General features: G+C 41.2%; 1 protein-coding gene across 2 annotated transcripts; it reads right to left on the bottom strand.

Annotated features, from left to right (window-relative positions):
* Nucleotides 1-18,507: 18,507 nt before the first annotated feature.
* On the bottom strand, nt 18,508-92,394 carry GRAMD2B (GRAM domain containing 2B). Of its 2 annotated transcripts, none has more exons than XM_050945888.1 (14): nt 92,261-92,394; nt 44,159-44,281; nt 42,347-42,434; nt 41,289-41,355; nt 38,816-38,919; nt 34,383-34,478; nt 33,267-33,338; nt 33,072-33,152; nt 31,165-31,276; nt 27,296-27,418; nt 27,012-27,099; nt 26,302-26,406; nt 23,392-23,485; nt 18,508-19,851 (listed from the first exon to the last, which is right to left on the bottom strand). In XM_050945888.1, exons 1-14 carry the CDS (start codon nt 92,383-92,385, stop codon nt 19,810-19,812), a joined length of 1,320 nt encoding a protein of 439 aa, XP_050801845.1. In that variant the 5' UTR covers nt 92,386-92,394; the 3' UTR covers nt 18,508-19,809. The 2 variants fall into 2 exon arrangements, with proteins under 2 accessions (XP_050801845.1, XP_050801846.1); XM_050945889.1 differs by lacking the exon at nt 92,261-92,394 and adding an exon at nt 74,216-74,575.
* Between the last annotated feature and the right edge of the window lie 30,829 nt (nt 92,395-123,223).

The following is a 123,223-nucleotide window of genomic DNA, read 5'->3' as shown; positions in this document are numbered from 1 at the left end:
GCACCCTGAGAAAGTCAGTCTGAATATTTATGAAGTATATGTTCTAGAGCTGCTAGTGAGCTACATAATGCAACTTGCCATATAATGCAACTGCTGTTGCTGGCTTCTGCTGGTGCAGAAACTTAATTACTATTGAATGTGAAACATCAGTTAATTGCAAATGTTACGACGTGGTCAATAATTAATTTCTTAGTACAGTATCATTTACTATGAAATGACCTTGAAGAGAAGACATTTGCAAACGCCTTCCTTTTGGGGGGGTATTTTTATTTGTAGCCAATGAAACACATACATTCTACTAGTGCCTTTTCTTTTATAAGCAGTGTAGCAGTGCCTTCTGTCACCAACTAATCATGAAAAATCATCTACAAATCCATCAGAAAGAATTGTTGTTCCCATTATGTTCCATTGTATCCTAGCACTGTTTGTAATAAGAGTAAAACTACCAGCCTGATGACATTGGAATTGCTCTCAGTGAGTCTCGGGTTGGATTTTTGCAAATAGCTGCCCCACAATGCTAAATTAACAACCTTGAAAGTCTCCGCAGTCGTCTTCTAGTACTAATACAACAGCAAATTCAGAATTGCCTACTGCATATATTATTACATCATGCTGCTCTTTCTGTGATATCCCTCTTAAAAATCTTTGGTTTTGCTGCTGAATATCATAGGAATTCAAAACCTTGTGATTACCAGAACTCTAATTTGATGCCACTGTCTCTACTGTGTGAGAAACCAATCAATTTGTACTGAAATCAATGGAAGTCTTTGCATTACTTTCAATGGAAGCTGTCCCTAAATTGATGGTCAAAAGTGCTTTGCCCAGCTTGTCTTGTGAAACGTATGTCACATTCCTTCTGCATAATACAGCTCACTAGATACTCACTACATAACTGTGTACTGGTAATGTGAAAAATAGACTGGGTGCAGGGGAAGGGGTAGAAGGGAGATATAAAGTATTAAAAATGTATATATTGGAAAGGATGTTGTTCAAGAGGTTATTTCTACCTGAGACAGGTGGGTTGCAAGTACCTTTGCAGTATCCTTTACATAGTTCTCTAAGTGTAGTGAGGTCTGCTTGGCTAGTGTTCATGTATCAATGAAATCTTGCATAACTGAAGCTGTGAAAGTGCAGATTATTTTTTGAAGTGAAAAGGAGACTACATTTCTTTATTGACCAGCAAAATTGTGCTGAACTTTTTTTTTCAGCTTCCTGGTGCATGCAATCTTTGAATAATTGTTAGTTTGCCAATCCCACCTGCTGCTACTATATTTTTTCCAGTGTTGGGCATCTGACCTCAATTTGGAAGTGATCAGTAATGGATACCCATATAAACAATTTACACTGAGTTGTCCATAGCATAATTTTTACATTAAATATTTTGTGGGGGTCGAGGTGGTAGTGGGAAGAAGAGAGTGAACTTGCTCACCCTTTATGTAACACGGACAATTTCCGATCTTTTGGAGTAAGGGGAAAAAACACTTGTACAGTGAGCTGTGTGGACTTCATTTTCACTTTATTGTCCTCTAGGTGGCACTGTTGGTCAGAACAAGACCTACTAAATAGCAGCAGAGTGCATTTGGTTTTTAAGTTCTCCTTCTGACTCATGAGGCAACGCTGTGGAACAGCCTTTGCATTCATTAGGCAGATGGGTAAAAACACCAGCCTCTACTTTTATGAGTGCCTTTTACATTCTGCACAGCTGGGAACATTACTTCTTTAGCTGATAATTACAGCTACTTCACTCTGCTTAAGCCTCAGTTGATTAATACCGTTCTTATATAAAACATTAGTTTAAAAAAAAAAAGGCAAAGATGAAAATACTATTTCAGTTTAATTGCACTCAAACATCCAACCTCCATGGAAAAGGGCAAACCAAATTAAATACCTTATTCAATGCTTTACTTCTATTTGTTTGGGGGGGTCTTTTGGTCCCTTTTTCAGTGCAAGAACCTCCCAAATTGGGTCGAGCGCTCTTCTGTGTGGAATGGAAACTGAGAAAGTTTGACTCCTGTACCATAGAGGAAGGAATACTTTTCCAGGAATGCAAGTTTTATACCACTTCTGTAAGTTAGCAATAATAATTTATACTCCCATAACACCTTCTATCCAGGGATCTCAAATTCCTTTGTGAACTGTAATGAATTTAGCTTTGCCATTTCATTGAGGTAGGGAAGCATTATTATCCCAGTTTTACAGATGGTGTAATGAAGGCAAAAAGGTTAAGTAACTTGCCAGGATCACACTCAGAGATGGAGAGCCAAGAATAAAGCTCTCTTGGCTCTATGGCCTATGTTTAAATCCCAAACCATTCTTGAATTTTCAGGTTTTCACCTTGAGGTTTAGAAAACAAAACCCCCAAGCCGCTGATAGACCTATTGTCAGTATGTGATTTAGACTAGGCTATAGGGACACAATGTTCTGAGCGCAATAGGTGTCAAATGTAAATGGAAAGGGTCTGAGAATATCATTGCATTGCATTGTCTTGAACTTTAGTTCTAACTTAGAGCAGGCTTCCTCCTTACTGATGCAACACTTATTTTTCATGGACCATTGATTAAATATTGCAATCTTGATTCCAAAGAGTGAACGCTTCCAAGTTCCCAGCACTATCTTTTATTATTAAACAATATTTACATATAGTGCCATAAGTGTGCATAGCACTTAATAAAGGCCCAGACTGTGAACCCCTTACTTACTCAAGTAATCCCATTGGAGCCTGTGGGACTACTCATGGAAGTACTTGCTAGCTTGAAAAAAGGGTTCACAATGCCAACTCTGAGTGAGTAAACTCATGATCCCTCCTCTGAAACTGATCACAACATGTGAGGGCTCTAAGGCAGATAACAGGCAGAAGGATAGAGGAAGAAATATGTAGATTAAGGTTATGTGAAGAAGGAAGATGCATGGCATACAGGATCAGGGAGGCCATTCTAGGCACAGGAAGTAGCATAAAAGAAGGCAGGAGCGAATTACGGGAGAAATGGAAAAGATGACATGGAGGAAGGTGGATTGGTAAAGTTTGGGGTCCAAACACAAGAGTGAAGAGATACAGGCAAGGGCAGAGCCTTGAAAGTGAGGATGAGGAAACTAAAACTGATAGGGAGGAAATGATAAAGGGAGAATGTGGTCATAGTGGTATATGAGAAAGATGAGTTTGGCAGCAGTATTTTAGATAAATCGAAGGTTATATTAGGAAGGCTACAGTGGAGGAGGTTACAGTAGGGCAGGTGGGAGATTATCAAGATATGGACATGACGGCAGGAATGGAAGGGATGGGATGGATTTTGGGTCTGTTGAAAAGGAAGAAATGAGAAGATTTAGCAAATGCTTGAAAATGATGGTACAGGACAGAGAGACGTCAAGCATGACACGTAGGTTGCTATTCTGGGGAGTGGACAAGATTGTGGAACTCTCTACTGTGATGGTGAAAGAATGGGAGGACTTGGAGCAGAGTGAATCATTCCTTTTTTGAGATGTGTTCTGACCTTTACAAGAAAAATGACTGCAATATCTCTTAGCCTATGGCTTGTGTAAGTTTGCTCTGTGTTTTTTGTCAACTCTGATGTAATAATCCATGTATTTCAAACCATGCTACAGCTGTACATTTGCTAACCTTATGCTAGCCAATATTTGCATGCTGATTATGTTATTTGCTATTCCAGTTGCTCATCACCAGCTCCTTAAAGAAAAACAAATAGATTAAATTGAGGGCTTAGCTCTGACTATTCGATATGGACTGTTCCAACAAAAGGACTGGTACATGGGTTATGTGTATTTGTTTTGCAGAAGTCTCTTCTTTTTAAAATTGCACAATTATCTGTTACCTATGGTAAAAGATTCATGCTTACATCTGAACATTAACTTATTTCTCCATTTTTTGTAGCTGGGTTATAAAATTGACAAGTGGGGGCCTAATAATTTTGCAAATCTTAAGCAATTTGTGCATAAAGATTGAGTTGAACAGGAAATAGAACATACATTTCCTGCCTTCAGGCTGTATGATTTAACTACTAGAGAAGCAGTTGCTTCATCATAATGTCAGGTTAAACCACCAGGAAGTCACAGTACTACATTTTATCCCTGATGACAGCGGACCTGAGGCAGCTTCTACTATAGTTAAGGGGAATTCTGGTGTGTCACAGCCCTCGAGCCTATGCTCAAACATGGCGTCTGTTTGGCTAATTGTCGGTCAAAAGGTCACATTGGTACCGTGTGCAACACCATAGTGCCGTGTGCCTATTCCCGCTCTTTTCCCTGGTCACCTAAGGGTCAGGCTAGTGCCTTGTGCAAAATTACCAGTGTGCCTGCTCTCGAACCTTCTGTCGGTCAAAAGGTCAAGTTGGGGCTGTGTGCAAAAGCATAGGGCTGTGTGCAAAAGTAGTGTGCCGGGTGCAGCTCCCATTGACGTAGAGGGCACCAGCTCGGAACCTGGTTGGTGAAGGAGCTAGGGACACGAGTAAGAGTCTTTGAATAAAACTAAGTCTCGTGCCAAAAACGGCAGGAGTATCCGCAGGTTATCTGAAAGGCCTGATCACCCTTTCAGCCAGGGTCTCCTCTGGATTTAGCCAGCTCGGGTCGTGTCGATTCGCTTTCTTTTTTGGATTATTTTCCCGCCAATTCGTCATGCCCTTGCTGTTTGTACTGCTGGTCAGCTGTGCCTGGAGTGTGCTGTAAATACTCTGTTTAACTTCTTCCCTTTTTCCCCCTCCCTTACTTGATATCAAGCTGTGTATATAATATACGAGAGTTGAATTGTTGTATTGATTGCTATTGTGGTTAATTGTTGTATTTTACAATATTCAGTTAATGTGCGCACAGTTTACTTAGTTTTGTGTATCTGTTCTGGATTTTAGTAAGCAGTTGATTATAGACCGCTTGGTTTCTTGTTGTTGGATGTAAATAGACTGTTTCAAGTTGTATATATTGCTGCTATGGTGATATTTTTGGTTGATGACTTGCCTTTTCTCTTGTTTCAAATTGTGTGTATATTCATGTTCTGATAGTATTGTTAGTTGGTAAAAGTGCTCCTCCCCAGCCCAAGTTGCAACTCACTCCCCATTAATAAACAACCACTTGGTTTTGGATTACAATCTGTTTTCGTTTTGATTTTCCTCTCTCAATCAAATCCTTACTCGAACCTGCATCTGTCTCAGACATGGTATAGATTCAGGCCTTGTCTATACCATGCGTTAGTTAGTGTGCAACACACTGGCAGGCACTGGGTGATTTGCACCCAGCTGGCTCATACTAAAAGTTCCCTAGCACACCTTGACATAGTCTCATTATAAAACTGCGTTATATCAGTGCTTACTGGGGAGCTTCTAGTGTGTGCCAATGTAACCCACATACCTCTGGGTGGGGTGTTCTGTCCCATCTAGTGGCACTGAGACCACTTAGAGAGAAGTGTAAAATGAGTCTGCTCTACAACCTTTGCTAACAGGTGGTTGGCTTTTAGCCCCTGAGGTAGAGGTTCATGCACTAAGCTCCAGAGGCCCCAGATTTGATCCTGCCCACCGACAACCAGGGTCTGTCGGTGTTACACCAGCAGGGTCTATGTGTACAGTTAGTGCACAATATGCTTGTGCACATTATAATTTGTGTACCAACTAGTGCACACTAGCACGCCCAGTAGACAAGTCCTTACATGGGACCAGGCCTCAATTCCATCAGCACATTTTTTGGAAGTCCTATAGACTGAAATACCTTGTTGACAGCAACTGTTATACCTACCTTTGTTTTAAACACTCATAGATTCCAAGGCACCAAAAGGGACCATTTTGATCATCTAGTCTAACCTCCGGTATAATACTGACCATACAATTTCCCCAAAATAATTCTTTGAGCACCTCTTTTAGAAAAACGTTCAATCTGGATTTAAAAATTGTCCGTAATGGAGAACCTACCATGACCTTTCCTAAATTGTTCCAATAGTTAATTACTCTTTTAAAAGTTTACACCACCTTTCCAGTCTGAATTTGTCTAGCTTCAACTTCCAGTCATTAGACTGTGTTTATACCTTGCTCTGCTAGACTGAAGTGCCCATTATCAAATGTCTGTGATTAGAACAGAGTGTTTGTTCACTCCAGTAAAGTGGTTAAGTTGCTTATGTACTGTTTCTTAAAAGGGAACAGCAAACTTAAAAACTTCTGTAAGTGTACCAGGAGAGGGCAGAATACTTCAGGGCAGATAGTTTCAGGGACATTCAGGATGGAGAGTGTGTTTGGGGTCACCTTGCATAAAGTAAGTGGGTGATAGAGACTAGAGTGGGACTGTTTGTGTTGTAGGCAGTTTGCTGGGGTCAGAGTGCTGAACCCTGGCTGCACAGCACACACTCAGGTGCTTTCATGCTTATCTACTGACTGTTGGTGTCCAGGCTGTGAGCCACAGCAGCAGAGCATTTAAGGCACCCAGGATTATAGGGCAGGTGGTGACACAACCTCTCACTAGTCTGGATTGCACCCCAGAACACTTCACCCTCGTGTGCTTTATCTGTTAGGACATTGATCCATACATTTTCAAGATCATTTTCTTCTACGTTAGCAGTGACATGGAAACAGGTAATGCCATTTTTGACACACAGTACCACTTCCTCTCCCCTTTTGCCCACTCCAGCTTTCTTAAATAGGTTATATAGCCATTTATTTTAACATTCCCATCATGGGACTCATCCCACCAGGTTTCAGAAATACCAACTAGAGCAAATTTATACACACAAATGAACAATTCCAGTTCTTCTCTATTGTTCCATCGCTGGCCATCTTGAAATCACCCATACAGCTGAACCTAGGAGAGCCTCTCTCACTCCCTCCGAAACTCTCCTGTAAGCTGCCTCTGCTCACAATTCTCTAGTTTGCCTAGCAAATAACTTTTATACCAAGTCTCCCTGCTTAGCTCAGCTCAGCGTAGTACCAGGGAGTGACTAGTCATTCAAAGACTTCGAAGAGTGGAGCTGATCAAAGCTCCAAGGATTAGAACCTCACATCCTTTACCAAGGGACCAACAAATGGATCTGTCTCAGCTGCTTTCTCAGGGGCCTATGGCCCGGCTACACAACCCATACACAGACAGCAGCCAAACACTAGAAGCCACGGACACTTAGGACATTAGGTGTAGTAATAATAGATACTAACACATCTGGCAGCAAGTTTCCAGGCAAGTATTGCTCAGTTTAGGCGATGTTATAAGACACAGGCAAATGGCTTTAGCCATCTGAAAAGTGCAATGATCCCCAATAAATGTACTACTTGGTATATCTTAAATTCCTGGCTCAGCCACTCTATGTTCTCATTTACTAGCCCTTGAATTGCTCAGTGTTATTCAGATTGTTGTGCAAAATGAAATGATATTGTTCTTTTTCCTCTGAAATCACCTACACAATAATGAATTAATTTCTTCCCTGCTGATAGCATTAGGAACCTTAGTGCCCAGCAGCATTTAACCTTTCCATCAATGACCCTTATAGAATTTGGCTGCAAAAGTATTAATTTCATATTTCCCAAAGAATCACCATGTGCAGTGGGCCTGATTTTCTTGCTCTGCCTTATCTTGTGCACTGCATTTTACACTCACTTTGCCCAAGTGTATGTGATTTTTGTGGCACAGCAAGAGCTGCAACTAAGCATTTTAATGCCTGAGGTGAGCTATCATATTCACACCACTAGAAGTGATGCAATTTCTGCCTTCCATTTAGCACAGAGGTTTTCAAAATATATGTGTGTGTGGGGGGGCACCTTCCTAACAGGCTGCACCCCACAGTTTGAAAACAGTCATCTCCTGCCAGGACCTGGCAGACTGGGAGCTGGTGGGAACCACCTGATCTGCTGGGGCCCCTGGCTTTCCATGCTGTGGGAGCCAGGGTGCTGGCTGGCTGCTCAGCAGCCCTCCCTGCCTTGCTTCCCAGGCCAGGCCACCTCTGCACAGTTGATGCTCCCCAGGCACGGCACGTGGCATAGCTCCAAGCTGTGCCCCTGACACACTCTTGCCTGTGCCCTGAAGGAGCTCGGTGTTGGCCAGTGATGCCATTGGGAGCCAGCCCCTATTTGTAGCTGCCGTGGGATGCTCCATGCAGTACTCATCCCACCTGCCTCTCAGCAGCCTGGTCACACCCCCTCGCCTCCAGGGGACCTGCCATTGCAGCTGAGTCACTCCCCCCACACTTGCTGTGTGCAGAGCAGAATCGCCATTGCTCCTGTTGGCTGCCCTGCCCCACCCCATGGCTGCCGGGCTCACAGTCACACAGCCCAAGCTCTGACCTCAGCCACACCAGCACAGCGCCCAGCTCAGGACTCTCTCCCGCCAGCTCTGGAAACCAAGGCCATGAGAATGGAGAGATCTCTAGGGTTACTATATTTAAGTTCCCAAATAAAGGACACTGCCAGAGCTGGAGGGGGCATTTTGGGGGTGTGGGAGAGGTGTCTGTGTACTGGGAGGGATAGTTAGGGGGTGCTGGAATGGGTTTTGGAGGGCACTGTAGTGGGTACCCACTGGAGGTGGGCTGCCAGTGGTGGGAGTGGGTGGGAGAGTACCAGCTTATTAGGGGGGAGCCCCAGCTGCTGCTGAGGGAAAACTGCATGCAGGGCTCCCACTTACCCCCATTCCCCTTCTGCCCTGCCCCTTCCCTTCCCTCTCTACACCCCTTTTCCTCTCCCCACTATTCTCTGCTCCCCCCCCCTACTCCTACTCTCACATGCCCCTGTCCCTGCCCATTCCCTTATCCTCTTCTCTTCCCTTGCCCTGCCCTATCCCATCCCCCTTCCTTCCCCATTTCCTCTTCCCCCCACATCACCTGCTTTCCCCCTTGCTCTGTTCCTCCACCGCCACAGGCACTCACCTTTGTACAGAAAACAGGATGTAGGCCATAGAGGGTGTTCCGCACACGTAAAAGGGGAAGCCGAGCGTCCAGCTGCAGAGGCATTGAGAGGCAGCTCTGGACCAGCCCCTCCACTCCTGGCCAGGGCCTCTGTTTAGGGGGGAGGGGCTGAGGGGGGAGAGAAATGCCCCCAAAACTATGCCCATGGACTCTGGCCCATGCTGCTTGGCCAAATCCTGTTGCAGGGGAGGGGCTGATGCCGCTGGGCCAGATCCTGTACAGTCCCATTTTTGCACCTCCTGCCCCCCACTGACTCTGTGCCCTGGGCAGCTGCCTCCCTCACCCACCCTAGTTATGGCCCTGGGCACAAAAAAGTGGGGTATCTGGGTTATGCAACTGGAAACCTTTGGCACAATAGAGTCTTTTGTCTTGTTGTCTATTTTTAACAATACTTTGCATACATTTGTCCTATAGCAGGCGTGAAGTGAAGAGGCTTTCTTTTTCTCCATCACAGTAAAGGAAGTCTGGTCTAGCTGACCATGTCCAGGTCATAGATTGAATCAGTGAATCCTCCTGGGTGTGGTGTTCTGTCCCATGTAATGACACCAGGACCACTTAGAACAAGAGATTTGCTCTACAGCCTTAGGTAACAGCAGGCTGTTTTTTAGCTCATGAGATAGAGGCTCATGCACTAAGCTCCAGCCGTCACCTGTTTGATGCTACCTGTCAAGGAGCAGGGTCAGTCTGTGTTACATTATCACTTTTTTTTTCCTCCCACAGTGAGCTTTCTAATTGTTTTGTTGATCAGATTGGATGTTTGGACTGGACTGATCACAGCTGTGGCTGCAGTGGACAAACACCGTGGTTTTGTTAGTAATTCACAAAGATCCATTTTCCTTTCCCTCTCCCCACCCCAAGAGCACATTTTAATCATTTTGGAACATGCCAATGCTTTTGCCTCACACGCTTTACTAAGCAGAAAAGGGTTTTAATCACAGTATGATTGATAACCATAGTTAAACAGAACATTAGCCTAATGACATGTAACTCCAGCATGGTTGTTAACTTGTGTACAAGTTTATTCCTTAAAAAGGAACTGAAGTTGTCAGGCTTTAAGTTCAAATGAGTGAAAGACAGACAGGTCCCTCTTCTTCTCATGTGGCTTGCAGTTGTGGCTATGGAAGCTCAAAGAGAAACATGTAATAGTGAGCTAGTCCTGGGGCATAAGCAGTGCAATTGAATCTGCAGAGTAACATGCACATTTCACACCCTCCATGCGTCTGTGCACATGTAGAGTCAAGCCGGCACAGGTATGAACCACAACAAAATCCATATAAAGTGAAAAGAGTGTAAGTTGTTTTATTATAGAGGGAGCTGATGAAAGTCTCTGATTTTATAATAGTGAACTTTATATTCTGTGCTTTAACCTTTTTACATTCAAGATACATTTTAAAAGTACATTTGGGGGAATGGAAGCAAAACTCCTCTACTGCTAACAAAAAAAAGAAAGAAAGAAAGAAAGAAAACCAAAAATTATACCAAGGAACCCAGAAGCAAATCTCTTCACCTCACCAAAGAAAATTCAGGATATGCTAATAGCTAATTCAAGAAATAGGAACTGAGTGATGAAAACTGAAGGGGAGGAAAAAAAAAGACAACAGGTAAGTAGCGACAGTCAAAGACGAGAGAATGATCCAAGTACTCTGCTTAGTGTTAAATGGAGAATTTAATCACTAGTCACTCACAATGGCTAAAGCCATCAACTAGGGAGTGTTGAGAATGTGATCATGGTTTCATATGGAAGAACACAGTACTGTTCTTAACCTCACCTATTCATAAAACGATGCTAATATTGTACTTGTTATGGCAGACATTCTTCAGATTTAGATATCAAAGGGCTGTGGTCAGTGTTTTAATCTAGTTTCTGATGGTGAGAGGCAATATAACACAAGGTCTTGCCTCGTGTAAAAAAAAAAATTATACATTATTCAGCGTGATCCTCAGTATGACATTATGAGAGCCTGATTCCTGGACTATGAACAATAGAAGAGTAATGAGCAGAGTTGTGTTGGCAGCATGATTTTAGAGCTCAGTACTACCAGAAATCAGTCTGAAATGATTAAATATCTTCATTTCTACATGGAATGAAGTTCTATAATTAAATAGGGAACGAAAAAGAATAATTGCAGAGCAGTTTGGTTTTTTTAAAATTTGCTGTGCCAAAACTTTCCAAATAGTTTCCACTTGCTAGAGGCTGTGTTTGAGTAGTTCCACAGTTAATACAAATAACAGAGGATAGGAGAGAATATCTAGTACAGCACTTATTATAAAAGCATTTATAGAGCATTGGTCTGTAAAAAGTGGCTGGCCAAATTATGCTGAGTGTCTTGTTTTCATTTATTGCATGACATTAAAAGATCAGAATGCATTTAATGTGTTTTTAGCTAACATAACCATTCTATGGTTCCAAAGAGATGTTATGAGATTGCAAATGGGAAAAGAAGTGGTTTGTGTAATTGTGAACAGGAGGAGAGATAAACTTTTTATGAAGATGTAGTCCACATTTTTTAGCCTTCCCTATTTAATATTATCTGTATTCTACCACTTGAATACTTAGAAAACCTACAAAAAAACTATGCATCATGATTAAACTCTACTGAAGAAAAAAAAAAAAGACATCTGAGGTGATACCAAAAGATTTGGTGAAAGCAAATGTAGGCTTGGTTTTCAATAGAAGACATGAGAGCAATTCTGGCAATTGCCTTCCCGTAAGTTTAACTTCCATTTCAACCAACATAACAGAACAAAATTTTGAGGAAAAGTTTGAAGAGCAATGCTGGCAGAAATGGGGAGTTGAGTGGAGCTGGATTTGTTTACACCAATAGTGTACTTGGTATCACTTTTCTGAACTTTTAGGGGGAAATCGTGGGCACTGTTGAAGTCAATGACAAAACTCCCACTGACTGTAATAGGGCCATGATTTTAACCTTTAGCCATTTCTTCACTAGGAAAAAGATAATGTGTATGTGTGAAGGCTAACACCCATTAGCTAACACAAAATAAAATCCTAGTGAAGGCAAGGCCAGGATAGTGTTCACATGTTATCTCCTTGACATAAATCTAACCTCACCCCTACTGTGTACCTCAGCTGATTAACACTCAAGAAAATGACAAACTGTATTGTCTACGTAAAGATGTTTCCAAAGATCAGCTAATGTGGTAAAACTCCTGCCACCCTTTTTGAGCTCTTAGAGAATAAGGGCTTATCTGCATGGGGAAGTTGACTGACATAGCTATTTTCCCCATGCAGACAAGCCTTAAAAGAACCACAGGTGTAACACAGCATGGGTTTATAAAGACCAAACCTCAGCCAGCTAACTGGATAGCTTTTTTGATAGAATTAGTAAATTAGTTAATGAAGGGGAGACAGTAGATTTAATATTTTAATGTCAGTAAAGCATTTAATAAAAGCAGCAAAGAATCCTGTGGCACCTTATAGACTAACAGACGTTTTGGAGCATGAGCTTTCGTGGGTGAATACCCACTTCCTCAGATGTACCCAAGTTTTAAGACGAAACCTACCGCTGATCCTTGTAGGACTCCACTAGACACCTTTCTCAATAGATACTTCACTATTTATCATTACCCCTTGTGTTCACCCTTTAGCCAGTTTACTGATCTACATGCCAGTGTTCCCATGCCATCCAATCTGAATTACTTTAAGTGGGATTTCATTAAATGCTTTAAGTATCAGAGGGGTAGCCGTGTTAGTCTGGATCTGTAAAAGCAGCAAAGAATCCTGTGGCACCTTATAGACTAACAGACGTTTTGGAGCATGAGCTTTCGTGGGTGAATACCCACTTCCTCAGAGGAAGTGGGTATTCACCCACGAAAGCTCATGCTCCAAAACGTCTGTTAGTCTATAAGGTGCCACAGGATTCTTTGCTGCTTTTTACAGATCCAGACTAACACGGCTACCCCTCTGATACTTAAAGCATTTAATGAAATCCCACTTAAAGTAATTCAGATTGGATGGCATGGGAACACTGGCATGTAGATCAGTAAACTGGCTAAAGGGTGAACACAAGGGGTAATGATAAATAGTGAAGTATCTATTGAGAAAGGTGTCTAGTGGAGTCCTACAAGGATCTGCGGTAGGTTTCGTCTTAAAACTTGGGTAACTTGTCAGTACTGTGCTCTATTTCAAGCTGGATACCATGTAGTGATCGTTTTAGAAGTAGTTGTTCACATGAGAATCATTAGCCTGTGTCACAAACTGCACTCCATGAGAAAAAGTCAAGAGTTCAACACTTAAACATCGGTAAAAAGTGACTTCCCTGTACAAACTTCCCTTCATGGCTTGCCTCAGCTGCAGCTTTTGTGCTGAAGCAGAATTAGATCACATTGGAGGATTAGCACAACCCTTCAAAGTCATGGGCACTACCATGCTGGTGGAACAGTTCCCGAGTTGTGTTTTGCACTATACCAGGAACCAGTTGTAATGAAGCGGTTAAGCCACCGGTTAATTCTTTACTTTGGAAAGAACACTTAGTGCTATCTGCAGATGTATAGATAAGAGCTAGTTTTTAATTTTGCACTTGGCAGCACAGCCAAATGATTGGTCTCTAATCTGCAACTAAGCACTGGTAAAGTGCCTTCTCAGTGGAAAATTACCTCATCCATATCATTATGTATGAAATGCAGTTGAAGGGCCCCTTCAGTCTACAGCCCTATTTCCATGCTTCCTACATTGCCGAAGACCAGGAAACTTGTTAATAAACAATTAATGAAGTTTAATATGGACACTTCCATTTCGTCATGACTTGAGTAACTGAGGGACGACCTTTCACAGGGCTTCCTGTCTGACCAACAAGGGTGGGTTTTTAACGGCTGTGAAATCAATGAGTATGTGACCAGTAACCAGATCAATTCAACACAGTGGATACAAAGTGTCGTGTACATAGGAAAAAGATAACTGCCATTAAATGCAATACACAAGATGATTATGCACACCATTGATGATTTTGTTTTGCTATTGTTACTTAAGTAGGTACAGTACCTGAATATTAAGTGAAAGTTGTTCTGGGAAGGAGAGAGAGAATAGAAAAAGTGAGATGTATAGGTGGGAGAGATGTGCATAGCTACATCTTGGCAGGAGATACCTATAGGCTATATGACATCTTGTAGTAGCTCCTTGTTCTTTCCATGATATATAGGAATAAACTCTCCATGGCAGGGCAAGCTCAGTGGAAGGTAGTGGTGTCACATCTTTAAAACTTCTTCTCTGGTGGTCTTCCTAAGCTAGGAATTTGGAGCACTTCAAGGTGCACCAGGTATGACCTAGTTAGTTAGTTAAGCTTTTGCCTCTTTTTTAATAACAGGAGGTTTACAGGAGTGGGGAGGGAGGTTGTTAGTAAGCAACCTATTAATAGCCTATCATCTAGTCCCACAATTTTGTGAAACCCTGATTTTACCAAAGTTCTGTCTTCCCTGCATTACAAAATTTCTGCTAATGGTATAGCAGCCAGCAGGAATTAGGGAGGAGCTCACTGATTTCAAGCCACAAATTTCAGAGGCAATAAGTAAGATTTGCCATTCTATGCATGTTAGCAAATTAAGAGTATTAAATAAGGGTGCTGCTATTACTCACTTGGCAAACTGCAATTAGTGTAGTTTCTTCCAAATAAAGAAGTCATTGTTATGTTATTTATAAAAAGCATATGACAGAATGATAAAAGGCCGTTTGTTTGCTTCAGTTTCACTTATAAATAGCCGTCCTTCTTTCATTATCTTTATTGTAGGCTATTACTCCTTAATAACTTCAAACTCTCAATGCTCTTAAGTGCAGCAGGTTACCAGTAACTGCAGCTGATCCAGTCAGGTGATAAACTGATAACAGTGCCTAAGAAATCTGTAGCAGTAAGGGTATGTTTACGCAGCAGCTGGAAAGTATAATTCCTAGCCATAGACATGCCTACAAACAACAACATACACAGCAGTACTGGCAGTGGTGTGGGCTAGTGGCCTGAGTACTCGAAACAGTTGTGCTACAACTGTCCCCTCTCAAATGTAGAAGGAATGGGATGAAAAATTGACATTTTATTGTTTTTGTTGAAAATTTTCTCCCTCTCTCTCTCTCATACACACACACACAGTCATTTCATGAGCAACTCTGATGGCACTCTAAGGCCCAAAGCAGAGGCAGAAGGGTCCCAATATATGGGCAAAACCCAGTTGGAACAGACAGGTGAAACAACTCCTCTGCCTTATCATCCCTGGTAATAATCCTATATGTTTTACTGCAGCAGGGGATGATCTGGTCTTTATTGACTAGAGCAAGTTCAGAGATGTGAGATAAGAACACATAGAGCCTCTACTAGATGAACCTTGCTGAGGTTTCATAGGTCCTTTCCCAGAAGCTCTCTATTTCCCAGTCTGGGGAGGACATTGCACCATAATTGACACTTACACAACACCTTTTGGCTCTGATCCCATAGTGCTATTGAAACATTTATAACACACTTGTGAAGCAATCCATCATTATTCCAGATTTACAGTTGCAGAAACTGAGACACAAATGATTTGCTGAAGGCAGTGTGCAAGTGACACTACCAATATCAGAAGACAAGTATGGGCTCTGACCAGGGCCAGCTCCAGGCACCAGCCCAGCAAGCAGCTGCTTGGGGTGGCCAACGGAGAGGGGCGGCACGTCTGGCTCTTTGGCGGCAAGTCCCTCACTCCTCTTGGAGCGAAGGACCAGCTGCCAAAGACTGAAGCAGTGGCAGTAGAGCTGCAGATTGCGCCTTTTTTTTTTTTTTTTTTTTTTTGCACTGCTTGGGGCAGCAAAAACTCTGGAGCTAGCCCTGACTCTGACCTTCCCCCACAACAGAGCAGTGCAGCAGTTATTTCTCCTGCATTAGAAAGAAATTAGGTTACTTGGATTCACCTTACCTTGAATTGTGCCATCTGGGTTAAAGAGATAAGTTTCCAAGCTACACAGAGATCTTCTTCACCCACCTTGTGTCTCTCCAATATGCTGGGACCAACACAGCCACAACAACGCTACAAACAACATATAGGTTAAAGGGCAGCTATCAGCCTAAAGATCTATTGAAATACATTTGGATTACTCATTCACTGCTGCAATTGTTTATTCTTGTCACTGTTATCTAATATATGTGCTTAGGGAACAGTATGGTTAGTGATAAATCTTTAGCTTACCTGCTCTCCTTCCCAGTCTGCTGTAAGACTTAATTCAGCATATTACAATACAGTAGGCAGTCAAAATTTTCAAGGGTGTCTGATTTTCATAGGATGGAAGTTCAAAACTTTCTGAAAAGCCCATTTTAAAGGTGCTTCAAGTTGGACATCTAAAATCACTAGTCACTTCTGAAAACTTGGGCTTCTCCATTACAAATTTTCCTCATGAAATTTGTAGGAAACAAAATTACTCTGTAGAGAATTCCAGCAAGTGCATTTTACACCCATTTGTTTGGTAAATAATGTAGTTCTTGTTCCTTGTCCAATTAGTTTGATTTTAAATCTAAAAGACACCATAAAAACCCACCTGGTTAGTGGTTCCTCACCACTAATTCAGTAAAGATCTCTTCCAAAGTGGGTGTAATCAGAGCTTGCCCAGCATGAAACCCCTCCCCAGCCCACTTACTGTTAATAGGTAGAACTATTGTCTTCAAAATAAAATCAGTTGACCCTGCTTCTGAGACATCTTATCTGTGCTTTGTAATTTCAAGAACTGCTTTTAATTCACACCCTCTGCAAATTCAAAGTCAGCTCGGTTGGATGGAGTTATATAGGCAGCTCTGTATAGTTTCTACAAGGTAGAAAAGACACCAGATTTAGGAAAACTGTTCAGAAATATTTGAACACAAACTGGGATAGTCTTTTCTCCATCCTGGGCTCTGCATACAGGTCTCTCTTTGAATTAAATAGGAGGCATGAGGGCACATCCAAAGGCAACATTTGGCCCTTAGTGATCTAGATTATGAAATTTTTTTTGAATAGTTAATTTGCCAAAACATGCAGTCTCAGCTGACCTGAAACTTTGTGAATTTGACCCAATTAGTTTTCCCAGGAAAAAAAAAAAAAACCACACACACACACACAAAAACACCCTTATCGCAGGCCAACAAAGACAGACAGATTTCCCACTCCCCATTTTAACTTTTAGCCCAGGGGTTAGGGTATTTGCATGAGATGTGGGAAACCCTAGCTTAAACCCACTCCATGGAGCAAGGACTTGAACTCAGCACTTCCCAGGTGAGTGCCTCATAATCACCACCAGGGTATAGAGTAATTCTTTTGTGCTCTCTCTCTCTTTGGGCCAATGAATGTGTAGGTAGGTCCACAAAGTGGACCAGCTTCAACAGGAGAGATTGAGAGCCAGGGCCGCCCAGAGGATTCAGGGGGCCTAGGGTCTTTGGCAGCAGGTGGCCCCTGCTTTGGCAGTAATTTGGCAGCCGGGGGGTCCTTCGACTCTGGGACCTGCCGCCAAAGTGCCCCGAAGACTTGCGGCGGGGGCCCCCCACCGCCAAAGACCCTGCACTTCGGCAGCGGGTCCCGCTTCAGCAGTCATTTGGCAGCGGGGGGTCCTTTCGCCCCAGGGATAGACCCCCCCGCCACCGAAGACCCAGAGTGGAAGCAGCTCCGGGGGCCCGCGAGAGTTTTCTGGGGCCCCCGGAGTGAGTGAAGGACTGCCCTCCATTGCACCCATGCAACTCCACTGACTTCATAAGTGAGGGAAGAATGTGGCTCATATTTGGGAATGCGAGGTGAAAAGTTGTGTGGGGAGAGATTTGTTTATCAATTTCTTAGCTAGTGATATTTATACATCTAAGTAAATAGGAGAGACCCACCCAGAAACTTTACAGCCACAAAGAGTACATTCAGTGGAACTTCTGCCATGCTGTGTTTAGGATGGGATGGAAAGTGGCCACTTGGGGTGTGGAACGCTAACTTCCAGCATGCTGGAGAGCAAAGCCTTGCAGTGCTCTTCACCGAGGTGTGTATTTGTGGGGAAACCACATCAACCTGAAACAGATCCACTGAATAGGAAAGGTGCCCAATGGGCACCATATACAACTGGCCCCTGGCTCAGCTGTGCAGATTGCTGCACCTTGCCTATAGGCTGAGGACAACAGAGGCTTCTATCCTACATTCTTCAGGCACAGCTTTACCCAAGGTTCACAGCAACATGTTACAAATATGGGCCAGATGCTCAGTGGTGTTAGAACTAGGGGTGCCGGTGGGGCTGCTGCACCCCTCTGCTTGAAGAACAAACATATGGTTTCCATCAGCAGCATCCCCCCTATAAAAATTGTTCCTGCAGATCCTCAGCTGATGTAAATCAGTCCTGGTGTTACATAGATTTACAGCAGCTGAGGAACTTCTCCAGTGGCCAGAGATGAGGAAAAATACATCCACACTTGGGAATCTGAATGAAAGCCTTCAATGGAAAGGCTGTCATAGCCTGCATTAGGCTTTTGATCAGGCCCTAGCTGCATTGTGTAGGATGATTTTTAGAAGGTGGTTTGAAAACAGATTTTGCAGGCACAAAATGGATTCACAGTAAGAGCAACACTTCTGATTGCAAAAACCTTTATCAGCTTTGTTTATAATATAAAACTAACTGTTACATGTGGAATGTACAAGCGAAATTGTAAGCACCAGACTTTTTTTTAAAGTTTTTTTTATTAAACAAAATAAGGTACATTTCACAGAAATGATTATTAAAAATGCATATATAAACATCTGTTTACTTACAGGTTCTATCTTATACTACCCTAAATATTGCCTCATGAAAACCAGCCAACCCACTTTGTAAACCAAAGAGTTAAAATCACTAGTTACCTCATCATTTAAGGCTCTGTGAAAACAGAACAACGTAACAAGAGAACACCTATTTTTCTTCTATTCACTCCAATAAAATAGTTTCTATCATTGTATTTTCATTAACTTGCCAGTTCCCACTGTGTAAGGGTGATGGACTCTGTGGGATCTTCTGTGACCAAATTAGCTATGGGACTCCCGGTAACTGGAATGGGAACTGCACAACTAAGACCTCATGTGACCCTTTGAAAAGCTGACAGCATCTTAGCACTGAAGGGCATCCTGAGCAAACTATGTTACAATGAGAGATTTAAAATATACCGGATATTTTAAACTGTGTTTAGCAGCTCAGTGTGCCACCCAGGCTTGTAGACAGTTTGCAGAAGCTACAGTTCATAGTGGGTGGGGTATTCTGTAAAAAATTGTGAGCGTTTGCATAGGGCTTGATCTGGTCATCTACTGGGCACTCAATTTCCATTGAAGTCAATGGGCCAGATCCTCAGCTGGTATAGCTCCAGCAAAGTGAATAGAGTTGTGCTGATGATTTACACCAGCTGAGAATCTGGCACATAAGAAGCAGAATGCACTCAGCACCTCAGATTCAGACCCAGAGAGACCAGACATGAAGGTATTTGACGCATGCACAGATTTTGGGGAACTGGAGCAGAAGAGAAGAAAACTAAAAATGGAGTGTTTATTAATAACTACAGTAATACCAGAGAGACAGGGGTCTCTCTCTGAATGACAACAAGCATTTGCACATGATGGTTCCGTAGCTGTACATCTAGGACCAAATTCTGCTCTGTCACATCCATGTAAATGAAAAACAAATATTGAGATAAAGGGAGTTACTCCAGATTTACACTGGAGAACCAAGAACAGAATTTGGCCCCAAACTATAAAAATCACATACTGATGTGTGACTAGCAATGGAAAAACATTATTGTCAGCATACACAGATATATTTCATTGCACAAGAATAAACCACTCTCCAGATTCTTGAGACGGAGAAGCTACTGCAGCAGTCTAAGTGTGGCTTTAGCTTCAAAAAATGGAACACGAACTCCAGCCTGCAGAGTTCACTGCAGTGTTTGATGCTGCTTATCAGACATAGGAGAATGAGGTATGAAGTAGCCCAGAACATGAAGGTTTCAGTCACCATCTTCAAGTAGTCTTTGTAAGTTGTTTTGTATCTTAAAGAAGAACAGAAGGTTCAGATATACTTACTGCTATTCACACAGTTAGAAAGCATTCTTCAGTGCAAGTATGAGTGCACCAGTTAATTCTAGCACTGCTATTTATGCCCTTTCGAATGGTTGCTATACTGAAGTCAACCCAACATCCATGTGCATCAGCCAGGTACAGAGCCGTCCCTTGGGTACGGTAAATTGGGGTGACTGCCCCAGGCCCTGGAGGGTCCCTGCACATGGATAAAATCATGAGGTGGCGAGCAGGGAGGTGAGGCAGGAGGATGGGTGAAGTGAGGAAGCAAACAGGGATGTGAGCAGCAGGCAGGCAGGCAGGCAAGGAGGAGCTCCCCTACCAGAACCTCCTGCTCCTCGCAATGCCTCCTACCTGCTGGCAAGCCCCGCCGCTCAGTGCCTCCTGTGGATCAGATGTTTCAAGGCATGAGAAGGCACGGGGGAGGAGGGAAGAGGAGTGAGGGCACAAAAGCATGCTTGGGGGAGGGGACGGAACTGGGCAGGGAAGAGGCAGGGTGGGGGTGGGAAGAGGTGGGGTAGGGCCTTGGGGGAAGGGGTGGCATGGGGACAGATCTTGGGCAGATCCAGGGAGGAGCACCCCATCAAGATTAGAAATTTGGCACCTTTGTCTGGGGCCCACACCCTCCTAGGGACAGCCCTGACCAGGTACAAACTCATTTGGAAAGCTGGAACTGAGGTGTCAGGACTTAGGAGCACTTTTGGTAAATTCTGAAGCTGCCCTGCTCTTCCACTAAGTTTGAGTTAGTGAAAGAGCAGGGCTACTCCATGACTGACAGTAGAGTTGGAAAAAACCCAGTAATTAATTTCATTAACTTTAAGTGATTTATCAATGTTGTAATTTTTCAAAATTTCATAATTGATTTTATTTTATAATTGAAAGATGGCCACCATCTTTATAGGTGGCCAAAATCTCAAGAAAACATCTACAGAACTTTTGAAAAACCCAAAGGCTTTTGATAAAGTGGAAAATTCAAAGTGTTTTGGCGAGCTCAAACAGGACAGGCTTCCCCCTCATCCGAAGGACAGTAGGATACAATCTACAGATCATGAAGTAAAACATTCCATGCTCCAGAAATTAGCCTACTCCTTTAAGGAGAAGCAAGGTGGCAGCCAGCACCAGAGAAAAAGATACTGAGCTCTATTCTCTGCCCCAGCTACTTTGTGTTGTAGAAGGTAGTGCAAAGCAGCCAAAATGCTATCCAAGGGGACAATTGGATGGTGCAAAGCTAGCTTAGCCAGCTCGATGCCTCCTGTTTCTCTCTCCACTTTAGCATAGGGCATGTCAAGATGGGACACATGGTGTTCTGCCAGAGCTTCAGCTGCTATAGCCACTGGCTACAGATAGAGCAGCTTTAAGGCAGCTCCATATTACACTAAGATTATGCCATGCCTCGTCCAGCCTCCAGTTGACCCAGGATCAGGGAAAGTTACCTTAAAACCATGTTGTCATACCCCCCACTTCCCTGAGGCACACCAAACACACTCGTTAAGGAAAAAAAAAAAAAGGCAGGGATAGGTTCACCGAGGGAAAGGAAGAAAAAAATGGAAAGAAAAAAAATGAAAACTGCTTCCGGGTTAATATATACAAATTATCTAGTGCCTGCATTTTAATTGTATTCCCTTCTCAGAAGAGGTGGAGGAGTCAACCGAGATCCTGGGGCTCATATTGGTGAGGCACATGAGTCCTTTTGGTTTTTCATTTCAAGCACTTGTCTGGTGGATACATCTGGTACATTTGGCAACCAAGCTGTATGAAGCCCATCAAAAAGAGTCTAGAAGTGCTAGATATTGTGGCACTAAGCCAATGGGAATTCAGTGGCCCACAAGTGTGGAATTCAATAGAGCTGAGAGAAACACAAGGTTACATTCAAAAGAGGTCACTGCAACAGGGTCAAATTCTGAACAGGCTTTTTGAGAGTAGGTGTAAGGCCAGACTTCTGCAAGTCTATGGGGAAGACGTGATGAGGAGAGGAAAGCATACATTAAGTACAGGTGCCAGGATTAATAACTTTCTTCTTCTAAAAAAAATTTAATCAGAGCAGAACGTCAACCCAGTAGTACAATTTTCACAAATAATAAATAGCTAATTATTCCATAGCGTTAGCTTAAATGCTTGCTAAGGTTTAGCAAATCTTTATTGAAGGAGTGCCAGTTTAAGAGAGGTGTGTTGGTATGCAACAACCTGTGCTCAGAGGACACTAGGACCATTGTATTGTAAGTTGGCAGCAATCCAAGTATGAAAATATGCACAGTTAAGGTCTCTTTAGGGGTTCAGTTCTTTTGGCCCCAGTTGAGCAAAGCATTTAACTTTAAGCATAGGCTCAAGTCCCACTGAAATGAATGAGACTTCAGAACATGCTCACGTGATTTGCTGAACTGAAGCATTAGTCTTTATATGAGAAATTCCATTGTAATGATTTGGCCTGTGTACTTGGGTCAATATTGAAGGTCTCTGAATATATCTTACCATATAGCGAGTAATCTCCTCTCACTTCCTAGTTTTAAACTAGTAAACATTGAGAATGAAGTCAATTGAATGTCTCCAGATTTACACTGAAGAGAGAATCAAGCCCCATTTCCTTGGTAGCAAAGTTGTTCTGAAACTTTTGACATATTGCTAGCAGTGATATTAAATAATCTCAGTGACATGCAACCTGAAAAGTTTGCTCTGGAAAAACAAATTGTATTGAAGACCTTTGCAAGCTATCAACATTTTAGAAACAAAAAAAACAAAAAACAAAAAAACACTCATGTGATTATAGTATGTAGGAATTCAAATAAAAGGTTATTACAGTAGAAATACAACCTACATGCTGGGCCAATGGAAGAACAACATGAAACACCTTAGTTTTAATTATCAGTTTACTGCACTTGAAGTATAAATGTAACCAGGTGAAAATATCTTCCTGCCTAGCCTTGTTTTTCTTTGATTTTCCAGCTGGGGATAGCAAATACATTTAGTTCTGCAGTTAGTAAATGGAAAAGAGAAGAGGTCATCTGCAGGGAACAAACAGCTGGTGCATTCATGTTGCTAAACAGTAACAGACATTACTAAACATCCACTTTGTAGGTGGACACCAGCATTCCAGCAGGACAAAACAGACTGGAGAAACATATCACCCAAGAAAGGTAATATCAAAAGTCTGTTGCCTTACCAGCCAAAAATGAAGGTCATTAACTGGATCATAAACACAACAAATCACTGGAGGTTTCAGAGTAATTAAATGGCAATTGATCTCTCAACCTCTCATAAGGTAGCACTCACATACACTGACACACATGCTCAGGCTTAACTGTTAATTTATGCCATTATCCAAGAACTCTCTCACCTCAGGAAGGTGGTTCTTCCAGAAATGCTGTTCAGAGATCTACAAAAGCAAATCTTGGAGAGTCTGGTACTTTCGGGAAAGAAACATCAGTGGTTTGACAAAAACCTGTTGTGATCATCATGTATCCTGAGTACCGGGCATTTAAATACTTACATAATATTATTCATCTCAAATCAATTACCTTTTCCAATTTTATGAGGTTAGCTGTTAGTTCACCACAAAGGACATCAGCATTAATTTGCAGATGGGATCCCAGGCCTTGTTGCACTGGCTGGCTGTTAAATAAAAGAACGAGATGTGATGGGGGAAAGGAAAAATGAAAACAATGAAGGATTTGAATGGGAACATTGTTACTGCAATACTTATTTAGCACAGTATTTCTGTAATGTAATTTGTACCCTCAGACTTTACCAGACTAATTCTACAGAAATCAAGACAGAAATTCTTAACATTTTTATTAGTAAAATCCCTCTAAGTATGCTCGTGTTTTATGACATGGATCCAAACAAAGTGTGGAAAAAAATAGAGTGGAAAGTGCACATTAGGATTATTCTCTATCCTTTAGAAGTTTGGACCACATTGGCATGACCCTCCCTCCATTATCAAAGTGGTTTGAAGGGGCCTTAACAGTCTCACACAACTCCAAATAAGGGAAAAACACAGTGGATGAACAGCTTTCCAGACATTCCCATTTAAGGATAAGGCATTACTCCCTTCCTACTCCTTTAAATTAATAATCAAGAGCCTAACTCTGTCCTGTGATAGATGCACACTATCCCCACTGTCAGTTGAAGTTGCATAAGTAGCTGAGAGCAGAATTGGATGCTAAATGGTGCAATAGTTTTTCTAAGTGGGCTGGAATGTTGTGTCAGGGAGTGTTTTGTCATGGATGACTTGCCAGGAAAATGGAGTTAGAGGTGTAACATAACTTGGCCCAAGAGATTGGGCCTTTTCAATACTTTGCAGACAGGCCCACCCATTCTGGGTACGGCACTGCCTTGTGTTAGGTTTAGCATTTTGTTGCTTTCTTTGGCTGCTTGTTTTTCAGGTGGTGCTTCTCCAGCTGGCTGACTATGTCAACATTTCCGGGTACAACACCTGCTGTTGCAGTTTTGCATTCTGGTTTACTATTTGATTTTTAACAATTTTTTGCATGCTAGATTAGGAAGGTTCACAATCACATGAGGGCGAGAATATAATCCACTCTTGAATGTAACCCTAAATAAACTGGTCAGTTTCCCCAATTATATCCACCTTTGAACCCAACTAGCTGTGGTTTTGGTGCAGCAACTAGGCGTTGCTATGTCTGGGTAGGATCTTGAGTTTCTGGGGCTCAGACCGGTGCTAGGTCATGAGCCCTAGCTAAAGCAAGTTGTGCTTTGAGCTGCTATGGAATAACTATTTCTTCTCTAATTGGCTCTCTTAAGGACAACTGTATCCCTGCTGTATGTTGTAACAAGGAGCAGGCCCTGTGTTTGCTTAGGTAACTCAGGAAGGTCAGTGAGTTGCTTATAAATATACTATGTACCTCACTGCCTTTTACCAAGGATGATGAATGTTTATTTGGAGGGTTCAAAGGGCTAATCCAAAACTCTCCACACACTGCTTACTTTTTATTGACTTTTCCATTAACTGAGGCCATTGTTTTGGGGCATGGAAATCTATTTTAAACCACCTGAAAGTGCAGATGAGAGTTTATTGCTGTGGTATTGGGGATTGTGCCTTCAATGGCTGAGATTACCAGACAGAGCCTCGGTAGGGCACCCGGAAGCTCTTGTTAAGCACAGCCAATTGGAAGCAAACACAGAATAAACTTGATCTCTTCCAAGCACCTTAAGCATTGAATGATCCCAGAATACCACAACTAGCTGCACTAGAAATAAATGCTCATTAAATCTGACCTCATGTTTTTTAGTGCAATATAGACATATTCATAGTACATACTAGGCAGTAAGAATAAATATTCATGAGTTAGTGGATTAGGTTATTGATACTGATATTAACTGAATTACTTGTATTTTCCCCATCTACTTCTCCCCTTGCCCGATTACTATACCTAACAGTTTAAGGCTAGGTCTGCACTTAAAAGTTTTGTTGGGAGAGCTACCTCAGGAGTGTGTGTGTGTGTGTGTGTGTGTGTGTGTGTGTGTGTGTGTGTGTGGAAAAAAAAACCCAACCCACTCAAACAAACACAACCCCTAGTCTATATAAACTATGTCCCCAGTAGGGGGGTTGCGCACTGGGGACAAATTTTCCCCCTGACCTGAGCTCTGCATGCTGCTGCAACATTGAGGGACTGGAACTGGGCCACAAGGGTCATGGGAAAATTCCCCTAGTGAACACACGGGGCACAGCAGCCATAAATTGGCCATAACAATTTCCGGTGGAGGGGGCAGGCACATAGTGCACAGCACTATGGGGGCTCCAGCCTGCTCTGAACTATGTAGCAGCCTATAGGCAGCACTCAGGAGGTTGACGTAAATTAAAAGACCTTTTGACAGCTCTAATTTATGCTGATGATGGCCACACTGGTACCCAAAGCAGCCCAGATGCTTGAGGGAGTCAACTTTTCCTCTTTCCTTTGTGCTGCATCACAAAATGGGGTATTAGTGCAGTAGGATGGGTGTAGTCTGAAGATGAAGGTAGCCCAAGCCTTCAGGAACCCTCTTCCTCACAACACGCACAATAAGAGGAACCCGCCTGCAGGTTTTGAAGTGTCTAAAGCTAGCCAGATGAAACCTTTGGCTGTTTTGCAAAGAGCACCTGGAGAACAATTTCAGGAGCTCTGAAATATACCTCTTTGAAGGGACGGTACAGTACAACTCTAGATTGTCCCATAACACTCTGTGTAACCTTTACTCCCAATTAACTGAAATTTGCTTTAATCCAGGTTTCACCTGAATTCTCTTGAAGTACCCCAATGCTTCTGAGAAACAGAGGAAGTTACAAGATGAGACTAATGCAGGCTCAAGAACTGAATAGCACTAAATTGTTATCAATTATCAGGAGGTTTTGAAGATAGGTGTCCAGCAGGGCTTAGTATGTAAAAACAGAAGAAGATTATTCTCCTTTAAAAATGGTGCCTTCTTACTTATTAATATGGGAGTCAACAAAGGAAGCCATGGAGACTAGCCGTTCCTCCAGAACATTGATTTTATATCTCATGTAGAAGGTAGAAAAGACTAGGATACAGACACTGCAGGGGGAAAAATAAATGACAAGACAGCTGCGTTAGTTGGAGCATAGCACCCTCAGACAGATGTATCCAAAAAGAAGTTTGACAATACTCGTCATTTTAAAATCAATGAATAACTTATTTGTACACTGTACAATTCCTAGTGTGGGATTTTCAAAGCTGCCTTAGAGCACAGGACTCTCAATTCATCTGATGCCTCCATGTTTCAGGTAGCTTTGAAAAAATCTCATCCTTCGAGTCTACAGCAGTGCTAAGTATTGTTTGGATGGACATTTCTTAAACTTAGCTGTCACAATCACTTCAGAAGTTTCTATAGGGCATAGGCTATAAATTCCACACCTACCCTGGATCACTTCTTTGAGCAATTTAGAAAGTTCACAAGAAACAGTATTCTTCTGTTGGCTTTTATACAGCAGAACAAATTTTACTGTAAAATCCTATTATTGATACATGAACAAGGAGGAATGAAGAAACCCACTTTTAAACATGCTTCTAGTTTTACACTAGGCGGAGGTGCAACTCCATTGAAATCAGCACTGTTGTAAGACTGGTGTAATAAGGTAGGAGGAGACTCTGACGGTCTTGGTAAAAAACTGTTCACTTACAGAGCTGCATAGAAAACAAGTAGGTGATTCAGAGACAAAAATCTGTGGGACTTCACTCTGTGGAAGAATCCAAAGGCTCCAGCCTGGCCTGTCATGAGAAGAACAGAATTATTTTGACCAAAGTGGACTGATATAATGCAACAAAAGAAACTTTGCAAATATGTGGCAAAGGATGTAGACAGTGAGGGACAGATACCCTACTGATGTAAATTGGTTTAGCTGCCTGCACCTATGTAGAGCTACACCAGTTTATACCTGCTGAAGATCTAGCTTTGGTTCTTTACCATTTCTGGGAACGTTCCTGCCTGTTCCTTCAGGCATATGTTTACTGAGTATGTCTGCATGGACAGACTTTGCTTCTGCCTTGGAGACTTTCAGATGAGTCTGGGTCTCAATGATGTGGTAATCTGTCAAAAACAAGATTGGATTTTAAATTAAGTGAAGCACAAAGGAAATGATTAAGGTCAGCTTAGACAGAGTTTCTCCCAATATGAAGATTGGAAGGGAAGCCCTTCTGGGATCTGGATACAGGTGGCTGAATTAGAAGATTCATCTTCAGATTTGAGTACAATCTGCATAAAAGTTCAACATTTTATAAGCTAAAAAAAACCACAATGATGAAATGCTTTGCTATAATGTATTCAAGTTTCAAGTTCCTTTGGCAAGTTTAAAGTTAACCTGCAAAGCTCATGAGGGTTGCCATCTGTTAGTGAAGAACATGTAGAAATACTAGACACAAATATTCTATAGTAGTGACCCAAACCACTAGAGTAGCAATATCGTGAACTCTGGGGCGTTGGATCACTACTACTTTTTAAAAGGATAGCGCCAATAAACATGCTTGCTTCCTAATATTCTAAAGGGTGTCTTTTTTTGTTTTTAAATTTAATTAAAATTTTGCTCTTGCCATTGAGTTCTCACAAAATCTGAGTACTTGGAATTTTAAGTACTTGGATGCAGACATATACTGGGCAGAAGCACAAGTGTGTCCACTATTCATTTTTTGCTGGAGGAAACAAAAAAGGAAAGAGTAATTTTCAAAAAAAATATCTCCTCTTCATGTAGGTACAAACAAATACTTAGCCCTAAAAGAAGATTTTCTAGATTATGAGTGGAAGTGAAATGAGAATAATCCTAGAACCTGCCCTTTTGAAATGAAGAGCACTGAAAATAGTGGTTTTCACCAAAATAGCAAGCTACCAGGTCAATGTGACTAAGTCACAAGTCCTGCCATTAGCCACACTGACCAGCCATTCTCTTTGATGACTGCCAATTTATTTTGCTGGGAATTGGATGGTAGCTATATTTAGGAATCTGATTGAATTATATTCAGTTCAGGTTCTGATAGCATACCTGTAACTGTGGTATCTGAGTATGCTGCAATGATGCACTAAGTTGGTTTTTTTTAAATGGGATGCTGGGCTTTTATTTGTGAACGCAAGTTAGAGAAGTGCACTTTGAATAGAGCAGTACAAGGAAGTTCTTAGTCCTACAGGACAGAATTCTGCACTCTTGAAGCAGCCTAGAGAATGCAAGTATTAGAAAAGTTGGCCATATAACTGGTGGTATAGCAATACTGCCAGGGAGATGTGAGCTGAAACTGAAATGTGTTCAGTGGGTGGTAGCAACTCAGCAGTTTAGTTGTTGCTCCCTACCACCATCAAATAATCATTTCAGAACCCACTTGGTAAACATGGGCGGGTGGGGAGGGGGAAGGGCTTCAAACTTTGTGGCAAAGTAAAAAGCCCTACTAAATTAAACCTAACCCAGTTAATAGAGTCATAGATTCTAACTCCAGAAGGGACGATTGCGATCATCTAGTCTGACCTCCTGACTAGCACAGAACAGAACAGTTTCCCAAAAATAATTTAGGCTATTCTAAGCAAAAGAGGATTGATACACTGCCTCATTTGAAGTTACTGTTATTAAAATGTTTTTTCATGTGATACAGATAATTATTTGGAATTGCAAGGCAGAACACAGAATGGCCCAGGAGGCGCAAAACATTACAAGTACTAGACACTCAGGGCATGTTGGCATTACTTACACTAACGTAACACAGCAGATTTTTGCCTTATTTCTTTAGATTGCAATGACTGACACTCCACTATTCCCATTATAATTAAAGGACGCAGCAAAATCCTCTCTGCCTCCTACCCTCCTCCTGCAATGTCTTGGGAAGATTGGTTACAGAAAGCAATTACATCAAGCAAAACACAGGGCTAAGGAAGGATAACTTTGTATATATTAAAGCATTTGCAGATACTGTTCAAAGAACCTTGAGTGAATGAGCTCATATGCCCAAAGCCAGACTCTAAAATGGAAACATCTGCGATACTTCCCAAGGCTTCAAGGATAAATAGTTTTTGTTTTATCTGTCTTGCACCATTACACAAAAGCACCTATTTACTTAAACTAATATGGGATAAAGCAGGAATTCAACTGTTCATATTAGGAATGGATCAGCAGAGAAGGAGGAAGATACATTGCTACTTGACATATAAAACTGAAAATTAATGCAGTAGACAATATTTTGTGAACTTAAACTGGCTTCTGGTACAAAGGCATATACAAATCACCCCAGTCACTTTAAATGAAAAGGAAATTAGATTCCTGATCCTAGGAACAGAGTTTAATGCCCTCAACTTTTCAAAGACAGATCCAGACTCAGGACAGGAGACCAGGATGGCTGCCCTGAGTGCCAATATTCAGGGGTGGCAAGTCACCATGCTCGAGGACCCCAACAATATTTTGTGCCTAGGCGACAGAAAACATAGGGCTGGCCCTGTACAAAAAGACTTACAATGTAAGTGTTTCACTTTGCTTCCTAGTGTGAGTAGTTAGACACATGCTAGCTCTGCTTGAGCAAGTGTGCTAGAAATATCTATATAACTGGGAGTATTATGGGTGGCAGCTTGGACTAGGTGCCCGAATACATACCTGAGGGATCCAGGTAAGTTTTGTACTCAAGTGGCTAGCCTGAGCCACTGCCTGTGCTATCACAGCTACTCTTAGGATGCTTGACTGAGTAGAGCTAATGCATGTCTTGTCTACTCGCCCTGGGAAGCATGCTCCCAGCTGGGAGTGTAAACATACCCTGAGAAGCCTAACAAATAGGAATGCTAAGTAGAAATAAGGAAGTGGTCTTATCTCTGTATAGGGTATTGCTTAGACCATTACTTTCTATCTAAGGTGGTTACATAGGTCACATTAACATAGTAAATAAGTGCCTCATTCTTTAATGTATTTATTTTCACAACATCCCTGTGAGAAGTGCTACTATCCCATTTTGCAGATACAGAACTGGGGAACAAAGTCGAAGGTCCCACAGGAAGTCTGAGGCAGAGCAGGGAACTGAATCCAAATTCCAGTTTAGCAAATTAAACTGGATCATGCTTCTTCTTGCTAGACTACTGGGTTCATTTCTGGTGTTCAGACCTCTAAAAAGGAGGTTAAAAGATTGGAATGGATTCAGAAAAGAGCTACAAGAATGATTCAAGGTGTGGAAAACATGCCTGATGCAAGAGTAAAGCAGCTTGATCTGTTAGCATATTTAAAAGAAGATTAAGAGGTACCTATATGTACTTATATGCAAAGAAAGTTTTTGATAGTAGAGAGCGCTCTAAACTAGCAAAGGCATAACACCCCCCCAATGGCTGGCAGCTGGATGTAAAATTAAAGGCCTATACATCTTAATTTATCTATCTTTCGTTCCTTCCTCTCCTCCACCAAAACCACCCTTTGAAAAAACATGATGTAGATCTTCATAGTATGATACTTCCTCTCCATTCCTAAATGCTTTGATGGGGAAAGTTGCTCTCTAAAGCATGGTCATTAGCATCTGATTTAACACCCATTGAAAGGAATGGAGCAGTTCACACCTCAGAACCATTGCTTCAGGCTGGCAGCAGACTCTGGCAGATGTCTTTGCCTTGGTTACACTTGGATTATGTTCTGAAAGTTTTCTTCACAACCCATAATAGCTAGGCATTTTTTTAAAATCCAAGCTGAGACTCTGGAGAACAACTGAGACATCCATCTGTACTCTCAAGGCTAACCTTTCATGTTATCTAACCTTTGGAAGGTATACCCCACACTCTGGAAAACACTGCTCTAAATACTTTCAGTCTTAAAATATTGAGATTATGCTGACCTTGGAAGTGTTCTGATTCAGGGGTCTGAGAGCCCGTACTGCTAGACTCTTCCAACTCTTGTCTCCGATGAGGCACTATACCATCCAAATCTGAGTAGTCTTCACTGAAATCCTGAAGGGATGAGAAGTAATGGAAAAGACCAGGCAAGGCCTAAAATTATGAAGATTATTTGTTTTAACTCCATTACTCTGGGTCGCTTGCTCCTGACATTTGTACCCAGAGCAGCAGAAATTAAAAGGTGTCACTCTAGAGATGAAGAATTTAGCATAGCTGTAGCTTGAACTATTTGATCATTGATTGCAGCATGTGTCTGCTATTGAATAGCAGCTTTTCTTCAGACCAACGAACTGAGGCCATGTCTACATCTAAAGTTTTGCAGCGCTGGTTGTTACAGCTGTATTAGTACAGCTGTATAGGGCCAGCGCTGCAGAGTGGCCACACTTACAGCAACCAGCGCTGCAAGTGGTGTTAGATGTGGCCACACTGCAGCGCTGTTGGGCGGCTTCAAGGGGGGTTCCGGGAACGCGAGAGCAAACCGGGAAAGGAGACCCGCTTCGCCGCGGTTTGCTCTCTCGTTCCCGGAGCCACCCAGCAAACCGCAGGGAAGGAGACCTGCTTGCTCTGGGCTCCGGGAACGCGAGAGCAAACCGGGAAAGGAGACCCGCTTCGCCGCGGTTTGCTCTCTCGTTCCCGGAGCCACCCAGCAAACCGCAGGGAAGGAGACCTGCTTGCTCTGGGCTCCAGGAACGAGAGAGCAAACCGGGAAAGGAGACCCGCTTCGCCGCGGTTTGCTCTCTCGTTCCCGGAGCCACCCAGCAAACCGCAGGGAAGGAGACCTGCTTGCTCTGGGCTCCGGGAACGAGAGAGCAAACCGGGAAAGGAGACCCGCTTCGCCGCGGTTTGCTCTCTCGTTCCCGGAGCCACCCAGCAAACCGCAGGGAAGGAGACCTGCTTGCTCGGGGCTCCGGGAACGAGAGAGCAAACCGGGAAAGGAGACCCGCTTCGCCGCGGTTTGCTCTCGCGTTCCCGGAGCCACCCAGCAAACCGCAGGGAAGGAGACCTGCTTGCTCGGGGCTCCGGGAACGAGAGAGCAAACCGGAAAAGGAGACCCGCTTCGCCGCGGTTTGCTCTCGCGTTCCCGGAGCCACCCAGCAAACTGCAGGGAAGGAGACCTGCTTGCTCTGGGCTCCGGGAACGAGAGAGCAAACCGGGAAAGGAGACCAGCTTGATTACCAGAGGCTTCCTCCTTCCACGGAGGTCAAGAAAAGCGCTGGTAAGTGTCTACATTGGATTACCAGCGCTGGATCACCAAGCGCTGGATCCTCTACACCCGAGACAAAACGGGAGTACGGCCAGCGCTGCAAACAGGGAGTTGCAGCGCTGGTGGTGCCCTGCAGATGTGTACACCTTCAAAGTTGCAGCGCTGTAACTCCCTCACCAGCGCTGCAACTTTCTGATGTAGACAAGCCCTGACCTGGCACATAGGGGAAAGTTTGCAAGGGGAAGCTTTGAGAAGCCTGCTATTCTGCCTTCAATGACAAGGGAAGCCGCTTACTGCAACTCTAAATTAGCACAGAGCATAGTAAAAGACTGACTGCTGGAAATGCAGGCATGTGGAAAGGAAGAAAAATGCACGTCAGTGCGCAGCCCACGTACAGATCTTAACAGGCATTGTTATATACTCAGTGCACATATACAGACAGCACATCTATTCATGCATCTTTCTTGTGGAGACAAGATTACATCTATGCTGGTATCACCAGCCACTTGCAGTTCATTTGGAGCTTTCTGAGGTGACAGAATGTGTGTTTGTCAAGCTTTCCTTCAGTTTGAGACAATAGAAGAGTTTGGACAATTTGGACTTTAATAAATGGAACTTTATCAAAAGCAAAATAAACCATCTTACCAAAGGCAGGGTCATAGGGCGATCGGCCCTGAAGCTGTTTTCGGCGGAAGAAGGATTGGGACTATTGCCAACACTTACATCCTGAAAGCCAATTTTTAAATAAAAAAAATTGTTATTAAATTGCTAATCTTTAAAATAAAGAGCAGTCATAAGAAACATAATTGAGCTTCACAACTTCACTCTGTCAATACTTACCTCTAAGTGTCCACAGACAGATTTTAATAGCTTGTAGGTTGTGTCTCTGGAGAGCAAGGAGACAAATATGAACTGAAAGACAAAAGTAATAATTTACATAATTGTTTGAAAAAAGGTATTTTGCACAAGTTTCATCTTATCAGTTGTTTACAGGGTGCACTTGCTGGTTCAGCAATTACTTTCAGAGGCCTGCAGATAGTAAAGAAAGACTTAGAAGATATGAAGTAAAGAACACAGTTTAAGAGTTTTATAAAATGTGGACTAGGCCTATCATAAATTTGCCAAAGCCTGCAGTCTACACCCGGGTAAAACTCAGAAGTTTTGCTGGATAAGAACTATATTTTCTCCATCCCACTCAAATTCTAGAGGGAGGAAGTCAACTTGCCTTATCCTCCCCAGTCAAATTATATTGACAAATCAGACCCCTTCCAATGCATAGATACTGTAGGAGTTCAGTTTTTTTTTAAAAAACAAGCAAACAAACCAGAAACAATCCTGAATACCAATATGGGCTGCTATTATGCTGTAACTGAACTAAATTAGATTGTTACTGGTTGGACTGGACATCACCAAGCAGAGCCAGAGGTGCTGTAGGAGGTGGGGCTGCTGATCCAGTAGATGATACTTTTCCCTTCAAGCCCTGCTGTCACTAGATAGGACTTGCTGCAGTTGCATAAAGGGCCCCCAAAATAGATTAATTTCCTCAACTGTTTCAGCTCCATCCTGGATTGCCATGTAGTAATCTGGGAGGTTTGTAGGTCCATGTAGAGCTGTTGGTGCCCTGCTTCTCTATACCCTCCCTCTTCTCTCAATACCTTGCAGAGCTGCATCTTCTGTGGGTCCCAGGGGAAATATGGTACTCTGGAAGATTGAAGCACCCCTTTCCCACAGGACAGGCAAAGAGAAGGTCCCCTCAGAGGGGTGCTTCAGGCCATTGAGTTGGTCAAATCCTATAAGGCTTGGTTTTGTGACCCTAAAATGGCCACATGGGACTGGTCTGTGCCTCGATATTCTGAACAGCCACCTGGCAACTGCTTCCTCAAGATTCCACCATGACAAGTTCTAGGAGTAAGGAGAGACGAAAGCAAGAGAGGTCAAAGATAACGCTACACTTACCCGGTCAGTGACTGTTGCTACGACCAGAGCATTTGGCACCAGAAGGGCAGTTTTGGTTTTCTTTATTAGTTTTACTGAGAGCACAGGAATACTAATCTGAAATGAAATCGTCATGTTGTTAGAGTGCCAAAATAATATAATACTTCAATCACCTTATTGGTTATGTACAAATAGCAGTTTGTGTGAAAACCAATCCACTAACATAGACTAAATATGTTGAAACACTACATCTTTTCCAGAGCCCATTTTGATTGTTACACACAATAGGTGTGGGTTGATGTAAGGAGCTCTGTTTTTTGCTTTCACTCAGGTCTAAATGTTAATTCATCAGCTATGTTTTATGCTAACAAAAGTTTGTGAAGCATGTAACAAACAAAAGCAATCCCCCCCTCCCCATTTCTTGGGTCTAGAGTTTTCAGAAGAGGTCTGAATTTATTCTAATTTTGCAGAACATCTGGTCAGCAAATAGTGCAAAAGAAACAAGGTCCCATAGCAGACTATTTAGGAGAAGAAACATTCCAGAACGTAGCTTACAGGAGATACAGGCCAAAGAACCAACATATTTCAAGCTCTACCCCACTACTTATATAGTGCCTAGTCTGTGGCAAGCAACTGAGTAAACAGTTCAGATCTTTCGGCATAACTAAAAGGATTTAGCCCACTCATGCTAAATATAAACACATCTCCATGTATGCTGTCCAGCCTTTTTGCAAATACACCTGCAAACTATACTTTACATAAGTCAGTACTTTCAATACTTTTCCTTCCTGCCTTCATTAGTGAGATCATATGCTTGATCACAATGTTTGGTTTCTAATGAGGACTTTCTCTTAAGTTTCAGGGTGTTTTAGTTCAGGAGTTTGGTATCGGCCCCACTTCGAAATCCCATATTACTAGAGAGAGCATGAAGGGCAGGCTCTGATTCCAACAAGAGACTGGCAGCAAGACAGGCAGATGTGACACTTCAGGCTATACAGAGGATGGAATGGTCACCCTGTTAGAATTTCTGTTATTTACATTTTTGACTGATGCAGAGTCCAGAGAGACTAAGACATGGGAGAGAGATTAGGAGAGAGGGGAGTGTGTCTAAAATCTGGCTAATAAATGACCTTTCATAGCACTGAATTGAAAGCATATATTAGTATTGCAGACTAAGAATTATAATATATTGAAATAGGAGCCTTTTTATTTATGGAATAATCTATCACCTTTTAGTTGTTAGCTTCCGTTTATGAAGTGCCTCTAATGCAGGGGTCCCCAACGTGGTGCCTGTGGGCACTATGGCACCCACGAAGGCATCTATGTGCACCCGCCTACTGGCTGCCAGAAAAGCAGCTGCCAAAATGCCACCAAGAAGCAGCAATGTCAAGAAGCGCTGCCGCCGAAATCCCACTGATCTTTGGTGGTGACGCCTCTTGACGCTACTTCTTGGAGGCATTTCAGTGGCGATGCTTGTTGGCGTTGCCGCTTCTCGGTGGCATTTTGGCAGCTGCTTGCCCTGCGGCCACGCTCCTCGGCGGCTAGTTGTCAGGCGCCCACCACACTGAAAAGGTTGGGGACCACTGGTCTAAGGAAAGCAACACTGAGACATGAAATGATCTCATTATGTTTTGGCTAACTATGACCTCCAATGCTTTTGCTTATGTTTAGCCTGTCATTCACCATTTTAGGGATGGCTAACCAAATGAATACTCGACCCTCACACTAAAGGCTAGAGAAGAGGTCAAGGCCACTTTGATCAAAAGCCATTGCTAATACATTTCTTGATAAAAAGATGAGCCTGAATCAAAAGCTTCAAGTTCAAAACACTCCTGAGGTTTTTGGGAGACTTGGATGCAAAATTTGAACTCTGGCCCAGCTCCAGTTCTCAATTTCATGCATGTGCGTGCATGTATTATTTTTTATATACAATAAAAACACAGACACACTCTCCACACCACCCCCTGAACTACTTGGCCTGCTTACTATGCTGTTTTCACATGACCGGAATGCCTCTAACCCACTTCTTTAAATCTCTACTGAAAATAGCCTGCTTACCTCAACCTGCTCTCTTTACCTTTCCTCAGGGGTGCTAGAACAATTTGTGTGTTCTAGCACCCCTTTTCCTCAGGGGTGCTAGAACAATTTGTGAGAGTGCTGAAAGCCCTGAACCAAACTGTAAAACCCTGCATATGATGGAAACCACTTCAAGCTATTGTATCATATGCTGTGTAGTTAGATGGCAAGAATTTCTTAACAGGGCTTTGTTTGTAATTTTTTTCTGGAAAAATGACTTACTGTCAGCATTATCAAATAAATATATTTAAATAAAAATAGGTCAATTAAAAAATCTATTCTGCAAACTTCATCAAATAGAGTCATCCCAACTGCATTAAAGTTTAATGAAGTTTCTGCTTAATACTATTTTCATGACTGATATTAATTGATATCCTAGTTCAAAAAGAGGAAAAATAAAGTAGGATGGAATACCCATTTCCTACACACTTATGCCAGCAATTGTTTACCAGGGAGAATCACTGTGAGACCATTTGTCTTCTACTCATCTGTGCTATCCATCTGCAATACTCACTGTCTAGAGGACTGAAACTGTGGGCAACTTGGACTATGCAGCATAACCCGATATTGTGATTCATTCTTGGGAACGTTTGTGGTTGCTGCACAGCCCAGAAGAGGCAGGAATTGTTGTTCTTCTCTGAATTCCTTCAATTTCTCAATATCTTTCCAATAAGTAACCTAGGTGCAGTTGCGTCACAGTCATATAGAGAGACCATACATCTCCTTGTACTATGATGGGAAGTTTTTGTGTACCATATGTAGCCCCAAACCTATACTGATGTATTTTGAAATCATAACACATTGCTAAATGTCTAATTCCTAAGTCTCTTTCCACATTACTGACTTCCCAGGTTTATCCCTCCCATTGAGTGTTGGATTACATTTCATCATGTATGTTAGCTTGCATACTTCAAAGCTGAACTTCAGTTTGGGCCAAAATCTGCCACTTACTTGTGCTGAGTATCAGCTTATGCTACAAGTAGTTTCATTAATTTCTGTGGAACTACTTGACAAGGAAGGTTGTACTCAATGAGCAAGGGTGGCACAACATGACCCTTTTGTTAATTTCAGCTTCCTTATTTGTTCTAAATGGCTGTTAAACACTTGTGCCATTTCCCCATTCACGTCAAAAAATTAACTGACTAATCCAATCTATTAATTCACAACAAACAATAACTCAGTTACTTGAGTCATCTAATAGTATACCTTGCAAATGCAATAAGCTACTATTATGAACAATTTATCATTAATCATTCTTTAAATCTATTTTACATTCTTAAAAAAAATTCCTCCAAATATCAGGTGTCCTATTAAGGCCTTTGACCTGATTTCCTTCCTAGGCTGATAACTTTTTAATCCGTTTCTCTAAGTCAAAAGGTATGGCATCAGCACCCTAGTAATTATAGAAGAAGGAAAAGATGTGCATCTAAATCTTATTTTCATTCAAGGACATGTACAAATATTTTACACGTTCAGGGCACAGTATTCCCACTGAAAAGAACAACTGCCCAAAATTCAGCTACATTGATTTGTTTCAGTGGGTTCCCAAGGACTAGAAGTCAGGGCAAAATTTATGTTGAAAACAGAAATCTCTTCAAGCAGGGACCATCTCTTAATTGTCCCTGCTTGAAGAGATTTCACTGTACTGTAGTAAGTACAGTGCTTACTACAATGGGGCCCAAAACTTGCTTGGAGCTGTCACACCATGATACAACAACCAACAACTAGATTGACATCAAACATGAAAATCTCTCTGAACTCTTTCCTCATACAGCCAGTACTGGCTATAGGGGTAAGTCTGTTCCTCCACAACCCACCTCTGCCCATCCCAGCAGACCCACAGGCAAGAATACAGAGCACTGGGTCCAACGGCCTCCCTTTGCCACTTCACATATGGAGTAACAGCAGTGGTTGGGAGAATGTGTTTCCTCTACCTTCCCACACCTCCTCAACGCCCAAACCACACTCTCCCTGCCCATTGTGCTTCTTGGCTTTGTCTCCTCCTTCCCCCTTCTATTTGTCTCCTATCTTCCACTTCTACCCAGAGTGTCCCCTGCAACACCTCTAGATTTTGTAGTGTAAGTAACAATTAAAAACAAACATTAAAAAAAATTCAGACATGGGACTAACATGATGTGGGCTTATCAGTACTCTAAACACTGCATACTGAATGCCTTTTCTTCTGCACATTGTACAGCACAATGGCTGACTGGTGCTTTTGGGCATTACTGCAATATAGTTGCTAGTGTTCAGTAATGCTTAAGCAAGAAGATAAGAGGCTTAACACCACTTGTGCATATTAAAAGAGCAGGAATTTCTAGAAATCAGCGAGATCCCAAATAATTACGTTGCTTTTTGCACACAGAGGCGCTACTAACCTTGGTGTCTTTACCAAAGACCTTGGAATGGAAACAAATCCAGTTTTCTGATATAAATAACTTTCCTTGGTACAGAATTTCTTTCTGTAGAGCGCAGGTAAAGCCTATAAAACACAGATATATTACATTAAAAAAAATTAAAAAAAGAGGAGTGAAATAAGGACAACCTAGAGAATTACAGACCAGGCAGCTTAACTTCTGTACCCGGAAAGATAATGAAGCAAATAATTAAAAAAATCAATTTGCAAACATCTAGAAGATAATAAGGAACAATCAGAATGGATTTGTCAAGAACAAATTGTGTCAAACCAACCAAATAGCTTTCTTTGACAGGGTAACAAGCCTTGTGGATGGAGTGGGGTGGAGGGAGAAGCAGTAGATATGGTATATTTTTACTTTAGTAAAGCTTTTGATACTGTCTCGCATGACCTTCTCATAAACAAACTAGGGAAATGCAACTTAGATGCAGCTACTATAAGGTGGATGCAAAACTGGTTGGAAAACCATTCTCAGATAGTAGTTATCAGTGGTTCACAGTCATGCTGGAAGGACATAACAACAAGTGGGGTCCCGCAGGGATCAGTTCTGGGTCCAGTTCTGTTCAATATCTTCATCAATGATTTAGATAATGACATACAGAGTACACTTATAAAGTTTGCAGACGATACCAAGCTGAGAGGGGTTGCAAGTGCTTTGGAAGATTGGATTAAAATTCAAAATGATCTGGACAAACTGGTTTGAAGTAAATAGGATGAAATTCAATAAGGACAAATGTGAAGTACTCCATTTAGGAAGGAACAATCGGTTGCACACATACAAAATGGGAAATGGCTGCCTAGGAAGTAGTACTGCAGAAAGGGATCTGGGGGCCATAGTGGACCACAAGCTAAATACAAGTCAACAGTGTAAAGCTGTTGCAAAAAAAGCAAACAAACATAATTCTGGGATGTATTAGCAGGAGTGTTGTAAGACAGACACGAGAAGTAATTCTTTCGCTCTACTCCGTGCTGATTAGGTCTCAGCCGGCATATTGGTGTCCAGTTCTAGGCACCACATTTCAGGAAGGATGTGGACAAATTGGAGAGAGTCCAAAGGAGAGCAACAAAAGTGATTAAAGGTCTAAAAAATGATTAAAGGTCTTGACCTATGTGAGAAGATTGAAAAAATTGGGTTTGTTTAGTGTGGAAAAGAGAAGACTGAGGGGGGCCATGATAACAGTTTTCAAGTACATAAAGGTTTAATGACACGACAATTTTAATTAAAGATTAATCTTTAATTACTGGAGACTCCAGGATGATCCTGCAGGGTTGGCAACCATGAGACGAGCAGAGGTGCTTTAAAAAAAGCCCTGTGCTATTCATAAAAAGAAATTGATAAATCTCTTTAAAGCACACAAAAGAGTTAGTTATGCACAGAAAACTTGTTAGAGCTCAAACTTGAAGGTTTAACAGAGTTCAAACTCTTACAAGGTATTAAAAATGCATTGTAAATAGGGATGAGCCAAATATGTTAAGAAGAATTCAGGAAGTTTCTTACACATTCTGAACTTAAGTGTAAAACCTTCCATTGAGGAGTACAGCAAGATACACAATGTGAAAAAGCTTCCAAAGGTTAAAGTACCTTACACAATGACTTTTACTTACTTCCTATGAATATTACACACTCACCACGTACTGAAAACACAAAGAATTCTTGGTGTGTTAGCCACTTCTCTCCTTAAACCCACTAAATACAATATGAATCCTGTAGATTAGTCCCAAACCAGATTGAGAGATACGCATTTGAATAGGATGCGTTTTATGTTATGGCTACAGAACAATCACGCCTCCCCCATTTATGTAGTGTATGCTGACCACACGCGCAGTTGCTATTCCTTCTTTTAAGGTCTTGCCACAAGCTGTGCATCTTTTGTGCTCTTATATAGTTATGGCTCTATATAAACTTTTAAACTTTAACACCCTCTAACCCACTACTTTTTTTTTACCAACACCTGAAATTTAAAGGGATTGAGCTTGATCACTGTGTATTTCCAGGCAAAAGGACACAAAGTGTGCCAGAACTTTAAGAGTTTTACATACTTGAATGTCTTCAGAACGAACTAGTCATTTGGTCAGTTCTCTCACACCTCTACTGCAGGTTTTGGTAGTATTAGTCAGTAGTAACCAAGTAGAATGTGTAAATCTTGGTTATTTCTATTTGGAAGAGCAAAATTGTCACATCACAGGTTATGATTCACAAACATCTCCTGACAACTGAAAACAAAGGAACGATGTGTTTAATTCTGCAAGATTCCCACTGGAACACTAAGTAGATGGAGGAACAGGCCTTAGAATATATAAATCCAATCAGCTAAACTGCTCTTATAACAGATGTTCATTTACGTAGTGGATTTTGAATAACCGACAGCTTCCATTGTCCTGTCATGGATTCACTTTGCATTCTGGAACAGATAAAATAATGGTGCAATACTTACTTTGCTTCAGTGGCTCTGCAGTAGGAACATCCAGAAATAGCTTGTGATAGTGAGCATTTGCCTTGAACTAAAATTAAACAAACAGAACACATTTTGGTTATTCCTTCATTAAAATATATTTACCCTCCTTAATCTGCACACTTGCTTTCTCCTTTAGCATCTTCTGTATGGTCAGATACTATGGTGATTAGTGCTACAGAAATGCAGTTAAATGAATAAATAGCCCCTTATTCTCAAATTCAAGAGTTCTGGAAGTAAAAGATTGCCTTATAGCTCTTCTTTTAAAAACACTTCAAAAGAAGAGAGCTCAGCGATATTTTATTTGTGTTTGCACAACCTTTATACAACAGAAAGATAGCACTAGTTTTAGTGGTTTGAGAGTGGTACATCCATACTGAGCTTTTTGCTAACTTTACAGAATCCTCCAGCTCTGCTGTCTGGATAAAGCACTATCTTCTGCAGAGATGGAAGAGGAGGTGGCACTAGTTGTAATGTCATAGTTAGAATTGAATTTTCTTCTATAGCTGTACCATCTAATGAAGGCAGGGCAGGAGGAGAAGTAACACTACTCAACTCTGGGGGCAAAACTACATCCATACTCCAACTTAATCAGAGGACAGCAAACAAAAAACCTCAAAAGACCATTTCAAAGTGAGAAATATATGTTCTAGATGTTGCCACATGAGAGTATCTGCATCAGTAAGCTGATGTGTTATATTTAGAATAGATATGCAGAGGGCAAGGGCGAGAATATCCCATCAGTGAACTTTCCCAAAAGAAGGATGATATTCTAAAATCTTTTGAACTAAACTGGAAAAGTCATCTTCTGCTCCTGTTAAAGATTGTTCCTTTGTCTCAAATCCTCAGTGGCTGTACTTGGTAGTAATGCTTCACTTTTGCACTTACCATGTTTCACTCAAAGGCACTGGGCAAGAAACCAGTGGCAGTGCCCAAACTTTGAGTACTTACAATACAATGAACAATACTGTTACCGAGCCAGACAACGACAGTATAGTCATTTATTCTAACTAAAAACACACACGTTATTGCTGTATTACCTGATTTGAGGCACGTTTTTTCCTTTCAATCTTGGAGTCACTCTTGATATCTGCTGTCAGGAGGGGGCTGTCCACACTGATCTTTGTCCTGAGGGTATGAAAACAATCCTAATACCATGCTTAGTGTCATTTCATTAGTTTTGTTACCATCCGGATCTATACTTCTGTCTATTGCACACATTCATCCTTTATTAACTTTCATTCTTATTCTCCTGTTTCTTGATGACAAAGCAGCAGATAAGGACAGTTAACATCAGTTTCACAACAGGCTAGGTCTCACAGCTCAATGAAAACCTTTTAACATTAGAGGGAATGTTCATTTCTTGTTTGGAAAGTTAACTACTGTTAGTTTCTTTTGTAGTCTTTGCCAATAAGGTGAACAAAGTATTTGGCTTTTCTTTTGGATAGAAGAACATAAGAATGCCCATACTGGTCTATCTAGCCCAGTATCCTGTCTTCTGACAGTAGCCAGTGCTAGATGTTTCAGAAGGAATCAACAGAACAAGGCAGTTATCACGTGATCCATCCCCTGTTGTCTAGTCCCAGCATCTGGCAGACAGAGCCTTAGGGACACCCAGAGCAAGGGGTTGCATCCATGATCATCTTGGCTAATAGCCACTGATGAACATATCCTCTATGAATTTATCTAATTTTTTTTAGCCTAGTTATAGTTAAGGCCTTCATAACATGCCCTGGCAATTAGTTCCACAGACTGAAGTACTTCTTCACACAATGCCTAGTCCTTATATTGGTTTTTAATTCGCTGCCTATTGATTTTATTGGGTGATCCCTGGTTCTTGTTTTATGTTAAATCATCATGTGGGTCATGGGTTCAAATCTTGAATGATAGTAAGAATATTGACCCTACAAAAAACACTGTACAGGGACTATCGGGTAAATTTTTCATGGGACAGAGATGTCTGACTGGAGAGGTGCAGTCTACAGTGAAAATTCTTGTACTTCCTCAAGAGTTTTACATGAAGCAGCAGGGAAAACACAGTATGTGCAAGAAGATGTAATAGGCTCATGTGTGTTTGCCTTGTAAGCAAATCTGTGATCTTAGGGACAGGCAAGAAGACACGCTATTAGGACTTACACCTCATGGTTATGAGCAAGTCATCTAGCTGTTTGAATAGGATTTTAAAAACATCACAGCCTTTGTTTTGGAGGAGTTATTGGTATTCCCTGCCACCCAAACTCTGATTTAATGTTTTCACAAGACCTAGTATATACTGTTACAGAGATTGCTATCACTGAATCCTGTTTCCCTATAAGAATGGTGTGACTGAGGGGTTGAAGAGACAGAAGATTCTTATCACAGAGATCCCATATTAGGGCTCAGTTATACCTTTATCATGAGCAAAAGACTCTACAACATTCTGCTGCACCAGGAGTAGCCCTGGAGCCAGACAAAGCCTGGCAACCAGTCTCTCCCTGTTCTGCAATGGAAGTAACCTGCACCAGGTCTAGATCTGTGTAGTGTACTTCCCTTGGCATGCCAGTACAACTATGCCAGCTGGTTCTGCCCACTACCTACCTCATCCTATCCTTTCCCAGCTACTTGCATAGGGGGTTGGATGTAGGAGCCCCAAGGAGGTTGCTCTTCTCCCGAAATGCTCCTTTCTGTGTTCCAATAGCTGGCACAAATGAGCACTGATACCCCATTATTCCCTTGTACAGCGGCACAAGCTGGGCCACAACCAGGACCTTGTGTGTACTAAATATTTATCTTGTTTCAAAGCATTTTTTTTGGATGGCTCTCAGCAATTTTTATTGCTGCTCAGTTTCTGCTAGTCAGTTTTCTGACATTACCTAGTGGCACCAGCTTTTTTCCGGTCATCAAAACATTCAGCCTCACTAGTAGGGGTCTGTGGCAATAGGCTGGGTGATTTTCCAGCCTTCTTTTTTTCCTCTGCACCATATTCTCCATCTGAACTGCAGAGAGAGAGAGAGAGAGAGATTCTCTTTATCTGAGGATTCATAACAAGGTCAAAAAACAAAAGCCACTGCAAAATGATCTAAAAAAGAAAATTGTCTGACATGTATTTCAAGTCATTAATTTTAGATTTTAACATATAAAGATTTTAACAATAGGCATTCTTGTATCTTTGACCATACTTGGGAAAACTAAATGCATAGCCTCCACTCGTTTACTCAGAGCTTTAATCGTCAGTCTGTTATACTAACATAGGTACTTAAAATAACCTTCTAGATCAGCTAATGTCTACATAGCACCAGACACTGTAGTATCTAAGTGCTCCTTTGAAAATTTTTACTGTTTTGAAATTGACAAAAGTCCTTCTCACCATGTTTTTTCTGATTAGTTTTATAAATAGCAAACAAATACAGTTTTTTCTGTTAAACCCTTTCCACGACATGTATTTCAAAAAGTTGTCTCATTTTCTAAGATGCAGCAAAATGTACAAAGTGTAGCTATAAAGCCTTATCAGGGCATAGACTCATAGGTCACAAGGGACCAATATGATCATCTAGTCTGACCTCCTGCACAAGGCAGGCCACAGAACCCTACCATCCACTTTTATAACAACCCCTAACCCAGGACTGAGTTATTGAAATCCTCAAAATTGGTTTGAAGACCTCAAGCTGCAGAGAATCCACCAGCAAGCGACCCATGCCCCACGCTGCAGGGGAAGGTGAAAAACCTCCAAGGCCTCTGCCAATCTGCCCTGGAGGAAAATTCCTTCCCGACCCCAAATATGGCGATCAGCTAAACCCTGAGCATGTGGGCAAGACTCACCAGCCAGCACCCAAGAAGGAATTCTCTGCAGTAACTCAGTTCCCATCCCATCCAACATCTCCCCGCAGACCATTGAGCAGACTTATCTGGTGATAATCCAAGATCAATTGCCCAAATTAAACTATTCTATCATAACATCCCCTCCATATACTTATCAATCTTAGTCTTAAAGCCAGATAAGTCTTTTGCCCCCACTACTTCCCTCGGAAGGCTGTTCCAGAACTTCTCTCTGCTAATGGTTAGAAACCTTCGTCTAATTTCAACTCTAAACTTCCTAATATCCAGTTTGTACCCATTCGTCCTCGTGCCTACATTAGTACTAAACTTAAATAATTCCTCTCCCTCCCTAACGTTAACCCCCGATATATTTATATAGAGCAAGCATATCCCCCCGCAGCCTTCTTTTGGCCAGGCTAAACAAACCAAGCTCTTTGAGTCTCCTTTCATAAGGCAGGTTTTCCATTCCTCGGATCATCCTAGTAGCCCGTCTCTGGACCTGTTCCAGTTTGAATTCATCCTTCTTGAACATGGGACACCAGAACTGCATACAATATTCCAGATGGGGTCTCACCAGCACCTTATATAATGGTACTAACACCTCCTTATCCTTGCTGGAAATACCTCGCCTGATGCATCCTAAAATCGCATTTGCTTTTTTAAACAGCCGTATCACATTGGCGGCTCATAGTCATCCTGCTATCAACCAATACCCCAAGGTCCTTCTCCTCCTCTGTCGCTTCCAACTGATGCGTCCCCAACGTATATCTAAAATTCTTATTATTAATCCCTAAGTGCATGACCTTGCACTTTTCACTATTGTCTTTCATCCTATTACTATTACTCCAGTTTACAAGGTGGTCCAGATCTTCCTGAATATTATCCCTGTCCTTCTCCGTGTTAGCAATACCCCCCAGCTTTGTGTCATCCACAAACTTTATTAGCACATTCCTGCTCTTTGTGCCAAGGTCAGTAATAAAAAGGTTAAATAAGATCGGTCCCAAAACCGATCCTTGAGGGACTCCACTGGTGACCTCCTTCCAGCCTGACAGTTCACCCTTCAATATGACCCGCTGGAGTCTCCCCTTTAACCAGTTCCTTGTCCACCTTACAACTTTCATATTCATCCCCATCTTTTCCAATTTAACTAACAGTTCCCCATGTGGAACCGTGTCAAACGCCTTACTGAAATCGAGGTAAATTAGATCTACCACATTTCCTTTATCTAAGTAATCCGTCACCTTCTCAAAGAAGGAGATCAGATTGGTTTGGCACGATCTACCTTTAGTAAATCCATGTTGCAATTCGTCCCAATTACCATTGACCTCTATGTCCTTAACTACTTTCTCCCTTAAAATTTTTTCCAAGACCTTACATACTACAGACGTCAAGCTAACAGGCCTATAATTACCCGGATCACTTTTATTCCCTTTCTTAAAAATAGGAACTACGTTAGCAATCCTCCAGTCGTATGGCACAACCCCTGAGTTTATCGATTGCTTAAAAATTCTCGCTAATGGGCTCGCAATTTCAGGCGCCAGTTCCTTTAATATCCTCAGATGGAGATTGTCCGGGCCCTCCGATTTTGTCCCATTAAGCTGTTCAAGTTTGGCCTCTACCTCAGTTGCAGTAATATCCACCTGCATATCCACATTCCCGTTTATCATCCCTCCATCATCGCTAAACTCCTCACTAGTCTTATTAAAAACTGAGGCAAAGTACTTGTTTAGATATTGGGCCATGCCTAGGTTATCCTTAACTTCCATTCCATCCTCAGTGTATAGTGGCCCCACTTCTTCTTTCTTTGTTTTCTTCTTATTTATGTGGCTGTAGAACTTTTTACTATTGGTTTTGATTCCCTTTGCAAGGTCCAGTTCCATGCGGCTTTTAGCATTCCTCACTTTATCCCTACATGTTCTGACTTCACCAAGGTAGCTTCCCTTGCTAATCCCGCCTTTCTTCCACTCCCTGTAAGCTTTCTGCTTTCTCCTAATCCCCTCCCTGAGTTGCTTGCTCATCCAGCTTGGCCTACAACTCCTGCCCATGTTTCTTTTCCCCTTTCTTGGGATGCAGGCTTCCGACAATTTCTGCAGCTGCGACTTAAAGTAATTCCAGGCCTCCTCCGCATTTAAATCCACAAGTTCCTTCATCCAATCCACTTCTCTAACTAATTTCCTTAACTCTTTAAAATTAGCCCTTGAGAAGTCGAAAACCCTAATCCCAGGTCTACATTTGTTTATCCTTCCATCTAGTTTGAACTGAATCAGCTCATGATCACTCGAACCAAGGTTGTCCCCTACCACCATTTCTTCTACAAGGTCCTCACTGCTCACCAAAACCAAATCTAAAATGGCATCCCCTCTCGTAGGTACTTCAACTACTTGATGAAGAAATCCATCCGCTATCACATCCAGAAAAATCTGACCCCTATTATTCTTGCAAGCACTCGTCCTCCAGTCTATATCCGGGAAGTTGAAGTCTCCCATAATCACACATTTCCCCTTTGTGTTTACTTCATTAAAGAGGTCTCTATCCATATCCAAATCAGATCCTGGTGGTCTATAGCAAACCCCAAGCACTATCTCAGGGGAAGCTCTAGTTGCTTTTTTACCCAGTGTGATTTTTGCCCAGACAGACTCTGTCTTATCCATTCCATCGCTTCTTATTTCATTACAGTTAATCTCATCATTGATGTACAAGGCTACTCCACCACCTTTGCCTTTCTTCCTGTCTTTTCTAAACAGCACATAGCCTTCAATACCTGTACTCCAGTCATGAATACTATTCCACCAGGTTTCTGTTATCCCTATGTGAAAGTAGAATGAATTATATTGTGAAAATAGAAAGGATTAAAGAAATGCTGTCTGTACCTTTAAGAAAAACTGTTGGAATGCTGCAATCCAGGTGTCAGGAATACAGACATTCACATAGAACAATTGCACCATTTAAGGGCAATTGGTGAAGTATTAGCCTCAGATCCATAAAGAGTTAGTAAGGAAGTAGGATATGCATGCTGTGCCCCAGGTGAATTTTACAGTTTTGCTTTCTTTGTTCCTTTGTCTGATTCCCGCTCTTTTATCTGTATAAATAAGACTGTTTTGGCCTTGCATGGCCGCTCACATATTCTGAATGTTATTGGCAGAGCGCTGTGCTAATAAAACAGAGTGGTCTGACAAATTGTGAGTCCTGATTCTAACTTTGACAATTTGGAGGTTCCACCGAGATGGCAAACGTCTTCACTGGGGCTGTGTGATTCCTGACTGTTTTTGTGGGATGACCGTGGCAGCCGGCACCTGGGCATTTGGCCCAAGCGGTCCCCCACTAGAGCGGAAAGGCGCACAGCCACAGTGAGGTCTACGCCATCGAACCTGTTGGTTCCCACTCTGTTCTGGTAGGGATCCCGGGATCTGACATCAGGAATCTGGTCAGGTAATTATTTCTGTGTTTTGTCCGGACTGAGAACTGTCCTGTCTCTGTGTCTATCTGTCCTCTTGTGGAGTGTTTGAGTCTGGGTGCCGTCTCTGTCTGGGGATCGGCCGACCAAGGGGTTCCTGTCCCCGCGGTCTGAGTGAGTGAAATCTGCACAATTGCAGCCACACCACACCTTGGGTAAAACCCTTAGTGTGAAAGCAAGGGCAATTGAGGCAGTAGCCTGTGGGCTCCTTTTATGTGTTGCAGCAGGCATCGCTCTGACGAACCTGAATTTCCTTCTTGTGTGATTGGTGTGTGAAAGTCCTCCTGTACTGGTAACCAGACGTCTAAGTCGGGACAGTTCCCTAAATGAACGCCGGCTCATTTTATGTATTTAGGATGGGTCCAGACTCCTGTAAAAAGGGTCAAGACTCCTGTAAATTTCTGGGAAAATGGTCTAGGCTAACTCAGGGGGATCCCAAAACTCAGTGGCCACTGTTAAAATCTTGGAACAAAGACTGAGTGGACGTCTTAAAGGACAAACTCGGCCAACCTAAAACTAAATTGGCTAAAGGAGAGGTTAATTGTTTCATGCAGTGGTGGGAAGAGGCAAATCATAGGTGGACAAAATCAAAACTAGCCTCTCTCACTTATTCAAATAATAAGTTAAAAGCTTTATTAAAAGCCTCCTCTCCCACCACTAGACCGAGCGCTCCCCTTTACCCCGTTCTCCAAACCCCGGATCGATCCAAACCCCTTCATACTCCCATCTCATTGTAAAAAGGACAAAAAGTCCCTTGTTCTGTTCCTCTTTGTTGTCTGCCTCAGAAACTGATTCTTTATAGTGTCCCACTACCAATTCAGCAAGACTCGGGGCGGGGGGAGCTCCTCAACTAGCCCCCACCCTTCCTGGTCCCTTTCCTTGAACATTTCTTTCAAAATTGTGAAATGACCACAATATCATTCACAAACGGTTCATTGAAAAAAAAGCAGGATCGGGCCCAGACAAGCAGGCAAGCAACAGAAAAGAAACAGGTTGAAAGCCCTAAGGGAATAGTGTCAGGAGTAAAAAAAAGTAGTAAGTGCAGGCATGAACCCCTGGAACAATACTTAAAAGGGTGAAATCTAAGGTGATAAAGGTGTCATTTTGGAACATAAACAAGTGATTTAAGAAAAGAGAGTGAAAAGTTAACTATAGAGGCTGGAGAGAATTAAGCAGTTAAACTTTGTGGAAAATGTTAAAAAGGACCATGTTAAAGAGAGAGAATTCTTGGTTTCTTTGCAGACATTCTGAAGGGAAAATGGGCCCTTTTCCAGAAGAGTGCCTGTAAATAATCCTTATATATATACAGCTATGCAAAAACAAAGCAGTGTAAAAAAAAAATGTTAAGGAAAAGAAAATGTGTATGTATCTATTTGTCTGTGTATGTAAAGTTCTAAGAATCTAAACCAACACATCTGGTTTGTAAAACTACTGTTTTGTAGGTGTAAGATAAATTGATTTTGTTTTTGTTTTTAATGCCACTAAAAATTCATTTGACTCTTTGATTCAAAGTTGCAAAACTGACAGACCTTTTTGCAAGACACAGGTAATTAGTGTTGTTTGGCTTTGGGATTTAGCATTTAACCCTTAAGGGGTAACTTGATTCTTTACAAAAATTAAATGTTTTTAAATAAAGACCAAGCCATGGCTGCAATAGGGCAGTCAGAATCAGGAGAATAGGTAGAGATTCTGGAGTCTTTTTGTTTGTTTGGTTTGTTTTTTTTGTAACAATAGCAGATAAGAGCTGTAATGACAGAATAAGAAGTTAACAGTGACCCTCTGAAGCAACAGCAGAGGTGAGGTGCACAAAACAAAAAGAAGCAATGTTAAAAACACTGAGCCTTAAAATGACTATGTGTAATCAGACTGTCACTTTAATAAAAGTACATGAAAACTCTGTAAAAACAAAACAAAGTTATACCTTATGTAAAAATTAATACGGCTAATGTTTTTGAAAAGTTATAGTATAGAAAGAATGTGCATTTTCCGTAGGACATGTGCAGCGTATATTGTAGAAAGGGATGTAAAAAAAATGCAAATGAAACATGCTGCTGAATTAAAATCCTATTAGGGCTCCAAAAAGAGCCGCAATAGGCTGTGTTTTCTTTTTCAGATCCCTGTGTGTTAAAACAGAGTCTCTGAGCTCTGCTGATGGCTTTGAATCCAAAAGCCTAGCCTGTGTTGATGCAAATTACCTAACTGATAAAGAAAGGTGAAAACTGCCAGCACAAATGAAGCTGCAAATAAAGAACATACCTGGTCAGCAAACAAACTGCCTACATAAAAGGCATGGTATAACAAGATACCTTTAATTAATTTGATGCTAATGTTACTGTTAATATTAAACATTAAAATAACTTTAATGTTAGTGAGTACCCCTGTAACAACTTGTAGTGTGTATGATTTTTGGAAAAATCCTTTAAAGTAATATGGTAATGATGCTTCTCAGCTATTACCTGTGAATAAACTTAAAGCTTAACACAGCAGGGAAAACATTACAAACTTGGTCTGCTATATAAGAGGCAAAACTTGAGGTACACCACCTCATGAATTTAATAACTAAACAGTGAAATAATTTTTGCATAACCCTTAAAATGTAGAAGCCATTAAAACCTGGCCTGCCTTAAACAAAAAAAAAAACAAAAAAAAACCACAGGAAAATATGGGGGTAATTCCTCTGTTTTGCCTGCAGTCAGGGAGGGTATTTGTAAAAGAATGAAATCTTTAAGCAATAATCAATGCCACCCCAAAAGGGGTAGAAAACTGTTCTTTTTGTCTTTCAGATAATCCAAAGTACTGTATAATGGACTATGTGTATGTGTTAATTCTTGGGGAAAAGTGTTTAAAAAGTGCTAGCAACCCACCAGAAGACAAATGTAAATGTAATGTAAGTACTGTGTTTACCAATAATCACATTTACTATTTGCCACAACAACAACAACAAAAGAGTCTCCGCTTACTGTAAGCACTGATTTAGCTGAGTTCTCTATCAACCTTGGCATTAAATGGCAAACAGTTACCAATCATCTGTTAAAAGGTAAAAAGGTAACATGGCTCCTAAAAAAAAAAAAATAAAAACAAAAATGTGGAAAACTGAACTGTTCATATTATACACGCAAATGGGGACATGTTAAAAATTGCCACTGCATAAAAGCATAACAGCTTACCATTTGTATAACATTTTCTGGATGGTCTCCCACAACTACTGGCATACTAATATTACTACCCTAATTGTTTTTGGTTTTACATTGTATGTGTTTAATTGAAATGTTTAAAATGTGCTGGTGGATAAAACAAATGTATGTAAAGCTAAAGCCACAGGCCCAAATCACCTCCCAGTATTTTCTATTACGTGGACTAAATAAGAAGTGACACTGGCGATTAATAATCTTAGTGTCAAAAGGGGGATATGTAGGAGCAGGATTTTATAATATCCCATAAGAATTAAAGTATAATTTGATTTCATCCTGCTAGTCACTATTTTTAAATAGCAGAAAGAAATGACCCCCTGGGACTATAGGATTCTGTTTTCCCATATGCATTACAAATTGGGCCCTCTCTAACTCTTTGTTTTAAGATTTAGGTAGTAAGAGACAGGATTCTCTATTGTGTCTGTGTTAAGTAAATTAGAGAAACATTGAAGGCCTGGGTCTCAATGTAAATTGTCTTAGTTATCAATTGTAAAACTTAGCAAGGTTTAATTTGCAATGCTTTTTTTGTTCTATATAAAATACTACTGTTTGTATTCTCAAATCTATTTGTGTGAATGAGGAATGTATGCATCAGGAAAAGATAAGGTGTGAAGGCCATTGTTACAGCCAGAGTCAAGGGACGGCTGTTAAACTGTCTGGCATCTCAGAGTGGATACATGCTTCGCAGTGTAAGAATGCACAGACCCCAGTGAACCAATCACCACCTCAGGACCACGCAGAGTCAATTTTTTGACTCCAGAAGAAGACGTAGAGGAACAGCCTGCAATACCTTACAATCTACGCTCTCGTAAGGGTTGCCAGAAGCAGATGACTACATAAAGCAAGGCCCAAGAAGAAGCAGTAGTGAGCCAAGCGCCTGCTGCCTGGTGGACATAAAACTGAGAGTGCAGTTCCCTCAGTTGAGGTTGTCAGAACCAGAAGGGCCTTGCCTCCAACATGCAGCTCTGGTAGCGCCTGTTCCTCGGCTGCTGGTATCTTAAGGTCTGGGGTGCACACAATGACAATTCTTTTATCCAGCAGCAAGTGTGGATAGCTCAGATCCTTATTATTTCTAAATGCTGGGTCTGCAGCCACATCCCAGCCCACTCTCAAACTGGTGTTCCTGTCCTGGCTATCCCACTCAATTCCCCAGACCTCACTGGAGGACCTTGTCTGTTTAACACAATATGGAACAGTAATGACACCTGGGAAGAGGCTATTGGCAGTTCCTTTACCCCACTTGGGGGAGCAATACACCAGGCAAAAAGGCTCCTAAGTAGTTAAATAATGGCAAATAAAACCAGAGAAAGTTTAAGAGCCCTGGCCAAGGAAACAGAGGCGATCGGACAGGTGGCCCTCCAGAACCGTCAGGCATTGGACATAGTGCTCACGGCCAAAGGAGGGACCTGTGCTCTCACTGGAAAACAATGTTGTATGTTTACACAATACCAATAAGGTAATAGATCGCTACAGCCACTTAGAACAAATCGCATATCTTCCTCATGAAGAGCTGAGTTCTTTATGGAAGTGGCTAAGTAACCTGTTCAATTTCTCTGGCATAGGAAACTGGTTGTTTCAGGGAGCCCTAACTATCCTGTTTGAAATCTTAGTGATTTTTGTATGCTTTCAGTTAATCTGTTGTATCCAGAATTGTGTCACCCAGATGGCTGCCCCAAAACAGAATGCTAATATGATGATTTTGAATATCACTGATGAACTAAGAGATAAGGAACGGTTAATTTGTGGAACCCAGTAATTGTTGGTCATGGCGTGCGCTTGACCAAAAGGAGGGATTGTGAAAGTAGAATGAATTATATTGTGAAAATAGAAAGGATTAAAGAAATGCTGTCTGTACCTTTAAGAAAAACTGTTGGAATGCTGCAATCCAGGTGTCAGGAATACAGACATTCACATAGAACAATTGCACCATTTAAGGGCAATTGGTGAAGTATTAGCCTCAGATCCATAAAGAGTTAGTAAGGAAGTAGGATATGCATGCTGTGCCCCAGGTGAATTTTACAGTTTTGCTTTCTTTGTTCCTTTGTCTGATTCCCGCTCTTTTATCTGTATAAATAAGACTGTTTTGGCCTTGCATGGCCGCTCACATATTCTGAATGTTATTGGCAGAGCGCTGTGCTAATAAAACAGAGTGGTCTGACAAATTGTGAGTCCTGATTCTAACTTTGACACCTATAATATCCGGTTTCACTTCCTGCACCAGTAGCTCCAGTTCCTCCATCTTGTTACCTAGGCTCCTCGCATTAGCGTACAGACATTTTAATTTTTGGCGTTTGGCATCAGTGACATTCTTTCCCTCGTCATGCACAGACCTTCTACCACCAGCATCACCCGTTACTCTGGTTTCTACTCCACTATTCCTCCTTGGATCAATTCTTTGGTCCGCAAGGATATCCCCTCTCACTCTGTTTACTTCCCTCTCCAGGTTATATATATATATATTTTGCATAACCCACCAGTAAGCCCCAAGTTAAAGACATCAGTAAAAGAGCACTTTCAAAGATCTTTGTGAGGATTCTCACTAACATGCGGGAAAGTTAAAAAAACAAAAACAAGACAAAAACAACCCCCCCTATCATTTTGATAAAAGCACCAATCTAGCTGAGGGATAACCCCAAACCCTACATATGAATGTGGAACTGCTTTGTTTTCTAGAGCAGTGTTCAAATGTCATACTTTATAAAGCTTTCAAATAAAGCAAACAAGGAGCTTATCTTGTTCCTTGTACTTAAGTACACAGCAACAGCTCTTAAAATCCATTTAATTGGGAAATTTAATGCCAACAGATCTATCAAAGTATAATATTCAATGTAGAGTACACCTTAATGCAAAAATGTAACTATTTAGTACACATTGTCATTTAGTGTCCTGGAAAGAATCTCCAACCACAGACCTGATATCACCTGAGCAACATGAGCTGTAGCATTGAAATTCTAGCAATGGGGGAAAATGACCAGAAATGAAAAAGTGCTAGTATTACACAAATCAATCGTATTTATAGTCCAGCTTTGGCTCCAAGTAGTAAAAGAATAAATCTAAACTAAATGACTTCAGTGCTTAACTGAGTTCAGTGGTTAGAATTTTTTAAATTTTCTAGTCAGCCTACAAGTTATATTATAACTAACTTGATTTTATTATAATTGGCTATAAAGAATGTATTAAGGCAGAGTTCCTCTTAACTGGAACCAATAGGTCTTGTTTGACCCCTCAGTCACTACTTACTACAAAGTTTCCATGAAAGCATTTTTATTCTATTTTAGAGAACAAGCATCTGTCAGGTTTATGAAGGTGACCTAGGTCACAATACAGGATCTGTGTTTAATAGCCTGTGTAAGAGACTGAAATCCATCTTTCCCATGGCAAACATATATACTACCATACTAATTAAGCTATATGGTAGGCAAAATGGTAGCCAAATTTAAACAAATACACAACCCTTTGCAAAATTTGCCCTGATGCTTAACACTATTCTAGATTTTTTAAAAAAAATATCACACACACACACACACACACACACACACTCACTCACTCATGGATTCAAGTCTAAAGGCAAAGGAGGAGGCTGTCCAACCATCTGTATTTTTAAGCCTCTTTCCCCATCCCCATCCATTGTTTAATACTGTTCCACACTGGAAGCTGTCAAGGTTTTTTCCCCCACTTTGAACTTTAGGGTTCAAGAAGTGGGGACCTGCATGATCACTTTTAAGCTTAATTACTCACTTAAATTTGGTACGCTGCCACCAGCTAGAAGCCTCTGTCTGGCACACTTCTATTCCCCCAAAACCTTCCCTGGGGAACCCAAGACCCAAACCCCTTGAGTCTTAAAACAAGGAGAATTTAACTATCCCCCTCCTTTTCCCCCCAGACTCTCCCTTCCCTGGGTTGCCTTGGGAAGCTTCACAGCGATCCAAACTCCTTGGATCTTAAAACAAGAAGGAATTAATCATCTCCCCCTGCTTTCCCTCCACCAATCCCTAGTGAGTTTAGACTTAATCCCTTGGATTCTAAAACAAGGAAAAATCAATTAGGTTCTTAAAAAGAGAGCTTTTAATTAAAGAAAGAAAAGGTAAAATTTATCTCTGTAAAATCAGAATGGAAAATGCTTTACAGGGTACTCAGATTCATATAGATTAGAGGGACTCCTCCCGCCCCCCCAGCCTGAGATTCAAAGTTACAGCAACAGAGGTAAAAATCCTTCCAGCAAAAAAAGACACATTTAGTTGAGAAAACAAATATAAGACTAATCCGCCTTGCCTGCTATTATTTACTACTTGGAAACATGAAAGACTGATTCAGAAAGATTGGAGAACCTGGAATGAGGTCCCGTTCCTCTCAGTCCCGAGAGCGAACAACGAACACCACAAAAAGCACAAACAAAGACTTCCCTCCACCAAGATTTAAAGTATCTTGTCCCCCTATTGGTCCTCTGGTCAGGTGTTAGCCAGGTTCACTGAGCTTCTTAACCCTTTACAGGTAAGAGAGACATTAACCCTTAACTATCTGTTTATGACAGAAGCTGATAGATTTTTTTTTAAAAAAAGAAATCAGTTGAGGGCAGAATCCTCTGGTATGCATGGATTTTAGTTATAAAGTTGCTTAGGTTTTTTAGTAAGCTACCACATACATCTCTTATTTTGGAGATCAAATCCTAGAAAGAAAAATTAGAAATTTGCCAACAAACAGCAACGAAAATAAGGTAGGGTAAATGTTGCATCTGTCAACATTAACTGTGTTCCTTAAAGGTGGTCCTGGATGACCCCAATTTATAAGAGACCTCTCCGTGTAGTTTTTAATAGTTCTGTATGCAATTTTACAATGGTTATACAGATGGTAAGGCAACCCCAGTCCAGACCATCATTTTGATAATGACATTTTGCAATGTAACTTCAATTAAAAGTTTTGGTAGATATTTTAGTTACTATATCAAGACCTTGTCATTCATATTAGCATAGGACATCTCAGACTGACGTCAATCTCATATTTTCATTTGGAATTGCACAAAAATCAAAAGAGTGTCTACCTGACTTGGCAGAGTGAGGTCAGGAGAGAAACATTGCAAAATGCTTATGCAAATCTACCACATTCTCTCAGCCAGCAGCTGATTACCAATGTTTATTTTATAGGACACAAATAATCAGAGCCTTGCGCCTTATTTACATTGGGATTTGTAAATCTGAAAGCTTGAGAGAACACCCACCTGTTGAGCAACCAGTCTCACACCCAGTGAATTTAATGCCCATGAAAGAGATACCAAACTGACTAAGGAAAATTCCATTTACTCATAGAAGAGTCAAAGCACAGGGATCAACACAGCAAGTTTCCACACTGTTCCACCAATGGATGTCAATTTTGTCTGACCAGAGGTAACAGCTTTCAATGACTGCTGATCTAACCTGAACCAGAACTCTAGAGGTGCTGGGTAGCACAAACCTTTGATATCATCAAGAACCCAGACCAGCAGTTTATTTAGTTCCAATGGCCATGAACTTCAGAGAGGACTTTGGTCAGGACCTGGCCTGGCCAGGGACGCTCCCTCCCACTACAGACCAGGTTGTGGCTATCTTAGGGGAATAGAAAGGCCTAGTGGTCCTTTAGCCACTTCTTATGATGCTTCAGGAGGTAGTCAACTGTCCTTCTCTTTCCCCTCAAAAGTTCTTAAGCTTCCCAGGAGAAGTAACTTGCCTGAGAAGGAAGCAGGCAGTGTTGGGATTGGGAAGTCTGTGTGTACACACCTTGAATTTAAATAACTCTTAACTGGATGTAGGATTGTTATTTATATTACTGCCATGTTGAGAGGTCACAGTAGGAATCAGGATCACACCAGACTGGGCACTGTAAAAAGCTATATAAAGAGGTTACAGTGCTGCTTACAGAGAAGGTTGACAGGAGTTAAGTAGGGACACAAAAACAACTGGAAGGAAGGATGAGGAACAATGAAGCATCATGCAGTTATTCAGATTTCTCATGAGGCTCAACAAGATAAAGATAAGCCATTAAATCTCTCTGTATAACATACACATACCCTTTTCACCTCTTCCTTTCTCCTGTAACAACCTATAAGAGCAAAATTCCTGCCCATCTTCAAATCCTTTACAACCTATGATCCATTGAGTAGTTTTGTTTCCATCTTGTTTTATTTTTTTCTTTCAATTAATCTCTCCTCCCCACTTGCTTTAACTGTGGAACTGTGGTATAAATGACTTCACATCTAAAATTCCCTTCCCCTGACTATCATCATTCAACCCCTTGCCTTCTCTACCAACAGTAATTCCAGCCACCATTCCAAAGTCACAAGGCTCCACCCATGCATGCCTTTCCTAGCATAAAGGTGCAGCTCCCTGAGGATATGGGGTGGTAAAAAGTGTTTTAGGGATTGAAGAAGCGTGGTACTATGTTATTCCTTTTACTTGTTCGGGGGGGCGGGGGAGAGGAGATCGAGGGAGGGAGAAGAGCTGGGCTCTTTTCACTGCATCTCTAAAAGCAGCCAAAATCCTTTTCCCCCCCACTCAGGCCTTGCCTCCAGGAAGAAGAGGGAGAGTCCTGCCCATGTATTGGTGCACCTGATTAAAGTAAAGAAGTTTAAATAAACTCCACTCCTGCAAATGTGTTTCATGGATCATAGCTACACATGCCTTCCTACATATGCTTCATATATACCCTCCACCAACACCACTGCCACATTCACCTAGCTCATGCAATCAGAAATTCAGTACAAAGGAGTAAATCTTCATTTCCTCTCACATGAGCCTACAGATCTCTCAGGAAACTAACTCACCACAGCTGTAAAATATCAGCAATAGTGTGTAATTCCTCTGCCATTTCAGGCTCCTTAGACACTGCTGCCCCTTAGTCCACCCAGTTCTCTGCCTGTAGCATACAATAGTCTAGTTACCTGAGAGTCTCATTTCAGTTGTTGGATTTAGTGTGAGTGTGATGTTGGTGGCCTGTGATATACAGGAGATTAGATTTAGATCTAGTGTTCTAAAGTTTTGCAATTTGAAGATTTCAGTCTAGTCTAACAGAGCAATTATTGAGAGAAAGTAGCTCACTCCACCTCAAAAAAGACCAAAAAAGTGTTATGGTAGGTGTCATTTTGCCCAAGAGGGTTTTCATGCAAGTGGACCATTTTTGTACATATCAAGGTGAAATATCAAGATTTTGAGTTTGTTGCGAGTATATATTTTTAAACGCACAACTCTAATGCTGATAGAATATCTGCTTCAAGATGAACATGCAAAAAACAAACAAAAAAAAAAAAAACAACAAACCCTACCTACTTTTCACACATGCCACCCCCTTAAAAAAAACAACAACAACAAAAAAAAAAACACCTTTCAGGTTTATTATGGCACAAAGGGAATACATTTTAAAGTTGTAGAGATTCATCTTCACTGATGAGGCACAGTTAAAATGACAACATAAAATTAGTGACATTAAAAGGATATGAACTCTATTAGAAAAACAGTAGGTTACAGTACATAACCATAATATACACCAAGAATGGAACGTAAGATTAACTCACAGTAAAAGAAAAAAGAAGAGCAAGGACATAGATTAACAAAAAGCAGCGAACTGAATGTGTCTCTAATGAAGTGTACAGAGACCCATCATTAGCGAGCACATTTTAAAAGTCATGGGAAATGGATCTTGTCTCTTTTACACACTGTATAAACACAGAAAACGAGTGGCAGATCTGGGAGCGTAAGTTCTTTATGCTACAGAAAGAAAGTTCCTTCTGAATTCAGAAGATCAACCACTCAGACTTGTAGCTAACCTATGTCGCAGAAATTGTATTAAGTTGATTACAATGGAAATTTATTTGAATTTTTTTTCCTTTGAAAAACTGTTATGAAGTGTAATTGCTACTAAAAACCTAGAGTACATCCTGTTCCCTTTGCACTCACCAAAGACTGCTTTTTGGATGGTTTTGGTAGATGTTGAATGAAAGTTGCTTACAAATATTCAGCGCTATTTGACCAATTCACTATAGGCATTCATTATGTGTTCTGAGAAAGGTCCAATAAATTTGATTTTTTTTAGTTCTCAACACATAATTCAGCAAAAATGAAACAATCCCTAGAACACACAGAAGCGTATTATGTAGATCCTTAATATTCTGTAGGTTTGCTCATATTTCCCTAGACTGGCTACTCTCACCTTCCAAGTCCACCCTCTCTCAGAGATCAAAAGCTATCTTAAGTAGTGTCCCACTAGCTGCTTGTTTATTAAGCGGGGTCTCATCCATTTAGACCAAAAACATGATGTTTGGATGGCCAGTTCCAAAACTCCACCACCACAAAGGCTGCCATTTGTTCATTTGCAGTGTTTGTTGAATATTTTCTAATTCTGAATAGATTAGAAAATGACTTCATTGGTTTACAATGCCATGACACACCAATATTTTGTCTAGTTTTGAATCCAATCAATTCCGTCTAGAATGCTGGACAACTGCAACATGTCTACCTGTTACCCAGATTATTTTTACACTCCTAGATATTTAAGGGACTTCCTTCACAATAGCATAATGGGACGCTTTCTACTGTTACATTTAATCTGCCAAGTGAATAATGTGTGGTACGTCATCCCTGGCCCATGTCTTTATTGGTTGGTGTATGATGTTACAGGGAAATATCTATTATTTTTATGAATATGGTGCATGTGACTGTCTACAGTGCAATTAAACACGAGTGGCTCATGTCCACTGACTTGGGCTTATGGGGCTCAGGCAATAAAACTGTGCTGTAGACATTCAGGCTTAGGCCGGAGCCTGGGCTCTGGGACCCTTTCCCCTCACAGGATCTGCTGACAGTCTACACTGCAATTTTAGAGCCCCACCAGTCAGCTGACGTGGGCCAGCTGCAGGTGTTTAATTACAGCACAGATGTACCCTGTGTATTTAGTTATGTGGAGTTACTTGATGTGGGGTTATTAAAAGGACCAAGCAGGGAAAGCAAAACAATGACATAGGTAAGAGCCCTTGTGGAAACCATGGGGAAGCTGTTTATTGGGGAATACTTCCTACCGAGCTCCAGCCAGACTAAGAATGATTTACTCTTCCCAAGCCTAGGCCTAGGATCAAACAAGGATATTAAACCATTACCACACAGAGGGCCTAGAAAAGAGGGGGTTTGGGTGATCCAAGAGGGGCTGCCCAGGGAGAGCTACCGTCATGCAAGGAGACAGAGATAGCAGGCTATTCCCAGCCAGAAATGGATGTAACTAGGCTAGATGAAATGTACCAAAAAGCTTTCAAGGAAAGCTAAATAAAGGGGAAATTTATGTATACACCTTTATTGTTTTTACCCTTCACTTTGTATGCTGTGTACCTGGATAAGTGAATAAAGACTTTCTTTTGAAGATGCTGGCTCTGTCCCTGTGAACTTGTACTGTCACAGGCTGATAGAGAAAGAAGGTTTACAGGTACCAAACCCAGTTGAGCTTGTTGTGTTAACATGGTTGGGAAATAGGGGTGTTGCTGTTCAGAGATCCAGACCAGACCAATTGAACCATATAGTTCTGGCCAGAGAGGGGTGTAGAGAGCAAGGCTAAAGAGGTATAGGTCAGAGGGACTAAAAGAGAAACTCTATTTTGCCCTGTAACCATGACAATTAGCATCTTATCTTTAGCAGATAAGGATGTGGTGAATCATAATGAAGCAGACATGCCACTAACACCATATAAAATCCAGAATGATGCTCAACATTTAAAAGGAATAGAATCTGTTTAGTCTGAACTATCCTGTTTTCTGGAGTTAAACATCTAAGCTCTGTATGTACATCTATCCTGCTTCTGTGGTATAATGCAGCTCCAAGATTTAAAAGAAACAACACATTTGTATGGCACAAGTGAAGACACAGAGGGCATTGTGATTTTGACAGTGATTCAGAGAGCGAATACTATTGAAATATGTTCACAACTCCAAGCAGAATACATCTAGACTTAAAGTGAAGAAATGAAGAGCTGCTTAATGGGGCAAACAAGAAGCTAAGTAGACCAATGATGTATTCAAGTGGATGGAGTAAATTTATCTTTGTCTAATTTAAAAACACAGTACTCTGGTCTGTACATACAAGAGCCCAAAACTGAGCATCTGATTTTGGAAGGATATCATTTCAGTTGTATGTTGGAGGGGTAAAGTTGTCAGACATCTCTTTATATATGTGAAGAGAGTGTGTTCAAAGCTTAAGGAATTCAAGAACACTAAAATTGGGGGTCAGCTTGTTATTACAACTGGATACAGAACTAAAGATAGTGGATGCTCTGTTCTTTTCTAGAAGATACTAATGGTCTGCATATCTTCAATCCCTTTGAAAGCAATGCAAGGAGGCTAATTCTCTTATTATAGAAAGAACTCACTGAGCCAAATATAAAAACAGAGTGAAGCTGCTATAGTAGATGTGACTATATTTGAATTATACTCTCTGCCCTGCCTCCAGCTATCCCTCTCTCTTTTACCAGATCTTCTCAACACCATTATTTTGCTCGGTGTCAGCCCTTCTCAGCAACACAGGCAGCAGTCTGAGAACGCACTGGGCCTATGATTGACTGTGTTTCCTGACAGGCATTGCAATGTGTGCAGTATGCATATTTTGCCTATGAAATGGCTCTTAGGATGACACAGAGGGATTTGGGGACTTTAGCACTGGTGAGTTTGCTTTTCCTCACTCTGATAGTTATTTTTTGTCACGGGTTATATTTGTGAGGGTGAGGAAGCAGAGTTATTTGAATATTTATTGATGTATTCTCACTTTGCAGCAATACCTTTAAACATAGCAATATATACCAACATTTCAAACCAAATGTGTATTCTTATATAGTATTAGAAAATTTGAATACATTTCAATTTTAAACTAATGAATTTTGTATAGCGAAAACAATAAAATTGTCTAGTTATTAAACATGGACTTATACCTTTTAAAAACAGCAAAACAAAATGGAAAGGTATCTTATTGTACTTTTTTAGCCCAGTGGATAAACATTTCACATCATAACCAGGTCAAGTCTCACACCATAGTACCTCAGCAGACAGCAGTAAGGTCATTGTGACACTGTGGACGTCATTAGCATGTACAGTCTCAGTTCTTAAATACCATCTATTATTAACAGGCAGTATTCCCCATCTAATCAAAAGACAGATGCTATCAAGTTCCATAGAAAAACAAACAAATTCCTTGTGCCATTAAGTGAGAGGCTAATATTTTATGAACAGAACAGAACAGGAATGTAAGCCATTCTGGTTGTTCTATCGTTCTCCCCCGTCCCCTGTCCACTTCAAAAAAATCACTCCAATACTTCCCCACTGCAACTTTCTGGCTAGCCTCAGCAGAAAGTCCGAGGACAGAGCACTATTCCCAAAATCAAAACGGGGCCAGATCCTGTGGGGAAGCCAGGCTCCTGGTTGGGAGCAGTGAGTGGAGCTGAGAGCCTGGACTCTCAGCTCCCCACTCTGCTCCCTTAGGTCAGTGCTGGTGAGGATATGTGCCACTGACCGAAGGCAGGTAGTGTGGACATGAACCACAGCAGTAATTACTGTGGTGTCTGTAAGTTGACTTAATATAGGTCGACTTAAGTTTTTAATGTAGATGTGCCCTAAATTTTATTCAGGATCAAGAAAGGGAGGGAAGAGGCACCGGCAGGTCACAGCTTCTAATTCTTTTCTGCCAAATTAAATAAGGAAGAAATGTAGTTGCCTGCAGAACCTGTTAACAGTCATACTTACAGTAGGGCCTGACAAATATTCATGGTTTATGAAAATCCATGGCTGCCACCTAACAGTGCAGTCATTTGTAGGCATCGTCACAGGAATAGACAAGCGAGGAAAAGAAAGCTTGGCTTCACCACTGGAAAGTCTTCACACTTTTTTTTAAGTGTTTGGAAAAGTACCTGCCTTCCAAAGTGATATTCTTCACATGAGTGAGAGCTAAGTTTTCAGATTTAGCTGTGCTTATGCAATAGATCTGTTGCATGAATATGGTAGATTCTTCAATATCCTTGTAGCAATGGTTAGTTGTACCAGGTGCTTTTAAAAATATAGATGCAAGGAATTTTTTTTAAATTTAACATATTAAAAGAATGTTAGTGAAAAAGTCTTGTGAGATTTAGGAAGTCCTACTGGTTCCCTTTTTAAAAATGGTATAGTGGAGCACTTACAGTGAGAGATTAGGCTGCTAGATGCAGTGTACTCAGGATCTCTTCTATTTTTTAGCATTTTTTAGAATTATTTTGTTTTGATATCAGGGATTATAACTGTGCTAAACTGTTTTAATCTGTGTAAAGAAATAATCAAAAATATCTAGCTCTTGATTAGGTACATAGAAAGAGAGAGAAGGAAAGGGACTGTTGAATGGAAGCTGATCAGATGGACGAGATATCCGAGAATTAGCACGGACACCTGATCAGTCAACACTGCAAGTACAGTCTTTGTGCCAGAAGCAGGCCTAAAACAAAACGGACTGGGTCAATGTCCAGGAGACTTAGTGAACGGGTATCACAGAACTGCCGGATCTTAACCTTCTTAATAACTTTTGGCTAAGAAATATAGATTAAAGACAAGGCAATAATTGGAGTTTGCTAAAAACAACTCCCTCCCCACACACAAACATGCTTCTTGACTTGACACAGGTTCAAATCATAAGTAACTCACTGCCTGTCCAACTAGCCACTTTTTCCCCCTCCACCACAGAGGAAGGGCACAAGTCTATCTCAGTTTATTACTTAAACCTCTCCTAGCACCTCAGCAAGCAACTCTACCCAAATTCAGCAGATTCCATACTTGTCTCCTGTAGTCATGTGTCTGCTTTCATGGAGACAGACAGCAGATCCGAGCAATCTTATCCACTAGGAAACATGAAGACTTCTCGCAGCAGGAAGTATTGGTCTCTAATCCTGGATGTAAGCAGTCTGGATAAATTAGGCTCTGCACAATCGCAATAACTCCTTTGACCAGGACTTTGCAGATACAAATAAACATTATTTTATTTCCTGCAGTGTCATGAAATAAGATTGCAGAGGGTTTTTTATGTTGCAGTGTAAGATTAGAACAAGATTTCGACCTCTGGCAATCTAGCCATCTTTTCTCCCATTTTCACATTGCACTGGGGATCAGTCTGCTATAGTGACATCTCTTGCTACAATTTGTATCAGCCATCTCCACCATTGCCACACATTGTCATCTTTCACAGCAGCCAACCTTCTGTAGAGTTTTCCTCTCTAAACTGGTTGTGACAGATTAGCGCATCAACAAACTCCATGTTGTTTCGTGAACATTTTGATTGTAAACTGCACTGCATCCTTCACTTTTGCACTGTAGCCTCCATCATAGGCTGGGACACCCAGGAGGTGTTACTGTCAATCAGTTACAAACACATGCTCATATACATATGGGAAAGCCATCAAGAGTCCTCAGCCTGGCCCTGGATAGTCCTCCATTCAGATATGTTTGTTCCCCATTGCCTCCAGCCTTTTGTTCTAGGGTAAACTTAACAATAATCATCCTGTCATTAGGCAACACAACACAGCATTTTATGATAAGGAGATAGTAAAGTTCTATAGGTTGGAGTAGGCTGTAAGTAGACAGACAAGCAATTGTCACCTGTGTATCTTCTTCCCTCAGGTGAGACTCTCTTGCTGTTTTGTCAATGGAAAAAGGACAATGTGTCTATAGAGGCCTCTGGCTTTTTACCTGGTGCGTGAGAAAACACTGAATATTTCTCTCCATTTGACTCAGCTATTGCTCCCTGAAGAGCTTTCTTTCTATGGAAAATAGAGAGGCAGACAGAAGCTGCTGTACTTGGCTATCTGCCTTCTACACCCTGAGCCAGAGCTGCTTCTGCAATATAGCATTTGAGGAAATAACTCTGGCAGAGAACTTCATTGTATCTTGGGAGTTGTCAAAGAATACTGGTTAAGACATTTTTCTTCATATTGATTTTATCTTTGAAGGTTGCTAGACCAAGTAACAGCTCTTCTAGCATAAGGGCTGGCAGTAACATATGCTTGCATAGTAAATGAAGTTTATACTTTTTTCCTCGAGAGCCTGTCAACTCATCTATCTGGTCATGGGGGTGCATAGTGGGAAGAGTCAGCTGGGTGACAGTATTAGATCCCACTGCAACATCTGTTTTAGGAAGCTGTACAAAGTTCACATATTTATTCTTCAGAAGAGATATAGAGCAGCTTCCAAATGAGAGCAGTTTTGTATAGCTTCTCTGATTAAGCATGGTAGGGTGTGTTTGGTTCTCTTGGTAACTGCCTGTTGACAATGAGGATCTGTTCTAGCTTCAAGAAGGAAATGTACCACTATTTCAACTACAGGATAGAAGTATTTGTGTGGCTGGGGTGGGGAAGAGAAAAGATTCTGTTATTATATTTGGGCATCAACTAGCAGATCTGACACTCTGAGGGTCCTGTGGTCACTGTTGAACATTAGAAAAGAGCACCAATTATAAAGCTGCTGTCGGGGCTGTAGGTAGCTAAGTCTAGTGGTTGGAGCCAAGCCAAGGGTCAGAGGTGGATTCGGAGACCCGGGGCAAGAAACAAGAACAAAGCAGGAACCAGGAGCAAGGCAGGCAAGTAGGATTCATGAGTCAGGCAAGAAGGCAAGATCCAATGTAACAGCCAGGTAGAGACCAGTTGTGGAGACAGCTTCCTGTGGGTTTAAACAGGAAGCCCTGACAAATCAGAATTCATAGTGTTCCTCCAGTCAAGCCCTGGGAAGTCCTCCCTGATGTCACTTCAGGTTTCATTGTCTTTCCTGCTCAGATTAGTAGCAAGCCACTGGGTGGCAGCAGAGAGGCAATAGTCAACTGGGGACCCTGGGGACACATCTTGAAGACCAGTAGGATCATGACAGTTGCCAGCAAAAATTCTTCTTTATCTCTGTGTAAGAGTAACAGTGGTATAAAAAAAGGTTTGGAATCTTGTTATTTTAAAAGTTTAGTCAATGGGGTTATCTGGTGTAGAGCAAAAGCCTACACAAACTGATGCTCCTGTATGTGACACACACAGTAAGAGAGAGAAACTGGATGATGTAATAACTTATTGGACTTGCTTCTGTTAGTGAAGGACAAGCTTGTGAGCTACACAGCTCTTTTTCAGGTATCACACAGTAAAACTTAGACAGGCAGCTTTGCACTTGTGTGTGTTGACTGTATACATGACCTGTAGAGCAATCGGGGTAATTTTACATGGCCTAATTTTCAGGAGTACTGAAGAACCACAACTGCAAATGAAGTCAGACAAGTGCAGGTGCTCAGTACTTCTGAAAATCAGGTCCAGAGCATGCATTATAGGCAAGGCTGGGAGCACCACCTATTAGTAAGGTTGCCTAACACTTCCTATTTTAAAACCATGGTATCAGTTGCTTATAGCTTTGGCAAACTGTTTCAGCTGAAATTTTCCATGCCAAGTGTCTGCCTAAGGTGGATTCATTTTTGGGAAAATTTCAGACAAAATAGTTCAGCCATTTCCAAGACTAAGCCTTGGAAAAAAAAACAACAACACACATTTAATTTTATATGGAGGAAACAGACAACCTTAATTCTAGTATTTCCCAAGTGGAGAGTTTGCAACCTTAAATAATGTTCTTTTAAATTTAGTTTTTGTATGTAGTATAAGAGGATTATGAACATGGTACTATTGATCAGAGGACACTAAACCCTTCTATTGCAAAGTTCCAAGCATGTAAGTATGTCAGACGCTCACTTAAAAGATAAAGTGAAGAGCAGACATTTAAAGCCTACTGAGCCTACTGAAGATTGGCCAGGTTAACTCCTCTTCATAACTAGAAACACTAAACTACAGACAGCTGCCAAAACCCCACAACAACCCCACATATAATCAAAAGAGTAGGGAGGGTCTTTACCAGTTTCAAAGTCTTCACCAATTGCATGACCCTAAGTCACACAGTTCAAAGGAAAAATAAAGTACTGTGTACTGTCACCTGAATGTCAACAGACCAGGGCTGCCATTTTTTTTTCCTTCTCTCAACCTGTGATTATTTATCAAACAGAAACTTAAGTTACCAATGATCTGCAGTATACATATAATTATCTGATATGCATGACGACACTATTCCTAGCAGGGGACAATTTTTATTTAATTATTTTCTGTAGCTCTTGGAAGCACTTTTTTTTTTTTTTAATATTTTCTCTCAGTATTAAGGAATACTTTTGCTTACCCTACCTGTAATGCCCTAAAAAGACCTACACTAATTTTTAAGCTAAAATCCTTCATTTCTTAAAGTCTGGTGCACCAGAATTAGCAAGATAAAATTTGTCATGTGCTGTAATCATTAGTTCATGGAATGTGTCAGTTAATACTAGACCTACTACTCCAGCGTGCTAGCTCACAAATATACACCACATACCGTGTTCAGCATAAAACCAATTATGTACTGTTTTAACTGGTGTATTGTCTGGAGTTTTCTATCACAGACAGATTTAGAGAGCATGAACCTGATTCTCTTCAGTATAAATCAGAGTGGCTCCATTGAAGTCAAAGGAAATAAGTGCATGTGAAAGGAAAATAAGGCTCCTTACATTACATACACTATGAGAACCAGATACTCTATGACCAAAAGGGATTTACATCAAGATATCAGTCACAGGAATGCCAGTTTGGAAGCAATTTAAGGACTCTTGATGTGTTTAGGAAGAGCTTCAGAGAACAACTTCTCTGAGGAGTAGAGAGAAGAAAGAAGAGTTTAACATATGAAATGATGGTGTAAGATACTTTAGCTCAACATTTCTGGTGAAAACCCCATCCCGGAACCCTGAACTGTGAGCTTAGCACAGGGAGAAGAGAGGGATGCTTTTTAAACACCACAGGAGTGTACACATTGAAATAACCAATGTGAACACATTTAATGACAGCTATTTAAGTACTGTAGGGTTCCAGACAGAGAGTTACAATTACATTTCATAGATGCAGCAACAGGCCAACCCCCAGCAAACAAAGCTTCCGCATCTCAAATTCCGCAAAACTCTCAACCCCACAGAGCCTCACACCCCTCAATCATCTCCAAGTGCTGACTTATAGACATTGGCTCTGGCAAATGCCCCAAGTTTAGCTAAGGAAGATTATTGTGGACCAACAGGCATGGGGATGGGACCAATTTCTAGCTCAAGGGCCCCAAGGAGTCCAACTAGCAGTCCCCTCTTACAAAGCAAAGTACCTCCAGCTGGAGTGCCTCTGCTGATTGTCAACTACATTGTTAGGGCACATGGCGCGACGGGGCGGTCTCTCTTACAGACAGCTCCCAAGCCACTGGGGACACAGGCCATGGTGAGCACACTGCCTCAGGAAGCTAGAAGCTGCCTGATGGAGGGTTTTGAACAACAGTTGGATTGCATACTCAGTGGGAAGCAAGCATGGATAATTGAGCACAGAGGCAGTATGCTCACAAGGCCTTTAGCTACAGGAGCAAAGTTACAATAACTAAAACCTGACTTTCAAGCATACAAAATTACTCCTTTTTTAAATAATTCAGATCTTCTTTCACCATGTGGAAATTTGTAAGATTAATTATTTAGCAAAGCACCAGAATGGTCCAGTGGTTTGGGCACTAGTCTGGGACTTGAGAGATCTGGTTTCAGCTCTCTGTCCCGCCACAGACTTCCTGCGTGATCACTTAGCGTCCTTGTGCTTTGGTTGCTTCTCTGTAAAATGGGGATAAATAGCACTTCTTTACCTCATAGGTTTGTTGCAAGGAGAAATACATTAAAGATTGTGGGGTGCTCAGATACTATGGTAATGAGGACCATATAGATTCACAGAGTGTTATCCCACCTGTCAATCAGGAAACCAGTTTCTCTTAAAATTGAAGCTTTGCCAGAAAAGCTTATGGGAGAGTGGTGTGTGTGTGTGTGTGTAAGAAAACAGGTCTGATAGTGTTTTTAAAACACTATTATGTCATAAGGATTGCATTACTTGTTTCTACAAAAAACACATTACAAATTTCAAGTGACATGAAACCCTTTGATGGCAGGGTTTGTTTACATTCTTTGCGTTCACAAAGTCACACACTTCTTCAATTAATGCAACACTGATTTTTTTTTTTTTAAATTTGTCTAGTGCTCTGACAGTTTTCAGAAATTAGATAAGCAATGCACCTAACTCCTGCTTTAAAAAAAAATAAAAAGATTGCTGTAGTAAAAATCAAACAAAACACCCTTAAAAGGTGCATCATTTAAACTACAGATGTGCACTCGATTTTATGTGCTACTGTAACTGGAAGAGGATCTCATAGGGATCTTCCATTTAGACTCACACAGCCTAGGGTAGTATTATGCAGTCCAAGTGTATATATTTAGTCTAAAATTCACATTTATTCAAAAAAATATAACTATATGATTAACAATCATAGGTCCTGATTCTACAAGCAGATCCTCATGATCTGACCTTTGCACCATAAAAAGCACCATTGAAATTATTAGGGATCCACCAAAATGGATCTGTATGCAGGGTCAGGGCCATCAATTGTAAGAAGTTAGTGAGCTCCAGTGATTCAGGGAACTGCCTCTTCATCTGTATGGGACATAGTTGCTCCCTTCCCCACATGGGAAGGGGGAAAAATGCAGAACATGCCTCTTTCATTCCTGAAGCATTGCCTCAGGAACAAGTTATTTTTGCCAGTGCATTTCACTGTGGTGGGTATTTTGGGAGTGCACCTGTTTGGACCACAGATATAAGTGTTGGAAGCGTATACACCTTTCCAGAAAATGAGATTGCTGCCTTTTATGTTCTCCATCCTCCTCAATGTGTTTACAGGACTGAGATTCAAGTTGGCTGGAAAATAGAATGATCCTCTTGTGAGAAATTTCAGTGGGTTGGACAAATAATTTAGTCCCAACTCCAGATGAAAAGTCAAAGATTTAAAATTTTTCACAGTCGGGCACATTCTGAAAAATTCAATTTTGGGAGAACTGAAACTGAATCTCTCAGCTTTCTCTTAGGTCTATGGACAGCTGCCTTTCCATGGTGCCCAACTCCCGAGGAAGTTGGAGTCATGGGGTGTCAAGCAAGCCTGGGAGGCACTTCCTAGGAAGTAGAGGCAGCCCAGGCAGGATGACCCACTTTCTTGGCTACGTAGTTTCCATCAAAAAAGTGTTGGCACAGTCTTTAGATTCTATCAAAACAGCATTTTCTGACAGGTAAGGGTTGTGTTGGAAAATTTTTTACCAGCTCTAATCATGACCTGTGATGTGTAACTGGGAACTGTAATTTCCAACAAGGATGAGGCCTTAAGGTGCAAAATTCAAACTCTCCCAAATTTAGTTTTTTTTGGAGCCAGATATTTGGTTTGGGTAGAACTCTAATCTCTGGTAGTCTGGGTGGCATGTGAGTAACACTGGTCATATCTTTCTTCAATATTTTATTGCAAAATTGTGCATCAAGCATTTTCAACTTTCCAAGAGTATTTTACATTTAAAGGATTGTTTTTACCTTCACAAGCTACATATATACAGCACACAGGAAATGCAGCCATCTGTCAGGCAGTAAGCAGAAGCTAAACAGTATACAGCACACTGCACAATTTTTTGGTAGGGAAGAACAACAGAGGAAATTTTGATCAAGAAAACCAGAGCAAACCACTTCCTCTATAAGAACTATCATGAGGTCTATCATGCTCAGGCAAAACAGATGGGAGTTCAGTTTTAACTGACAGTACTCCATGTGGTTTGCATCATCAGTTATAGATGGAATTATGTACATGTCATAAATTACTTATTTATAAAAAGCCATACAAGGCTCTTATCTTGAACTAAACAGAGTGGGGATAAGACGAAATAGGGAGGGGATAAAGAGCATACGGAATGTTGAAATAGTGAAAGATCAGCGTGTTATGTATATATTATTAGTTCTTTCATTTTAAAAAGATGCAATCACAAACATGTTGAGGAGGTAGTGGGATGTTCAAACAGCACCCAAAATGATGGTTGAGATGGGTTCTTCTTCTTTATGAAGGAGTGCTGTTGTAAGTGTTAAGGAGAAATTTTAAGGAGGAAATCTCTAATGCAAAGTTAATAAAAAAATTGAACTTGCACATGAATTCAAGTTCTAGTCCTTCTGGCAGTCACACACACGCACTTTGTCTTCCTTTGCTCTATTTTTTTTTTTTAAAAGCTTTCAGATAACATTGTCAAAAGTGCTCAAGGAATTTAGGAATCTGATTCCCAAGTAACTTTGGATTCTAGTGCCACTGACTTTCAATGAGACTTAAGAATCTAAGTTACTTTTGAAAATGAGACTTGCTTCCTATGTTACTTAGGGCTTGTCTACATCACAAAGTTGCAGCGCTGGTGAGAGGGTTACAGCGCTGCAACTTAGGAGGTGTACACATCTGCAGGGCATCACCAGCGCTGCAACTCCCTGTTTGCAGAGCTGGCCGTACTCCCGTTTTGTCTCGGGTGTAGAGGATCCAGCGCTGGTGATCAAGTGTAGACACTTACCAGCGCTTTTCTTGACCTCCGTGGAATAAGCAGGTATCCCAGCATACCTGAGGAAGCCTCTGGTAATCAAGCTGGTCTCCTTCCCCGGTTTGCTCTCGCGTTCCCCGAACCCCGAGCAAGCAGGTCTCCTTCCCTGCGGTTTGCAGGGGGGTTCGGGGAACGCGAGAGCAAACCGCGGCGAAGCTGGTCTCCTTCCCCGGTTTGCTCTCGCGTTCCCCGAGCAAGCAGGTCTCCTTCCCTGCGGTTTGCAGGGTGGTTCGGGGAACTCGAGAGCAAACCGCGGCGAAGCTGGTTTACTTCCCCGATTTGCTCTCGAGTTCCCCGAACCCCCCTTGAAGTCGCCCAACAGCGCTGCAGTGTGGCCACATCTAACACCACTTGCAGCGCTGGTTGCTGTAAGTGTGGCCACTCTGCAGCGCTGGCCCTATACAGCTGTACTAATACAGCTGTAACAACCAGCGCTGCAAAACTGTAGATGTAGACATACCCTTAAGCACTTCTGAAAATTTTACCAACTTCTTTCTCCACCTTCTGTTCCCACCTATACCATGGATGTTTTAAACACAAGCATTTTTTCCATAGTGAAGAAATAATTACGTAAAGAAGCATCAGGAAGGCATGATTTAAAAGAAACACCAACCCTTTCAGGAGAGACACATTTCTAGTCCATCTCACATATTAATGTTGTATTTGGGATGGCCATTTTATCTTTAAAACTCCCCCCCCCCCCTTTCTAAAGCAAGCTCAATATAAAAAGGTCACTCATCACACAGAGTACAAGAACCTTCAAAGATTAAAAAGGGAAAGAAATTTAAGTTTCAGTGAGTTCCTGGGTATCACTGCACTAAAGTATAGAAAGCTGATCGCAGAGCTAGAGATACTGATCTTTCGAGCTCTGCGCGGTTTGTATCTGCATCCGATCTGCAAACATGGTCCGCGGATCCAACGCAGATTTGCAGGGCTCTATTGATCTTTACACAATACGATTTTCCTATCGGTTTTCCATTAGTCAATAGCTATTATTCCCCCCACCCCCAACTTTGGAATAAAAAACTCCTTCCCTCCCCTTAAATACAGAGTACCACTAACTTAGGGGAACCAGGGAAAAGGGAAGCAGCATTTTGGTTACACCAAATGAAACTCTGACCTTTCACTTCAGCTCCACTTAGAGATAAGGAGAATAATTCTAGTATCATTTACACCTGTGTAACTGTCGAAAAGTCAATGGAATTATACCAGTATAAAACTGTTCTCAGGGGAGTCAGAATCAGGACTAGGGTATGCTTCCTGCAAACCAGCATGACACCCCAGAAAGTGTCCTGTGCTTTCAAGGAAACCCACAATGAGATGTTTAGAGGGTTTTTTAGGCTGGATCTAATTATAGTTCCATTACTCTGAATAAAGGTGAACTTAACCCTCCCCCCAAATTTCTTGTTCCGAAGCTGGGGGGGGGGTTCAAACCACTTTTAGAAGACAAACTAAAGTCATCTGAGATAGTACATCATTGTTACTTTAGTCACTAGACTTTGCACAATACCAGTTTTTTTGAAGTGCTGGATACAAACGTGAAGATGAGTTCTGGCAGACAGAACTCTGAAGACAACATATTTACATGTTCCTCAGATAACATTCATCTTCTCGCTTTAGAGGAAGCCAGACTCAAGTTCTGTTCAGCCCTATTCGTGGTCCCCGAGTTACAAAACTAGTCACGTGCAGTTGGACTATAAACAATTCGCAATTAGCGTTCAAATATTTTCTTAATTTCACGTGATCATCTCGAGCCTGCATTCCTGAAATTTTATAGTCTGTCTACTAAGTTCCAGCGTTAACAGCTGTAAAAGAAAACAGCAGAATCACAAGGCAGCCAGTATCAAAAGTTATGAAACAACATAAAATGTATACAGGATTTTTTCCTTTTGATACCGTATAGATCTCTCAGCTCGGCCCCACACCACAGGCAACAGGCGCAGAGACTTTACACGCAATACATCGGATACTTACAGGAGTAGGACACTTTTGTTTTCTCTTTTACTGACAGCCCTTACAGGTTTTAGTTCTTCCACATCAGACTGTTGTTCAGTCATTAGGACCGTCTGCAGAAAGCTCTTTGTGAGTATCCGTGTGTCTCCTCCTCGACCCCTTACTACCAACAATTGAAATAGATCCTCCCTTTCTGTCACACAACTCTCTCTTGAAACTCCAGAGAGCAAATTAAGCCCAGCACTTTATCTCTGGCTAACCTAAGCAAGTTTAAACTGGTCCTGTCAGCGAGACCTAATGGTAAAGGGAAGGCAGAAGAGAGACAGGGGGAGGAGGAGGAAAAAAGAACGAAAGAAAAAAGACATCCTTTTTTCCACCCCACCAGTAGTTGGAGGTGGGGGGTAAGCGGAAGGAAGGCGGGGAGAAAGCCTGTTCAACAAGTCTTTCTGGGAGAGGAAACTAATGAGCCAAGCAGGTGAAAACACAGTGTTAACAATTCACAGCTGCTTTACTTTTTAAACCATAAATGTATTGGAATGAGGCTATAACATAGGATTTAATGATGTTAAACATAATTACAAGCGCTGACTTTATATAACTTAAGATATAATAACAGTGACAAAGAACTAAGGCAACACACCATGATCGCGTCTTTTTAGATTACACCAGGAGGCTGGTCTTTTACACAACTTAAATTATTCAAACAGGATGTTGCCTCATCGGGTACTGCCTCCTGATTACTTAAACAAAAGGTCTATTTAATGTTTTATATGGGGATGACAAGAGAGGTAAGTGGCTGTGCCATTAACCCTTTGCTGCCCCAAAGAGGCAATTTTTGTTTATTTTCAGAGCAGACAATAGGCATGGAGTAGTGGTCCCAACCTGGATGACTGACAAGTTGGAGATGATGACAGGTATTTTTTATATTTGAGATACCATAGTGATAAGTGTGGTGTAAAAACTTGGGTTGATTTATAACAGCAATAACCTACTGCATTTTTATAGTGTTTTTCATCCTGAAGGATCTCAAAGTGCATCACAAAGGACACCACTGATCTTGCAAATTGTTTCACCTATCTGCATGGAGTCCTTTTGAAATCAATAGTGTTAATTATAGGTACAATAGTCTTCTCTGATGTAACAAGTTGCAGAATCAGGCTTATGTACTTGTGCATCGTGGAGGATGGTAGTCAGCCATCAGGCAGTAAACTACATAATAATAAATAATAATAATAGGGGGTGGGAGGAAGAGGTAGAGAGCGAGGATATTGTTTGTCCCAGTGTTCTTCAATGTCAGTCTACACTTACAAAAAGAGATGGGTTCTTTACAGGTGAAAAAAAAGGCACTTTTTGGTGTCTAAAGAAGTCCTGAGAGGGGATGGGTTTTGTATTTTCCTGCTTGTACATTAGAAACTCAGGTCTCTCTAGACTGAAAGTTTTTATGGTGTCTGGAGAATAAGTGCAATGATGACGTCACAAAGGCTAGGGGCTTGAACCTGCTCCCATTAGGTCAATGGCAAATCTTCCGTTGATGATAATGGAGGATGATCAAGAGAGTGAAAGTTGAGCAAGGGAAAGCAGACTGTTTAAAATTAATTGTTTTTTGTGTTTTTTTTTAAATTTTGAACATATTTCACTTCAGTGATGAACTTCAACAGAGACTTCCTTTATCTAAATGTGAATTAAACACCTTTGCCCCTTCAATTAGCATTTTAGATCTCACAATAAACATATCTGAGACTACCTAAGGTCCTCCTGCAAACCCAAGAAAGATCAAACTCTACATTCCTGATATTTCTAACATAAGCAAACAGAGAAATTTTGGGCACTTCTCATGAGACACTCAGAACCTTCCAGGTTTATGTCCCAAGATTTACCTGTGATTGTTAATATAAGCAGTACCCTAAAGAAGTCTGCCTAGATGCCAGCGGCGTGAACCCTCTATATTAGGATAATTCACTAGAACTAATATTTTCACCTAGCCTGGCTCAGATAAATCTGTTTTCTGCCTCTGTCCAGCAACATTCTAAGTTGGCATGGCAGCCCCAAGAAACCATCTAACGTCATGCAACAAATATACAGTAGGATCAAATGTCAGACCCCCCACTTGTACTCAGCAGGATGCGGCTGAATTTGCAAGCAGAGAGAAATATTAAATGGCAGCGTCTCACACAGGGGCTTCTTCATGCTACCAATGAAATATAAATGAGACTATCAAAAATATTCCAGATCTCTGATTGTATTTCATAATGGGTAACAGGCCCAGGTAGAAAATATATATAGTTTCTTTTACATAAAATACCATAAGTTTAATGGTGTGGATTGTATATCTATTTACATATGTATTATAAGAACTAAAATAAAATAAAAAAATCCCCTACAAAACTGGCCCATTTTAATGACATTTAAAATGTATGGTATAAATACAATACATGTTTAAGTCTGTATCAAAATCACCACCCCCCATCCAGTAGAGTCATTGAGACTCCACACAGAAGAAGATCCCTAGTAGTGCTAGTAGATCCCAAAGTAGGATCTGGACATTTTTATGTATTTTAGATTTTCTTCTTTATGTAGTACCAACAGAATTCTCAGCTGAATTTTGTCTGATGATGGGTGAAGCTTATTGCAGGGTTTCTTATAGCTTCCTCTGAAGCATCTGGTACTGTCCACTCTTGGAGAAAAGATACTGGATTAGATGGACCACAGGTCTGATCCAGTATAACAATTCTTATGTGCCTATATAAAACCCTGGTCCTGCAAATACTTAAAATTAAGTATGTCTATGTGCTAAGGACTGGGGCCTAAATTTCTAGCCATTACGTATAGCTATTATTGATTTTGCCCCATATTTCCAGGAGTAACAGACAGTGTGAAGAAATATGTACATTCTGCTCTGACTTGGTACCCTTTCCTGAAGCTCACCCTCACCTGAGTATTCTTACTGATTTCAACAATTGTTGTATGCAGTGCAGTTGTAGCTATCTCAGTCCCAGATATTAGAGACACAAGGCGAGTGAGGTGATATTTTTTACTGGACAGAAGTTGATCCGGTAAAATATATTACCTCATCCACTTTCTCTCTCTTGATTTCAACAAGACAGCTCAAGTGAGCTGCAAGATCAGACCCCTTGCTTAACAGCCTTGAAAAAAAGTCACTTAACCTCAGTTAGTGCCTTATTTTTCTTGTCTTTAAAATGTGGATAATAATGCTAACCAATCACCAGAGTTGTTGTGAAGATTCATTCATTAGTTAGTATTTACAGAACAGTTGGAAATATAAAATACTGAGTATTGTTATTATTAAATATTTATTAATCTAGTAAAATAAAATAGTAATAGATTCATAGGACTGGAACAGGTCTTGAGAGATTATCTAGTCCAGTCCCCTGCACTCATGGAAGGACTAAGTATCAGTCTATGAAGTATACTATATATAAGTATAACTATGTATACTCAGTATACTATGAAGCTGTTACAGAGTTCACACTTGCTGGGACAGAATGAGCTCTAGGATTCTGCAGGGAGATGCAGGGCTTGTGTTGCAATCTCATGCTGCTAGCCAGACCAGGTGAGGCTCATTAGCTCTAATCCAGGAGAATTAAAAGGCCAGGTGCCCCCCTGCTCAGAGGGGTAATAGAGAAGCTTGGGAGAAGAAAATCAATTTATGAGTAGCAATACTTGTGGAGAAAGCACAGAATGAAGTGTAGGGTAGATTTTTGTAGCTGATAAGTTGTTTAATTTAATTTAAAAATAAGGGCAAATATGTGAAGGGGTAACCTTTAGCCTATAGCCAGTGTGTTTAGATTGTTCAGAGTAAGGTGGGAATTTTATCTGCTTATATGTGGTAATTGGAGTGGGATTATGGGCACACCCTACACCTGCACAGGGGCGGCTCTAGCTTTTTTGCTGCCCTAAGCATGGCAGGCTGCAGTCCAGTGTGTTGGGCGGGGGGGTGGTGTTTAGGTTGTTATGTTCATGGCATACACAAAGAGAAGTTACATAAAATACTCTTTCTTGAAGATTGCAACATAACATTACTTTATTTTAGGCACCCAAGTCTGAAAATTGGTGGCCTTGGTTAATACCTGGCCTCTGAAATTATTTTAAATGTTTGTATGGATCAGTACGTCTGGAATCAGAAGTGAAAGTGCCAACATACCTAGAGAGATACTATTCTTAGAGTATTGTGAGGGCAGATGGAAGCGGGAAGTTCCAGAAATCTAGTGAGAGAACTTGCTGTCTCATTGAAATTTCAAAGCAAATTCTGGAGACTCTAAAGACCAGATTAAAAATCCATGGCAAGATTCTTGGTTTGTATACATTGGTGTATCTTCACTGATGTCAATGGAGCTATGCTGACTTACATCAGCTGTGAACTTGGCCCTTGATGTTCCAATACTTAGACAAATGTAACCTTCATTCTTCTGAGGGTTTGTTTAAACGTTGAGCTGGGGGTGTGATTCTCTGCTCAAGAAGACCTAACCGCACTAGTTCTGGTCAACCTAGCATTCTAATAATAGAGTATAGCCCAGAAGTGAGTGGCTACTTGCCCTGACTATGTGCCTTTGGTCTCAGAAGGATACAACTCAGGGTAGTTTGCCTCTCCTGTTACTTGTGCTACCAGAGCTACACTCTTATATTTAGCACACTAGCTCAATCAGAGCTACGATGGGTATGTAGTGTTGATGTACCCTAAGAGTTGTCCATGTTGTATGTAGCTACATAGCTTCCTATGAACAGAATCTCTAAATGTGAGTCAACCAGGACTGTGAAACAGCTTAAGGAGTGGGGACTTAGAATGAGGGACGTACTCTGCTTTCTCTCTAGTGGAAAACTTACACTTATTTTCTAGAACATGGTTAATTGAGGAAACCTAGAGCCTGCTCTGCCACAGATTTGGGCAAGTCATTTTTAAAAATCTGCCCCTTAGTCTCTGTGCTTCAAATCTCCATCTCTAAAATGGGGATAACAACACTTCCCTAACTCACAGGGGCATGTGAATACAGATAAGTTGAAGACTGAAGTGCTCAAATAGCATAGTCATAGGTGCCCATATATATATGTACATTAGATTTTTCTTAGCCTAAAATAAGCTATCTAACCTGAATGTATATGTGGTGCTCTTTGCATAATGCCTGTCTGTTGTGATTTTCTATGTGTGGTGGAGGAAAGGGAATAGCTTGGAAGTGATTTAGTGGACAGGATACTAATTTCAATGCTTGCATATTTTAAAAATCTGCTTATGTTTCCTTAGAGGTTAGTTTGTAGCTGCTTGAAACTAATTTAGTTCTCATGTCTAAATTAATTAAAAGTGACTCTCTAGCAAATCATAATTTTTCAAAAAACCCAAGCCTCTGTGGGCTACAGCTTCAAAATTAGGCACAGCTGAACAAGATGCTTGTGCTCAGATAAACTACTATCTGCAAACTACAGATTGGAAAATGTGTCCCCAATCTCTGCTCACAAATAGTTGGTAGCACTTTGTTCCATGGCACATCATCTTACTCAGTAAACGGGTCTTGGAAAATTCTCAATGCATGACATTTCATTGACAAAATGCTGTGTGACAGCCTTCACACAATGCCTTTTCATTACAAAGAAAATATAAAAGCTAGAATTGAAAATAATAAATTCAGGCACCAGACTATTTATATATACATTTTCGATTCGGAATAGAAAATCTGTGACCAGGTCGTGTCAGGGAATGGTTGGTGCAACAAATACATTCTACAGTAAGGTATTTAGTATGGTCTTTGATCACAATGACACAGTTATATAAGAACAAGTTCCCTTTATATGTTAATCTATTGGATGTGCAGGTGCTAATGTGGCTTTTATTTTGAGATTGTGGCAAATCTTCTGACATAAAGGAGAAGGCACAGTGGAGCTTGTGTTGTTATGCAGTTGTAATTGCCCCTGTATAATAGGTTCAGTAATATGTGAAGATCAACTGCTTGTCAGCAACAGAGACCTGCTGTTATTATGTAAAAGTCCATATCCTAGTGTTTCTAATAGTAATTACCTAGCTTTTAAAAAGTACTCTTGGAAAACATAGATATCATTATATTATAAAGCATAGTTCATGGCTATTTCATGTCTACTGTGCCAAGATGCCTTACAAACAAATAACAAAGATGTGTACCTGCTCCAAGGAGTCTACAGTCTAAAGTCTTGATCCTGAAACTGGATCTACTAGACCAATTTACATGATCAGGGCCCAATCTGGATACAACAGAGCAAAGGATGGCAAACTAGATTGGGATATAGGAAGGATGTGAAAGGTATGAATAAAAGATAATGAGAGGCATAAGGTCCCTTGTCTGACACCCCTGCTAACCCTGACTTCTCCCCTCCTTTTTTCCCAGAGTATTGGTGTAGGGCTGCTGGATCAGTGGGCTCTCAACCTTTCCAAACTACTGTGCCCCCCTCAGGAGTCTGATTTGTCTTGTTTTACCCCCAAGTTTCACCTCACTTAAAAACTACTTGCTTACAAAATCAGACATAAAAATACAAAAGTGTCACAGCACATTATTCCTGAAAAATTGCTTACTTTCACATTTTTACCATATAATTATAAAATAAATCAACTGGAATATAAATATTGTACTTACATTTCACTGTATAGTAGATAGAACAGTGTAAACAAGTCATGATATGAAATTTTAATTTGTACAGACCTCACTAGTGCTTTTCATGTAGATGGTTGTAAAACTAGGCAAATATTTAGAGTAGTTGATGTACTCCCTGGAAGACTTCTGCGTACTCCCAGGGGTAAATGTACCCCTGGTTGAGAACCACTGTGCTAGATGACAGCCACACTGAACAGCTCCTCCTAATGGTCCAGTTTGTTTCCATTTAAACAAAACAATTAATATTGCTTTAAACGTAAGATATAAATATTAATATACCATAAATAAGCACCTATACCCAAAATGTGGCCTTATATTTCCTCAGCCCTATATGCACTTAAAAGAAGTTGGGCTATAAGATATTCTGAATGCTTCAGATAGATTTGCTATGTACAGTTCTGCAAAGATTAATCTGTATTTATTATACTTTCATTTTGCATCTGAAATATTAGATCCACACTGGTCTTTTTATTTTTCTTTACATTGAAACAATTCTGATTTCTGAAAGAGAATCCTACCATGATAGGTGGTGACTAGAATAACGTTATTGACCATCCCAGGACAGGTCATCTTCTTTCTAGTATCATTCAGATACCACAGTCACTATTACAAAATCTTGATTGTAAAAGCTAGAGAATTCATAACTAGAGTTGATCAAAACACTTTCAAAGAGACAGTTTTCTGCTGGAAAATTCAGTTTTGTCAAAATCAAACATGGTACATCAAGGGTGGGCAAACTTTTTGGCCAGAGGGCCATATCGGAGTTCTGAAACTGTGTGGAGGCTGAATAGGGAAGGCTGTGCCTCCCCAAACAGCCTGGCCCCCGCCTCCATCTGCCTGCTTCCACTTCCCACCCCCTGACTGCCCCCCAGAATTGCCCACCCATCCAATCCCCTTTGCTCCCTGTCCCCTGACTGTCCCAACCCCTATCCACACCCCCACCCCCTGACAGGCCCCCTGGGACTCCCACATCTATCCCACTGCCCCCTACTCCCTGTCCCCTGACTGCCTCCTGGGACCCCGTGCCTTTTATCCAACCCTCCTGTCGCCTTACCATGCTGCTCAGAGCAGCAGGACTAGCAGCCGTGCTGCCTGCTGGAGCCAGCCATGCCACTGCACTGCCCGGCAGGAGCTCACAGTCCCGTCTCCCAGAGCGCTGGTGGCACAATGAGCTGAGGCTGTGGGGGGACAGCAGAGGAGAGGCCGGGGGCTATCCTCCCTGGCCGGACGTAGGGCAGGACGGGCCCACGGGACATAGTTTGCCCACCTCTGTGTTACATGAATGTTTATTTTGACAAAAAAAATTATAGGAAAGTCAAAATGATTCCTGTTAACTTGTTTTGTTTTGATTATGTTGAAATATCTTGGTTCCAATATCCATTAGATTCACTTTGTTTAAACTTTTATATTAAAATAATTTATACTGAAATATAAAAGTCAAAATGAGATATTTTGATATTATTGAAATGAAAAGCTTTGATGGTTTCAAAATGAAACTTTCCAGAATTTTTGTTCTGAAGAAACAAAAAAAATTCTGCTTTTTTGTTTCAAATTGGAACCATTTTTTTGGTTGAACAAAAACCAACTGTAGTCAGAACCCTGCTCACCAACGCTACTCTTACTGCTCAACAGTCTTCAGCCATGCATATAGATACTACCTGAGATGCTGCTCCTGTCACAGCTGACATGGTTTTTGCCCATCCTATCATTTGAAACTCGATTACTACTTCTCTGGTATCTTTTAGAGTGCACCAGCAGGACCTACCCAATTAGAGTGTTTTACATAGCAGGCCTTGGAGAGCTCTTTGCTGTGCTGGGTAGACAAGCCCTAAGCTTTAACCTCAAGTTAATTATGAATATTGTGTGTGTGTGTGTGTGTGTGTGTGTGTGTACACATGCATTTTTTTGTAGTGAAGATAAGGCCTGAATTTCAAAATTTTGGCTTAGGCTTCCAGAAACTTGAATTCAAGGCCCCGCTCTACAACAAACTTGCTGTCTGACTTTGGGTAAGTCACTTAGGCCTGGAGTCACAACAGGACTTAGGTGTGCAAGAGGTGGGAGATCCCTGTTCAAATGCAATCTTTTGATCAGGCAAAGGGGGGAATTGAACTAGAGTCTTCATAGCATGGATGAGTCCCCAAACTGCTGGCCTAAAGTTTATAAGGAAGGTCTTCTCAGAGCACCCCTAATAGACTGCAGGTGATATAGGCAGGGCAATCAATGCCTGTCTTCATCTGGTTTGAGGATTGCACTAGAGCTTAGGTGTGAGACTGGTCTTGGGCATCATCACCTCAGGCAGGTGTCTGATGCCTGAGGTAGAAATTAGGCACCTTAGAAGACTTTTTTACAGCAAAAAATTAGGCACTGAGTGAGTCTAGGAGGCATAAGAGCGGGGTTTTTGTGGATCTCAATGGCACCTAAATATTTTTGTGGATCTGGGCCTCAGTTCCTCACCTGTAAAATGGACATGTCCCTACCTCACAGGAGTGATATGAGTCTTCCGTAAATTTATTCTGTGAGTCATTTCGATACTATGGTAATGGGGACCATATAAGTAGCTGATGTATTTTCTTTTCCTCTTTTAAAAGAAGGTTGATGTTTGAGTGGGAAATACACATTTACCATTCTTCACCTTCATATATAGACTTGAAATACAGTAATTACATCAGTCTCAGAAAATAGAAAGATACCACATTATAGTCAATAGTGTAGTAGCTTTTGGAGCTCCATCCACACCCAAGACAATTTAAACCAGGATTTCTTTTCTACACTGGCAGCTACTAATGAAGGGTGAATGGGGCTTAAAGGAGGGGATTTAACAGATGGGGTTATTTCTTTAAAGAAATAAAAGCCTCCATAGCAGTGGCCTCTTTTTCCTCCCCCAGTCTCTCTGGTCTCTCTGTCTGTTGTGGTAGTGGAGAGAAGAGAGAAAGTAAAACTTCAGGGCAGCACTATATAGCACAGTGAGGCGACGGAAGGGCTGGCAGCATCTTCAGCACCAGGAGCACCAGATAATGTAGTCCAGGGAAGAAGAAGCCTCCAGTTCTTAATACTCCTTATCCTGAAGTACACAGAGAGCCACATATGCTTATGGGATGCCTTTTCAGTCCTCTTTGGGGGCTAGGAACTCTAGTCGCTGACATGCATCCACCTCAGCAGGGGTCTCCATCACAGTGATGGATAAAGTGATCTCTGTGAACTGGCCCGAAAGCACATAGGTAGTTCGGACCCAGGTTCCATTTTTCCCAAACTCCTGGCAGGTAGATTATTGCAGTAAGTAAGGTGCTATTTTAAATGCTCATAGTTTTGCAGCTATGAGGATTCACTGCATGCTTTCATATGTGTTTTCTATATATCACTATCACCAGGTTGATGATGTTTTGCAAAATCAAAACAATGAGGTCTTATAAAACCAAAACCATCCTAGCTTCTGCTCATCCCTGTTAGGTACAATATAAGAACAATTAGTATTTGGATTATGTAAAGGAAAAACTGATAATAGTTTGCTAAGTATGTCTCTCACTCCCTTCTGGCTTCCAAGGGAGGAAAATAGTGGACCCTGTGCAAACAACTCTTAATATTGTGTTAATAGTTGTTTGCACAGGTCCACTGTTGTGTGTGCCATTGCCATCCATAGCAAAGGTGAAACGTGATATACAGTACACTGACACAGCCAAGAGCTGTGCAAAGTGAATAGAAGTGTTTGAGGCAGGAAAATTTTGGGGTATGCAACAAATAGGTAAGAAACTGCTAAAACTGACTAATGGGAACCACAGTGAATACAGTGCATAAAGATAGAGGGGTGTGTGTGTGTGTGTGTGTGTGTGTGTGTGTGTGTGTGTGGCCAACTGCCTATGTCACAATACAGCAGTGGCCAGAGTCCTACATAACACTGCCATGAAACTTTACAGAAGAATTTGTCTAGCACTAAACACCAAGTGCCAAGGTAAAGTCATGATGCCTGGAAAGGGTAAGGCAAACACAGACCAATCATTAAGAACAGAGCCATATTTTTTGGTTGTATGGCACACACCGACATCCAATTAGAAAAGGCTATGGATAAACAAGCAGTGACCTGTAAGCAACCTCAAAGTAAGATGCTTAAAGCCAAACAGAGAAGCAATATGATCACCATAATATGATTATGCTTGGGGCAGGACCTGAACCCAGGAACTCCTGGATCATAAGGCCACATATACAGTCATATGCTGTGCCCTCTTCCATGTATGGATTCTCTGTAACTTGAAGTCTTTAAATCATGATTTGAGAACTTCAGTAACTCAGCCAGAGTTTGTGGGTCTATTACAGGCAGCGGGGTGGAGGTGGGGGTGAGGGTTTATGGCCTGCAATGTGCAAGAGGTCAGACCAGATGATCATGATGGTCCCTTCTGACCTTTGAATCTATGAGTATGTCCAGACTACCCGCCGTATTGGCAGGTAGCGATCGATTTTTCGGGGATCGATATATCGTGTCTCATCTACACGTGATATATCGATCCCCCGAACGCGCTCCCGTCAACTCTGGAAGTCCACCAGCATGAACGGTGGTAGCGGAGTCGATGGGGGAGCTGTGGACATCGATCCCATGCTGTGAGGACCCGAGGTAAATCGATCTAAGATACTTCGACTTCAGCTACGCTGCGTATCTTAGATCGATTACCCCCCCTCCCCACAGTGTAGACCAGCCCTCTGAATCTATAGTAGAATTCTGTCAAGTATCCTATCAGGGTCATTTCAATGACAAAGATAAGATTAGATAAAGACTTTTCACTAAGCTTTACACATGTGAGACATGGGCAGGCTCTACCTACAACCACACAGATACAAAATTGTGTTGGCAAGAGACCCGTAATACAGATGTGGAAAGATGTTGAAACAGCAGCACGACTTCCAATTCTATCACACATGCTAAAGAGCCACTCCTATTTGGCATACAAGCAAGTCAGTGAAGGGTTGTGAAATATCTGCAAGTATTTAGCATACAAAATATGTACAAAAGGCACAAAGTAAATCAACTATGCACACACTCATAGTCAGTATATGTGACCTGAGCTGTGGATTGCCATGAGAAGTCAGCAGGCAGGACTATGAGACATAAACACTATTATCCACAAGTGGAAATGTGCATAAAATTAATAGCACAGGCCACACCATCAGGCAAGTGCTTTCTTACAGTGATAACACACAATCAAAACTTCATACCCATATCATCAGCACTTCCTCTCCAAAGGACACACAGGCATATCATATGCCACATCCATCCTCTGGTGAGGATCAGTACTGCATTGTTATCCATTATATAAACACTCAGACTACTTGTATAGTATGCCTTGCCCACCAAATGTCATCAACACTACAACAGGTTAGTTGGGTTCTTCTTTTGACCCACCTTATTACCTACCAGACAGGGGAGCCCTGCAGCGAGATGCTAATTGAGTCCTATTGATTTGCTGTAGCAAGTGCAGCACGTTAATACACTGAACATAATAGAGATGTGAGTGGCCTCTGAGTAATCCTAAGGGAGGAACAACTTTTTAGTAGGAAGGATTGAACTGATGTTCATATTATTTATTTGAACCTCCACAGTATGTTGGGACAGTTTTGTGGCAGGATGCTCACAAACTCATCTGACACAAGTGGCTGAATAGCAGTTTAATAACATTCACCCAGTATGGAGGAATAGAGGGACCTTTATCCTGAAAGTGTGGTAAATCACAGCACAGTTTTTGCTACAGGCTCAGCCAAGTTCACATGGTTGGTATAGTTGTATTGATTTCCTTTCTTCACAGTCATGCTTAACAAGCATGAACTGCATGTCCTCTTTTTTTCCCCACAGGTCCTCCACTTCAGCTTATTAAAAAATATTGCTCCAGTTCATGTGATGATCCCATACTACAAAAATGTTAATTCCCTCCATCTCTATGTTGTCCTCCTGGATGTTATGACTCCTATCATCATCATTACCTATGGGCTGGTCCTTCCTTCTTTTATGAGGCATGTCAGAAGAGGTGCTCTCCTCAAACTGTCTGTTGTTTCTCTTGGTGGGTACCAAAATCATTGCAGTATCCACTCTTCCTTCTGGTAAGGTTCCTTCTTGTGAATAAAACTCAAAAGTGTCTGGATTTCAGGCCCAAATACAATATGATCCCTGAGGGCTTCTTGGAGATAATTACCAAAATGACGGGGTGGGGACAGCTTTATTATTATAATAATAATAGCCAACTCTTACAGAACAGTGAAACTTCTGCTAGTAAGTTTTTGTATCGAGTGAAATCATGGCCCCATTGAAATCAATAGCAAAGCTCTCATTGACTTCAGTAGGGCCAGGATTTCTCCCATAGTGCTTTCTAATCAGGTCAGTTAAGTCCCTGCAGATCATGTCACCCAGTGCTTGAGGGAAATTTAGTCTGGGAGGACTACAAATATCAAACCAAGAATTAGGAAAGTAGATTATGAAAAAAATGTCTTCAGTGTATATTGTTGTAGCCTTTATACCTAGAGTTCAAAAATCTCACCTTTTAATCACAGTGGAACCCAGTCATTTTTACCTGTCTTTCATTTATCCAAACCCTTTTTCTTTTCTGCTATTACTACTACTACTGCTTACTTTTTGTATTAGAGTAGTGCCTAGAGGTTCCAATCCAGGGTCAGAGCCCACTGTGCTAGGCTGTGTATGTATTTATAGTTAGAGACAGTCCCTGACCCAAGAAGCTTAGAATTTCTAAATAAAAAAGGCATACGAAGGGTGGGAGAGGAAACAGAAACTGAAAGGTAAGGTGACTTATCCAGGTTCACACTGCAGATCAGTGGCAGAAGCAGGAGTAGAACCTAGGATCATGTTGCCTCTCTGTTGCTGTTGTAGTGATCATGCTGCTGTTATAAAAGGGATCCTATCCTCATCCTAAGTTATTTTCTTATGTCTCCTCATCCAACCAAGCCAGTTATGCCTGTTTAATTACCTACAATGACTTTAATTGGATGAGGCTAATATTATTCATTCATTTGTTTTTGGTAGCCGCCAGATTTTTCCAGATGTTTAGGAAAGGAAGGTCCTACCCTGAATTGCTCAAAGTGTAACGAAAAACTCAGAATGAGGAAAAAATATAACAATGAAAATGAATTGCAGTAGTCCAGTCAGCTCATCCCTGTTTTTACAGCAGAGACGACTGTGGATAATAAACTGTTCTACTGAACTATTTATTTGATATGAGGTAGAATTGGTCTCTTTTTTTTTTTTGCTTTTGGAACCTGTAAGAAATGTGTCCCAGATATAACAGGCCACATCAGACAAATGCTTCTCCTGGAGAAGTTTGGTGTGTTATTGAGCAGTGAAACAGTTCACAATGTTTTAAGTGGACATAACTGGGTTTCAAAGATAGCACATGTTTAAGATGAAAAGTAACCCCAGGACCGGCTCCAGGCCACAGCGCGCCAAGCGCATGCTTGGGGCGGCATGCTGCGGGGAGCGCTCTGCTGGTTGCCGGGAGGGCGGCAAGCGGCCCCGGTGGACCTCCCGCAGGCGTCCCTGCGGAGGGTCCGCTGGCCCCACGGCTCCGGTGGAGCATCCGCAGGCATGCCTGAGGGAGGTCCACCGGAGCTGCGGGACCGGCGAGCGGCAGAGTGCCCCCCGCGGCGTGCCGTCGTGCTTGGGGCGGCGAAATTGCTAGAGCCGGCCCTGGATAACCCTTCTCCTTATTGTTCAGTTTGTCTGAATGAAGCCTTGGCAACACAGCGGAGTGGGTTGGGCTAGTCTCTGAAGGATTCTGTTGTCACCACCAGAACTTCATTTGTGTTTAGTGAGAGTTTGCATTTTGAACAAATATAGAAAATTCAGCAAGAAGAACCTAAATCTATGGATCCCTAATAAAGATGCTTAACAGCTACACAGTGCTTTTCATATTCAAACTGCTTTATGGCCATTAAGTAACTAAACCCCACTTAGACCTTTGTGCAATAGATAAGTAAATATTCTTAATGACACTTCACAGATAAGGAATCCCAAGTGAAGAAATGAAGTTATTTTCCCAAGGCCATACAGCAAATCACAGGCAGTGCCAGGAATAAAGCCAAGATTACAGCCACAGATCTTTTTCATGATACACTGCTTCCCACACTCGAGTCCTCTTTCGATTTTCTGTCAGTTAGCTTCAGTCATTACTGGCCAATGCTAACACTTCATTTCCCTTTACAAACACCTGATGTGTATAGCAGATGCTTTCAGTAAGGTCTTTTAGTCCTGCATTATCATTTTATTATTGTTAAGGATGACCATATATACAGAATGCAGTTGGTATACATGGAGCTTTGCAGACACCAGAGAAGATAAGGACCCTGATCTAATGATCTTAAAATTCTTATTTGTACATATTCAATACATTGGATTGGCCTAAACTACAAATCTGTCTAGACTGAGACTTTTCTAAAGTTTGGGGGATTTGAATGTAGAGATTTTAGAGATAACAGTCAGCTGTGAAGTTCAGATCTTCATGTCTGTTGCCAGTTATTCTGGCTTGGAATGCTGGAAGGTGGTTCTCTGAAGCCAGGACAGCTTCATGAATCTACCTTGACAATGCTGCAGACACATATGGTTAACACTCCTTTTGGATACAGATCCCAGGCTAAACCTGACCCATAAACAGTGCTGTGCATGCTGTATTACTAGCTCTACAGCCTCTGTCTGTTTCTGAAATCAATTCTGCTCATAGTCAGAAGCAACATGCTGTCATGGTGATAAATGATGAGCTCCCCTGTCTGAAATGTTAATAGCCTCCTGTATTCCTGCAAATTTATACTCATCTGCAGAGTGCCAATTTCAGCAAGAGAAAAGCAGAGGTACATAAAAGCTTAAATATACAGTCGCTCTTTAGCCTCAAGCATGACTAATTATGATGACTGAGAACAATAATTAATATATTAAATTGTCTGTCTGTATATCTTCACACATGAATAATGGATAATATTCTATAAATAAACAGGATTGTAATGAAAATATTAATTGGAATAAAAAAGCCTGCATGTCTTTTTCGAAACCTTATTTCACGGATAGCAGCACACACCTCCCTTTAGGTGAGTGTGTCATAACTGTGACACACATACTGAAAACAAGTTCATAAGAGCTCACTCCAGCTGCCAGGTCATGCCATGGAATTACACATGCTTCCTTCTAGGTTGTCTGTTTTTTTGTGTTTAAGTTAGTTTATGTTGTTCTAGTGTTTGCTGTTTAGAAAGGAATGTTTTTATTGAAGGCCTCTATGATCACCACCATCCACCTGACTGAGCAGGATTGGACTGGGTTTCCACAAGGTCTGTCCATGCCACTTCTCACTTGGCAGGAAAGGTTGTTTTTGAGTGACATGAGGCACAGGAATCTTTACCCCTCGAAGGGCTGATTATATTGCTTCCAAAGCATCCATAGTATCTAGCTGGGTGTACATGTATATGTGGTGAAGTGAGTATAACAAATAAACAGTGGATGTTGATCTGAAAATCAGGCCCTAATGACTTCCTTAAGGAAACAAAAGGAGCCTCTGACATATTTAATTACAACTCAGGAATTCCTGGCTCCCAATCCTGTGCTCAGGCTGGTAGACAATCTCTCGCTCATATTCAAGTTAGATTAAAAAAAGCTATTATGGAGACATAAACATTAAAACAAACAACAATAATATTTCACAGGAAGTGAGGTGAGGCCATCAAACTAATTTTCACTTGAACTGTAAACGCTGTTTTTGAACCCTGGTCTCCAATTATTTTAACACTTTTTGAGATTTATCCTTGAGTAGCAAAATAACAGTTACATAAGGGAATGGTCAGTGTGCTCCTCATGAGGCACTGTGTGACTGTGCTTCTATAACACATCAATTGCCAATTTCTAGTAAAAAAAAAGACTGTGGTGGTTACTAATAGCATTTGGGGCATTGGGCAGATACAGGGGTCAAACAGAGGTGAAAAATTCTCATCCAAGCTACAGTGGTGGTAGAGCTATTCCAAGAGACTACTTCAGCCCCCAGGTCCTTTCATAGTTCCCATTCCCCACAGACATAGGTGCTGGAACTAGGGGTGCTGCCACACCTCCTGGCTTGAAGTGGTTTCCAGTTTGGTTCAATGGCTCTCAGCAAGCCCACTATACAAATTGTTCTAGCACCCCTGCCCACAGAAGGGGTGGATGAGAGGATCCACATAGCAGTGTACACTTTGGTCTTCTCCTTTCTGTTTCCTTCACTTGTGTAAGCTCCTCCCACTCCAACCCTGCTCAGAGAAGAGTGCTCTTCCATGCCATGCAGGAAACTGTACACCCACTGTACAGTCCGCTCTGCATCGAGAACCTTCCCTGGCCAATGGAACCACACTGATGGTGTGGCAACTGTTGGTAGTGCTGCTTGGGAGACCTCTGTGAGTGCTGAGGAGGAGCTGGATTTGGCGCTTAGAATATGAGCTTTTCCAATAGAACATTTGACTAGAGAGCCTTTATGAAATCTCACATCACACAAACACTTTCTGCTATTATGGTAGAATCCCTCTTAAGACTCAATTTAACAAGCACTATAAAGCTGCCCACAGGCCATAATGCTTGAGAAAATATTTGACCTACTTCCCTGCTTTAGTACACTTTAAACCCACTTTGTATTCAAATCCAGTTTTACTTTCTAAATAATACTTGCCCCTTCACTGGGCTGGCATGAGACTTAATGACTGCAATGAGCTTTGAAATCCTCAGATTGACAATGCTATACAAATTCAAAGTCCTACTTATTATTTTTAATTATTCTTATTATTGCTGTACAAAAATAAGGAACTGTAGTCTCATAAATCTTGTACTCTCCCATAAATTCTCCCACATGGCTCCCTTCAGACTAACTCCCGCATACCAAGTGCACCATTAAATTAGGCTTCAATAAAGACTGGGAGTGGATGGGTCATTACACAAAGTAAAAACTATTTCCCCATGCTATTTTTTCCCCTCCTGTTACTCACGCCTTCTTGTCAACTGTTTGAAATGGGCCATCCCGATTATCATTACAAAAGTTTTTTTTTTCTCCTGCTGATAATATCCCACCTTAATGGATTAGTCTTGTTAGAGTTGGTATGGCAACACCCATTTTTTCATGTTCTCTGTGTATATATATCTTCCGACTGTATTTTCTACTACACGCATCCGATGAAGTGGGTTTTAGCCCATGAAAGCTTATGTCCAAATAGATTTGTTAGTCTGTAAGGTGCCACACATACTCCTCATTTTTTATACCAAGTGCAGTCACTAATCCAACTGTAATCATTATCACTGTGTGCTTTGCCTTCACAAATTAAACTTCTTTTTAGGGTTTCCAGCAGCGTAGGTGTTCTGGTGCCATCCCACTCTTTTGCTGCTACTCTAGTTCCAGTTATAAAATAGGTTCAGAATGCTCAATCAGAGTCTGAACCATATTGAGCTTACCTCATAAACACTGATCCGATGCTATCTGTAAGGCTGAGTGGAGAATCATCATTGGGCTTTCGGAAGCTGTTCTGATTCTCATAATGAAAAACAGTCTCATCCAAGGAATGCCTTTTCTTCACCATTTTAAGGGAGTTAACTGCAGAATTCAACGAATTCAGCACAAATTGCCGATCTCCAAAGTGATCCTTTAAAAGCTCAGCCTTTCACTGTGGTAGGAAATGCATTCTTGGTGTGAATCCAGCTCAAGCTAGTTTTTTTTTTTTTAATCTGTTAATAAGTAACATATTAGCATGACATCACACGATGGTTTCCCGTTGGTCCACAGTGCTTCATATACTTGTTCCAAACAAGTCATACTGTGTGGTGTGATATGTCTTTAGAACTTATTACTACTAATCCTATTACCTAGCTTGTATATATTACTTTTCATATGTAGCTCTAATACTAATAGTAATAACATTCTGCTATTCAAATAAAGAAAATGAGGGTATATAAAATAATTGCACTTTTTCAAATAGTATTTCCTTGACAAAGTTAGCATCAGAAACAAACAGAAATACGCTCTATCATATGGACTATTTTAATGGATTATCAGCCTGACTCTAATTACCAGCCAGAACATCAAAGTATACTTTATATACTATATAAGCTACTATATTTAAATCATTTGGCATCTCAAAGCTATTTTATTGCACACCCACATTAACATATGTATATATGTGTGTATAATTATTGATATATGTACATGTTTTAAAATGAAGACGCTGCAGCTCATTTAAATATGAATAAGCCTTTAACATTCAAATCACCAGATAACGATGAAGCTTAAGCAGTTTGCCTAACCTTTCTTTCCAGAGGGAGCTGACAACCATTAACTGCAAGTTGCACAGCTTTCTGTTTGCTGAAGATGGAGGTAATGATTGTATATAAGAAAACTATGTACATGGTGGAAAATGTTTGTTTTAAATATAACTTCTTCAGTCATCCTGTACAAAGGCATCAGTCCATGCAGACAGACCCTTATGCCTGTATGGAGTCCCTTTATCTTCAGCCTGGATAGAAGGGTCTAGCCATGAGGATTCCATTGCCTGATGGATTCTAAATATATCTATGAACCTGACTTCTTATTCTAAAGTTCCATAGACAGATTCTTTAACAATGCAAATGGCAATGAATTTGGACTATTCAATCAAAATAAATGTTGTTTAAATTATGATGATTTTCTTTACAATTTACTCTTGTTTCTTTGTATAACTAACACCCCCCCAAGCATCTTAGTTTTAGAAAACAAAAATCTCTTTTGTGATCAATGTGGAGCAAACTGTAATTACATCTACTATAAATGACAAAAACAACAGAGGGGAAAACAAGCTATGACAACACCATGATTTTCACCACAAGGGAGGAAGCAAAGATCAATACAAAACAGCATATCCCTTTGGAGGTGAAAACTCAAAATCAATTAAAAAGTATTAAAGAAAAGATAAAAAAGGTAGGTTCACTGTAATACAAGAGCAAAATATGAGAAACAGAAATACAGTCAAACCCCGCCATAACATGCCCCGCCATAACATGAAATCACATATAATGTGATCACAGGTTGGCTCCCCTTTAAGGTACATATCAAACACAAAATTGACAGGTAAAAAGATTGTAGATAGAATTTTATGAAATGAAGTTTTAAAAAATGAGTGAAATCTGTACGTTTGATCTCCTTAAATATTGTCTGTGCAATAACAGACAAATGATCTCCCCCCAAAAAGGAAGTTATTTTAACTTTTCTGCTCCCCTGAGTTAAACTCTCCAGAATTCAGTGAGTTAATTCTTTCCAGAACTATATTTTATGTCTCTGGATTCCAGCCATCCAGATCTTTTAGTTGCCCAGGGTTCTGCTGGATGGAATTAGCTTACAATCACCGTCTGATTAGCCATACAGTATCTCTGCACTTTATTCCTTTTTTTGGAAAACAAACAGATAAAAAGGTACCCTTCAACAAACAGAGCAAAACCATGACAATGCCATTAGTTCCTTAAAGGAGATTAAAGATTTCATAAAAGAAGAGGGTGGAAGTGACCAGAAGAACAAAGCCATGACCAATTTGCCCCTTGTCATGGTTTAGCCATTTCTGTTTCCCACTACTCCTAGTTTGTTCAGAGGCAGAGGTGAAAGTAAGCCGGCCCGGTGTGGTACGGCATACTGGCAAGAGCCAGCTTCCACAGGGATTGAAAGGGCTCTGGGCTGCCCGCGGCTGCGGGTAGCCCAGAGCCCTTTGAATCCTGGCTGCGGCTGATATTTAAAGGGCTCAGAGCTCACTGCGGCTGCGGGCAGCCCAGAGCCCTTTGAATCCCAGCCGCAGCTCCAGCAGCCGGGCTGGGGCCGGGATTTAAAGGGCTCAGAGATTCCTATGGCTGTGGGCAGCCCAGAGCCCTTTGAATCCTGGCTGCGACTGAGATTTAAAGGGCTCAGAGCTCCCCACAGCTGCTGGCAGCCCAGAGCCCTTTGAATCCCAGCCAAGGCTCTGGTGGCAGGGCTGGGGCCAAGATTTAAAGGGCTTAGGGCTCCCCTCAGTGGCAGGAGCTCTGGGTCCTTTAAATCCCTGTTCCAGCCTCGCAGAGCTCAGGGTTCCCAGAGGCCGGAGCTCTGGGCCCTTTAATTTACCCCTGAGCTCTGAGGGGCTCCCATCCACCTTTTCAGCTGGGAGCCCCTGGTTGATTTAAAGGTTCTGGCTCTCCCAGCCATAGCTGGTGCCCCAGGGCCTTTAAATCTTGAGAGGCCACGCCTCTTCCAGATGAGGCCATGCCCCCTCAGGACTCTAGCAGTACCGGTAAGTCCTGTAAGTTACTTTCACCTCTGTTCAGAGGCTGGGTGGCTGCTGCTGCATCAGTTTGACAACACAAGCACAGATGTCTAGTCTTGCCAAGCCCCAGAATTAAAAAAATTGTGCATCAGGCAGAGTAAGCTCCTGACTGTTCTTCGGAGCAGTTTTCTTAGCCAACCATCTTACTAGAACTGAGTCTGAGCCAGCTGTCTTTCAGCCAGAGCCCTGCTTCACTCAGACATTTCATGCTTGCTATAGATCCATAGTGTTTGAAACAGTGAAATGAAATCAACTCCAGTGTGGAATGGCAATATCATGTTTTAGGTAACAGAGGTAGGTGAGGAACTGCATGAAACATGGAACCCCAGTGTTGTACACAAAGCACAATGACACTGGCAGAGACATGTGAACCAAGCGTAAGGTGTGGGATAAATACCATGAGGTATTAGATAATGATTTGTACCATGGCTGTCAGTAAAACACCAGCCACAACTACTACATCCAACAACAGTAACAGTAACAGGCCAGCTGCAATATAATGAAGCTTGGAAGGATTAAATTATCATCAGTAAAAATTGGTAAATGCTGATTTCACCGTGCACACACAAACTGATGAAAAAATATTTCCACCAACAATAATCAAAATTCACAGATAGACAAAGTAACAGTTGGATTTGAGGATATTTACTTCATATAGTTTGACGTGTGCTGTTGACAATTTGTGTTTCTATCATTATAAAGCTTTAACTTTTTGAATCACAATGTCTGACTGCCCCACCTAATTTCCTGCAACTGTGAAAATTTAAATAGAAACAAAAAGAACAAATGTTTAAAAATAAAACATATTATTCATCAAAATTATATTAACAAAAATCAAATTCTGCCAAGCCTAAATATGACAATACAGCAAAGACCTAGCAAGGAGACCTGAATTTAAGGTTTGATTCAAAGCTGGCTGAAGTGAATAGAAAAATTCTCATTAACTTCAATGAGTTTTGATCAGGGCCTGAATCAGAGCAGCACAACCATGACTCAGTCCTGTGCAGCAACAATGAGCCCAACCTGTAGACAAGAAGCACAGGAAAAAAACAATTAATAGAAAAACTGAGGCACCTACACCAATCAATAAACACAGCTGGAACAAATCATGGGTTTGATTGCTTTGATTCTCTCAGGAAGTGCATAGAGGAGCATTTATAGAGACAAAGAAAGTGAAGGAGCTAAGCTAGGAAATTTTAGCACATGTAAAACCTTTCCTTTCTTTTCTTCCACAAGAAATATTTAAATTTTTCATTTTTCTTTCTTTGGTGCCTACAAGCCCCAGTCAGAATCATGGCCTTATTGTGCTAAGCACTGTATAAACATATTGTACTATAAGGTCCTTGGCTAGAAGATTTTATAATCTAATTTTAAAACAAGACATAACGTAGTGAGTTTAACAAACAATAGAAGGGAGGACAGGGGAGAGCACCTTGCTACATAATAGCACATACCTTGATAAATCAGACTGAATTAAATGGGTGGGGGATAACTTTGTTTTAATTATTTTGTTGTTTCCCATTGCTTATCTTTTTAAAATGTCTGTTTTTACTAGAAGGATCCCTTTCCTCCAAATCTCTACTCTTGCCTGTTTCTAATTTTTTTTCACTGTATCTTAAAAATTCCTTTCTCTATTCTATCATTAAGAAAATAAACAAACAATGCAGACAAAATATCACAAGGCGTTCCCCGGCTATCACCTTTTCTTCTTGATCATGGCCCTCTCAAAATGCAGTCACTGCTCTTTCCCCATAGAAATAGTATCATATATGTCTACAGACATGTACCAGACTTAAATTCAATATACTTGGGTTTCTTCCTGCTTCAGGGAGAAAGAACTTATAAACTCTGTATGTTATTGTTTGTTTAGTAGACTGCACTCTCAAAGCAACTGTATTTTGATATTTACTGTTTGGAAAGGGTGTGCTTACCTATTTTTTGTCTCCTTTCTTTGATTAATTTCATCACTGCCACGGCTCTCTCTTGGGGGATACAGGAACTGTTGTATATCCCCCTTCCTACATAAAGCACTAGTTGCTATATCTACCAAGTGCATTGATTGAATCCAACTATCTCCCATCTATCTGTCACTTACCGCTTATCACAATTTACCACAGTCTCTTCCACTTTCGTATTTAATAATTGTGCATAGTGCTTGGCCTTTGATATGAAGGGTGAGGTTGCATAGCCTTCTTGCTGGTCTCATTTGATTTAACTGTGTTGCTGGGCAGGGCACTTTTGAAGAACTGTGGGTATGTCTACACAGCAAAAAAAACCTGTAGCTGGCCTGTGCCAGCTGACTCAGGCTTGCAGGGTTTGGGTCTGTGGGACTGTTTTGCTGTGTAGATTTCTGGGCTTGGGCTGGAGCCCAGGGATTAGGACCCTACACCGTGGGCCAACCGCAGTTTTTTTTTTTTTTGCTGTATAGACTTACACTGTGTGTTCAGTGTCTCTTCATTCCCATATACAACATTATTTCTTATACCTACTAAATACATTTATTGGTCTCTGATTTTCTGTCACCACCTATCACTATTCACAATACCCATTAGCCCATACACCGCTACCTCGATATAACGCTGTCCTTGGGAGCCAAAAAATCTTACTGCATTATAAGTGAAACTGCATTATATTGAACTTGCTTTGATCCACCAGAGCGTGCAGCCCCGCCCCCCCAGAGCACTGCTTTACTGCATCATATCCAAATTTGTGTTATATCGGGTGGCGTCATATTGAGGTAGCAGTGTATTTTTATAATAATTTTATAATAGTAATTTTATGTGTAAGTATATGCATAGTCCTAATTGGGAAGGGCATGACAAAGCATAGAAAATCAGGCAATTGCACTTTTTTCCTTGAGGTCCCTTTGGAGTTGGTTTAGCTATTCAAAGATGAGTCTGAAAAGTGGAAAAACATTTGAGGGAATGAATGGGCTATGGGATTTGTAGAGCTGTAGAACATTTCATTTCTAGGTCACTGGTTTAATTCTAACCAAGTTATTGGTGACAAGAAGTTGTCTCCGCTTCCTGCTTGTTCGGTGGCCAGTGTGAAATAGTGTTCTCAAGCCAGTCATTGTCCACAAATGACAAAACCACCTCCCTGATTGTCACTAATTGCCACCTTTGTAAGCATTGCCAGGAGAAAGGCTTCAACGGACTGAATGACATAAAGACTGATTCCCTGTCACCTTTATTAGAACTCCTTCATCCAGAACATGATTGAAGCACATTGGTGGGGCAATGCATGGAAGCATGCACTAGTGCTGCTGTGTTTTTTCGGGGAGGATAAACATGGGGACTTTAAACTCCACTCTGTTAATTGGCAATGAATGCTAGCACTAAATTCACTGGAAAGAATGATCCATTGGTTTTCATGCTACTCATCCTCTTCCTTTGCAAGATATTTATTTATTTATTTATTTGTATTACAGTAGTACAGAGAGGTCCATCAGAGCCACATTCTCTTGATACTGCATAGACTTAAGAAAGACAGCTTCTACCTCCACAAGAATTTACTGTTTAAGTTTAAAACAAGATGAAGCAAGATGAAATAAATGAGGGACGGGGTCTGGCAAGAGAACATTATTTTTTCATAGACCTGCTATGTGCATGATTTGTAATATAATCAGAAGGATTCTTCAGATATAGGCAGTTTCAATAAAAGCAGATTACTGTACAGCACTTTGTAATTTAAAAGAGAATTGTCACATCTATTGTTGAAATTAGAAATCCATAATACCCAAGTTACAGATAATCACAGAAAAGGCCCCTTTAAGGTAACAATATTTAGCATTTCTGTGGCATTTTTCATCTGAGGAAATCAAAGTATGTTACAAGTATTAGTTAACGAACTACATGTTGCCCATGAGAGTTAGGTGAAAAATATGTTATTTTATCTCCATTTTACAGTTGGGTTAATTGAAGGACAGAGATTTAAGGGTGGATTTTTCCAGAGTGCTCAGCAGAGGTCTAATGACAGTCCATTGACTTCAGTGGGAACAGAGTTGCTGAGTGCTTTTGAAAATCTTACCCTCTACTGACTTGCCCAAAGTCACAAAGCAAAGTCAATGATACAAGTGGGAATAGAACTCAAAATTCCCCCTTCTCTGCTCTAACCACAATACAGCAATACTTCCCCTGAGTGACTACTTTGTGTCATGAATTACTATAAAAAGAGAGCTAAAGAGAAAGCAGAGCTCTTTTTGGCTCTGCTTGCAGTTGACAGCGTTACTAGCAGGAGCTGAAGCATAGTTCTGGTCTATTCATTTCTGTACAAATCCCTAAAGTGGTGGTGACAGGGGTTAGATTTTTAACGAACTGCTTTACACAGCTCCACTTTAATCTCCTAATGGCATTTCCCCCCTAATCCCTTGCAATGAGATTGAAGAAAGATATAAAATAGATGAAATTAATGCTACAGAATTGGGAACTTGCAAGATAATGTTGGTAAAATAAAATAAAACACATTAATCATTAATATATATTTCCAAACATTTTTACATAAGAAGCATGTTTAATCTTTGCATAAAAATCTGCTTTTGTGTTACAAACATCATTTCATACTTTCTGGTGATTACACAGCTAATGGTTTAGAATCGGACAATATTTTCTTCAGTATAGGGTATTACTCGCTATGGAATTACCATTTTCTGTAGCTAAAATAGACTGGCTGGTAAACTGGTATCTAACTCACCGGCAAATGGAATGGCAATCTCCATCTTTTAAATTTAAACTTCAGCAAGGGGTGGGCAGAGGAATGGGAATTTTGAGTTCTACTCCCATTTATATAATTGACTATGCTTTGTGACTGTGGGCAAATTCATGATGACATGCCAGAAGACCTGAACTGCTTTATTTATACTTTATTGTCCAGGTTACAGGTAGTGTATATGTAAAATGGGACACAATATTGCCATGCTTGCAAACATTGTTTTGTGCTACAAGCTGTTCTTTAGAATAATAAAATTAGCATTAAACTTTAATCTGTCTTCAGGGTAATGAAAATCAACAGAAAATATTGCGACCTGTATTAAGAAGTGAGAGAAAAATCTTTTTCCAACACTTAATGAACGAGTCAACTAGATTTCTGTTTAAAAAAAAAATTAGTTTTGCAGTCACTGTTTCCCTCCTCCCTAGTTAACAAACAGTCTGTTAGTGACTTTCTATATAGTTAAAACTAATTGAAAACTCTGTAAATAGGTATATTTGAAAAAATTAAGTTATAATTTTCAAAATTATTGATTTTTGTTAATGTGTTATAATTATAGCCATAACCAGTTCTACAACTTATGTCATTTTAAAGTAGTATCATTCTAACATTAGAGGTGACTCAACCAATCATTACCATTCCTCTTAAGTAATTTCTTGTTTATTATTTGTGTTACTGTAGCGCCTAGGAGCCTGAGTCATGGACCGTGGACCATTGTACTAGGAACTGTACAAACAGAACAAAAAATTGGTCCCTGCTCCAAGGAGCTTGCAATTTAAGTATAAGACAAGACACAACAGGTGCATACAGACAGGCCGATGTCCATGAGACAGTATTTGTCAGCATGATGGGCCACTGTCTCTGCACACCAGCACCTTAGTCATTGTCAAGTTTTCTGTTGGCATTAAGGAGAGTTTTGAGGAGGAATTTGAATATGGACAATGAGATAACTTTGTGGATGTTTATGGGAAGTGCCTCCCAAGCATATGGGGCAGCATGGGAGAAAGCATGAAGGTGCTTGTTTGTAAATGTAATGTGGGCAACAGAGGCTGGAATCGTAGGCCAACTGGACGCAAGCATTGACAGCTCAATAGCAAATAAGAACTGATAGATAGGATGGGGGAATTGATTGTGAAGTGCCTTCAAAATGAACACCAGCAACTTGTCTGATGTAATAGAGAAGGGGGAGCCACTGGAGGGATGCAAAAGGAGAGGTGACGCAAGGGCTGTTTTAGCCATGTTGAGCTTGAGCTGATGGCTAGTCATCCACAAGGAGATGTCAGAAAGAGAGGCTGAGATTTTAGTTCCATGCTGTAACTTTTTTTGTTTGAAATGAGGCAGTGGTGTTGAGGGACTATATGCATACATCAAGAGTTCTCATTATTAGGTTACTTTAGTATCTGTATACAAACAGAAAGAACACTGGATTAGCTCATGCCACTGGGTCTGACACATCAGGTTTAGGTCTCCTCCCAGCTGCATCCTTGATTCAGAGCACAGGTGCTGCTGTACTTTTGCAGTGATACAGCCTACAGTTGCCATCTTGAGTTCCTCTTTTCCAATTCTATCCTAGATGCTCGCCAATCTGGCTTCTGCCCTCTACACTTCCCAGGAAGCACTCTTGCCAAAGTCTCTAATCACCTTTTCCTATTCAAATCTTGGGACCTGTACTCTGTCCTTATCCGCCTTGAACTCTCAGCTGTCGTTTACATCATTGCTTATCTTGATAACTTTTCCCATCTTAGCTTTTGTGATTCCATTCTTTCCCAGCTTGCTTCCTACCTGTAAGGACCCTCCTTCCACATTTCATTCAGTGGGTCCTCTCCTCACCTCTTCCTCTTTCAGTGTGGATTCTACAGGACTCCATCCTTGGTCCCCTCCTTTTTACATTCGATGCTTTATTGCTGGGCAAAGTTATCACTTTACCTGGCTTCAACCATCATCTCTACACCAATGACTACACAAATCGATTCCTTCATTCTGTCTCCCTCTGTCCAGACTCACACATTTGACCAAGCTCTCCACGTAGGGTTGTCAGTGCATCCCAGTTGAGTTTCATCACTATAACTGTAAGAAGAATTTGGACCATTGCTTTGCTGCCTTAAAATTTCAAAATCTGCAGCACATTTTTGAAAGAAAATTGTCCTCCTTTTGCGCAGTAGATCTGTGATGAATCTAGTCACGTATATAAACTGGGAAAATGTAGAAAAAGGGTCAGAATGAAGGATAAGAATATGATAGCAAGATATTCTGTGGGAACAATTCAGTACTTTTTTTTTCTAAGACTGCACAGCCGGTAAGTTAGTGAGAGACTGAATTCTGTAGTTAAGTAAAACTGAATTCTACCATCTGTTGAGTCCTAAATATGTAGCAGACTAGCACCACCTAGTGGATTATAACTCTAACTTTGCTGGACTGGATGATTTTTGTCCCTCTTGCACCCTCAGGAGAACTACTACTTTCATTTTCAAAGGGTTGGAAAGGGATTTAGCTGAGTGAAGCCCATGATAATAGAAGTCACATGACTAAAATCTGCAGAGGCCTGGAATTTGATATTTTGGTTCGGGAAGGTTTTGATTCACAGGAGCTCCCCAGGTGCCAGAGGCCCACCCTGGGTATGCCTTGCTTTTCTACCTGTAAGGAGCAGCAGCCCTAGAACCTGAGTTTGTGGATTTCTGCTTCCATGCTGCCACCTAACAGCAGAAACACTTAACAGGTCATGAGTTTCAGGCTGTGGCCGACAGAGGGCACAATTGACAGGACATTCCCAGTTGGTCCGGACATACTATTTAAGCCTGGGGAAGATACAGGAAGTTTGTCTGTTCAGCTAGGCGGAACCTCAGCTAGCTGTTGCTACAGACCCTGCTTCGTCATGCTGCTCCTGACCCCCATTAACAGAGAGGTAGCCATATTAGTCTGTATCCACAAAAACAATGAAGAGTCTGGTGCCACTTTAATGACTAATGGATTTATTTGGGCATAAGGTTTTTTTTTTTTTTTCCCCTCCAATCCCTCAGACAGAGACAAACACCTACAAGATCTCTATCAAGCATTCTTAAAACTATAATACCCACCTGGGGAAGTGAGGAAACAGATTGACAGAGCGAGAAGGGTACCCAGAAATCACCTACTACAGGACAGGCCCAACAAGAAAAATAACTGCACACCACTGGCCATCAAGTACAGCCCCAAGCTAAAACCTCTCCAGTGCATCATCAACGATCTACAACCTATCCTGGAAAATGATCCCCCACTCTTACAAGCCTTGGGAGGCAGGCCAATCCTCGCTTACAGACAGCCCCCCAGCCTGAAGCAAAAACTCACCAATAACTACACATCACACCACAGAAACACTAACCCAGGAACCAATCCCTGTAACAAACCCTGTTGCCTACTCTGTCCCCATATCTACTCTAGTGACACCATCAGAGGACCAAATCACATGAGCCGCACCATCAGAGGCTCATTCACTTGCACATCTACTAACGTGATATGTGCCAGCAATACCCCTCTGCTATGTACATTGGCAAAACCGAACAGTCTCTACGTAAAAGGATAAATGGACACAAATCAGACATCAGGAATGGTAACATATAAAAGCCAGTAGGAGAAAACTGCAATCTCCCTGGACACTCAATAACAGATTTAAACGTAGCCATTCTTCACCAAAAATACTTCAAAAACAGACTTCAAAGAGAAACTGCTGAGCTACAATTCATTTGCAGACTTAACACCATCAATTTGGCCTTGAATAGGGACTGGGAGTGGCTGGCTCACTACAAAAGCAATTTTCCCTCTCTTGGTATTGACACCTCCTCATCAATTATTGGGAGTGGACGACATTCACTCTGATTGAATTGGCCTTCAACACTGGTTTTCCACTTGTAAGGTAACTCCCTTTTCTTTATGTCCCAATATATACTTTATGCCTATCTGTAATTTTCACTCCATGCAGCTGAAGAAGTGGGTTTTTTACCCATGAGAGCTTATGCCCAAATAAATCTGTTGTATCTATTCAAACCTGCTCTAAAACAAGCTCTGCATAATGAGTGGAGTCAAAAACTCATCCCTTTTCTGAAGTATGGTTTATTAACAAATAAATTAACAATAAGATAATGTAAAATTTAGCCAAAGACTTCTTCTGAAACTTGGGATCGTCCCAGGGTTTCTATCTCAGGACTGCTCAGCCCACATCCTACGTCCTCTTTCTCATTAGAGAACCATCTCACTACGCAAGTTAACAGAATCAATACCTACTGACCAGTTGTTTCTGCAAACACCGCAGTCTGATACACTGTTGAAGAGATCTTATTTTACATCTATCCCTTCTCCTGCATTGTGATACGTAAGAAAAGTCACTGTTAAGTAACAGAACAATTCCAATGTTAAGATGTATGAATTTCTACTTCCGTATAATTTGTCTATATTACAGGGTTTATATAGGTGTGAGATAGAAAGATTAATGTAGCTATCAGGTAGACAGGAGAAAACAAGTGTAGATTGCCAATACATGTGAAAGCTGAACAGTTGGTGTGCAAAATGAGCAATCAGCTCATGTGTAAGTGAGGAAATCATTCCTTAGGGTATGGCTACACTTGAAATTTCAAAGCGCTGCTGCGGCAGCGCTTTGAAGTGTGAGTGTGGTCGGAGCGCCAGCACTGTAAGAGAGCTCTCCCAGCGCTGCACGTAAACCAAATCCTCTACGGGTGTAGCTTGCTGCGCTGGGAGCCACACTCCCAGCGCTGCAGAACTGATTACACTGAGGCTTTACAGCGCTGAATCTTGCAGCGCTCAGGGGTGTGTTTTTTCACACCTCTGAGCGTGAAAGTTGCAGCGCTGTAAAGCGCCAGTGTAGCCAAGGCCTTAGTCCAGTGGTAATGAAGTCAAAGAAGTAAATGATTGATTCAATATATGACCTGGTAAGACTCAATAAATAATAGAGATAAGTCCAAATTACAAAACTGGAATCTAGACTGGAGGTAAAATTGTTATCAGTGAGGTTAGAATCTGGCCCAGTGTGTTTGTAATTTATTGGTGAAAAATGCTTGAAGGCTTTTGGGGTTTATAATGAAGCATATCTAAAAAACCAAAAGGGCAACATGCCTCATGGAAGAGGGATCAAGGGAACACATAAGTCTCTAATATAAATACACACATACAATCTAGAAAACGTTGAAAAGGAAATAACACCTGAGCTTTCACCCAGGGGACTTTACTTATATTTACTTATAGCCTATAGAAGGTAGAGAATTCTAGAGCTATGAGGCCTTTATTGAGCACTACATCAGCACTACTCATCCTGCTAATTTATGTGGCCTCATGAGGGAAAAGTAGAACAGGATTAATATCACAAAAGATCTTTTGTAGGTGTCCACTTAGAATTAAATAATAACAACATCTAGTTCTTCTCTAATGTTTTAAATCAGTAGATTTCAAAAGTGCTTTACAAAGGAGGTAAATATCACTTCCTCCATTTTACAGATAGGGAAACAGAGGTACTAAGAGGCAAAGGGACTTCTCCAAGGTCACCAAGCAGACCAGTGGTAGATCGGAGACTAGAAACCCGGGCTTCTGATCCACAAGCCAACATACTTTTAAGTAGGATATACTGCCTCTCTGAGTTTACTTCAGCTTGATCCACTTTAGTCTGCTGTGAATGTTAAAGCGACTGAGTTTTAATGGCAAAAGTGTTCACAGAAAGCAAATTTTAAGCTTGTATGCTCAAGTATTCAAATTACAAGAGGTGTAGTTTATATGGAATGAGGCATTCATGACACAGCAGGGGAAAAGATTTAATAAAATCCTTCCTCAGAGCCCAGGCACAGAGGCAATTAAATGATATAGATAAGGATCTGACCCTACCCTTTGTAGCTCCCATCACACATGCAATTGTATTGTGTCAATAACTGTGGTGATAAAAGGAAATTGCAAACTAGTCAACATAGGTAGTTAATATAGTTTTTTTTTGGGGGGGGGGTAGTACACAGCAGGAGGACAGTATTTCCAAAAACCTCACCAGAGCTTTGGCAAAGAGACAATTAAAAAAGCCATATAAGGATCTAAGAGTACCCTTTGCAACTAGGACATGTATCATTATCATGTGTGAATGCAAGGAGAAATTAAATTTAATTTCTACACTCAGCACCCTACAATAGCCTCATTTTTTCTAGGAACAATGCCAGGTTTGTGTGGAGAAAGGAAAAGGGTTTAACGTTTTCTAAAATTCTGCAATTGTAGTTCTCTCCTGCTCCCTTTCCCTGTAGAATTAAAGCTCTAGTGGTTTCTTCAAGTCCTCCTCCTGATAATCCAATCGAGGGAACTGCAACAAAACTATGAGACTTACATGGCCAATCTACGCAGCTGAAATTTCATATACTGAGTATTGAATGTTTGCAACAAAATGTTGGTGATTAAGCCGTAAAGAAAGAAATACTCTCAGAAAATTCATTAATTAAATCTGAAAGTAAATACTTGGCAGGCATTCTGGTAACAGAACATTTGCCTAATAAATTATTCACTTGACTCTGGTGAAAATAGTGATGGCAATAAAAAAGTTCATAAGTTATAAGCATTTTTTCTTGCTTATACCCAAAATATCCTTTGCTGTGCTATATTTATTCTGAACAATAACTTTCTGAGACAATGCTGAATAAACTCAAACACAGTAATTGCCATATTGGAGCAGAATATTTGCCCACCAAGTCTGAGGATTAAGGTGTCCCCTGCCTCTCCTGTGGCTAATTGTGCAATGTTCCTAGCTGGAGGCTTGTCAAGGTAAATCATGAGCGAAGTTATAAAAGTGTCATGGTGAATCTGTCACTATATTGCAGACTGACTGTGCAGCAAGTAAAATGCTTGTGTAAAACTCAGCTTGAGCCTACTTAGGAAATAACACTTATTTTGTTTACTTGGAGGAGTAGGAAACTCAGAGATGGCTCATCAGGTGCTTTTTGTTGCTGCAGGATGGTTATTGAGTTTTTGCTCTCCATTAGCTTCATGTGCCTCCCAGGGTTTAACCTTTCAGGCTCTGCAGGAGGTTTTTTGAGCATTTGCCTCCACATATGCTACCAACTCAAGTGCAAAAGCCTCAGAATGTCAAGAGTTCTGGATATTAAATAACACACCTAATAACGATGGTATCAGTTACCCCTATGATAATACTGACAAATATCCAGTCTTAATTTTGAAACACAATACTTGAGTAGGTCCTGAGAATTCCATTGCATTTCCTTGCAATAGAAAAAAAAATTGTGTTCAGCCAGAGAAGGAATTCTAGATCTAATATTTGAATTTAGAAAGAAAAATCACTTTAACGTGTATGCAAGGAAGTTGATGCTCTAATCACAAGCCCTTGGTGACGATAGTTGCACAGCCGGTAAGTCTGCCTACACTTTGGAATACATTTGTTACAATAATAATCAACAATAAAGGATGCCTATTGTACAACATAAATTTCAGAATACAGTATAATCTGAATACAGGTCAGTGATAGTTCAGAAAATGCTGCCAAACTGCAGTCACAGGAGCCCCACTAATGCTAGTGTGAGGTTTATTGTCACACTCCTCTGCCAGTGTGGTGTTATGTATGAACTGCTATATGTAGGTGAGAGCTCTATGGGGATAAAAACTTGAGCACCTGAAGAATTAGGACATGACCTTGCTGGTGTACACTGCCTCTTCCTGTTTGACATGAAATCTCCATCCACTAGTTCCCTAACTCTCTCCACAGACACCAATTCTGGACCAGTTACTTATTCTCTTGCTAAATTAGCTCCGTGTAGCTTTCAAAATATAGGCATGTGAGTCAGGTGGTGAAAGGAGTTCACACATTGAATGTTGGACTCTCCAAACTCTGAAGCAGCTCAGATTGTTGTGTAAGGATGTGGCCATGGCCAAAGAGGCACAAATTGTCCTCAGTAAGCTGCAGGCTGCAGTTAACTCCAGGTTATGGTTGCTATGGTTATGTAATGTTTAAATAAAAATAATTAAATACATTTGTCATGCCTGAAAAAGAACATGACCATACAGACTGTAATAAGGGTTTGACACCCAGGAGTGCTGTCACACTGCAAGTGTCTGCATACACTGAAACCACTGGCTTCAGTTAAACAGATATAGGCCCAAATCTAAGGATTTTGTAGCAGGCCCAGATTTGTTTGACCAGTCCTGATACAGATGCATTGGCTTGATAGCCATTCAAGTTTAGGGAGTGAAATGGATCTGTAGGTTAGTACATTAATCTTAATTCTGATTAAGGTTCAGATCTGACTTACTTCTGTGATGAATACAAGTGCAATAGCTTTGGTGGTTTCATCATTGTCCCAATTTAAGCACTCAGACCAGATTATTTTCTATGATGGGGCATCTTTGAACCACTCTGCTAGTGCAAAACTGCCCTAAAAGTGACTTAGTCAAACACAAAAGGTTCACCCCAGTGTACGTTGCTTGAGCCAACTGAAGCCATGAACACAAACAGCATCAATATTTTTCTAGAGAGGGATATCCTCTAGCTCTTTGCAAGAGGCAGTCTGTGTCTGAAGAGTAAAATTTTTTTTTACGATTAAGTAATTTAATAAAAATTAAGAAAAACATGACTATTTTATGTGGGGCAAGGAGGGCAATATTGTGACTGCCTTTTTCTGGACCATGTCCAGAGGTTTTCAGAGAGCATGTTATCAATATAGTCTTTTCTTGAGCAGGTTACCCAACATACATGTATCTGACCTCATTGCAAACTACCGTGGAATCTAGCTATGAGGGGAATAGACAGGAGCTGGGTTCAGCTTCTGGTGTAAAAACCAGAGAGAGAAGCTTTGGGAGAAGAACTGTCTTTGAGGATTCCTTACTGTGATCTTCCCACATCATCCTGTTGGGGCAGGATGAAGGAGTTGTGGGTTTTCCTTCCTTGCCAAAATGACTGTGGGGCTCTCCCCAAATGAGGAGGACCTCTGGGGATCTACAGAAGGCCATGACTATCTATGCCTTCTAGATCAGCTCATTGGACTCTTGGCTCCCTGGTGGCAGCATCTACTGGCAGCCCAATTGGGGCCTGCATGGAAAAGATAATATAGCCTGATTTCCCAGGAGATCAAGTAGAGATGATATGCTGTGGCTCCAGCTTTCCCACTTCTCTTCACCAAGTCTCTGTCCTGTCCCTGGACGGCACAGAAAGGCCTCTACAGGGTTCAGATAGGTAAAGGGGGTGGTATGTAGAGGTGGGCAAGCACTTCTGCACAGAGAGGGAGGATCCAAGTGCAAAAGTTCCTCTTCAGGGGCAGATCTAGGGGATATGACCACATTCTATGGTCTCCGTATGGTTACAGAGATTAGGGCTAACTCCTGTGGAGTCGATGGAGTGACATCAGTGTAAAACTGATGTAAGAATAGAATTAGGCTTTCTGTGTGAAATCCTAGCCCACTGAAGTCAATGGCAAAGTACCCACTGACCTTAATGAGGTTAGGGTTTCATTCTCTGTGTTTTCTCTGTCCTGTCTTTCTGCTTCTCTCCCTCTGCTGCTACAGTTCTCTCCTCTCTTCCCCTTTTTCGCCCCTCTGCCGCATAGCAGTCGACACTGGGCTATGGCAAGTGTCTGCCTGTGAGAAGTCCTTTGGGTTTCTTTTTTTTTTTTTTTTGTAGTTATGCAAGTGGCCTTTTGCCTTCATTAAAGTGAACCTCAGTCCTGTGGGTTTTTTCTCTATCACCAAACACTTGGCTCGCTTGAGCATTCACAAATCCAATTAAGGAGAATAGAAGAAGAGTATTTGTTAATTGTTACCCAAATGTATAAATTATTTGCATAAACCATAAGTACTGGCCAAGAAAACCAAAAGTGTGTGTCTGTAAATGGATAACAGCAACTTGTAACATTAATATGGAACACCTTGCAGCACTGAAAACACCTGAAGCGTATATGTATATGTGCTGATTAAATATATGTGCAACTGTACATCTCTTGTTTTGGAAAGAAATTCACATAAATTACTATCAGCTATTTTTTTCCAGAATGAAATACTTAATTGATAAAACAGACTGTCCATGACACACTTCTGGTTTATTTTGTACTTTAGTCTGACATTAAGCAATATATATTTGGTGTATAAATCATGTATTGTATTTGTCACATGCTTAAAGTCCTATCTGAAATTCCTGGCTTGTACACTAGTTAAGCGTTAATAGAAAATTAATTTTCTGGCTGGATTATACTGTAACAAATGTATATTTAAGACTTTTCCTCCCAAAAGCACAGAATGACATTTGCTCTTCCAGTTCTTTGTTACAAGTGCCTGAGGATGAAACTGTTCAGGTGTCAAAGCAAGTGAACTTTTACACTTTTAATTAAAAAGTCACTAAGAAATAAATTTTCAGTCTGATCTAGCCAGAGCTACACCAGTAAACTTCTAAAGGAGCCTATTAATTTATAAGGATCCATTATGCTTTCACAGTTTAACAAGGAGGTATTTAACATATTCTTCTTTCATTCTGTTCCTGAGGAAAGTAGTTCTTCAGATATTTCTGTGCTGAAAATGACTTTTCACTTGTCGCCTCTGCCAGAGGCAATGTGTTAACAGACTGAACAAAGAAATGCATGTTAGGAAAGACTTCGGGGTGAATTGATCTCATTATGGGCTTAATATCAAGAATGTAGCCTCTATGTGCAGAAAAGCAGAAGCATGTCAGAAAACTGTATGCCATAGTCAACTCCATTTTCAAGAGAGAACTACTGATTTGACAATGCTTGCCATACTAGTCACCAAATGGACTTCATTCCTCTAAACAGAAAGCATTTCCCTCTACTTGCTGTCAGTCAAACTGCAGCAGAACACACAACAGCAAGAATGCTGTGAAGAAATTGGCCTTTCATCTCATGCTGAACTATGGGAAATAAATCCAAAGTGCATTGGTGCTGATGTGTAATCTCCATGGCCTATTGTAAAGTCAGAGAAATCTGCTAGTTGACTATGTTTGTGTTTGGTCCTTCAGCTCTAGAGAACCTCAATTGGTGTTTTAAATTCACTGTGCCTTGCTTTCATTTCACATTTCAGGTTATCCGACATCTGGAAGGTTAGAGAGGTTGATGATGAAGCTGACAATGGGCACAGCCAACTGAACAATGTTGAACAGTTTGGACTGCAGTGCTTGGCCAGGGGGTTCAAAACCGATGCTTGCTCCCCATAATCTTTCACCATATATTGAGCTGCAAGAGAGTAATTCATTTCTAATGTTGAACTGAGTACCTTTTAATAGTTACATCAGTTCTTCCTAGGAAAAAGTTGACATCTTCTTTTACTTAGCAGAGCTGATACCTATGCATTTTCTTAGTGATAGTTTCATGAAGTATGCCACTCAATTAAACACCCATGAACCATTTACACAGGGCCAAAATCATGGGAGTCTCTCAGCTTTTGGCTCAAACACACTAAAGTCACCACTGGTTCTGATCACATGGTAGGCAAAGGTGTGAGTTGAGGCTGGTTTTATCAGAGCCAGTTTATCCATTCTGATTTCTAAAAGTGTCATGCTGGCTCATCCTAAACTGGACCTGGAAAATCAACACTGTAACTGTGACAGTGGTCTGGCCAGGGTAACACAAGGAAAGGAAAAAACTCACAATTGTTTCCACTGTCAGGTCTGCAAGGGCATGGAATCAGACTGGGATGGAGGGGTTAGGTGGCTGGGGAGTGAATACAGCTGTGGCTGATTATACTACAGGGTCCAGCTGATATGCATAAAATGAGGAATAGGAAGAGTAGGGGAAAGGCTGGACTCAGAAAGTGGCTTAGCTGTCTTACCTTACATATCAGAGACTGAGAATGGTGAGAACCATTTTATTTTTGGATCCTGTTAATACTTTCTTTAAAGAGGAAGAACTAAAATATTTATTTTTATAGTGTAAGTGGTTTTTTTCAACATCTGGTAGCCAATATTTATCTTAACCTCTCTTGTATCAAGCCGCTGTGTAGTATATATCTTGGTGCATGCTTTCTAGAAAGAATTCCCTTTAATCTTCTCTGGCTATACAGGAGGCATGTTGTCCAATATCATACCAGGCTCTAGGAGTGTCCTTCCACAGGACACTCACTTTATAAATTAGGGTTTTTTTTAGGAAATATATTATGTAGATAGATAGGTCACATAGTTTAAACTGCATTATCTTGATAATTAGTTCCGAATTAGCTCACTCGTAAATTTCTGTCTCCAGCCGTACTAGGACATGTGACCGCTTGGTGTAAGAGTTAATGAAGAAATATTTTCTGTGATATCTATGAGTATATGTTAATGTTTGGGTTTTTTTTTAATTGTCTTTCTGGTAGATAATTCTTTGGTATGGATGGTGTGAGAGTGACTAACGAGGGGTTTATGCATAGCTATGACTGGCATTAGGAGCAGAAGGCTTCCTTTTGGTTATCCTGGTAGAGGGGCTGCCAAGTCTCAGCTGGAGTAATATACATGATGCACATATACAGTGAGCACTATCACTAGACTGGATAATCCACTGCTATATTGTCAATAGCAATAATGATTAATGACTTGTTTTAAGTTTCATTTATGGACTAGAGTTCATCCTGAAGGATCTCAGCTACACCACTGGAAAGCCATGCTGGTGTAACTGAGATCAGAATCTGGCCTACAGCAGCTGGGGGGCACTTTGCCTACCTCAGAAATGGGATGGAATGCAGCAGATGTTTACATTGCAAAGCGACACATCAAACTGAAGTAAGTTTCACCATTGCAGCCCATCTATATTGGGGGTTTGCATCAGTGTAGTTACATGAGTACAAAAATCTCTAATGCAGACGAGCCCTAACAGCTTAATGGACAACAGTCTCTTATATAGACAAGTCTTAAGCCCCCGTGCTGCACACACTTGTACATGTGCTTAACTAACATGTTAGTAAAGTAAGTGTATGCAGAATGGAAGTTAAGAGTTTTACATTAGGGATTTTTGTCCATTAAGCTTTCATTATTTTGCACGATCTGGGCCCTAGTTCTGCAAGCTGATGAGTGCATCCTGAAGGGTACTGAATGCTCTCACCTTCCCCTGACTTCAGTGGGAGTAGAGGGTGCTGAGCAACTTGCAGGATCAGACCCTAAGTGATTGTGCTTATCAATTGAAACCTACTTATTTTGATTACCTATTAAATATGGATGATTGGTTACATTCCATACTTAGAATATTCAGATATGAAAAGGTACTGACTTCAAAAATAAATGTTGTTGTATGTCAGGAATCCTGGTAATGACTTGAATTAAAAGAAAAGTGAAAAATTTATAACTACAAGTATATGTAGTAGTTCCTAATTATGTAGCACAATCCATTATACACTTGTACAAATTTTTATATGGGCTAGATTGATCCTTGTTGTTTCTCCATTCGAGGAGCAGCCCTGGGAAGGAATTGTGACTCAGAGTGGTAAGGAGGAGGGAAGTTACTGCAACTCTTAAAAGGGTTACTTGCCCCCAGGGTTGGTCAGCTACTCTGGCAGTGAGTGGCAGGTTGGAATGAGGGTTGGGGAGTTGACTCTTACTCCCTGCCTGTTGCTTGCTGACTGCAGGTACAAAATCTGGATAAATTGAACAAGAGTTGAGGGGCCTTCCTCCCCTGCTTGGTGGAGTAAGACAAAGGCATAAACTAGCTGTTATGTATGGTAGCACATTTACGTTATGCAACAATGAAATATAATGTCTGTTGAACCTATAAAGGTTATAGGAATTGTCATGCTATATCAAAGCAGGGGTCAATCTAGTTCGCTGTACTGACTGTGACTGGGACAGTTCCAGGGCCTTTAAAAGAAGGAGCAAGAAACAGCTTGATAGATAATTATGGAATAACTTACTCGTAGAGAAAAGTATCACTGTCTTGAGTTTGGCTTATGCCCTGAAGCAAAGGGTTTATCTTCCTTCCAATTGTTTATCCTATGTAATGTAACTGTGAATATTCCCATTCTTTATCTAAATGTGAGATCCTTTTGAATTCTACTGTGCTGTTGGCCTCCATGTCTCATGACCATGAATCCCACAGGCTAATTACATGTTGTGCGTTTTAAAAAAAAAAAATGTTTCCTTTCATTGGTCTAAAATTTGTTGCCTTTCAAGTTCCTTGAATGTCCCTATTGTGTTTTATGGGAACATTTTTTGCTATTTATAATGTTATATGCCTTTTTATCACATCTATCGTGTCTCATTTATAATTTAATTTCTAACACTGAAATCTTTCCAGGCCTCTAGTAATTTTTGTTGACCATCTCTGGACCCTGAAACACAGAACAAAAAGACAGGTCCTGTCCCAAAGAACTTACAATATAAGTATAAGACAAGACAACAGATGTATGTAGACAGACCAATGCAGGAGTACAAAAAAACAAGCACTTACCTGGGAGGGGCAGTCCCTGGCTCCCACCGGCATGTCCCTGCAGCTCCTAGGTGGACGGGTCTGGGGTGCTGTGCGCGCTGCCTGTGCCTGTGGGCACCACCCCTGAAGCTCTCATTGGTTGCAGTTCCAGGCCAATGGGAGCTGTGCCTGCAGAGCCAGTGCTTGTGGCAGGAGCAGCGTGTGGAGCCCTCCTGGCCAGAGCTGTGCGGACAGGCATAGCCCGGTAGGGAGCCTGCAAGCCCTGCCAATCCCCAGCCCCAGCAGGTTTCCTGGGCTGCACTCCGCAGCCCAGCCCCTCTCCCAGCACCAGTTGGGGTCCCTTGGGCTGTGCACCGTGGCCTGCCCGCCCAGCACCAGCGGGGGGCCTGGCTGCGTGCTGTGGCCTGCCCAACTCCCCCCAGCACCAGATTGCGGACTCCCCTCCTCCAAAGGACCCACAGACCCCGGCCCAAGTTTAGGTAAGGGGTATATAGTAAAAATCATGGACAGGTCACAGGTAGTGAATTTTTGTTTACTGCCCGTGACCTGTCCATGACTTTTACTAAAAATACCCGTGGCTAAAATGTAGCCTTAATCATGAAGTATCAGGACACAGTATTCCAGCTGAGAGTGTACCATTGATTTACATAATCTCAGTGTTAATTTCTAACCCTTTCTTTATGCATCCCAACTTTCTTTTTTTTGTTTTGTTTTGATCAGTGGTAGGCTTTAAACAGATATTTTACTGGGTTGCCCACAAATACCACCTGGGCTTTTTGAAACTTTAAATATATATCAGTTGCTTCTTTATCTGCTCTGTTGCTGATTATTTTTTTATTAGAGAGGCATGATTTCCCCCTGTTTAAACTGTGGAAGATGTGTATTACTATTTATCAGTATTATGATTGTCCCCAAATGCACCAGTCAAGATCAGGGCTCCATTGTGCTGAACACTGTACAGATGTATAATAAATGACACCCCAGGTCCCATCGTATAATGATAATCTAGGTGTTTTATAATTCTGTTTCTAATGATCATTTTAATCGGTTTTTCTGTAAATCCCAGGACCATCCCTAGTTTCTTTCTTTGAACTTAGTTACATTTACAGTTTCTTAGTCTTCTGGTTTATTTGCATTTTTGCAGTTATAAAGTCATGATTTTTCTTTTTTTTTTTCCCATGACAAACACCCAACTTTAATGTGATAAGAAATAAGATTCAGTGGAATATGATTTGATTTATTCAGGTACCATTTTATAGCACCTTTCATATTTCAAGTAGGCCAAATAAATTTACAAAGAAGTGAGTTAGATACTGGCAGAGGAGTTAATACATAGGCAAATATAGCAGTCATGATGTCTTGGCAATAGCTCATACCCAGGCCTGGTTTGGAATTCAATGGCACTCTGTCAGGTGGAATTGCATGATCTGTGCCCAAGTTTTTTTTTTTTTTTTAAAGAAGTCTTAATATTGTGGGAATAATTTTGTGTCCACATTTACATATGGAAGCCTTTAATTACAGCCACATTTAAACCCATGCAGGCGCCTATCTGCCTGACAGTATCCACAAATCATGGAGCTAGACATCTAAATGAGTTCAGTTGCAGGCTCATAATTGCAACCCCAACACTGGAGTTTGGGTGGAAGCCCAAATAAAATTAGGTGCTAAAACCTGTTTTATTGATATGGGCATTAAAGCCTACTCTCAGTAAAGGACAAAGGATTCTTTTAAACTCCCACTGAGACTGTTACTGGAGATGAACAGAAAGTACCTTGATTTAATAACTTAACCACAGAATGATGCCTGCATAGTCCTACAAGTGGCACTGTAGGTACTGCTTCTTGGTGAGACTAAGCCCTTGTGTACAGTGCTTGAACCTCTGACTTGATGGCCACAGGTGACAGTGATAGTAACAGAACCATAATGACACAACCACCACATGTAGATCCAAGTATGACTTGCAGCTCTTATTTAATAGATGTAAATTCATCCCTCTCAGCTTCTCTTTTTAGTCTTTGACAGTCACTATCAAAGCATCACTGGTACAGTATGTCCTTGGTTCAGTGCAAGGCCCTCAAGACAGAGCCTAAGTATCACAGCAAAACCAACAGCAGGAAAAGTAGGGACATTTTAAGAAATAAAAAATAGATTTGGACTCCATATCTAAAAAACTCTAGTTTGAGGCTTAAAATTGTGTTGGAGTCAGACGTGCTGTGACTTGTAAAGGAGCAGTTCAAGCAGCCTTATATGAAATTCAATCCTTTTTAAAGCACAATTGACAGAAAACTCTGAGCCTGTCATTAATCTTTCTTATCCAGAAAAGGGCCAGATTCTCTTCACAGCACACTTGGCGGTCTCTTCATTGATTGGCACAGGACTGAGTTAGCAAGCACTGGAAAATGAAAGGCCATATCATGCTGGAAAAAAACAATAAACCACCAGTAATACCATTAGCACAGTTTCTGTCAAGGGACTGCCATCTTCAGGAGACATTTGTACCACTTCCAATGTAGCTGTAGGCAGCTTCTCCCAAGGATTTCAGTATTGAACCAGCAAGTGATGACCCATGCCATCATCAAAATTACAGCATGACAGAGCCTGGGAAGTTGGATGGATATTATGGGGCAGATGTGAGCTTTTTCAGGTATCAGACAGGTTAGCTTATGTTAAAATTGCTCTTTCCAATTTATCCTGGAAAAGTTCATGCTTTTAGATTACACATGCTCCTCTTCCTCCTCCTTCCTGGCTCTATAGACCATGGAGATCTAGAGCTGGGCGAATAATGGATTTTTTTATTTTTTGGGGGTCTCTGGAAATTCCAAAAAATGGAGAGGAAAAAATGTTTCAGGTTGTACTGAAAACAAACACTTTTCGTTCACCAAAAGTTTCCAGAAATGTTTTGTTTCAACCCTATTTTTCAGTTCGATTATTTGGGCATCTTGACAAAAGCAAAGGAGGACTAGAATCACAAAAAGGCATGAGAGGGGAAGGAGGAATTGACCATCCTTATAACCTTTAGCCTAGGGGTTAGGGAATTCATCCAGGATATGGGATACCTAATTTATTGGTGGGGCAGGACAGAAAGGCTAATTAAGCCATTAGCCAGCACTTGCAAATAGGGGGAAAGCAGGCAATAAGGGAAGAGAGAGATTGCTCTCTCCTGCTTGTTACAGGAGCTGTGTATATTATGAAGTTGGTGGGAATACATTGGTAAATAAACTGCACAAGGTGTTGGACCAACACAAGAGTCTCTGCAGAGTTTGTAGACAGAGGGTATGTCTACAATACAGGATTATTCCGATTTTACATAAACCAGTTTTGTAAAACAGATTGTATAAAGTCGAGTGCACGCGGCCACACAAAGCACAATAATTCGGTGGTGTGCGTCCATGTACCGAGACTAGCGTCGATTTCTGGAGCGTTGCACTGTGAGTAGCTATCCCGTAGCTATCCCATAGTTCCCGCAGTCGCCCCCGCCCATTGGAATTCTGGGTTGAGATCCCAATGCATAATGGTGCAAAAACAGTGTCGTGGGTGATTCTGGGTAAATGTCATCACTCATTCCTTCCTCCGTGAAAGCAATGGCAGACAATCATTTTGCGCCCTTTTCCCCTGGATTGCCCTGGTAGACACCATAGCATGGCAACCATGGAGCCCATTTTGCCTTTTGTCACTGTCACCGTATGTGTACTGGATGCCGCTGACAGAGGCGGTACTGCAGCGCTACACAGTAGCATTCATTTGCCTTTGCAAGATAGCAGAGACAGTTACCAGTTATTCTGTACTGTCTGCTGTGCCATTGTAAATTGGCGATGAGATGACGGTTATCAGTCATTCTGTATCATCTGCTGCTGTCATGGGTGCTCCTGGCTGACCTTTGCTGAGGTTGGCCGGGGGTGCAAAGACAAAAATGTTGTATCTAAAAATAGTCAGTCCTGCCTAGAATATGAGGCAAGTGTACTAGAGAACCAGTGTACCAGAGAGCACAGCTGCTCCGTGTCAGATCCCACAGAAATGATGAGCTGCATGCCATTCTAGGGGGTGCTCTTGCAACAACCCCACCTGTTGCTTCCCTCCTCTCCCAACCCTCCTGGGCTACCGTTGCAGGGTCCCCCCCATTTGTGTGATGAAGTAATAAAGAATGCAGGAATAAGAAAAACTGACTTTTTAGTGAGATAAAATGAGGGGGAGGCATCCTCCAGCTGCTATGATAGTCCAGGCAGGACATTAAACGGTGGAGGGGAGAGGAGCCCAGCATCCTGCTGCTATGATAGTCCAGGCAGTACAGAATCTTTTCTTTAGACATGAAAGCGAGGGGGGGGGCTGAGGGAGCTCAGCCCCCAATTGCTATGATGAGGATGCTTACCAGCCATTCTGTACCATCTGCCGGGAATAACCGGGAGTCATTTCTATTTTTACCCAGGTGCCCCCGGCCGACCTCACCTGAGGCCGGCCAGGAGCACTCACGGGATCATGACAAGGACGGCTGCTAGTCCTTCTGCACTGTACCGTCTGCCACCGGGGAAGGGAGGGGAGAGGATGCTGCTGTTCAGTGCCACGGCACTGTGTCTACCAGCAGCATGCAATAGACATACGGTGACATTGAAAAAAGTCAAGAAATGATTTTTTTCCCCTTTTCTTTCATGCGGGGGGAAGGGGGGTAAATTGATGAGATATACCCTGAACCACCCCGGACAATATGTTTGACCCTACAGGCATTGGGAGGTCAGCCAAGAATGCAAATACTTTTCGGAGACTGCGGGGACTGTGGGATATCTGGAGTCCTCAGTCCCCCCTCCCTTCCTCCATGAGCGTCCATTTAATTCTTCGGCTTTCCGTTACGCCTGTCACATAGCACTGTGCTGTGGACTCTGTATCATAGCCTGGAGATTTTTTTCAAATGCTTTGGCATTTCATCTTCTGTAATGGAGCTCTGATAGAACAGATTTGTCTCCCCATACAGCGATCCGATCCAGTATCTCCCGTATGGTCCATGCTGGAGTTCTTTTTGGATTTGGGACTGCATCGCCACCTGTGCTGATCAGAGCTCCATGCTGGGCAAACAGGAAATGAAATTCAAAAGCTCCTGGGGCTTTTCCTGTCTACCTGGCCAATGCATCCGAGTTCAGATCACTTTCCAGAGTGGTCACAGTGGTGCACTGTGGGATACCGCCCGAAGGCCAATACCGTCGGTTTGCGGCCACACTAACCCTAATCCGATATAGTAATACCAATTTCAGCGCTAGTCCTCTCGTCGGGGAGGAATACAGAAACCGGTTTTAAGAGCCCTTTATATCGATATAAAGGGCCTTGTTGTGTGGACGGGTGCAGGGTTAAATCGGTTTATTGCTACTAAAATCGGTTTAAGCGCGTAGTATGGACCAGGCCTGAGACAGAAGTAGGATCAAGACTGCCCTTTTACAGAAGGGTAGAGTCCTAGCACTTAGTGCTCTGATCAGTCCTTGGCCAGTGGAACAGATTACTAGGAGCCATGTTTGCTAGTGTAATTTTAGAGCAGCCCTGAGGCATTGGCTCCAGCATTGCAGGGATGTAAGGAGGTGTAATGCCACCTCTCCTTCAGGTGCACTGAGTTCATCTCAGGATAGGATGACCAGATAGCAGGTGTGAAAAATCAAGACAGAGGGTGGGGGGTAATAGGCACCTCTGTAAGAAAACTCCCCAAATATTTAGACTGTCCCTATAAAACTGGGACATCTGGTCACCCTATATCAGGAGCACATGAGTATTCAACTCAGAATCTGCAGAACTGAGACTTTACTTCTAGAAAAGCTCCTTGCCCTCTTATGTTCAGAGAAGGGATCAAGGGAAACAGAAGGAGAGTCAAGACATGGAGGCATTGGAAATGACTAGGGAGCTGAGTGAGGGTAAAGAGCAGGGCCGGCTTTAGGAAGTGCGGGGCCCAATTCAAACAGTTTCGACGGGGCCCTGGCAGGGATGACTTAAAAAAAACCAACACATATGTAAAAAAAAAAGTGGGGCTTGTATTCTCTGGGCGGTGCACTGAGTTTTTGGCGGCACTTCAGCGGTGGGTCCTTCACTTGCTCCAGGTCTTCAGTGGCACTGAAGTACCCACTGCTGAAGTGTCGCCGAAGACCCAGAGTAAGCGAAGGACCCGCCGCTGAAGTGCCGCTGAAGACCCAAAGCGCCGCCAGGTGAGTAAAAATTAAAAACGCACCTCTAGCCAGGGAAGGGATTCTCACTGGGCACGGGGTCCTCTTAGGCACAGGGCCTGATTTGGGGGAATTGGTGGAATAGGCGTAAAGCCGACCCTGGTAAAGAGGACAGAAGCCAAGACAAGGGCCGGGGTTACCAGTTTGTTCCGAGGCCCCACTGTGTTTGGATGCTATAATTATCACATATTGCTAAAGACATTTGCTATTCTGCCTACTTGGGACTATTTATTTTTTACACCATTCTTGCATACCTGAAAAACTCATGTAATACGGCGATTGAGGACTATTTGAATAGACTAGCTTTGATATTTCTTCTGGAGTTGGCCCAAGACATGAATATTGCTAATTTACATTAGGAGACTGAAGAAAGTTAAGGCAAATCAACTAGAGGCATGAAGTCAATGTGCATAAGTTAAAGTGAATTCTCCCTCCCTTAAGGGAGATACTTTCATTCACACATAAAGTGGCCTTAGTTCCCTTAATTTAATTTTCCTCCAAGGAAGATTAATTTATAGTGAACTGAGACACGTTACTCCTGAGTGAGAACACCCACTTTGGGGTTTAATACTCTTTAACTTATGTGCATTGACTTCCTGCTTGAAGTTGATCACCCTAACTTTCCTGAGTGTCCCAGTGTAGACATTCCCTACGAAGCATATGGAGAATATAACTGTCCACTTTCCAGGACAGCCTGCATCTCAGACTGTGGCTTGTGTAAAGGATCAGATATGCAATTCATTGTCTTCCATAAAGATGCAGCTAGTTTACACAACCACCTATTTACATTATTATTACTTATTTGCATCCCCTTTAGAAAATCTTAGCAACATTGATGCTGTCTGCCTCTGTAAAACAGATATACTTATCTATGTCATTAGTGTGCTAATGTAAAATTTAATATTCAAAAAGCCTTTTGAAAGGCATGATATGAGGGCAATTGTTTGCTATTAAAATGAAAAAACTTTAACTCAGAGTTTTTAAATGCTCTGACAGGTTTTCCCCACCCTCTCAACTCAGATGTATATTTACTGTTTGATTTAATTGTGGTCCCTTTTAAAATTACAATCTTATGGTCCTTAAGTATAACATCCTTGCCTAAAATCTATTAAGAAACCCATTAATATTTAAGAACCAGTGCAAAGGAAAGCTTAGTATCTGGTGTGCATTAGTTTTCAGTGTGGTAACAGTAACCCAATATAGATATTTCCATTTGCTGAGGATGTTCCTGTTACTTGAACCAAAACCTCTGCTCTTTTAGTAATAGCAACTGGTGAACTTGCACCAATTTACTATTTCCTGCCCTTTTTTGTGTCTGGTTTTGTAATGGCAGCTGGACTGGTTTACTATTTTAAGACATATTTATAAATAACGCTTATGTTTACAGGAAAAAAAAATACCAGAGGCAGACTTGGATCTGAACCTGGGTTTGGATCTGATTGTTCTTCTTTAACATTTCTCTATCATGAGCTAAATACCCAGAACTTTGGAAAAGTTTGGATCCAAACCTGGATATTGAGCAACCAAGTTAAGGACATCCAGATCTAGGGTTTGGGATCTGTTCTTTCTTGAGAAGTAAAACTCTGGTCCAAAGCTCAGATCCATTGCTAGTAATAGCAATGAACATCAGCTCACATTTACTTTTCTCTTACAGCTGAGCTCTCCAACTTACCTATTCTGTCTGTTACATCAGCTGTCAACTGATCAGATTTATACTTGTTATGCTTTCATTTGCAGCAGAAAATGGGTAGTAAGTGTGGCATCTTTTCATTTTTCTTTTTCTTGTCACAAGCCTGAATGATTTAGGTGAAAGAAATGTTTGTCTAGCTATTGCTTAGGAACAAATAGTGGTGCTGAAATATCCCCTGATCACAGTGTAATTATGCCATCTACTGTTCTATTTCTAGTATCACATTTGAATTGTCTTGAGAAGTCTGTTCAGTGAGCACACTTAATATACTGACAGGTAATTTATAGACAAGCTGCATTTCTATGGAAGTAATGTCCAGCTTTTTGCATGAGGAAAGTATAGAATGCTCTTTTCCATTTTTTTTAAAGTACACATTTTAGTGAATCATTAAACATAATTTTCCTCATGTCTTCTTAATCCCTTGACAATCTTTTCAGTGACAAAGTCCTTACATATAAATGTAGCAATTGGATTATTCCTTTTTCCCTTTTCTAATTCAATCCCTCCAGATCAAGGTAAATTCCAGATTTGCAGAGAACTTGCACATTAATCTGACTGGATTCTGCCAGCATGTGACATTGTAATGCAATACAGACCGCTCAGGTTCAAAGATTGCTGGGGGGAGAGTGAGAAGAAAGAGGTGATAGAAAAGAGTCTTCCTTCCTCTGCTGCTTCAGGAGAACAGAACATGTGGTTCTGAATTGCCTGAAATACAGGACATCCTGACAGAACTCATCTCAGTCAATGGCTACTATTAATAGGACACTGACTTCCCATTTAATGGTTTGAATTTAATTTAAGTTAATGCAAGAAAATGAATATATTTTGGCACCTCTCTGAAAATGTTTGGCACTTAACACTCTTTTAACATAGTGAAGACCCTTATTTTCCAAAATGGCATCCTCCCTCCTCCCTGCCCCCAAAGGATGGATGGTCTTGTGGCTAGGGCACCAAATCGGGATATAGAAGACTTGCATTCCATTCCTGACTCTACTTCCTTAGTGACCTTGTACTAATCACTTAATTTCTATGTGCTGCAGTTCCCAGAAAGTGGGATAGTACTACTTCCCTACCTCACATAGAGATTGTAAGTATACAGTCATGTTTGTGAGGCATTGAAATACTGCGGTGTTGGCGATCATGTAAACAACTAGGGAGACAGA

This window comes from Gopherus flavomarginatus, chromosome 3 (genome assembly GCF_025201925.1).
Source record: "Gopherus flavomarginatus isolate rGopFla2 chromosome 3, rGopFla2.mat.asm, whole genome shotgun sequence".
Classification (NCBI taxonomy): Eukaryota; Metazoa; Chordata; order Testudines; family Testudinidae; genus Gopherus; species Gopherus flavomarginatus.
The sequence above is the reverse complement of the archived record's forward strand: the minus strand, read 5'-3'. Positions and strand labels throughout refer to the sequence as shown.

Bases quoted from the DNA above. Each gene is read 5' to 3' on its own strand.
- GRAMD2B (XM_050945888.1), bottom strand. From the start codon at position 92,385: ATGGTGAAGAAAAGGCATTCCTTGGATGAGACTGTTTTTCATTATGAG. The intron at 33,153-33,266 runs GTAAGTATTGAC...ATTGGCTTTCAG, and splicing joins CTGTCTGTGGACACTTAGAG to GATGTAAGTGTTGGCAATAG. The intron at 31,277-33,071 runs GTAAGATGGTTT...TCATCCCTTCAG, and splicing joins GCCCTATGACCCTGCCTTTG to GATTTCAGTGAAGACTACTC.